The following is a 144179-nucleotide window of genomic DNA, read 5'->3' on the forward strand; positions in this document are numbered from 1 at the left end:
GTAAAAGAACCCCTATGACTAATATAGCGAGAGCCACATCCCTGAACTGGCAATACAGGAAACAACTTGGAAGAGCTGGCCTATCATTTCTTGTTTCTTTGAACTAAACATTTTAGTAATTTTTAAAATAAAAGCACTTGATTGCCAACATTTTAAAACGACCTCTTGCCATGCTATACACGGATGTCTCCACAGAAAGGTCAGATGGCCAGCCTTTGTGTAATGACATCCATCACGGGAAATCAGTGGGAACGGAACCGAGGACTTTCAGCACTGGTCTCGACCCACTTGAGCTAGTAGCAGGCTGTTATACTCTAAATGGGCAGTCCCATGGAGGGGCACACAACACAAAGCCAGGGTCTTACAGTTGCAACTCAGCCACTGCAGCATTTTGCTTGGGTATAATACTCCAGGTGAAGGAGATATTAATTACAAACCAACTAGTTTAGTTTTGCTGTCTAACTTGAATTTACTAAGCAGACAAAAAAAATGTAGGTGTTTTAATAATCTCGGGGGCCATTATCAACATAGATAGGAAGTTTTTTAATATATGATTTTATCCCAACAGAGTCCATTTAAATTCTCTCAAAGAAGACATCCAACCATCATCAGATTTACAGATATTTTCTGGTTAAGGATTGAATTTTTCATGAATGCCTCTTAATTTAACAAAAATTAGCATTCAGCACATTAGAGGCACACTTCAAAGAGACTGGAAAGATTGGTGTAATCTAGTCAGTATTTTTTGAATATTCATTTGTATACCAGCATACAGCCAATGTTACAATTGAAAGAACTTAACTACCAATATTTTTCAATACCTTTAATTATCCTTTAGTATTGTATATGTTAATGTATTCAGTGACCAGAATTACAGCAGGTCTGATCTGGGCCCAGTGCGCTATCATAGCATGTCTGATTTGCATTTAAAGGAAGTTTGGGACTTCTGTAAAATCTATTTATTCAGAGTGTTATGTTGTGGTGCCAGATAGTGATTGAGGGATATGGAAATGAAGGGCGAGAACGGATGGTATTGCAGTGAAGACATTAGAATGGGACTCACTCAGGAGACTTTGGTTCTATTCCTGGCTATGCAACCAACATTCTGTGTGACCTTGGCCAAGTTTCATCAGGGACTTAATTTCTCTGTGCCTCAGCTCCTCAGCCCCAAGAGATGGATAATAATTCTCCCTTGCTCACAGGGGTGTTATGAAGATGAATTCATTAATGTTTCTGAGATGCTAAGATACTACAGTGATGGAGAGACATATCTATCTAAACCAGTGGATCTCAACCTTTTTACCATTGGGGCTGCATCCAATACTACCTGTGTGGCCCTGAGGATGTCACATAGGTTGCAGCTCTGTGCTAATTGGGCCTCAAGCAGCCCACGGGCCACAGGTTGAGAACCACTGATCTAAACAGATTGATTTTATGAGGTAATGCGGACAGCAGTTTCAACCTGCCCTCCCTATGTTTACGAGATCTGCTTTTAAAACTTAAACAGGCCTTGCTCTTGGAGGGAAAGTGGATATCTCCAGAGCAGCAGAGGCAGCTTGAATGTCAGTCGTTGGAGGAAAAAGACCTGCAGCAGGTCTGGCGGGGTTTGAAGCCCAGGATTTTGTGCCTAAACCGTTAACTGAGGCTGCAGATTGAGGCCTGTAAAACCACCAAGGCCCGGACTGGGCAAACAAAGAAAGGAAGGGTGGGGGTAGTACCCAAGTACTAAATAGTGCTAAATAACAAAAATTTAAATATAAAAGAAAAAGAAATATAAGAACAATGACAGAAAAAGCAGTGAGCCGCATGGCTAGCTATAGCGAATACAGCAATGCTCTGTCTCAAGCTGCAGGAGGTTGAAAAGGAACTGGAGCGGTGTCAGGTCAATCCTCCCCTATATAGCCTCACACTGGAGCATGAGGCTGTGTTGGACAGACCCACAGACACTGCTGATGAAGATCTCTGATCAAGAGCACACATCCTCAAGTGAAGCACCCCCAGGGACACTACTCAAAGCCGCAGCAGGGATCAATTGCAGGTGCAAAGGAGAGTTCTGATGTTAATAAAATATTACACATAGTTCTCCCTTCTTACTTGGCTTCCATAGCATAGTCCTAGTACAGATGCAGGCAATTATTATTCCATATATTTTGACCCCACCGATCAACATAGTCACTCTGCTGCTCAGGTGCAGTCAAGAAGTGCACAACTAAGGAGGGGCTGGCTGTGTGCTGCGTTAGTCCCCCAGCATAAGTGAAAGCAGCCTGCAGGTAGTTATAAATTATACTGCCGATGGCCCTGAGGGACTAACCACCACGGAACCACCAAAGTGCAGGCAAACTCTGGCTACGGCACCTTTTTCTCATTCATGCTCACTACATCGTCCGCAGGGAAGGTGGCGGTGCAGGAGCTGCAACACTGTCTATGCCACCAGAGACTCTTCCTGCACCAGTGTTAGAACCACTTTACCACCAGCAGAACAATGCCAAGCGGCCCTAATACAGCCCAAGATTAGGACCAGTGTCTGCATCAGCAGACCATTGAATGTGTGACTTTTTGCTATTCACTTGACTTCAAAACCTCCACTCACAACGGCGTGACCAGACTGGCTGAAGAATCAAGCATTACGCTGCACCTGAAATGCCTTAGCAGACCCTGTGGAAGCATTTGTTTATTTCCAGACCTGTACAGGTCTCAGAGTGCCCTCTGGTGGCGATACGAAGGCAGTGGCTAGCACTCCGACTGCTCTGTACATCACTGTCTTGAATGGAAACAAACAAGGAGGCAGAGTCAGAAAAATAAATTATTACACCTGTTTGTTTTGAGCTCAAAAGATGGTAGGAACCTCGAGCCTAAAATAAATTCGACTGTGTGTAAATTTTGTAAAACTGGAGACCAATTCCATGAGGAGTATTAAAACGTTAATGTCATTGACCCAAAACCAGCCATGTAGTGTTAGATAGCTGTAGTGTTAGATGTTAGGGGTGCTGAGAACCCAACTTTTTTTTAAGCCTTCGGGATTATTTAACTGCATGTCTTAAGATAGGTACCTTAAATAGGTATCTTCTCTAAGGATGCTGCAGGAGATTTGTCTTTCTTAAAACAGGCTCCTTTAGGGCCCCAATGGGTAGTTAGTAGTATCTCTCAAAGTGTTATCCAACATGACAGTTCAGTTTGACTGGTTTGGAACTGAGCAGGGAACTGCACTATTCCCAGTGAGGCTAATGTTCCTCTCATGTGCTATGGCATATAGTATTGATTTTACAAATCCCTTCCTTGAGTGTAATAGTTTAATAATTTTACCTTCATAATTTCTACAGTAAGTTCATTTCTTTTGCCTTTCCTGCTTCCTGTGAAGATTACTGAAGCATCATCCCTTGCTTTTTGTTCTTAGATCTCTGCAGCAGTATTCTTTGCTCCATCACAGACAGAGGAGACTAACAGAACTCGAAAAATCACACTAATCCAACCTGGTCAAGTGGAGAAGGTATCATGGGATGCCAGAAGATCCAGACTTCATCCACTTCAATATCTGGAGAAAACACACAAGCCAATGAAAAGCAACAGAGGGTCCTGTGGCACCTTTAAGACTAACAGATGTATTGGAGCATAAGCTTTCGTGGGTGAATGCCCACTTCGTCAGACGCATGTCAGTGGGCATTCACCCACGAAAGCTTATGCTACTATACATCTGTTAGTCTTAAAGGTGCCCCAGGACCCTCTGTTGCTTTTTACAGATCCAGACTAACACGGCTACCCCTCTGATACTAGAAGCCAATGAAAGAAGAGCTTATCTGGTATACCATCTTACTACTCATAGTTAATACTTTATTTTGATGGACGCATAAATGCGCAAAACATTTTACAGACAAGTAAAAGAAAATGTCCCAAGAGCTTAATGCTTTGACCCTACAAGGAGAGGGAAGCAGGTAGGTCCCTCTGTTTGCACAAAGCCCCATAGACTTCAACGGGGCTCTGCACAAACACCTATCTCTGCACATATTGCAGGATGGGGCATGTAACATGGTGTAGGATAGTAAACACTGTAGGGTAGGGAGAAGAAAGGTTATCAATGATTAGATCATGTGGTTGCTTTGCTTAGGGACTGTAAATCTGAAGAGAGAGATGTGGGTGTAGGTATTAATGAAAGTGTTAGTAAAAGAGAAAGAGTAGGGTTTATAGGCCACAACGAATCAGTGTTTTAAGTAGAGGGTGGGTAAAGGCCTAACAGATCAGGTCAAAAAGTGACCGTAGTATCTCTGATACAACTTCTTTATCCCAACAGGAAAATAAGCCAGTTTCTGCATTTGGATTTTTAGATAATCTCTTGAAATGTAGGGATTCATGGGACCATCAACATTAAAGTCCATTTACATTTTAAAAAGAAAACAATTTTCACCAATTACACCCTAAAAAGTTACATACAATGCTTGCAAATTGAACATTTTTCATCTCTTTTTGACCCAAGTGGTTAGTTATTTGGGTTCTTGCAGGTTTCCGTTAAGGGGAGAAATTGATGAGAGCCAGGTATTTCTTTGGTGCAACCCTATTTATTTATAAAAAGTGTACACAAAGTCCTGTTTCCCTGAACACAGGCAGAATCAAACAACTGGAGACAGTTTCTTTGCTCATAGTTCCAAGCCTCTTTTCAGCCAGCACTTTACCCAAACCTCTCAGCTTTTTCTCAGGATCATGCTAAAAGTGCTTTTTTGCGTTCTCTGGGCTTCCTTGCTGCCTTCTCTCTCTCTCTCTCTCTCTCTGACACACACCCACACCTCATCAAACAATATGCAGCCTCTTGCATTTGCAATCAGTTCCCAGTGAAACCCTTCTGCCCACATAGCTCAGATTCTTGACTGACCTTGCAAGTAGCCTGCATTTTGGGCAGAGGCACCTATTGTTTCTGATATCTATTCTATTAAGGAGCTTAATTGCTTTTTACATTTATTCTGAATGAAGGGCAGCTGTTCCACCCACCAGCTTCAATAAATTTCCAACCAACGCCCTGCATAACAATACATTATTTTCTCATTCTGCACCATTTTCTGCTATTGCTTGTGAAACTTCAGCAGCCTTGTTAACATCCTGCTAAACCCACGCATGAGCACCACTCTGGAAGCCATGCTTTTCCTCCCACTGCTTAAGGGAACTGCTTTTCATTTATGTCTGCCATGTATATATCATATGCCCTTACAATGTATCAGAGGGGTAGCCGTGTTAGTCTGTATCCACAAAAACAACGAGGAGTCCGGTGGCACCTTAAAGACTAACAGATTTATTTGGGCATAAGCTTTCGTGGGTAAAAAACCCACTTCTTCAGATGCCCTTACAATGCTTGTCACCTTCCATGTGCTGAGAAGGGCATGTGGGCATGGACAGACTGTAGGAGAAACAGGGTCCAGCAGAAAAAAAATTAAAAATCTTTCAAGGGACAAGAGGGTTATCCCACAAGGAAGAGCACTGAAATTCCCAGAGCTTTCTGTGAAGATAAAAGAGTTCCAGGCCCTTGTTTCTCTACATGAGTTAAAGGAAACAATGAATTCCATGACATATGAGAAGAGTTCTGGTCCAGGTTTTACAGCCAGGTGTTTCTGGACAATGTTTTTGTTACTGTACAAAATGAATCCAAAGAGAAATGCTTTCTCTGGGAGACTGAGCTCTCTGATTATAAGTAGAGAAGATTTTAACGGAAATGCGAAAGCTTAGTCCTAGAGATCCCTCCTAAATCAGAATTGTACCACTGTAAGGAAGATTGTTGTGAAATGTCAAATAATTTCTAGACCATTCACCCATCCTGACCCATTCAGATTCCTAAAAGCTAGGCAGGCTTGTACTTGTGCCAAGAGGCCCTAACTAGGTTGGAGTCCCATCGTGCTGGGTGCTGTATAGACCTATAGCAAAAGGCAGCCCCAGCCTCACAGAAGAGCTTATAATCTAGTTTAAGACAAAACATCACAGGTGGGAGGAACAAAACCAGTATCAGGGCTATAGTGTACTCCTGGCTATGCACCCCCCTCATCTGCTAAAAAATAACTTCCCATTTACACCCTTCAAACCTCTAACTTCTATCCCTCCTCAACACAATCATCTCTGAGCTGGAGTTGTACATACTTAACACAGTCCGTTCGCATCAGTCGGTCCCTCCAGAACTCCTCTTCACTGAACTCCTTCCAATTAATCACTATCTTTGATAATGAGATTCCTAGAACTGAACACAATTTCTGGCAGAGTTGCAATGGAGCTGTAGAGAGGAAATCTATTACCCTCTATTCATTGATAGGATGTTTCTATGTATGCAGCCTGTAACTGCACCCATCTTTTCTTTGCAGCTGCCAAATCACATTGCAAACTCATGTCTAATTTGATATGAGGCAAATCCTCCCAAGTCTCTCTTGGCATTGCTATTCTCCAGGTTTCTCCCTCCCCAATCTCTATGGATCCTTTTGTTTTATTACTCTGCCCTCATTGGTATTTGTGCTTACTTTCAATGTAATATTACTTGCAAATTTCATTAATTTGGTGTTTATTTCCTCTTACAAATCAATAATGAAGATACTAAATATGACTAGACCGGACCCAGGTCCCTGCTGGACTCCCCTGGCCTCACACCATCTCTATACTTTGATGTTTAAACAGTACCATTTTTATATAGCCCATAACCAGGGAGAGTTCATGACCTGCTCTGAACAGAATATATACACACACTGTATAAAGTCCAAATTTATTATCTTCCTGGGGCTTGGGCTTTACTGGACAAAATGTTTCAATTAAAAACCAAAAAACCAAAAAACAACCACCAAAACTTCATCCAGTTGGTTGAAAAAATACTGAGAAAAATAATTCTTCATAATTCCCCTTCCCTTTTTTTGTTAATTTTTTACCAGTTTTATATTTAGCACAGTTTAGTAATCACTGACATTAAAATCCACATTAGCTTACATTCCTTTTGATAACTCAAGAAGCAATATGGCATTTTGAGGTGAAAGTATTTATCATCTTAAAAACCCAAGGATAAAGCTGAATAATGCACAACAATATAACTTTTATTTTGTTTTATTGATATTCATTAGTGAAGAAAATTTAAATTTTATCTTTCTGATGTGTTACAACTGCGTTCTGGTGGTTGGACAGCTCCTACTGTTGATTTAAAGGCTAAATAATAATATTTTCCAAATTGCATGATTAGTTTTACATTTTTAATTCTCATATGGTATTGCTCTCTCTCTCTCTGGGTACATAAAATGGCCCATATAACTCAATTATTTTTCAGATCTAATTGTTATTCTATCTAGTTTTAAAGATACATTCAAATAAAAAGATATTTAAAGTTACTTGCAATAAGTGCACATATACAACAGCAAATAGAGCTGATGACATTTTACTAAAACTTTTTTTAAAGTTCATAGAATAAATAGAAGTCTTCAAACACATGCAGTATTTGGCTCATGTGTTTTCTCTCAAAATATCATTGCACTACTGTAATATCTACTTCATTCAAAGACATCCTTCTCTTGTCACAGAGACTAAAAGACAGTTCCATTTATACAAGAAATTATCAGTGCTAATGATTTAGTAACAGTCTGGTACAAATGGCAATTCACGGCAATTACATGTAGTGCAGTATTGGTGGCAATAAATAAACTGGCTGCTTGATTTTAAACTTCACAGAGACTACAAGGAAAAAAGCAGATGCTGATTTTTTAAATGAAGGCTCAAAAATAATCTTTTCTTGGCTACAGAAATAAGATCTTTTTTGTCCATTTCTATTTTAAGAGCTAACAAATATTCTTGCAAGCACCTTGCATAAAATTGGGAGGGACAGGAAAGAAAATTCTAACAAATACTGGGCTTTCCTGATTGAAAGCACATGGGCTTATTATAGCAGGAGAATAAAAATGTTTTCAAATGGCTGTTACTTCTGGCAAGTTTACAACACCTGGATGGAAACAGGTTTCTATGAAAAATGATGAAAGCTAAGTAGAAAATATTCTCACCTTGTTATAAAACCACTTAGTGGATTGTTTTCTTTATATATAAAACCTGTAGTGAAAAGTCAAATATAAGATCAAAAGCTGCTTTCCCTTGCTTGTACCATATTCTGTTACTAAATACTTTTGTGGTTCTTCCCTGCATATTTCAAGAACACACCTTTTTCCAAGACTGCTTTTGCTAAATGATCTTTTCAAACAAGACGGTTTTCCAAACTGTTCAGTGACTCTGGCTCCCAGAAAGTGGTTGCCATGTTATCTTGTGAAGTGTGAAAACTAGTCTCTTTAAGGATTGTTTGTAAGGTGTGATTTTCAGTGTAGGCAAGAGAATACAACGTAAAGCATTTTTCCTTCCACAATCCAGTGCAATAATGAAAAAAATAAAGTGAATCACACAGAATACAGATGTGCCAGAAGAAACAGCAGTAGTGGAAATGTGTCATTTTTCCAGGCACGTAGCAGGCCTGTTGACCTCAAAACATAGTACTAGTTCAAGTTTATCATACCAGGAAAAACAAAACAAAACAGAAAAATGTCTCATCAATTCAAGCATAACAGCCATACGCTTGGATAACCCACTTCATCCACAAGGGCAAAATGAAATTAACACAGATGCTAAGCTCACTACTTTGTTTAGCACTTACCGAAGCACAAATGCTCCCTGCTGCTGTTATTCCAATGTCTCAGATAACATGGTCAATAACCTTGCTATGCTAGGTCAGGTTAGGCTAGCTACAGAATTCATTTTCTTGTATCCTTGAATTGTTTTTTTTTTTTTTTTTTCAGTGCATCTTCAAAAAAAAAAACAACAAACCACACCTTTCAGAAGGTTAGCAAGTTAAATCCTAATACAGCAACTGCAGTGTCAGAACATTTTGCACTCAACTGAACAGTAAAATAAACAAATTCGTTACAATATATCTGGTACATATTTACAAATTGTACAAAGTTTACACACTTCTCCCATTAGGCACAAAGTTGATTTGTCAAACTCAGGAGGCAATGGAAGAAAAAAAAAATTGGAGGCGGGTTCTTGGTATTTCTTTAAAAGTCTAGCCATAAAAATTAAGTCCTTCATCGTAAGCTAGTTTGCTTAGGGAGCTTGGCTCCCATTAGGATGCCAGAAGTGAGAGTTGCAGGGCCCTTCATCTGCATGCTGGAACCCACCATGGTTGGGAAGCTCCGATTCCTTCGAATGCCAGTGTTCAGCTGAATACCACCAATGGCACTTGTTGCAGAAGGGCAGCCCAACTGAAGGCCTTCTGGGGCCAAGCCTCGGGGAACAAAGGCCCTTACTGGTCCTTGTGCCCCACAGAGAAGAGGTCCCTCGTCATCAGTTAAGGGAGGCGCTTGCGTTTGCCCCGAGCTAACTACTTTGGCAATCCCGAACCGCTTTACTTTGTCCACAAGGTTAAGGTTGGAGACAGACACGTCGGTCTGACTCTCACTGTTCCTGATGTTCTTTTTCTCTCTCACCTCCTTCAAAATGGAACTGGCAGGTTTGGAAGCAAGGAAGTTGTCATAAGGAGGGCTGGTGCACTTGAACTCAAAAGCAGGTGGGGAAGAAGAGGGAGTCTGCATAGGTGAGTTGGGAGGAGTGGAAGGAATGATCGCCATTTTAGGAGCATACGGGTTCAGGATGGTGCCCTTGCTGGCCCTGTCCCAGCTGTGTGGATTGTACACTGCTGCTGAGATCCCTCGTTCTTTAAGCAGCCACACCAGGCCCAAGGATGTGCTCATCGTAGTTGTGGATTCCCGAAGGTTAGTGAAGGATTCTGCCAAGCTTAGACGCCGAGGAGTGCATGGGGTAGCGACCGGGGTGCCTTTCAAATTGCCAAGGCTGCCACAAGCTGGAGTAGGTGCTGCATTAAGGCTGAAAACAAAGGAAGAAAAGGTGAATTAATGAGCCCGGGTAAGGATTTTCAACATGAACAAGTATTCCATTTATAAGGGAGCCTGAAAAGCCGATGCAAAAGATCTGCCAACTCTTGGGAATGCTGGATACAGGACATTGAGTTCTAAAGATCATCACTTTGAACGTCCGGAGCTCAGCTTTAAACACCATTTTTGTCCAGAATGGCTGGATTAATGATTTCCCAGCACCCCCCGTCAAACATCCTTTGACATAACCACAAATAAATGGTCTTTAATAATTCAGCTGCTAGAGCATTTCCTCTTTGGCCACTGACTAGAATGGGATCAGTACTTGGCCCTAACTCCCAATGACTTCAATAGGGCAAGGATTAAGTAAATTGGAGTTTGATCACTGATTTGAATGAGACCAGGATATGGCTCAGAGCGGCAACTCCCCACCCACCAAACTGCTAATGGTTCCAGTAATGCTGTATCTTACTATCCCACGAGAGAAGCAGGTGGGAAGCAGAACCCGTTATGATCAATTGGCTGCAGAAGTGGTAGTAACGGAGAAGCTGGGAGTTGGTATTTTCACCATCTGTCTGATTAAAACAAGCCCTTTTATTAAACTGAGCAAACAAAGGGGGGAAAAAAAAGACTTGGGCCCTGATTTTCAGAGGTGCTGACCACTCGCTACCAGAAAGACTCCTATTAGGTACTCCACACCTTTGAAAAAAGCAGGCCACTGATTATCAATAGTTTGTTAGTTGAGTAATCGATAACTCAGCAGCAAACCAAATACAATATGGGTCAGTTTTATTATGGTTTTATATTGGTGTCCACAAATTTCATGCTTATTTGCATAGTCTTGAACCAGGGAAAGCATTGAACGTCCCCTGCCCAACCCTCTCCCATCTAAAGAAACAAAACAATCCCAACAGCAGGTCAGAAGGTGCAGGTCAGGAACAACCGGCACATTAAATATAAAAACACAGGCAACAAACACTGTAAACATACATGCAGGCATATTTCTTGTATCTGACCAACAGCATTTTTGATTCTATTGGTTAAAAAAATGTATAACCTGTGGCACTAATTTTGATGAGTTTTCCCCTCCCCGGTGGCTGGTCCTTCTCACATGAATGGGGATTCAACTTAACTTGCATTTCTGAAGAATTAAAAGGACAGTGGTGACAAGAGTTACAATCTGGATCCAGTGTGCCTAAGTGCAAATTCTGAGGCCCTGCACCTTCAGCACCTGCAGGCATACCGTGGTCACCCTTAAAATCTTGCTGTCTTAGAGAACACCTTACATAACAAAATAACTTTACCTCTGTATGAGCCCTATTGAAACCTAATAAAGTCAAAAGGAAGGCTCGCATTATCAATGGATACTGGATAAGACCCCATTCACAGTGTTCTAGGCATGCCCTACCACAAATATAGGTAACTTCAAATACACATCTTCATACAGGTGAATTCCAAAATGCTTTACAGACTTTAGAGAGTGATTTCCAACTATAGGGATCTCCTCACCCTTTACTGAAATTCAGCCTCTTTGGCCATGTCTCGATGAGCAAAAAAATGTTTTTTCAATCCAGTTCAACTCCCCTTAATGGCTGCCTAGCCCCTTTAAGAATGTTTGAAAGGGTTACACTGTGTCTACACGGACGCTAATGGGGAGGTTCAACTGAGTTAAGCTAAAGGCTTGTCTACTCTTGTAAATGTACCAAAAAAGCTATTCTGGAATGATTATTTTGGTACATTTCCAAGTGCAGACAAGCCCTAAATAAAAAAAACACACCTTCTTCTCCCATGCAGACAATACCGTAGGGTTTGCAGAGACTGGTCCTATTTTAACTCTAGGGGCAGGTCTACACTTCAAACGGTGCATCGGCGCAGCTGTGTCACTGTGGTGGTTTAATGAAGCCGCTCTACATCGATGGGAGAGAGCTCTCCTGTCAGCATAGTTAATCCACCTTCCTGAGAGGCGGTAGCTATGTCAAAGGGAGAAGCTCTCCCACCATCATAGCGCTGACTACCCCGGGAGGTTAGGTCGGTGTAACTACGTTGCACAGGGGGTGTGAATTTTTCACACTCCTGAGTGATGTAGTTATACCAATGTAAGTCTGCAGGGTAGACCAGACCTAGGTAATGGATTGCCAATTCACTCAAGTTAATTTACACTACTTCAAATGCAAGTCGACACACTCCACAAGTACTCCAACTCAGCCTGGCAAGTGGCAATTAATTAACTTGAATGAAGACAGGACCACAAACTCTAGACTAGACATACCCTGAAAGGGTGTAACATGGTGGGTTTTTATTTATTTAAGACAGTTGTAAAGCACCCATCATTAAAAGCATAGTTTTCAAGCTTATAAGTACCATTTAAGGTAGTCCAAGTCCTGTCCCTTTTCTGTGGCCAAGTAAGGCCTCCGCAAGCAGGACCAGCATAGTTCTGCTGTGGAAGACCAGGTAGCAGCCCATGCACTGCACACTCTGCTCTGCTGGGATTCCCTGCATCTCAGCAGTGGACACATAACACCACAGACCTGTCGACTATTCTAGAAAGGAACATATCAGTCCCAAGGGGATACTGCATTTTACTCTGTAGCTGTAGTTTGTCAAAGGGAAATCCAAATAAGGCCAGATATGAAGTGCAGAAAAGCACAGTGTTTGAATAGCTAAAGCAGTTTATCCATCATAATTTGAAAAGCATCCTCTCTCAGCTACTCTGGAATGTATTTTCTTGCACCACCTGGTGGCTTTTACCTGTAAGTGCAGCACTTGTCTGCAGTGCCAAATAGATTGACATGCAGATTTACTGTGGTTGGTCCGCACTCATTACATTTCCTCATTGCTTGTCTGGGCAGCGAGCAGTGTTGGGGGAGGACCTCTCATCATAGCTGGGAAGATAACACATGTCACCAATGTGTACACACACACACGGTGCAAGGCTGTGAAAGGGGGGAGGCTAGTGAGGAACTTTTCCTATGGCAATAGATTAAAGCTGAATCTTCATACCTCTGATTAGTTTGGTGACATTAAGAGCAATAGACAACATGACAACCACTATAATACATCTCCTAAATTGGCTAAGAGTAGGGGGTACAAAAGCATGGGAATAGAGAAAACAGGAGAAAGTTTACTCTGTGAACTGATTTTTAGTGGGAAACCAAAGAAATGTTGGAAACTAAACTTGGGACACTACAGATAATGGTCAATTTTTAAAGAAGCCCTATTTTAAAAAAAAAACCCCAAAAAACAAAACAAAAACCCCACCACTGTCATAGGTATTCTGTTTCATTTCAAATTATAGACTAAATTGCTTCTGGCCTCCTTAGTGACTACCCTATTGTCGAGTATGCCCTCTCTCCACACTCCTTCCATCTCCAATTTGATTTTATTTCTAGAAAGTCAGGCTTACATTTCTGCTGTGCTGTCATTGCAGATACACATTAAAATGCAACAGAGAGCCAGTGCTGCATGAAAACAACTTTTATATTGGCATCACTTTCTTTGCATTGCCTTAATTGGGAATACTTTGCCCACCCAACAAAACCACTTCAGGGTACCCCAAATACAATCACGAAAACAAAAACAAATAAAGACCCAAAGGAGCCTAAGTGCTTCAAACTAGGGACAGCTTCAGGATAAGGTCTAGGAAAATCAGCACCTTGCTTTGCTACATGAAATTTAGTCCGATTAGAATGTAACCTGGGTTAGAATGTTAGGTTAGAATGTAACCGAGTGGGTAAATATCTACGCTTTTTGGGTTAGCTGGTGCCACACACACTAGAATTTCTTCTACGTGACCCCGCCAGCACAGACACTGCTGGCAGTGTTTGCTCACCCCCTGCCACGTTGGGTCATAGTGTCTGCCCTATATCTCCTCTCAGCATAACGTGACATAATGCAGTTTCATCCTCCTCCTCACATGACCTGTGAAGAATCATTTATAGTTTAAGAAGCTCCTCCTCACCAACAGTTCTGTTGACAGCATCACATTTTTCTGAATGAATGGGGCCAGGGCAACTTAGTCCCTGAGAGTTTGCTAAAATGAAGCTCAGTTTAGTTACTGGTTGTAGCAAACTTGTTAAGTTTAGTAACCAATGAATCTCAAGAAGATTGTTATGGCTATTATTAACAGCGCTTCAACAATGTCTACATTTTAGGAGAGATGTTGCAGCAAAATAAAAGTAACTTATTTAAATGGTGGTGCTGGAAGGGAAAAACCACTCATAGCACGGTTCTTAATTTATACCACACGGAAGTGTAAGTGTAAACAGTTTCCCATAATGAATTTGTACTTCCTTTCCAAATACCCACAATCCAGGAGGTGTTCACATTCCCCTAGTTCTCAAAAGTTCTGCTTTGGCTACCAGTACTTGGGGCCAATTTGATTTCTAAGCACTGCCCTTCATTAATCTAGATCTCTGAATTGGCTTGCGAATGAGGAAAACAGTGGTACTCTCCCTGTGAAGGCTGAAGATGGTGGAAGGGGGAGAAAACTGGGTGTAGTCTTTCTAAAGGGAAAAAATACTTTTCATACTGGCCTCCACCTAGTTCTGGTGGGTCCATCTTTAGGTGTGAAGTCCATTCACCCTCTTTAGTCATCAAATCCTAACCCTTTTGACTAACACGGTGCCTACTAGTGCCAATTATTATGCGATGACCTGTTCACTAGGGACTAGATTGAGATCATCAATTCATTTTCAATCAGTCCCTCTGATGTTTGGCAGGGGGCTCTCAGGAGCTTAAGATTCCACCATCAAATTGAAGAGAGTGTTTGAACAATTTCGTGGCTGCTGGTTGAGTCCCTTCCCTCCCCCATCTGGCCAGCGCTGAATCCTCTCTTCAAGAGAAGAAAGTTATCTTTGGAGCTTCTAAAATTACCTCTTTGCTTTATTTATTTATTTGCTCCCCTTGTACCAAGGGCCAGATATTTTCAAATATTTTCCCAATGAACGTATAATACAATCTTAGTCTCGCCAATATTTGTTTAAATGGGATAACAAATGAATAGACTTATTAGCCCCTCACCCTTCTCTACTGGTGAAATGTGCAGAGAGGCAGCACAAAGCCTGTGTGCCACTAAAGTCTCACTTAAAGCATATTTAGAGGGTTTAAGTGGACAGAGGGCTCCTTGTGCTGGTGTTCTGCGCTGGGGTGAGTGTTACCCTCAGACCATTCACACATTTGGTACTTAGGATTTATAACCAGTTTTGGGGGCAGTGGATGCACTTTTATGGAAGTCCTTTGTTCAAATATTGGTAGCATACCACTAGGCCAAGAGACTTGAAGCAACTGTTAATCACTTCTAACCTGTGCCAGATTTGAATAACAGAAGGTAGATTTTGCAATATTTCAATTGGCTTTGTAAAGCCAGGCATTACACATCCTTTTAGAATGCAGGGGCAGCTCTAGCTTTTTTGCCGTCCCAAGCACGGCAGGCAGGCAGGCAACCTTCAGAGGCATGCCTGTGGGAGGTCCCCGGTCCTGCGGATTCGGCGGCATGCCTGCGGGAGGTCCGCCGGACCCGCGGCTTTGGTGTACCCGCCGCTGAATCCACAGGACTGGCGGACCTCCCGCAGGCACGCTGCCGAAGGCTGCCTGACTGCCGCCCTCGCAGGGACCGGCAGGCTGCCCCCCGCGGCTTGCTGCCCCAGGCACACGCTTGGAGCGCTGGTGCCTGGAGCCGCTGCTGTTAGAACGGGAGGAGATTGAGAGATTTGACAGGGAACTGGAGGAAGGGGAGAACACATTTCGGGTTTGTTATTCCCTCTCTCCGCCACCCCCATGCATATCATTACTATTCCCTTGCTTACGCCACTCCTTTGCTTTTTCCTCCCCACAGGATTGTGGCATCCCTGAACTGTGTGTGTCACTGAAAACCCTTACCTTGGAGTGACTCGTGTGAGCTCATCAGAAGGGTGCAGAATGCGGCAGGTGGTGAAGGTGAAGGTGGAGTTGGTTTGTGACATGCACTTCCCAGGATGATGTACTAAATTAAAAAAAAAAAAAAGCAAATTCTTTGCATTTATATATAAAAGGAAAATAAAAAGTTTGGTGTGCTCACAAACAGATGCAAAAAGTGATGTGATACCTTGGACTGGATCGATGCAGGGAAGGTGAAATATACAAGCTTACCGGGTTATTGGAATTGGCACCCATTCTGCAAACCAATCTCCACAAGTCTAAGTTTATTCTGACAATAATAAAATAGTTGCTAAATTTTCCCACCATTACTTTCACCAGTCTAGTTTCACCGGTGCTGTCAAATCTTGCTCCGAACAGGTTCAGATGATATAGTACTTAAAATGCCAGCTGCCGCCACCACCAACACCCTTGACAGTGGCAGCAACAGTGGGAAATTATAGGAAAACATTCCCAGTGCAGACAAGGTTTCAGAGCATCTACAACATCCCGAACACTCAATGCAATTCAGCTTCTAGATTGATCCAGGCAAAGGCATCCCCATTACCTTTCATTTCAGTAATGGATCCAGCTATGCTATGTAGGTTAAAGCTACAGAAACTCTTACTAGTAAGTTTCAGGACGTATTGTGACTCCTCTCTATCTGACTTTCACATCCATAGACAGGATCATTTTAAAATTTTGGATCCACTACTGTACATCTGAGACATTTCCTTGTTTTTTAAGGCAGAATATCCACAGCTGCAGTAGATAGCAATTTTTGATTATTCATAAGTATATGTTGTGACAGATATAGAAAAACATTTTGGTACCGCCAATGATTACTTCGTTGTAAAAATGTCAGCTCTTACATTCTGATGACAGTATAGATAATCTGGGAAAGGAGGTGATCTGGTTTGTAGGGAAAAGAAACATGAAGTGGTTAAGCTGATGTACTTAAGTTCTTAGCAGAGTGGTGTGTTGTGTGGGGTTTTTTATTTATTTTTTATTTGCTATAAAATGCAGCTGAGGAATATATTCCATTGCAAACTAATCAGAAAGTTTAGGAGCCATGCATCTGAGAAGCTTGAGGAACAACCAAAGAAGTTAAATACTATAATCAAAGATATCATGATTGCATAGGCTCTTATTTACGATCTGAGCTTTTAAAAATTAGTGGTGGCCAAAACAACATGCACAATAAAACATGCGTGTGATTCCACCCCTCACCCCCCCCCCCCCCCCAAGCCCTCTGAGGCATTTCCTGACTAGGCCACATTTTACTGTCGCAGTATGTGACTGCTTGACAGATTGCCTTGAACAGACACCACACACCATTCAGAACTTCCAGAGATTCTCAGAAATAAGCAAGGCAGGTTCTGATTGTGGCTGTATTTCCTCTTTCATTTGAAAAATATTACAGCTCAAATACTCATGTGCAGCCAGACAGTCCTTAAAGAAAGTAGGAGATCAACAGGGTATAAGGTGCGAGAGAAAGCATGGGCAAAGTGAAAGGTGAAAACAGAAACAAGTGTCTAAGCACATGACAGGTGATTCACTATGAAGCTAGCCTCTCCATCCTTTTAATAATAGGAAATAGTGCCATGTATCAATGGAAGATAATGTTTTTGGTTAAACACAGTACGGTATTTATAAAAATAAATAAATAAAAAGGCAACCAGTTCTACTTCACCTCCACTGATGATAATTATGACGGTTCAGGAATCCCGTTGCTTTAGAGATTAGGGTGAGCAATGTATTTATCTACTGTATAAGTGGGCACAGCCTAGCAATCATGATTCTCTGCATATTGTGAAAAATTAAAATAAAAGCTGGCTAAAGATCTCAAATAACAGACATGAAAAAGGTTATTTGGTGAAAACATCAAAGGACAGACAAAGCAGAGATAAAACAGTTCTTGCTAGATGATGAATAAAAACAGAACAATGCAATGCTGGTTTGAGATTGTGAGCCCAGCCCAATTATGCACATGGATACAGAACAGTAATTGCATTTCCCTCCCCTATTGATTGCAGTAGTCATTGAAGAAGACACCAATTGTGCTTCCCCTCAGATTTGAAATGGGCACGTTGAAGATCTAGCTGCATTAGCAAAAGCAAAACTCGTAATTAAGGAGTCTATGAGATAGGAAAAGGCTGCTAAAAGTACAGAAGTCACTGATCCCAATAGTAAGGGATACATCAAAATGATTAAAGAGAAATCAGTATTCAAAGCCATAGATTTAACCCTCCAAAATACCACTAGGAGAACGTGGACCAGCTTCATCCTCCATCAGTCAACAAAGAAGTCTATCAGATTGCCGTAGCATTTTCCATCCTTTGAACACAATATGAAGAGAGTAAGAACCCATCATTGTAAATGATCAGTACTTCCCAAAGTTCAGGAAATGCAAACAAAGACTTATTCCTAAGCAAACCATCCTTCAGAACAAGGGTCAGATCCTGAGCTGGTGTAAATTGGTGTGGAACTCAAGGCGACTATGTAGATTTACACTAGCTGAGGATCTGGCCTGTTACGTTTAAAACAATACTTTTCTGCAGAAGTCATCAAATGATCAAGATAAAACAGCCAACTGTATTTAAGAGGAGGAAAATGCTCTGCTCTCTCCTGCATATTCCATCTGCAATGCTGATGGGTGGCAGGGTATCTTCAAAATCCTGCCTCAGTCTGTTTTATATACATTTCATTACAGGGTCACCTGCTAGAGCCCCTGACCATTTCTGTACTTTTATCAATAATCCTTTTAAAAAAGACATTAATAATTAGCAACGAAAATTCACAGTGGGATGAAAACAGAGAAATTGTGCAAAACACAATTTGTTAAAAAAAAAATGTCACAAGACATTCTTGAGGGGCAAAAGTGATTTTATACCAATCAGTGCAATTTAGAGCAGCCGGTTTCAGGTTCAACCAGGCTCTCCACAGCCTCGAGGGGCCATTCTGACAGCTAGATACAGCACAGTGCAGAGACACTCTGGCCATGCTCCCAATGCTAGGGTAACACTCAATTGGCCATTTAATCTGGTTTTACAGCCCCTCTGTGCCACCAGAGAGGCACAAATGGGCTGTAGCAGAGCCTAGGGCCTGCCTCGCTCACAGAGCACTGGACAAATTTGGTTAGTGGAAGAAATGGGAAAAAAAATACTGAAATTAACAAACACATTAACATATAATATTGGGTCCAGACTCTTGTTCTCCATTATGCCAAGGATGTTGATTGATCTTGTGAGAGGCTGCACTGAGTGGAATGCATTGAACGTCTTTGCACTGCAGAATATCTCTCTCATCAGATCTATAGTTCTCCTGAAATAGGTGGAGGACTTGGAGGGGTGAATCAGTCTTGGATGCCCACAAGACATCTAGGAGGCCTTAGAGACTAGGTTTGTGTTTTTTAAAAGTTGGAGTGAGCCATTCTGTCCAGCATTTTGTACGTGGGCTTGTGCTGAGGAAAGGATCTAGTTCCTGGTCTTTGATTAGAGCGTGGGATCACCTCCCTCACTACTCTTCCGCAAAAGGACACTTGCTCTCTTTAGGGTCTGAAGCCACATTCACCTTTGCCTTCTTTAGCAGGGGTTGGCTGGAAGCAGGGATGGGAGGGTGAACTGTAGTTGGGAGGAACTAGCTGATCTCTTTGGTGCAGTCAGTAAGTGTTTAAAGCATTAAATATTTCTTTTATCGCGGCAGTGAAATAAAAGTCATGGCTGCTTTAGAGGGGATGGGAAGGAAGGAAGGAGGATGACTAGTAATGCAAGACCCTTGCGAGGGCATCTTTTCTTCGACGGTGCTATTTTGATATGAACTATGGAGTCCAAGGGCCCTGCATCCATTATTAGTGCGTCATCATTAACATACCCCACAGGGGAGGAGAAATGCTTGAACCTAGACAGCCTGGCAAAAACCATCATCTGTGTCATCAAGTGACACACAGCACAGCGGTGTGGATGTTTCAGGTACTTCCTACAACTCAGCATGGCTTATTCTCCTGGACAATGGAAGATGGCAGCTCTGGCACGGAGAGAGAAAGGTCCCCTCCAAGGAGCTTTACCTTCTCTGTTGCTGGTGAATCTATAGCAGACTAATTCTGCTGATAGGAAACAGGGCCAGAAATGGGAAGTTAACAGCTGAAAGCCTACGTCAGGCAGCCTAATTATGTCTGCTGGAGTCAAAAACCAAACTGGGATAGTCTGCCAGAACCAGACCTTGTAAAGGGGGCTGACAGCCCATGTTACGATTATCTGGGTCTCTCTGCTGTTCAGAGGACATAACCCTGACTGATCCACAGGCAAGTGTCTACATAATATTTTTTCTGTGATAACCCAAAAATTGACCATTTTGTCATCTATGCATTTCCACAAGCAAAAAAATTTTGGATGGAGAAGAGGGCAAGCAAAGTACTTCTACCTCCATCTCTTTTCAAAAGTGATGTTCTGGAGCTTCTTCTCCACCCACCATTCTGTGCTTGAGCAATGAATGGCTCTCTGAACAGCAAGCTTTCTTGCATTCTCTGTCATGAGTTAAAATCCTTAGACACTAGAGGAGGAAGGACAGAATTACCTGGCTTTGGTGGAGAGACTGAGTCAAAGACTCAACATTAGTCATGTTATTTTAATTGGTTACTATTAATGGGTTTTATAGTAAAAACCCACCAAACAAACAAACAAAAAACCTCAACGCATATCTTAACAATGCCTAAGATAGTATATCAATGATTTCTTATTTGTTACATAACACATTAACTATACCTTGCATTAGAAACAAAGAATAAAACATTAAATAATTGAGCAAGAATGGGTTTAATGAGTGAGCAATTATTCAAATGAATAGCCTGTAATGGAAGCAGATACATTAGTTCAGCAAGGGTACTGGTATCAAACACTATTTATGTGGGTATGATTTTTCTAGGCTGAGGTCTGCTTGTCACAAAATATACAACCATAGAGTACAGAAATGAAGAGGTTTCACGTTTTTTAATCATTAATCTGGCTTCTACCTGATTGTAGGCAGGCTAGGATATTTGAGTCAAACTGTAATACTTTTAACAGCAATAAGCAAAAATTAATATTGACAACTCTTCCTTTTACAAAACTTCCTTTCAAATATTTATACCATCTTCGAGAAGATAATACAAATGTGCATCAGCATCTTGTTTTAAATAGATATTAGTGTATTTTTATTCCTTTTCCATACATTGCTAATAATCTCTTGTAGGTATATATTAGTCTTCCTAAAAACAACCAGATTTAAGGCATTCATTATGTACTTCCACCATTTTAGGCACATGTTTTGAAAAACTCCCCTTCTCTCTACCTTTAGATGCCAAGTTTTGAAAAAGGAATGAGTGCATGGGCCTGATCCTGGAATCCTTCTTCACACAAGTAACCTCATGCAAATGAAGAGCTGCAGGATCAATCCCTATGACCCTGAATCAGCCTACAGTTAAATATGCACTTAACTTTAATCATAAGTAGTCCTGTTAACTGCAGTGGGACTACTCACATGCTTAAAGTATATTAAGTCCTTTGCTAGCTTAGGACCTATATAAGGAAGTCTCCATGCGAAATGCCTTCTGTCTCGTAAAAGGATTCTGTCACATTTTAGACCCAAAATGAAGTTGTTGTTTTTTAATAAAGAACGTACAGAAATATATTCAATGTGATTTTGTTGCACAAGTTACTTAACCCAGGAACTATGCTACATATTCTTGAATGCCATCTACTGGCACTTTTCCTATTAACCAATTATTTACAAATATGCAGTGTAGAGCACTTCTAATCAGCCTTTATTTCAGTGAAATATTCTTTAGTGGTTCTGAAAACTTCAGCGAAAGAGCATTGTCCGAGTACCTGAACCAGACAATCTGACTACAAACTGAAAAGGACTAGTCTGGTACAATGAAGGGTTTTTTTTAAAAAAAGGAAAGAAACCGCATAAAAGGTGAAAAAAAATAGACGTTTAAGTGCTTTCAGTTTTAATAATCTCAGGTATTATTGGCACAAATAAAGCTATTGTTTAAAATGTATGGGTTTTAACTTGACAGTACCCATTTAATATCCTCACTATTTCAATATATGTTGAAAATCTCCAGGTAAGAGAATACCTATTTCCCCAGAGAATCTGGATATTGTTTACAGCCCTGATTGTGCAATTTACAATGCCTGGGCAGACGGCTGTGTCCACATGTAACCTGGAGTGCTCTGTGGGCACAGCAGTTCACCCATATATTGCAAATTGCAGGGTCAGGGGCTCAATTTGTACTGAAAAATCTTAATACCATGACCACGAGTATTACTCCAGTCCCGTGTGCCGAAGTTATTCAAAGCATTTACATTTGCTGCAGTTCTCAAACCTGGAGAGAAAAATCTTAAAAACAAAGATCAGTCACCCTTTAGTCAGCAGAGATTTATGTCCCAACCCATCATCCAGATAGGAGGCAAACTGCACTGTCCTTCCTTTTTTTGGCCATAAGACATCTTCAGCACCACCAGAAAGCATCAGCCTTATTTGCGCTCTTGAACCTAGATATTAGCGCTTAAAGAGAATGATCATTATAAGTGTTCATCAGCAGGCCACACAAAGCAATCATAGCAGCTCATGTTAGCTGCCCATTAAAATGTGAACTGGAAATGCTCCTCACAACCATCTGATGGAAGGATGTGGTTCTTGGAGGTAGACAAGACCTATCACATTCTTGCAGGGCAGTATGTAATCCTCAGAAGTAGACATGTATGATGAATTGAAACTTGGCCAAAAGGCTAAGAAGATCCTACTGTTGCATATGATCCTGTAAGGGCTTATTTTCAGGAGTTGTAGTATTTTTATGGCCTGCCAAGACGCATTGTAAGGAAGGTATTTTCTTGCTTCAAACATCTCTTAAAGTCGGGCTTCCACAATGGAAAAAACTTGAGTTTTTCCACAAAATGAAACTTGATCGTCCAGATTACTTTCTATATTCCCTTTGCTTTTAATTCAGTCATGTGTTCTTAGAGAAGAGTTTATTCCTTGATAGCCTACCTTCTCCACTTGCTTGATCTTGTAATGAAATCAGCCTTGTTTTTGTGACATCGCTGTACTCTGACGATTTCATTGCAAAATCAGACAAGAAAAGATAAGTTGAGAAAAGCAGTTCTGACAATATTTAAATACAGAACAGCAAAGTAGAAAAAATATTATGAATTCCTCCCAATAAATCCTTCTGCAGTGACTGTCCCTAAAAGATAAACATTGTGATTGTGTACCCTAGATTTAAAATATGCACAGCTGTAAGTAAATATTTAAGGGCACTTTTCACTGTAAACTGATCTGTTTGGGAGGTTCCCCCGCATGGGAGTCTCTCTTTAATTGCTGTAGGTAAGTGAATGTTCATCAGGTCCTTTCATTAAGGAACCACAGTGCCTGTTATAACCCTCTTGCCTACACAAGACATTATTTATCCAGTCTTTCAGGGTTTACTTCTGCCTCGTTGCAGGAGCTTTTCCTCCAGCAATTTCTTTTTCTTGAAAAGGAAACTGTGGTAGAAGGTGTATAACTCATGATTGCTGAGGTCAGGCAGATATGCTCTAAGAAGCATGAGGAGTCATACCAAAGCTTCACCTGACATCAGCTACATGTTTCATCCACATTTGTTAAGAGATGGGAGTGGTTATAAGGCTCTACAAAAATAGTACAATAATGACGTGTTGGCAATGTAAAGTCTGCATTTCAGTCATCTAACAGGAGAAGACGTAGTTGGTAGCTTCCAAAGTGCTGAATCATTCCAATGCAGAAAAAAGGAACACTGCAATCTCTCACCCCTTCACTTGAATGAGACCCATAGTGACTGCAAATCTGGCTGTGATCCACTGATGCCATTAGGTCCTCCATAGTGGGACAGAACAGGCTATACCGAAAGCTGTGCCATTTGGAGGAGGAGTCGGAGACGGAAGACTGTTCAAAGTTTTCCATAGATTTCCTTCTTCTGCTTATTAAAGTTGTTTCTTCTCATTCATTCTAAAACAGCTGGGCAGCGTGCCCCCAATTCAGCAAGGTATTTAGGCACATACCTAAACTTTAAGCACATGAGTAGTCACATTGTGGTCAGTGGGATCACTAGTGGGGCTCCTCACATATTTAGCATTAGACACTTGCCAATTTCTTTGGCATATTCAGCAATTTAGGAAGACTGTTTGAGATGGTCAGAGTCGCCTGAATCGGAAGGGAGAATCCTGTTCTAACAACTTTAAACCAAATTTGCAAAGAAAGAAAAAATTGCTTTCTTATCAAGCTTAATTACAGCTAATAATAGTTCCACAGACACTTATTTTCTTCATAATAAATACCAGTCACTGGACAATGGATTTCCAAGACTAAAGTCCATTTTCGTAATTGCCATAGGACTTGAAGGCATTCAGCACCTAGCAGATTCCTGCTACAATTTACAGGGAGAACTGCATCTTATATTAAGTTAGGGCATGATTCTGAGAGGTGCTGAATTCCCATTCACCTTTATGTGATGTGAAGGTGCTTAGCACCTCATGGCAAGTTCAAAGCACCTTGTAAGATCCAGCCCTTAGAAGCTATCTAATTTTCTATGACTTCACACACAAAGTATAATTTCATCCAAAAGAAAAGTGCCATTCGTAAAAATGACTAGATATACATGAATTAGTTTTCATGGAAACCTCAGTATTGGCTGGGTTTGTCACTGATAAAGAATAATGATTAGTATGAAACCATAAAACACGTGAACTGTCAGATACAAAACTACTCTTCCCTTCCAAACTTGAATCTATTTTAAGATAAATTTCAATATACCTACATTACAAGACAATTTGTAACCTCTGTGTAGCCACAAACTATGACATGGCTCACAATGTCCAGTGTATGAAACAGTATTTTGAGTCATTTAACGTATTCAGTGTTGCTTTCAGTCCTAAGGATAGAATTTGGGAGTGGTTTAATGGAAGGGAAAAAATGGTGTTTGTAAGGAAAATCAGATGTGATTACTGTATCTTCCACATACAAAATACCTTTAATTCTTAACTGGATGACAAAAATCTTTATGAGCTAAATTTTAAGAAATGTGTATTTAAGGTAATTGGACACTCAATTTGGAGAATTCCTTTGCTTAATTTTAAGTGAAGACACATCTATTATTTTCACAAATAAAGTTTCACAAATATAACTTAGATGCACTTTTTTCAACATTTAGCCTTATAGAATCCATCTTTTTCTAAACAAGAATTAAAGAAATGTGGCATTATCCTTTTTGAATGTCTAGAAAAATATTATATACATAGATAGAATGCAGTGTATATATATAGTGTGTGTGTGTGTGTGTGTGTGTACATATACATATCACAAATCCCAGTCTCTCTTTTAATCATTTGAATGAACCACTTCTTTTTAGCAGCCTTCTCTTATCAAACTAAAAAGGAAAAATTAACCATGTGCCTTAAAAAATGTAAAACAAATTAGAAGATTTGTTAAAGAAAGAAACACTGTGAACTAATGTTAGACCGGGCATATTTTAATTACCGCACGCACTAATGTGCAGAAGCTACACACAAAGTGACACTATGGATGATGCTCTGGAAAGATGTGAGAACAGCCCAGTAATCAATATCCTGTAAAGATGTCAATTTTACTGGACTTAATGAGGTTCCCTCACCAGACCCCTCATCATCGGCAGACGTGGACTCCTGCATCTCCTCTGTGAAAGCCTGAGACTGGCTTGGATTATTCTTGCTGTCTGAAACAGTCACTTGTGCTTGTGACCTCTCACCTGAGGTCTCTGTGTGCTGAATTGGCGTCGAGGTAGTTAGGCCCTTGTAAGAAATGTCACCTGTCTCATCTTCTTCATAATCATTAAGGCAATACACTTCATCCAGGTCGAGATCCAGAGTTCTGAAGCCCTTAGTGACAACCCCAGGCCTTGGGTCTAAGATTCCCCCCAGGTGGGGCTGAGCTAGCTGCTGCCAATGATGCAGAGTGGCTGAACCTTTAAGAGGAAGAAAAAACAAAACAAAATCAGCAAGCAAGCCTGAGTATTTCTCTCAGCTGAACATCTGGATATTCTCATTTCACTCATCTAGGGTTCAATCCTCGTCCCACTGAAGCTTTGCCATTGGCTCCATGCTTCCAGGATTTGGTCTTTAGATCTTGTATTTAGAGGATTGTACAACACCACAGAATTATGGCTTTTAGATTGTCCCAAACCAACCAAATAAAGCAATGACATAAACACTAGACAAAGCCAGTGGGCCAAATCTTCCTTATTGTAAAGAGGGTAGGTAGTGGCATCCTCCTCTCAGACCATGCACACTGGGACTAACAATACAGAATTGAAGAGAATATACATTTAAACAGCATACTAATTACCAAAATGGGCAAAGTCAGAAAAATGGGCACCAAAGATTTCTGCCCTAAGAAGGGTGATATCAACACACACTAGAATTTACTACTGGTGACTAATGGGAGGAGAACAATTATATAGAGGATGCTAGAAAATTATATCAATTCAAGTTTAAAGGAAGGAAGAAAACACTAATGATTTGTTTATCGGTTCTAGGTATTTTTACAGCCTCTATCTGAGCCTCTATACTACTGGAATGCACTAGTACATAAGCATACTCTACTATACCTGCAATTTCATCCTTGGGAAGTAACATTTTGAGTGTGAAAAAGGTACATTTTAAAGAGAGCAATGAAACATGAGACAATGAGCCAGCAAGAGCAATTCATCAGTGTACACATCAGTCCAGGAGTGCTGGTTATGGACCTGATCCTGCACCCACTGAAATCAGTGGAAGATTTATCATTGATTTCATTGGGAGTAGGATTAAACCCTACAACAAAATCCAAGAACTCAAACTGTACTCTGATCAGCCCACATCAATTACTCTTTTATAATGTATAGAAAAAAATGGAGGTAATTTGCTTCAGATCCCATGCTGGTGACATACTTGAGAACATTCCTGTTCACACAAGCAAGAAAATTATTCAATTCTTCTTATCAGAACATGATGTTTATTCAATGTGATACAGTGCAATAAATAGTGTGTTTGGTTTCAAGGTGGTACTTAAGACTATCAATTTTCAGTTACTTGGTCTTCTACATGAAAAACGGACCATAATATTGTGGAGGGGTTGTCTTAGATGAATTAATGTCATGTGTCTGAAAATACCCACAGAGTAAATTATTACTTTACATCAATAACAACAAACTACATAAAATATATTTTGGATAGTAACTGGACTTTTGGGAACAGTGACTGTAAAAAGAATGGGCCATATTTATTCTTGGTTTAGCACTACTGAAATAAATGAGTTGTCCCAGGAATGAATCTAGCCCACTGTGTTTTGAAATCAACATTTTCAGCTTGTATCACAGAAAAAATCAATAATAGAATCATTCAAGTACACCTCTACCCCGATATAACGCGACCCAATATAACATGAATTCGGATATAATGCGGTAAAGCAGCGCTCCGGGGAGGCGGGGCTGTGCACTCCGGTGGATCAAAGCAAGTTCAATATAACGCCTAGAACGCAGTAAGATTTTTTGGCTCCCGAGGACAGTGTTATATCGGGGTAGAGGTGTATTGCTGTACAGACAAAGATACGCATGTTAGATTAAACTGACCCTGGTACAGAGGGCCAGCAAAATGCTTATGCTCTAGCTAAGTCTCTCGTTTGATGGAACTAAGTTGCACACTGGCCTTGGGGTGGCCCTCTGCACTAGGGTGAATGTGACCATTTGAAAATAAATAGTTTATGGACAAAGAAAAGTAATGTTTTCTGCCCAATATTTATTACTGTGCTGTTCCATATCAGTTTATCTTTGTGCAGACTCTCTTGCAAGAGATGGATAATAGAGGTGTTCAAATATTAGTGTGTCTTTTATTAAAAGCCACAAACACCCTACAGGATGTTTCAGAAAGCAAATGACAGAAACCAAAATCTCTCTTAACGTGCTATTGTACAATTCTATACAGTTGACTCCTTGACTCCTATTCACTCCTTATGTTAAAACTTTTGAAGAGAAATACCCTTTTCACTTCAGACCTCACCAAAATCCACATCTTGTAGCAACTTTGTAGAAAGAAAGCAGTCAGTGGGCAAAATGAGATTTTTGCCATGGTGATATATTCACCCCCGACAACTTTACTTTCATTCCAAACCCTCGTGTTTCTATTTGCAATGTATACTATCACAGCATATTTCAGAAATCATGAAAGTCAAAGCCAGGTAAACTTCACTGCACACAGGAGGAAGTTTCAGCTACATCTGCATTGTGATGTGCTACACAGTGGTATGTTGTATCTCCTTCATTATACGTTTTTTAAAAAGTGAAAAGTAATAATGTTCTGGATTTAATTTTTTTTTCCTGAAAAATTATTGCAAATGCAGAAGGCAACATAGCTTTTCTCTTATAGTCAGATATAGGGAAAGCAATAAAAATGCAGAAAATTGTTTTAAGACTCATCCATCATTCAAAAACAATGAGCGTGGAAAGCAGTGCTGCTTTAAGAAGTGTCTGCTACACCAAATTCTTGTAAATTATAAATTATCAGAAGGAAAATCAGAGTAAGTGGAACTATGGAGTAGAACAATTAGACTGCAGAATCACTGAGGAGAACTGAAATTTTATTTGCTTTATTCACATGCGTAACTGTTCACGAATTTATTGTGGAAGATCAAAGCTGAGAAGCAATTTGATCTGTGTACTGTGTGGGCCAAGGGAAGGTGGCACATGAAGGTGCCATCACTGATAGATGGATAATGAATGACTGAGCCATGAGTGCATACTTTCAGTGGATTTGTGGAGTTACACATGGCACTTATGGTGCAAGATGCTATGGATACAGAAAACTAAGGAAACTGGATTAAGAAAAAAAAAAAAGATGAACCAAAAACGAACAATCTGATGCAATGCAAAGAGATAGTCCCACTATTGTCTAAACGTGTAACAAAGCCACTTTTCCCTTTTTAACCATACCTGATTAAAGGGAAGAGGAGAATGGGAATAATGTCTTCACCACTAAGTGTAATCCACTATTTCTTTTACTATGATTTACAACACTGTTTCAAAGGAATAGAAATCACCTAAATTTGAAGTGGATTAACAAAGCATTGACTGTAATTTGTTTGGATTTCTATGGCACATATACCCTTAAGATATAAAAACACTAATAATTACTGAATAACAAAACTCGGTAAAGATATAGTGAATTACACTTATGTTAGGCAGGGAAAAAATATTCAATACTTATTTGCTCCACAATAATGATCCAATTTTTTTTCTAAATTTAAGAAAAAAATGTAAAGGAGAAGAATCTGATCTGAATGGTAGATGGAATCACAATCACTTATTTTTTAAAAGATGGTATATCATTAAAATTAGAAAATGGACAGAGATATAAGCACATGTTACTAGTGGACTGTGAAAAATGTGCTGAAAATGATCAAGAAATTTCAAGGGAAAGACAATGATCTGGTAAGAACAATACCCCTTCCCTGCTCCCCTCACAGCATGCTCCCCCACAAAGAAGAACATGGAGCAAGTCTGAGAAAATTAAAAAGACAGACAGATAGAAAGATCATGAAGACTGAAAGAGTTTATTGAAGGAAAAAGCAAGGATATAGCTGGATGACAGAAACCCATTACAATGTTAGCAACCAATATATGTGTTTAGTGAAATTTGAACATCCCTTTTCTAAAAGCAATACAAGAACTTAAAATGGTTACTACATGAAAGCAATCATGAAAACAGAAATGATACCACATAAAAAGAGGACACGTTAAGTACTATGGCTAGAGCGTCATCTGAGTAGGTGCAGGATGACAATTTCTTCCCGGAAAAAAATAAGCTTTATCTCCATTGAAAATAATCATGAGAAATGCTCTGTCTGAGAAATGCTGCTTGAAGATTCATTAATTTTATTTTTAAAGGAAATGCTGCAAGTTCACTGGTGAAATTAAAACATGCATGGACCATTCCATGAAATAGTAAAGCTCCGTAAAAAACAAAAACCACGAAAATAAAGAACAAAAACACTAAGCAGAAGGGAGGCTCCTAACAGGATTTACATAATTGCACACATGAAATCACACTATGGCAAAACAGCTGATGAAAACTGAAAGCATTCAATAGAGCCAGGCACACACAACACATCGATGGAAACGTGCTTTAAGCCCTGAAAAGCAACAGCACTGATACTCTAGTCCTGAGTACAGACCACCAATTACCTTGCTTTGTTTTGTGATGGGGAGAAATACAAGAAGCATGGCTGAGATCTAACAAGTCATTTACATGTGAGACCAAAGCTTTTACAGTTTTTGAATTCAGGTCCAGAGGTAAAAAAGTTGAGACTCAATCCTGAAAACAAACACTTACTTACTCATGTCAGTAGTTCCATCAAAACCAACAGGACTACCCGTGAGAATAAAAATATTAACATGCATACCTGTTTTCAGGATTGGGTCTGATGCTCCCCAGGTTTGTTCTGATAAATTTAGATACTTTCACAACTCCCCTGCACCCCCCAATACTTATGCATACATGATGTGCATGAAACATTATTAGTAGGATTCAATTATATTCAGTTATATGATGGCTCTACTGAAGTATTTTTGAACTATGTGTTCTTGACTATACTCTGTGTGGTGTGGTTTATTTGTTTTTATGCAATGCACCTTCTTTTAAGGCTTATGGGGAAATTTATTTTAGTTTTAAAAGAGTTCAAACCAACAACGAGGATGACTATCTCTAAAGTAAAAAGAGTATGTATTACAGAGATTTCCTGCTTTCCGGTGATGGATAAGAGACCACAGAGAGTCACTAAGAAGAACAGATAAAGGCCGAGGCCCTTTATTATCACCTTCAAGGGGCTTCACAATCTGAAGCTTCTCTGGCAGGTAGGAGCGACTGCTGATGGACATTCCTGAATATCCAGTGAATTCTGAAAACCTGGAGTGAGTTCCCAATGACATGATGCTCTCTGTTGGTGTAATGGAACCACTATGGAGTTCACCCTTCTCCGCCAGTTCCCGCAACTTCCTCTCCTGCTCTTCTTCAAAAAACCTCCGCTCTGAGAGGTAATTCTCTCGCCGAAGGGACAGCCTTCGAAGAGCTGTCTCCAAGTCACTAGAACCAGGTGTCCCTGGAGTTCCAGGCTTCTTATTCTTGTCTTCATTTCTAAACACAACAGGGGGAAAAAAGAAAGAAAAAAGCTTAAAACAGCTTAAAATTCATCTACTATTTCCCAGGCATTCAACCACCACCAGTTTTACACTTGTCACATCTCAAAATATGCTAGTCTTACAGTGAAGTCTGAGAGGACACACTTGTCTTGTCTTTAAAATGGTTTCCAATTCTGCATACACTTGTTTTGTGAACTGTTTTAATAATAAGCATTTTACTAGAAAGTATGCTCTGTGTTGTAAAGCATACTGGGGAAAAACAAATATTGAATGAAAAGCAAGGCCCTGACTAGTTTAACTTACAAGTTTTTATAAGTCACCTTCACCTTCTTTAGGATCAAGAGAGTTAGCTGTAACTGCATGTAGAACAAACCTCTCACATGTTAATTCAAACTGGTCAAATATCATTTGTTAAGAATGTTGGCTTGCATTTTCAAAAGTGACTAGTCATTTTAGATGCCTCATTCTGTTGCACTGAAAATCAGGCTCCCTTTATCATGCTGTCTCAAGTTGAGTGCTCAAACATTGATGCACACCATCTGGTAACTTTATAAAATGTAGGCCATTATGTTAACTGTGACAAATGATTTAAAGGGAAGAGAGATAAACATTAAAATGCTTTGCCTGCCTCATATATATTAGAAAACAATAGTGCAGCCTAGCTAGGTAATACTGACCCAATGTCAGAGGATTCTGTTTCTAGAATGATGCTATTGGTCTTGTTGTCTATCACATTGTTGGAGATGTCTCCCCCATAGAAACTGGAACGTGGAGTGCTGGTACAGCTAGAAATTACTGAGTTCATTGCAGAAGACTGGTTAGATCCTGGGATATTCATTGGAGATGGAGTCAGGGATCTCTGCTTGACAACCTGGTTTATGTTTCTCACAGTCTCAAAGACCCGCTTCTGGTGACTGATAAAATACACGGACAGTCAGTAACCACAACACCAAGAAAAACTGTGCCTTAAAACACTGAATATCAGAGAAACAGGAATGGATCAGTACTCATCAATTACATCACAGTTACATATCCAGTCTTGACACCTTTCCTAACATACTTTGGGTCTTATACTTGCAATAGTCAAGTTTCCAAAACATGATTTGTGCCAAAACAACATTCAAGCCAAACCATGTAACATTCTCTCATAAATTCTGAAGTACAATTCAATTTTGAAACATTAGGTCTTGGTCTATTGTAACCTTGTCTTTTTTTTAAATAGTCAGTTTATTTCATATGCAGGAAGAGGATGCAGCAAGTCAGGAGAGAGATGCTGTCTAGGCTGGTAAGCTTCAATTCTGACTTACTTTTAAAGTTCTCTCTCTCTTTTTCCATAGTCCTCCTGACTTTATAACTGTTTTCATTCAAGAGTAAAATAAGGGGGGAAGTTTTGAGAGATTAAAAAAATAAACCTGTTCTACCGCAGGTGGCATGTCACAGGAGGCCCCACCGCATGGTTCAACCAGCACTCAGACTACACACTTATAGAGCCCCCCCTTCATCCCCTCCCACACCCCAAGCTTCCATTTTCCACAGTTAGATTGCAAGGGTATAATAATTAATCAGGAGATTCACATGAGCTCTTTGTTATGATTCATATTTGTTTGTCCAATTGGTGAGTATTGAACAGCTGTGTCCTTAGTGCAGAAGCTCTACAATAACATGCCTTAAGTATCTCACAAAACTGTGAGTACCCCTAAAATAGCGTGAGGTTGTCCAAGAGGATTTTTTGCCTTTTTTTGTTCACTATTAACAAGGGCAAACATACAACAGAGGGAATGTAAAAAGACAGAGTGGATAATACAGATAATATTTCACTGACAAATAGCTGGAGGGGGTTGGTAGTGGTGGCACAAAACATTAATTACATGCAGTAAGAATCTGTGGATGAAGTAGTACATTAAATAAGACCTACACACTTATTTGGGGGGGGGGTGTCATCTATACTAATGGAGCTTGAGTCTCTTTTCATTCAGACAAACGTAAGTCAGGCCTCAATGGAGTTACATCAGTGTGTGGGAAGAATCAGGTCCCATGGAGTTTGTATGAGAAACACGTGACTTCATTTTGTTCAAGCTTCATTTGTGCTTATAGGCTCAGACTCAAAGTGCACTTAAAATACTTGAAATTAAGTGTTCTGTTGAATCAGGGCTTCATCTTCCACCATCTCTCCCTTCTTTGGAGAGCTCAGGCTAAGTCAGGATACAGATCTATCAGGTTCTCCTAATTAACATTAGTTTACTTCAAATTACCTCACCTATTTATAAAAATGTAGGCTGGTTAAATTTGGTGCAGATTATATACAATTTACATCAGTTGACAAGGCCTTTTCTTTTCTGCCAAGTGGTACCAACCTTGGTCTACAATGGATTTAGGCTCTGGAATGAACAACAGTGCTGCACTCACCTCACGTCAAACCAAAATCTTGTTTACAGTTGGGAATTTTAGCTAAATATATTGTCACTACTGCTACCACTCTTAACAGGTTTAATGGATGTGGGAGGGAAAAATGCCAGAATGTGCTGAGGCCTTGTCTACATGAAGACTCTCACTTGAGATGCGCAATCGGTCAGCACACTGATGGGAATTTCTGCTATTAGTCCCTAGTGAAGAGAGGGGCCCAAGTGACTCACCCCAAATCATTACTCAGGCAAGTCTAACAGGGTAACAGTTCAAGATTATCCCTTTCACTCCCTGTCTCAGTATACACATTTCCATCACATGAGAATTAAAGCAATAATTTCAGGGGGAAATATATCATTAAAAGCTCACATCTGGTCATACCTTCCTTCAGGGGGACCTACAAAAAAAACAAGCAGGCAATAGGTTTCCACTCCTGCCCGTGCCCAATGATTATGGGCAAGACACCAAACATTTCCTTCCAAACCTCCAATTTAGCTATTTACTCTCATCTTCCACAAGACCAACAAAGAGAAGTTTACAAGAACTCTTAAGGCAAATTTACATAGCAGATTTTACAGTGCCAGGTGGCAGTGTTATTAAACACTTTGGTCTTGCCTATGTAGATGAGACCAAAGAATGTTGCAACCTTTTAACCTGATCTGTAGAAATCTGTGAAGTGGTTTTAACACAATTTAAATCAGGTCTACACAGGCAAGCCCAAACTGTATTATAATGCGCCAGGTCACCTAAAGTGTTCTATCAAATGGCATGTTTGTATCTATTGTATTAAAAAGGCTCTTATAGTGCAGGGCCCTTGTAAACTTCACATTTAGAATGAAACAGGAAAATGAGGAAACATGTTAAATGCACCCATTCAAAACGCATGGCACAACTGACAAGTCATGCTTTCAGCCTGCATCCTTTCTGGAGAAAAAATGATTTCATGGCTCCATGTTTCATTAAAAGACTGCCTTATTTTTAAATTTCTCTTTTTTAAATATAGGTTTAGCACTACTGAAAAATGTAAGACAGCAAAATTGAAGATGAGAGTCCTTTATCCACAACAGTGAAAGCTTCCCCAAACCACAATGTCAATGTTCCTCAACCCTGGGATGAGAGGGCAGCTCAGCTTCCAGGCCTACTGTCTTTTCTTGGAAAAACAAGCAAGCATCTACAGCGATGACAATTTTTGTGATGTGGACAGCAGTTCTACTAGGAACTGGATTTTGAAAGATTCTTCATTTCACCCTGGGGTCATTATTCTTCTATCAAATGGTAATACATTTTGGATACAATCAACTGCATCAACTTTTTTTTTTTTTTTTAAACACAGAATATAGGAGCCAATTGTATTGATCCTACGTTACGTCAGGAGAGTCTGGTTCATCCAGCTGCAGTTCTTTTCGCATTGATCCTTCTATCTCTGCTGCCAAAGAGTCCTATCAAAAACAAACAAACTCTTGTCATATCATGACATTAATATTCCCACAATTTAGTAATATTTCTAGATTTCTATCAAGAAAAGAAGTTCTAAAATTAAAAACAGATTTCAGTGTTGGGAGACTAAGCAAAAAATACGAATGGCCGATGTAATAACAAATAATAATTACTATTTGTACTTCTATAGTGCCTACCATAGGATGAGTGCTTTACAAACATTATTGCAAATGGCATCACAACACCACTGCAAGGTAGAGAAGATGAGAAGGAAATGGAGGTACAGGGAGGTTAAGTGACTTGCTCAAAGATGCCAAGAAAATGTATGTGTATAGGTGATAACAGAACCTACATCTCCTGACTTCCAGTCCTGTATTTCTGGCATAAAATCATGCTTCCCTTCATGTACAAGTCATTACATATTTAATAGTAGAGTGGGTGGGTTTCCCCCCCACTTTTTCTTTCACACACTAAAACTAGAATACAGTCATAGGTTTTCTTTTTTTAATGTACTGCTTATAAAATTGTAATGACTACCTTGGCACAGTGTGTTTCCAAGATTATTAGTGTCTCAGCAGTGTTTAAAAGCTCTGGGCTGCACTTTGGGCCATCAAGTCTTTACAACTGGATACTAATCCCCTGAAATGGACCAAATTTTTATTATTGCTTAGTTAAATGCTAGTAAGTCCCCAGGTCCATTAAATGCTTAACATCCAACATCCTAAGTGACTTTCTTTTCCCTGACCAATTAATCATTTGAAAAAAAAAAATTAACAAAGTATACAACTCCTTCTTAGCTCATGCATTTCACAAGCAGCTACCAGCTGCATCTGTACAATAACCAGTTGTATTTGAGGAGACCTGGATCTTAAATGTGTTTTAAATTGGCCCATACTGGATATTAAAAAGGGAATGTAAGAAAAGCAAACTACAAACTTCACTGGGGATCTGCTATGAGTGTACGAAGATGCTCTAGTCACAAGAAGTTTTTTATTGCTCTCTCTCGACAGTGGGAAATGGAGAAACAGTGAGAAATGGAGAAAATGACAGAGCCAGATTCTGCTGCTTAGTTACACTGGTGTAACTTTCACACATTTTCACTGCAGTCATTCGGTAAATCTGTGCCACTGACATCAATGGAATTACTTCAGAGATCCATACCAGTGTAGCAGAGCAAAATTGCTCTGGAAAATTTTTATGTAGTATTTTTTTCATTATTTGTATTGTAGTAGCGCTTTGAGGTTTCACGCTGATCATAAATCCATTACGCTTGGCACTGTACAAGCACATTTAAACATCTTCTCACCATGGGGAAGAGGCCTAGCGAGTGGTAGCGACGTGATATGGCATTTGGCATCGTCTTGTTCCGAAGGTTCTTCAGCTCCTCCTGCGCCTCATGAAGCATTTCCATGCACTCTGCATACTTGTCTTCCAGCTCCCGCAACTGTAACAAGCATAGTCAGAAAGATTCCAACACACTGTGGGCCGCACAATTGCCCTGCAAGTGCCACAATTACTTTAACTACTGGGGGTGGGAAACTGTTTAAAAAGAGAACAAATGCTGTATTTATACGTAAATTGCAATAACTAGATATTATTATTTGTGCATATGAAATGAATATGCAACAAGTATAGCAACTATAATGGCAAAAACTATAAGAGATAAAGAACATTTTAATGAGATTTTTAGTGTTCTAAAGTATTTAGACACAATCTTAAATCAAGGCCACTCTAAGACAGTTTTCCATAACTACTTACATTATATGTTAATCTAATATTTAAATAGTCTCCTTTAGCTTTTTTTTTTTTTTTAATATATACACACTTTTTGTATGTGAATGTAGTGCCCATGAGAGGTAACTGATCGACAATTTTGGATTGTTCTTTGTGAGTAAAGTAAATGCAAATTTCCCCAGGTTGTCCCTCACTCTGCTAACAGGCCTACCCCATAACCTAAAGGTGCCAACCATAACAGGTGCAGAAGTTAGTTATACCTCCTACCCCATTTCAATCCTTGTTTTCCCGAGATGGCTAACAAGATCGCCATTTCATGTCAATTGTGTGTGCTCGCGGACACACTTGTACATATGTTTATGGGAACAGGGACCTGTCTGAGAGGAATACATTGCTGCATCGAGAAATGGACTGGGACCAAGAACTCATTTCACATAGACCAGTCATGAGGGGCCAAAAGCTTTTTTTGTCATTAGCAGTCTTGGTTGGATTAAACTGGTAATTTAGAAGTGAAAAGCTGCTGTCCTATTACCAAATCATTCTAGTATTACCCATGATACTTACTTCTGCCGTGAGCTGACGCTGGGCATCTTTAGCTGCTCCCAAATGCTGGACAAGTTCTTCATTTTCGACTGCACACTAAAATACACCAAACAGTGGTAGACACACTAATACAATGATTACATGTTTTTTTCCAGGACAGTTCTTAATTATGTGAATAGTGAAATTCTCCCACTCTCCTTCTTGCGGGACATTTATATTATATATGTATCTGTATTGGCTAAACGGTCATGAGACTGCATCCACTATTAAAATATTTCTCTCCTCCCAAATTCACATCTAGGCTCTGGGAAATCAGTGGATATCCTCTATCTGAAACAGCTATGGTGAAATCCTACCCTGCTGAAATCAATGTCAGAATATCACCTCTAATTACACTGGTCTACAATTTTTGAGAAGTCGTCTGCTTCAGAGATAAAATGTGCTATTTATTATGTATTTTGATGTGTTGAATTCAAATATGACAATTAAAACAACTGATTGGCTTCTGTTTCTAAGATATTTAAGTTTTTACATTTTATGTCTATGTATATTGTGTAGATAGTAGAGTTTTAATCATAAATTGTAAACCTAGGTCTTTTCATGTGTTTATGGTTGCTTTACATGATAATATTTCACCTGTCCTGTTTATGTAACACTTTAAAAATCAGCAAAAGGGTTATATAAATAAAATTTATTATGAAACAAAAGGCAAAACACTATTATGTACATAGTTTAGTCCTATTCAGTGTCTACTCGGCGCTTCTTGGCTTGTCTCTTGTATTCATTAAATGGAGCATCTCTTGTCACTGTCCAGCAATAGTCTGCAAGCATTGATGGGCTCCATTTGCCCTGATAGCGTTTCTCCATTGTTGCAATGTCCTGGTGAAATCGCTCGCCGTGCTCGTCGCTCACTGCTCCGCAGTTCGGTGGAAAAAAATCTAGATGAGAGTGCAAAAAATGTATCTTTAGTGACATGTTGCAACCAAGGCTTTTGTATGCCTTGAGGAGGTTTTCCACCAACAACCTGTAGTTGTCTGCCTTGTTGTTTCCGAGAAAATTTATTGCCACTAACTGGAAGGCTTTCCATGCCGTCTTTTCCTTGCCACGCAGTGCATGGTCAAATGCATCATCTCGAAGAAGTTCACGAATCTGAGGACCAACAAAGACACCTTCCTTTATCTTAGCTTCACTTAACCTTGGAAATTTTCCTTGGAGGTACTTGAAAGCTGCTTGTGGTTTGTCAATGGCCTTGACAAAGTTCTTCATCAGACCCAGCTTGATGTGTAAGGGTGGTAACAAAATCTTCCTTGATTCAACAAGTGGTGGATGCTGAACACTTTTCCTCCCAGGCTCCAATGACTGTCGGAGTGGCCAATCTTTCTTGATGTAGTGGGAATCTCTTGCACGACTATCCCATTCGCAGAGAAAACAGCAGTACTTTGTGTATCCAGTCTGCAGACCAAGCAAGAGAGCAACAACCTTCAAATCGCCACAAAGCTGCCACTGATGTTGGTCATAGTTTATGCACCTCAAAAGTTGTTTCATGTTGTCATAGGTTTCCTTCATATGGACTGCATGACCAACTGGAATTGATGGCAAAACATTGTCATTATGCAGTAAAACAGCTTTAAGACTCGTCTTCGATGAATCAATGAACAGTTTCCACTCATCTGGATCGTGAACGATGTTGAGGGCTGCCATCACACCATCGATGTTGTTGCAGGCTACAAGATCACCTTCCATGAAGAAGAATGGGACAAGATCCTTTTGACGGTCACGGAACATGGAAACCCTAACATCACCTGCCAGGAGATTCCACTGCTGTAGTCTGGAGCCCAACAGCTCTGCCTTACTCTTGGGTAGTTCCAAATCCCTGACAAGGTCATTCAGTTCACCGTGTGTTATGAGGTGTGGTTCAGAGGAGGAGGATGGGAGAAAATGTGGGTCCTGTGTCATTGATGGTTCAGGACCAGAAGTTTCATCCTCTTCCTCGTCTGACTCAAGTGAGAATGATTCTGGTGCATCAGGAACCGGCAGTCCTTCTCCGTGGGGTACTGGGCGTATAGCTGATGGAATGTTTGGATAATGCACAGTCCACTTTTTCTTCTTTGACACACCTTTCCCAACTGGAGGCACCGTGCAGAAGTAACAATTGCTGGTATGATCTGTTGGCTCTCTCCAAATCATTGGCACTGCAAAAGGCATAGATTTCCTTTTCCTGTTCAACCACTGGCGAAGATTTGTTGCACGAGTGTTGCAGCATATGTGTGGGGCCCACCTCTTGTCCTGATCTCCAATTTTGCAGCCAAAATAAAGGTGATAGGCTTTCTTAACCATAGTGGTTATACTGCGCTTTTGTGATGCAAAAGTCACTTCACCACAAACATAGCAGAAGTTATCTGCACTGTTCACACAAGTACGAGGCATCTCTGCTCACTTTGGCTAAACAGAAATGTGTCCCTTTGCAAAATCAAACACTGACAAATAAGAGAGCACGACACTGTATGATTTCTAGAGCTGATATAGGGCAATTTGTTCAGCAGAGTGATATAAGCTTCGTTATGATTGCATCATCCATGACTTCTAGGAATAACATGATGCAATTCATATCATGTATGACGCAATACCAGCTTCAGATTGCATCATTCATTGTTTTGCCTAAAAAGCAAGTACTGTCCAAACCCAGTCATAGATTTATTCATAGATCCAGTCAAAGATGTATTTTAGTCATTTCTGGTTTAAATTGAGATCCCTTCCCTTTAAACTCACTTATCCTCCGCCATTCCCAAGTCAAGGGTCGTATATACTGACCCAATAGCATATCTTGAAAACTAGAGCCAATCAACAATTTTAAGCATCATTTTCGTTCTCAGTGACCCAGAATTAGTAAAGTTTGACTACATTTATTTCAGAAGCATTTTGGCTGTAGAGCAGTGTTACTCAAGATGAATTTAACCATTGTTTTTGATGCATTATATTTAATATGAAATGGGTAAATCAGGTATCCATATCTTTCTATAAGAAAAATCTTAAAGGCAGGTCTGCTTTTTACATTAAAAAATGACCATGCAAGAGATTTAAGTCAAACAAGACTGCCACACATGGGAGAGAAAGGAAAAGTTCCTATGGGGTGTAACAAACATTATTGCTTACAGATTTTGCCTTTTTCTGTAGATCAACTATCTGAGAAAGAAGATGGGTGATCTCTTCCTGTTGCCGGGCAGCATCTTCAGTTTTCTTTGCTAACTCCTCCGAGATACTGGAAATCTGGATGTTTGCATCCCCTTTAACAAGAGAGAAGCAATCACAACTCAACGCCCACTGTCTATAAAAAGAGGAACTTTCTGAAGAATGTTGCTTAATGCAGCAGAATCTTTTTCCAAAACACGGAAAGATACTTTCTCAAAAAGACATTAACAACAACAACAACATTAAAAAATATAGAGAACCGATGCTGCAATGTGGGCTGTATACCTGCTAACAAGATTTCCTATTGTGGGCAAAACTGACATCTTGCAAATACAGTGAAGATGGTGTACCAAGGCAGTATATTAAACTGTGATAGAAATAGTAAAGTTCAATAGTAAGATTCACTGTAAAATGTTTGCACATTGAAATGCACTGAAAATTCGAAACTTTCATTCTATTGCACTGTAACTGGGTTGCACTGTAACATTCAAACACGTTAAACAGCCAGGCCAAACCTATCTTTCTCAACAACAGAAAGATGGGTACATTAGATTAAATTGCAGCAAGAGATTTAGGTCAGACATTAGGAAGAACTTCCTGTCAGGGTTGTTAAAAACTGGAACAAATTACCTAAGGAGGTTGTGGAATTGCGATTATTGGAGCTTTTTAAGAACAGGTTAGTCAAACACCTGTCTGGTATGGTCTAGATCAGGGGTCAGCAACCTTTCAGAAGTGGGATGCCAAGTCTTCATTTATTCACTCTAATTTAAGGTTTCACGTGCCAGTAATACATTTTAACGTTTTTAGAAGGTCTCTCTCTATAAGTCTATATTATATAACTAAACTATTATTGTATGTAAAGTAAATAATAGTGCAGTGAGGTGAGCGGGGCCGGCGGCTGGTATCCCAGGCCGGCTGTGGGATGAACGGGGCCGGTGGCCAGGCCCCTGGCTGGCAGGGGGCTGGTGGCCGGAATCCCAGTCTGGCTGTGGGTTGAGCGGGGCCAGCAGCTGGTATCCCAGGCTGGCAGTGGGCTGAGCAGGGCCGGGACTCTGGCTGGCACAGGGCCAGTGGCCGGAACCCCAAACTGGCTGCGGGCTGAGCGGGGCCAGCAGCCGGTATCCCAGACCATCAGCGGGCTTGAAATTCTGCCAAGCCTACTAATAAATCATCTGAAAGTTTCCATCTCTTTCAATGCCTGATCATAAGGTCTTCATTGATGGCCCATATGGATACTGTAGATATATTCCAATGTTACATTTTAGTTCAAGGACTTGTACTTAAAGCTGAATTATCTTGACATTAAATGTGGTCTTAAGTGATGTAATTCCAATATGAAATGTGAAGCTGACAGGCTGAAAGATGGCTCTGCCTTTACTTTATGAAATAATGTATGAGAAAGGTAGAAAAGTGACAAGAATGCAGGGACTTTTAGTCTTTTGTTTCTCTTCTCATGACCAGTCTTAAAAGACAGACAGATAATACTTGTAAGGAAATGAAGGACCACAGGGTAAATGATTCATTTAAATGACTCATTTATGAATTTACAGCTCAACCTAAATATGGCTGAACACAATAATTACAGAGACAGGGTGGATGAGGTAATATCTTTTATCGGACCCACTTCTGTTAGTGATAAGAGGCAAGCTTTTGAGCTACACAGTGCTGTTCCTTAGGTCTGTTTCCCAGACCTGAGAAAGAGCTTTGTGTACCTCAAAAGCTTGCCTCTCTCACCAACAGAAGTTGGTCCAATAAAAGATATTATCTCACCCACCTTGTCTCTCTAATATCACCGACATGGCTACAACAACACTGAACACAATGTCAGATGTGAAAATGGAGAAAAAAAAAGGACATACTCAGCTCTTTCACACAGTCATTTACAAGCTGCTGTTCTTTCTCTTCGTAAGTAATTGTTTCAGTCTTCAGCTGACAGGCCTGTTCAAAAGGTCCACATCAAAATATGGCACATTAGCATCTTGGTTGTTTTCTAATCTGTTGTAGTGTTTCCATTTGCTTCAAAAAAGCAAATTCTTTTTTCAAATCGCAACTCCAGGAAAACAGTGAGAAAACCCCAACTCCCCTGGTCTCCCCTCAATCTCTAAAAAAAAGGGGCCAAAGGAACATTCAGCATCCACAGATTTGATGCAGAAATTTGCACCCACTAGGTGTCACTATTTTAACAGGAATGAAGATGACCGAAACCACATGCAAGGAGTGCACAATGTATAAATTGATCACCTGAACAGATACGTTTTGAGATCTCTAAAATAGATGAAGATATTACATGTTTAAATTAAACACTATATTTTACATTTCATCCAAAGCATTGGCTACGCAATTAGACTTAAGTGTAAAGTGTTCTTTTATAACCCCTGAAGCCAGAAGACTTTCACTTCCAGCCCCACCTTAATTACCCTCACAATACCCACAACATAATATTTACACTACTTATCTTCCCTGAGTGTTTTCATAATAAAGGTGAAGTAGACTGCACTTTGATCAAAACATATTTTATAAAAGAGTGACTTACATTTGTAATGGAAAGTTAATGAATTTGTGAATCTGAGAATGGTATTTCATCTAAACACCAATGAGAGTTCGCAAATTATAACATATCCCCAAATATTGTAAGTTCAAAAACTGCATTGAAAAAATCACAAATGTAATTACTTATCTGGTACGTGGCCGTCACAGTGAACATATATTAACTCTGACAGACTCCATCAACCCACATACATGTTTTTTATTCTTTTGAACAGTCCCAAAATAAAAGGAAAAATATGAATCCACAAAAAACAATGTTAAAATAATGTTAAAGGCCTGACTTGAAACCCACAAATTAAGGCCATTTAGAGTTTAAGGTAATACTGCCTCTCTCTATACTTAGGTAAGACATTTGTGCCTATTGCTAACACTGGTATGGGTTAAGGAACCTATGCCAACCTGCAGGTACAGCAAGGGTCAGCCATGTTCTAACACCATTTTTGTTTTCAGTCTGCGTGACCCTCTCAGGTTTTAGGCTATAATACTGTCCCCTAACACCGTTATAGAACTATGTTGTCCCCTCCACATGAAGCCTTTGCTCTGAATTTCCTGAAATGTATAGGTTTCAGTTGGACTTTTAACACTATTTTAAGATCAAAATTGGTGATCTGCTATATTACAAGGGGATCTGTTATGTAAGATAGCCCTCCCCTGTGAGGGTTTCCATTAAGAATATTTATTTAACAATCATCAGCAGAGCACTGGTTTTCAAAGGGAGAGGGAAGCAGGGCTGCAATTATTAAAAACAAAGTATACAAGGGAGTGATTTCACCTCTGATCTAAGCACAACATTCTCCTCTTCAAGGTCCTTAAGTTTCTTTTGAAGAGAATCCAAGTGAAAATAGTTCTGGATGGAGGAGGAAGACTCATTCCTCTTCAACCTGGTAACAGAACCATTAACATTTACTTTAGGCCCATTTTACTTGAAGCCTTGGAAATGACAAATGGGAAAAGGCTTAACAGAGGTCCCATAACAGCCAGAGCTGTGTGAAATTCAGACTTTTCACTTTAAGTTATTTGTGACAACACACATTTTCATCTCATTTTAAAAGTGAACATGACAATTTTCCTTATTTCTCCCACTTCCTGTGGGAAAGCTATTCATCCACAGATATTAGGAAGAAAGCAACCTTCACATGCAGACTTACAAAAAATAATATAATAGCTTCATGAATCACGTTGCACATGCTCCACCTGAATGCTGCAATAACTCTGCAGACAAGTGGACAAGGGCAGGCAGCCTCCTCAAAGTCTGCCGTGCTGCTCAGACAGGTAACTGTCCAGAGAAGACTGTAATCCATGTGTTATCCCCTCCCTCTGCTGTTAAACAGTGCGCAATATTTTAGCAATGCCTCAAGTCTTTGCCAGCCAAAGCAATGTGAGTATGGAGGTTAGTCTTCCATCACTTGGCCAGATTTTCCCCTGCAAACAGAAAGATGGTATGGTGGGGTGGTACATGCCAGGTGGCTCACTGATCCTGTGGGGTGGTCTATGCCAGCCCCAATGTGAGTTAGAGCAGCCTATGGTATCATATGCCACTGTCCTCCTGTCCTCCTTTTTCCTTCCCTCCCCACATTCGAATCAGTTCAGTTACTCCAATACAAACATTAACAAATGAAAATGTGCGGCGCAAGTTGAGGTTTAAGTTATGAATGTAGCTTTATTCCATTCAGGATTAATTTTGCCACCCTCAAGGGTATCAACACTGCTCTTAAACTTCCTGCTATTATCCCTGGAAGGTTCAGATTCAGGAAAAGTGAACTGATCTGATAACTTACGGTGTTGAGCAGATGGACTCTGGCTCACTTTCTTCAGCAGCACTGGTATAAAACTGAAGCAGCTCATCCTTCATGGACAGTTCATGGCGCAACTGAGAAACCTGAGCAAAAAAGAGCGTAAATCTATCACTTCCCTTCCAAGCACATTTATATTTTTAATAATTAAATCAATTTGTTTTCATCTTTCATATGTTTCCTTCAGACTAGTCAAGAGCCCACTGTACCACTCTGATGAATGGACTGGAAACAATTTTTACTTCTTGAAAAATCTTTAAACAGTCATTTGATTTTTTCCCCTTTTCTTTTTAAAGAAAGCAAGAATCCAATTACCCACTGCTATTAAAGGAAACAAGAGAGGCAAATGGTCTGTCTCATTTCACTCCATGAGTCTGATTCACCGTCCCAGGTTTACACCAACATTACTCCATTGATTTCAATGGAGTAAAGCAGTTGTAAATCAGGCCTAGCATTTCTTTTCTGCTGCATTTGACACAATAATTATAACCATCTCACTGGGACATGGTCCTGGCTACCATTATCCCTGCCTTTGTGACTTTCAGACTGGATTATCATAATTCTCTCCATATAGGGTTACCTTTGGACACCACTCAAGTTTTAGTTGGTGCAGAATGTAGCAGATCCACCGTTTAGTAGGTTTTGCCATAGGGTGCCATTACATCAGTGCTGCATAGACTGCAAAGAACTATTAGCTTCTGAGTGCACTTTGACTCTGAAAAGTGATTCTATAGAAGTGGTATCATAGAATCCCATGCTTATTATATCTTACTCTGTATCAAATGTGCTCATTTTAGGAATGAAAAGGTGTAGATTTTTTCTTCCTAATTGCCAGCTCTGCAGAAACAATCTAAAATCCAAAACCCATTTTATAAGTCCTCACTCAGATGAGAGGTCCACTAACCACGAGCAACAGTTTGCAGGATGAAGCCCATTATTTCTCCAACACTGTAGGACTAAGTATTTATTAACATGAAAACATCAATTATATCACATATTTTATTCATTAACTAGATAGAGATCATCTTATCTTTCATATGTTACCTTTTGCTCTAGTGGATTAAAAGTCTTATTTCAGAGTAGTATTTTCCCCCCTTCTGACTGTAAAAGAGGAAATGAAAACTAGCTCTGATGAAAAACAGTCTGGAAATGAGTGTGGTGGGCTCAACCCACCAAACACTGAGCTTTAGCAAACATCAAACACTTACTCAGGTGCAATATCTAGCAATTAAATGAAAATTACAAAGCTCTACTGTTTAAGAGTGACCATAAACTGCTGGTCACTGGGCTGACAGTCCCCGCGGAGGATGAGTTAGCTAGCACTGCATTAGCTGCTGCAGGAGCACACAACAGAGATGACTAGAACAGGAAAGAAGTTTAGGGTTAAATAAAGTAAATAGAATAACCCAGAATAACTAGGAAGAGCAAAAACCCAACAATCTCCTTCCACTCTATCCTAGACTGACAGTTCACTTTACTCTGGCTCTTAGATCAGATTTCAAAGCAGGCAGGATTAGGTTGTACGTGGTAATGTCATATTTCAGCAAAAGGACAGAAATTTTGATCTTGGAGCTGCAGCATCCTTAATTTTTAAACACTGCAACACAGCACTGGGTGGGCAGGCTTTACTTGGGAAGCTACACTCATTTGTGCTACCTAAAGGTTGAACAGTTATTTCTGCAGTCAACGCAATTTATAATCAAGAGAATTTGTCCAATACAACATTGAAGACTTTAGTAAAATACTTCCAAAACAGCAGGTACCCGGTGACTAAAGTGCACCGACATACAGTACAGCATTTTGCTTCAGTGCACTCACCTTTTGTTCTCTAGTGCCAAACAGTAGGTCTGAGTCTCAGTTTTCATAATTTAGTACTACTGGAAAGAGTTGTACAGGGTAGAAATTAGTAGCAATTAGATAAGACTGGGAAGGAAAGGGCTCTGTCCTCTTGACAAGGAAAAATGAAATTCAAACTGTTTTGAAGTGATCACACAAAAGCAGCTTGTTGCAGGTGAAGGAGACATTGGTATTTAAGAAGGGCAAGTAAGAGACAATATAAAGAGAAAAACTGGCCTGAAACATGTGGGTTAAAGTCACAGTTTTCATCAGAACATGATCAGAGTCTATTCCTCACAATGATATATAGGTTTGAAAATACAAAATCTACATGTTAATGTAAAGGCAACACGTGTATCAAATGAAGAGCCATGGAATAAACTGAGGATACATGATTGTGTGGCATAAAGACTATTAACGTGAATATGGAGTGGCTGCACTACTCATGAGTAAAGAAGCCAGGTCATCCCATAAAAGTGCCAATAAAATCTATATATCATACACCACCATCAGGTATGTTGTATATGTCATATGCTGCACTATTTTAGGAATGTTTAAAAGAAATTTATAGGGACTATATATTGTATCCCTCTGGCAAAGTCAGTTGCCTTAGTTATCATGACTCCCAACTGAACAGGGCTCAGGGGAAATATCAAAACCCACTAAAACGAACCTCAGATTTTCTACACACAAAAGTGTTATGACTTTAAACCTTAATATCATTGGTCCCACTGGGAAGCTGGCAATTTCCTAGATGAATCATGACATTTTTTAAGAAAGCTGTTAATAACACAGCCAAACTGGAAATGCTGTCAAAGGTGAGTGAGTAATTCATTTGTCACCTGCCTTGGAATTTCTCCCATAGAGATCACCTCCATATATTGGGTGTATTTCCATGCATCATGCACCTGTAACTGCCTCACCCACAACTTGCTCATTATACCATTGCTCAGATTTACCCTAACATCACAAATCCCAGAGAAGCTTCCATAAACAACCATTTTCTAAAAACCAACCTGTTTTCAACCCCTCCCACCAACTGTGGAATTTCTCAACCTTTCTTAATCTTCCCCCAAGAAGTGCATCCGCAAGAGGCCCAGGATGGGCAGGATTCAGCTCAAGGTCACCAAGTATTTCTAGGAGGGACCCAGAACTCACTTTTAGCTCTTCAAGGCAGCAAACTAACAGACGTTGCGTTGTGACATTTTTAGTTAATCTGGCTCTCTACTCAGGGAGATGCAATAAATAATCCTGATAATTTTCAGAACTCTCAACATTTCTCAAATATGTTTATAATACTTCATATATAGCAGATACAATATACATTATAGTGTTCTATGGTGTTATTTATTTTTTTAAATCAGCACTCATTTGGGATGACCTGCACCATGTCATCCTATACACAGACACACAATATGTATACAAAGAACCTAACACATTACTATTGCTATCCAAAATTGTAATATACACACATACATATCACAAAAACCTTCGTGCACACACATACACCACCAGATTCTTCCACATTTAACTGAAAAATAAACCATAAGCCAGATGGTTTTAACAAATCTAGATGGGCGATACTAAGTCCCAGACCATTAGTTCTGTTTAATATCTATTTCTTTAACCCAAGTCACTTCGCTGCTTTCTGAAGCAGACCATATGTTGAAGAAGCATCATTCATCATGTCATAGAACCCACACAGTAATTTATCCTGAGCCACCCAAGCACCTGATGGATATGAAGCTGGGTATGTTAAAGAGGCATGATACCAGAGGGGTACAGAAAGTACAATGCACATGATTTTAGTGATCGTGGACTACTAAAAATCTCACTTTATATGAATAATACACCTTAAATAGAGTGGTATGATGTTTATGTTCATCTGCAGTAGGGGACAGGTTCAGCATTTAAGTGATTTTATTTAAAAACCAAAACTGAAATCAGCTTGAATACAGAAAAGAAGTTTTTTTTAGCGGGGGGGGGGGGGGGGGGGATGAAAAATAATCTCTTACAGGTGGGAAAGGAGAGAAACAAACCGAGAAGTGATAATCACTGAGATATGGGGGGAGAAGAAACAAAAGAAAAAAAAGCTGAATATTGTGGAAAGAGAAGTGCAAGCAATGAACCTAGGTAAAAAGGAAGCTAGAGAAGTTAGAGGAAAATATTGGAAAGAAAGACGGGGGGGGGGGAGGAAATGTAGGGAAAGGAGGGGAATAAGGTCAAAATGGGGTTTGAGGAAAGTGCGGGGGGATGAAGCAAAATAAAATGGGGACAAATATGTTTAAGCAAAGAATTTGGCCTGAGGTGGCGCAAAATCGAATGGCCCATAGTTTTCTTAAAATTTCCCTTTTTTTTTGAGCCCTGTAGGCCAAATGATCTCATCAATCATATTTGTAGAATGAACTTTGTACAATATTCTATTAGAATCGCTATCGTTCAGATTGGCATCCTATACACAAGTAATCAGAAAGTTAACTACGCACAAGCTAAAGCTAGAGAGAAGAGTTTTTCTGGACCCGCAGCATCATTAGGTGTAGCGACAGTACACATGTGTATGACCTTACCTCTTCCCTGATATGCTCTACTTGCTCCTCAAGGAATTCATTTCTCTCGGTTAGTGATTTATTCTTCTTTAACAATGACTGGCCAATTCGAGCAGCTAATTCTAAATCCCGCTCTTTCTGTAAAAGGGAAAGAAAAGAACACTGATTTCCAATGTTTTTGTTCACTTAGAAAATAACTGGTTCTCCCATGTCAAAAAAGGTTAAATCTGTGCTAGAAAAAAGGAAAGAATGAATATTCTTCAAAAACAAAGAAACCAACAATTTTTGCTCATTTTCTTGTCCTATTCCTGCTTAGACTACACCTACATAATCCAGAAAAATTGACATGTACAGTTAATGAACCGTACAAATGAAAGCATAGCCTTACTGTCTAATGTAAAAATGTTAATCGAAGCAAATCTAATTCCAGCTCTTTTTTCTCTGCACCTTTTGGTAGAGAGCTTGCAAGGAGCATTACAGATTATATTTTAAGAGCTCTGAAAGCACAGCAAAGCACAGATATAAGCAGACAGAATACACTTGGATATGCTAACGTGCTTCTCGGTTTCTCCTCTGCTCCACTTGAAAACGAATTCTAGTAAGTGTAAAATTTAAGCAGCAGCTGTGAATGTGTATTATACGATCTTCTGATAGCTTCAGAAATAGAGGTGACTATGTTAAAGTCAAGTAGGCCAAACTATAGCTTTAAGTCACTGCCTCCTGCACTCAGATAGGGATACAGGTGGTATACTTAGAGGGAGTTGATCCAGCCAACATGCCTGTGGGGGCTCTGAAGGAACTCCTGGAGATGAAAGCAGGGCCGGCTCCAGGTACCAGCCCAGCAAGCAGGTGCTTGGGGCGGCCAAGGGGAAGGGGCGGCACGTCGGGCTGTTCGGCAGCAAGTCCCTCTCGGAGGGAAGCACCTGCCGCCGAATTCCCGCCAAAGAAGAAAGCTGCGCGGTGGAGCTGCTGCCGGAGTGCAATTGCGATCGCGGCTTCCCCCCCCCCGCCGCTTGGGGTGGCAAAAACCCTTGATGAAAGAACTCAGATGTAGCAGCCATACCACCTTTTGAAAGGGTGCAATGTGCATTACCATCCCCCTGGATTGGGCCAGCTCTGTTAGCATGCCCCTCCCCTCCCCTCCCCAGGGTTGGCTAGCCCATCAGTCAAACAAGTCTAAAGACATCCTGCTTCCTCCATCCAAGTGCCCACGGTTACAGGAGGAGGTTCTCTACGCCCTCTCCTCCCTTGCTCACACACACAGGGCCAGCCCTACCCTGTGTGGACAGTAAACCATGCTAAATATACTACAGATTGGGGACCTGATCCTGCTAACGCACATGCCTAACATTAAACAGTAGTAGTCCCAATTGATGTAAAATACATGCCCAAGTATCAGCAGGACCAAGGCATTAGAGAGTGAGCCCTTTTGGACAGGGCAATGAATTTAGGGTGTCAACTTTGCAGCACTTATATGATTTTGAATTACCAAGATGCATTTTTACTGTGTTACATTTGTAGAAGTCTATGTGCAGTAATGGTGCCAATTTCCTGGTATATCCTTCTCTCCTCTTGCTCAGTTCCTTCCTCTGAGAACTAAACTTATCCCTTTCAGTTTATTTGCTAAAAGTAGCTATTATGTGCTTGTTTATTTTGGTTGACAACTGTCACACTCAATATTACTAACATTTATTGACTGTAATATGGATGATAAAGACAAAGTCTATGAAAAGAAGCTAGTGATTCATTGCCAGTGACATGGGTTCACAATAATGTCATGTATTTCAAGTGTCTCCATGCAGTAGAAGAGTAGAAAAGTAGATAGCAATTACCAGTGCTGATATAATTCTTAAATAATTTAAGATAGTTTGCAGATCTGGTAGTGCTGTCTCTAAGTGATTTCCAATATGTCAAGCTAAGTCTACTTTTGCATTAGAAACCAAGGGCCCTATCCAGCCAAAATTATGCATGGCCTTCCAGACCATGAAAGTTCCAGAAGGCCATACAAAATATGCTAATGGTGTGTAATAGGCCAGCATATACAGCTGGCCCACTGCACAAGATCAAAATGAAAAAGAAAAATATTTGCAGCAGATAGAACTACAGAGAGGAAGGAAGGGCCCTGTGGATCCCAGAGCCGGGGCTCCTGCCCAAGCCCGAACATCTACATTGCAATTAAACTGCCCCTTAAACCTAAGCCACATGGCACGGGCCAGCCATGGGTTTTTAATTGCAGTGTGGACATACCCTTTGGGTCTCAATTTGGAATTATGGGGATAATAGCACTTTCCTACCTCCCAGGAATGAGGATAAATACATTAAAGATTGTGAAGGATAAATACACACAGATACTGTGACTTGTCAGATCGAATTGGAGGAGTCCCTCCTTACCATCACCATTTGGGGGAGAGGAGTGTACGCACACACATGTGCGTATGAGAAGAAGAGATTTAACAAGAAACTTTGGCTCAATGAGCCTCATATATTCTCTCACTGAGCAACATTAGAGAATTTAGCAAAAGATGCACCATTGTCAGGTCACATGGCCTCTTTAACAGCCAGACAGAGAGGAAAGAACTCCCTCTGCTTTAGACTGTTGGCTCAGTGCATCCCATACTGTTCACAGGGGCTAGACTGCTACAGCTCTATAGAAACCAAGCTTTGTGGACTCAGGGAGGAGACAGGCTTGGGCAGATGCAGAATGACCAGCTCTGCCACTATTAGAAGGGGTGATGGAAGGAACTACCACCTCAGAACAGCCACCAGGCAGGCACACAAATGATTTTGTGTTGGCTACAGCCCTATGTAAACAAACAACCACCACGTGCCTCTAGGGCTAGGAGAGAATTTAAGAAATTTTCATATTCAAAGAAAACCTGGGGATATTTGTAAGTTTCCAGATGGATATAATACCTGCTTACAAAACCATGCAAATGAATCTAAGCAAATGAATAAGCAAAAAGAGCATGACGTGTATGCATAATACAAGAGTAATTAGAACAGTTATAAATGGCGTGCTACAGATATAATCATTGTAAGTGAAGTATCTGGGGTTTAACATGAATAGTACATAGGAAACTGTTTTTAAAGATTTCAGGTGAAAGCATAACCAAAGGCCTCAATTCTACAACCAAGATACACTAATGCAGGCACTTGCGCTCATCCTTATTCCTTTGCAGCTTCGCGGTCAAAGAATGCACCAGTTCAGGTACTTTGGGTTAGCACTGCATGAAATGGGTCTGCTGTACTAAGAGAGCTTTGTAGTGTGAAACAAATGCAGCATTACCACAATATGAAGCAGACCAAAATACTAAGATTTAAGTTCTAAACTGTCAAGAACAAAGACCGCATTGTTAATCTTCATCTGAATAATGCCTTGCAAACAGAATTTCCAAAAATATTTGCTTACATTTACTTTAAAAATAGAGAGTCCTGTGGCACCTTTAAGACTAACAGATGTAGTCTGCCACAGGACTCTGTTGTTTTTTACAGATCCAGACTAACACGGCTACCCCTCTGATACTTTAAAAATAGAGTTCGTTTTGATCAATTAATATTAAGTCATTAGGATATTTAGTGAGTACAAAAATTTTATCCTGTAGGTCATTTTTCTCTCTCTGCTATTACTTGAAACGTTTAGCCTCAATCACAATAAATTAATGGCCATATATTATGGTGGGTATATAAATATAAAGGCACCAGAATGCAATAAAGAAAAACTTGGAGACAGGACAGAGAAAAGTACATGGGAGAGGAGGAGAGGCTTGTTTATCAATTGGTAACTACATATTTTCCTAAAGATTATAAACATGGAGATATCAATAATAAATATTATAAATAATATAAACAATAAATATACTTGCGAGCTTTATGTGCTCTAGTTTAAAAAAAACATTTATAATACTGTGCATATTTGGAAAACAAAAATACACTCTCTCTCACTTCCCCTCTCTCCCCGCCAACATCATGATTTCATGTAAAACTTAACTTTTTTCCTCACATTATTCAGTATGGTATGTCACTTTTTCTATTCTGGCAATAGTGAGATAAATCTGCTTTAGCTATGTATGAACACGTGGTGAATTTGTACAAATGATGTAAACAAACTAAGTACCTTTCATTAATAAAGGTATGTCCCTTACCAATGAGATGTAGTGACTGTGCATTTAGAATATTTGTTTCACCATGACTGAAAACAAATGGGGCAATTTCTATCAACACAGATTCTTTCACAATCTATGTTACGTCTTTGTCATAAAGTGAACACTGTGTAAAAGAATACTTGCCTCTTCTAGAAGTCGTGTAACAGCATCTATGTCATTGTATGTTTTAGTCATCTGGCCCACTCTTTCAGCACATAAAACTGTTGGAAAACAAGACACGTAAATTCATTACATCTGCCACTCAAACTAAACTAAATTAAGAATTACTTGCAAAAAATAAGAATCTTAAACTTTAATCCTAAAATTAATCTAAATTATATATGTTTACTGAATTATTTTAAGTTTTGGGAAAACATTAAGAACTATGAAAACAATGAACTCAACAAGAAAAAAATTTCATCTTTAGTGTTTCATATTGAACTGAGAAGCTTGGCATTTCTGTTTTGTAGCAGGCATTTGCTTTTGCCAATTTTTTTTCAGGTCCTGTATGTACTGTAATCCTAGGAATTTTAAAGGCCTTATGATCAATCTGAAGTGTTTTTAAGTCCATACATATTAAACTGTTCAACACAAACAAATTCAGAGCCTCAAACCTGCAATTTTCTGTGTAAAACAGTTAAATTTACTTTTGATTAAATGCAAATTGAAAAACTTTTTTTTTTTTTAGTGTGTCTTGCAAGTCTAAGGGGGAAGATGGAGTCACAACAAAACTTTATAAACTTCTCAAACCATTAAGGGAGAATCAATGAACGAGTACTATAAACTCAATACAAAAACAAACAAAATGCACAAAGGCTCATTGTGTCACCTTTACATTGAGCCATGTCTTACTCCATTAGTCCCTACTGAAGTAGAACCAACAGGACAGCTCATAGAAGATACTGCTCTGTGTGAGGTTGGCAAAACTGGGCTCTATCATATTAGACTGCATAGTGCATATAAAATATATACACAATTCTGATTCTGAATGACCTAAATAGAATAGCCCTTGTAATGTATCTGGTAACTAAAGCATGTCACAAAGACTGTTGTATTACTATCTAAAGCAATTCATAACTGAAATGGATGTGACACACTTAAATAAAACCAGTGTTATTACCATGCTGAATAATTTGGGAAAAATTTTGTCTGACAGCATGACTTTTTCTCGAAGGAGACATAGTGACCTTGGTTGAGTCTCAGAGATTTTGAGATTTCTAAACAGAATACAAATAAATTTGGAAAAATAAGATCAGCAGCTCCTGTTTTACTCGTATGAACTCTTCTTTTCCCTCCACCAATGTTTTTATGGCTTAAACATTCCATTCTGGAAAAAAGGGACTGTTAATACAGAGTTATATTAGTTGATTACATTGATTTCTGCAGAGGAGACTGCTGTAAGGCAACTATTCTTCACAAGTGGATTTATCTTTGACAGAGTTTCAATTACGGCTGATGCACAGTTTGGGTGATATTGTTCTAAGGTGGTTAATTCAGTATAAAGAAATCAAGTCCAAATTACTTTAAAATAATTGCATGCTGTGTGGTTAAACCTGACGCCACAGATTAGGTGGCATACAACTGACAACAACTGATATACACCAATGAAGAAAAATAGTAGCTGATTAGGCATCCTGTTGCCTTACCAACCCAGAATGTCAAAGCATTTTAGGACCAAATCCTGTAAATATTTAGGTACATGCTTAACTTTTAGCCTTGTAAGCAATCCCAGTGAACTCCATAGGACTGCCTGCAGAAATTTTGCAGTATCAGGGATTTTAGCTTACACTACTCTAAACCTAATTAAAAAGTTAGCAAGTGCTAACTAAAAGCTTATAGCCAGAAATTTACACCCCCCAAAAACTGATTAGATAAGAGAATAAAAATGAAACACAGAATGAATATATGCTACAGTGTAAACATAAACATGCTGCATTTACAAACTACATGTTTGCAGAAACCAACTGTTTTCTGCCAAGAAATATTTTAACTTGCGAAAATCAGGAGCATAGAGGAAGCAGGAAACTGGGGTAATCCTTGCACAGAGAATTTTTCATGAAAACATGACAGAAAGAAAAGAGATTTGCATTAACTACATAACTTTAAAATGTCCATTCATAAAGAAGTTTAATGTAACCATAAAAACAGTTTCCAACACTATAATACATAAATCAACATCTAAAATGCCAACAGTAAATACTGACACAGACCAACATTTTATTATCCCAAACAACTGTTCATACACAGTTTCCTTGGCTATAACTTTCCCTCAGCAATGTTGGTAAATTAATGTTTGGGATTGTCATTAGCAAACCCTAACACTGCCACCGTTTGTGACTAAGGCAACATGACACCACCCTAGTGACCACAAAACTATCATCAACTTGATAAAACCCAAACAAGTAGATAACAGTGTGGTGTTCCCATGGGCTGAGCAAGGTCATTTGACTGGGAGAAAGGTTGATAAGGGCTGGTACGTGCAGTTGCTAACAACTATTTCTTAAGAACTTGCTACACAACCTTTAAAAGCAGGATATCAGCACTTTTTGCTATTAAGCAGCAATGTCAAGACAATTAAAGTCACGCAATGCATGACTGAAACAGTCTTTTGCGCACACAAATCAAAATCTATCATTTTCAATAAATGTCTTAACACCCAAATAGATATGGGATAGTCAAAGTCCAACCTTCCCTTTGAATTTATACATCTATATATTTTATATAATATATAATTTTGACAGCAGGTAATACATCCCAGAAGCTACCACAATGGTCTCAAAGAACAAAGAATGTTTAAAAAAAAAAAAAAAGAATAAACCTGATCACCAGTGGCTTTATGGCCTCATTAAATATATGAGCAACCACCAAAATTTAGATGAAGTCTCTGTTACATCACTCTGGTCAGTGTTAAGGGCCTTCAAAGTGCAATTTGAGTTCTCTTAATAGCCAGTCTAAACGAAAATTCAGGCCCGAGACTCCAGTCAAAGACCCAACCTCGAAGGCCGCAGCATTACCGTTTTAGTTAATCCCCTTCCAGAAACCTCACACCCAGCTGAACCACCACGTAGGATAAACCAAAGCCTTTAGAGAAGTATTGACTAAAACAATACATTTAACAAGGATTGCTGCTTTGGATAAGAAATTTGACTTTGAATATAACAGCAAGGTTACAAATGTACTGACACGCTTCAATAGATTGGAGACTACAGTCACAAAAACTAAAGAAATTGGTATCATCATAGAGGGGAGGAACATTAGAGGATTAATATAAAACTAATTGCTTCAACAAGAGAAAAAAAACAAAGCCATGAACCAAATACAAACAGAAGCCTGATGGGAACAGAAAAAGATATTTTGATTACACAAACTTCTCCTGACTTTATGCTTTAGCCAATGAGATATGTAAATTAAAAGTATATTGCCCTAATGAATATGGTATCTGGCTTGTTCCAGTTGAACACTAGCCTTCTAACACTATTGTAACCATATGAAAAGGGCAAATGAAGGACAGTGCACTGTAATATAAAACCCACAGCGCATAATTACTGACCTCCTCTTCCACACTGGCAAATCAGCAGCATGATAGGGAGAGGGTGATGTCTGTGAGTACACAATCATAATATCCAAGTCAAATGCAATTCAGACCTCTCAATTCAGAGTTAGCGGAGTATTAGGCAATAAAATGGTTACTCAAGTGAGGAAAAAGAAATCACAGGATTCCAAGAACAAAAAGAATTATGTACAAAATGTTGGCAGTTGCTTAGAAAACATCTTTGCATCCTGGTGACAACGATTTAATACAACATTATTATGTGTCACAAAAAATGTAAATACATGAAGATCACAGACATCCTCTCAGACTCAGATTAATGAAAATCATTGGGGCTGTGTTTTAGTTGTGGGGGTTTTACATGCATATAATGAAATGTACATATAGTAATTGCAATAGAGATCATGAATTCCTGTCATGCACAGGCTCTAAAACACAACCCAAAAACTTCATATACTCCCACATTTTATACCAATTTAAAAGAGGATGTGGCTGTATGTGTCAATGTTTCTTTCAGGGGCGTTAAAAGACTAATAAATGGTAAAGTTCCCAGGAGACCAGGTTTTGGACATGCGATAACTCAGAAGGAAGGAGCAATACCCAGTAAAGACAGGGCTTGAATCTTTAATTAGGGTGGGGTGCCTGAGGTATTTGCATTCTCAAGCATGTAAGAAGGAAGATGTGTACTTTATTCTTTATATCAAAATCTCCATCTAGTACACCATCGGACGGGGCTTGGAAAATTTACCAAATATCTAATAGTTTGAGGAAGATTTTAAAAGAAAGGAGAGAGGGAAGAATAAAGGGCTGCCGAGGAAGCCAACCTGCTCTTTCCTCAATCCTCACATTCCCAATTCCAGTTGCTGGGAAATGGAAGGGGACTAAGATTATGCCCAGGGTAAACTGACTTGGTACCTTTTGTCTTGAATTAGACTGTGAGCTTTGGGACAGGTAGCAGCATGCCATCTGACATGTTTGCGAAGAGTCTAACATAATGAGGCTCCAGTTCCATTTGGGGCCTTTAGACACAGCCCTAATACAATTATTCTTATTAATTATTAACAATAATAGAGTGCTGTCCATCTCTGAACCTCTGGAGGCTGGGTGTCTGGTAAATTTTAAGCTACATCTCCTTCTAGTTGCTGGAAAAGTGAAGAAACTTTCTGTCTCTTGTTCTCTCTCACACCCTCTCTCCTTTGACTCCTGGGAGGTAGGATGGTCTATGCTATTCTATTCCTCTTCCTGCCTCTGTTTTTGAGAGGTCCTCCCTCAAGAACAGCTCCAAAGCCACTTTCTGCTGCTGCTCAGAGCTTCTCAAAACAGCAGAAGCCTGAAGGTGATTCCTGACCATTATAAATGCTGCACACGGGGTTTACATAGCAACTGTCAAATTGTGTTCAGTTACACTATGCTACTGCTTGGCAAATAAGCAGCAACAGAGGCACTGGAATAAACTTAGAAGCACACCACCACATTGGTTTACATTAATTTCACTCTGTAAAGGTTATTTTTGCAAACTGAAGGGTAGAAACACTTTTTAAAATTGAAGCTTAAATTCTACAGGAGTAGACAGCTTAGGTCCCAACAGTGCCCAGAGAAAGCTTCTCATTCTCGTGAAGGAGTGGATGTGGGATTTTTCAAGCCCTGCCATTTATATATCCTTTGCAACTCAATCTCAGTGATCCTATCTGTGGAATTCGCTGTCGTCCCCCATTTTGATCCAAAACAGCCATTAGATGCTGTCAACAAGCCTTTATACACTGCAAGACTCGACTTTTCTCCGTAGCTTTTAAGGAAGAGGGAAATTGGTGAGGCTGGTTGCTTCAATTCTGCAGTTGTCAGGGCATGTTTTCGGGGGTGTGACTGAATGAGTATACTTGTATAGCTGCATATTTTCAAAGATTGTCATGGGTGCACAGAGCTCTGGATGCACATTTGTGTGTGATGTTACAAGTCAAAATAAATAGAACATATGCACCTAACAGGTTCTATAGCCTCACTTCTCTCATTTCCTGCATATACTTTTCTGCTTCCTTTCCCTCAACATCCTAATTCACCACCGTTTTTTATTACGAAGTCCTTAGGTGAAGGAATGGTCTTCCTCAGTGCTTGTATAGTATCATGCCTAGTGACAATGCTCAATATATATAACTTAAATCTACAACAAAACAAAACTCTTATCATTGGACAAAAACACTTCCCACCCCTGAAATGCTGCAAGCCAGTCATTCGCTGTTTAGAAAAACATTATTATTATTATTATTATTATTATTATTATTAAATATTTGTATTATGGTAGTCCTTAGAGACATCCATTAGTGTTCAGGGTTCCATTGTTCAAGGCACCATGCACCCACATAACAAAGAGAATAACTGCCTCAAAATGCTTAGAATCAAAGTACAAGACAAGAGGTAATAGGTGGATATAACAGTGGGGGAGATCACCACGTGGCAGTGAAAAAACTATTAGTGTAATAAAACTGTGGTCACAGCACATCAACTGCCTAGCCATTGTCAAGTCACAGTCAGCAAGTAGATACAGCAGCTATTTTTCCCCTCTAAGTTACAAATTCTATAAGCAATACCACCAACACACAGGTCAAAATAAAACAAAATAATAATCACATTCTATGCTTGCTGACAGTCTAATTGTGCAGTTTACAATGCAATTTTATACTAAGGAGCAATTATTTCTTCCTCTGAAATTTGTAGAAGTTCTAATTTTTCCACCTAAGATGTGGTTTAAAGGGAGTTTACAACCACAGTTTACACACACTGTGTTCGAACAGCTTGTCTCCAGGAGGCTCCAATATTAAGATCTCAAATACAGCAAACTAATGATGTGTTATATTATTCATTCTTAAACAGGTGAAAGGTTTGGGAAACAATTAGGGCATGGGGGAGGGGGCACGCAAAGGTGTGAGATGGTAGCCATTTTGTAGTGTTCCCCTAAGGCAGGGTATGCACTGGAAGAGTTTTCCTCTACTACATAGAGAATCACAGAACTCAACAAAGACAGTCATCCTGAATGTCTCTCCCTTGCTTCTATCATTAATGTCAAGTCCAGAAGGCTGAAGTAACTTTGACAACAGCCACAGGAGCAAGATTAACAAGATAAGGAGGATTCATGGGAGGACAAAAGGTGGCTCTGCTTGTACTGACTTCTCTGTGTTTGGAACTCAGGCCTTGTCTACACTACTGGGGTAAGTCGACCTAAATTACGTTACTCCAGCTATGTGAATAACATAGCTGGGGTCGACGTAGCTTAGGTCGACTTACTGCGGTGTCTTCACTACTCTGTGTCGACAGGAGATGGTCTCCGGTCAACTTACCTTACTCTTCTCAGGGAGCTGGAGTATCAGAGTCTACTGGAGAGCGCTCTGCCATCAATTTAGCGGGTCTTCACTAGACCTGCTAAATCGACACCCACTGCATCGATTGCAACAGCGCTGATCTCTACGATAGTGAAGACAAGCCCTCAGTTTCCAATTGCTCAGGTCTTCAAAACTAGAACGGAATCCTGTTTATGGAAACTGATTTGGGAAACCTCTAATTTGGACAGTTACATCCAAATGACCCAGGTCCATAAAACAGTGAAACTTCTCAAATCAGACCTGCACAAGAACAGCAAGTTCTGCAAGGCATTTTAATACCAAACAGGTCAGCCAGATGTCTGGTTTTCCAGCCCCATTGATTCCCTCCCAGCCACTTATTTTGCTATTTTTGCCTCCCTTCTAGAAACATTCCCGCATCTCTCCTCCCTTCCTCTCTGTACAAGATTGTACTGACTTTTTCACACTAAAGATCAGCTTCCTTCCTTGTCTCTTCCAGAAATTTTCTCACCCATCACCGACACAGATTTCTGCTCTGCTCTCTACCTGTCTCTTAACTCCATCTCCCTTGATCCACTTGCTTTCTCACTCTCACTCCTCTGCATCTTTTATTTTCTTCTGGACTCTTCCCCATCACTAGCATGCCCTAGCCTCCCCTCCTCCACAAAAACAATTGTGTTCCCTTGATGCCACTTGTCTCTCCAACTACTGCTCCCATCTCCCTTCACCACTAACCTTACTGGATGCACCCTTTAGAACCATTGTCTAATATTCTTCTCCTCTAGCTCCATTCTGGACCTCCTCCACTATACTGAAACTGCTCTCCCAGGTTTTTCCCTGGCTAAATCCTTGTACTCCATCCTCATCTTTCTCAACCTATGTCTTGTTTGACACTGACAATCATACATTTCTCTCTGAAATCTTGTCCGCTCTTGGTTCCTGATTCCATTGATCCAGGTTTATTCTCCTGCCTTTGTGATCACTCCTTCAATGAATCCTCTTCCTCACATGTCCCACAATCCATGGGGGTCTTAAGGTCTTGACCCTTTCCTATTCACCAATCACATCTTCCCTCTGAACCATCTCAGCTGCTCCTGGATGATGACACTCAAGTTACCTGTCCACTCATGACCTCTCTCTCTCTGATATCTGATCCTGGATATCCTTCACAATTCTCCCTATTCTCGGTTACTTTTGATATCACCACACTGTTCCCTGTCACTCAGACTGGCCAACCTGGGATTCATCACCACCTGACTCTCTCTTACCCCAACATCTAGGTTGTGTCAGAGTTCTTCCGTGATAACATTTGAGATCTATTCTCTTCCTTACACCCAAAGAGCCAAAACTCTTGTCCAAGGCCTCATCACCTGGGTCTTGACTATCCTAGACTCCTCCTCTCTACCCTTCCTACAGCCCAATCATCCACCTCAGGTCCAGACAAAATGCAGTTGCTAAGATCCTCTTTCTTGCCCACCACTCTGGCCACATCACGTCCATATGAATCCTTTCTACTTTCTAAACCGTTTCACCTTCATTAAGTGCAGGCGTCTTGTCCTCACCATCAAGGCCCTTCACAACTCTACCCCTCCTTCCTATTTATCCACTCTAGACTCTTTCAGCATTGTCCACAACCTGCTGCTGCTGCTGCTGCTGCTTCTGCTCCCCCAATGCCTCCAGTCTTATCATTAGTTGGTCATGTATGAGCCATATCAGCTGGGAAAAAGAACTTACTCAGACAAATGTGAATGATAACTGGGAATAATTTAAGAATACCTTACTATAATGCCCAAAAAGCCACAATCCCACAATTGAGGAAGGAGGCTGTGCTGGTTAAAAACCTGGTTTAGAGGGGAAGTGAAGGCAGCTGTAAAAAAACAATTCTGTATACATAAAACAAATGGAAGAAAGGGGAAGTTGATAGTAATGAATATAAAAAGCTGAAAGCTGATGTTGTGCCAATTTTTAAAAAGGATAAACAGGACGTTCCAGGTAATTACAGGCCTGTCAGCCTGTCATTGAACCCAGGCAAGATAATGGAAAGACTGATAAGGGACTTGATTAATAATAAACTAAAGGAGGATAATGTAATTAATCCAATCAGTATGGGTTTATGGAAGACAGACAGACAGAATCTTTTTTTGATGTGGTTTAAAGGGAGCTTACAACCACAGTTCACCCACAGAGTGTTCTAACAGCTTGGCTCCATGGAGGCTCCAATATTAAGGTCTCAAATACAGCAGACTAATGATGTGTTATATTATTCATGCTTAAACAGGTGAAAGGTTTGGGAAACAATTAGGGCATGGGAGGGGGCACAAAAGTGTGAGATGGTAGCCATTTTGTATGCATTGGAAGAGTTTTCCGCTACTACATTGAGAGTAGTTTTTTTTGTTTTTTTTTAAATGAGATTATAAGTTTGGTTGATAAAGGTAACAGTGTTGATGTAATATACTTATACTTCCATAAGGCATTTGACTTGGTGCCACATGACATTCTGAATAAAATATTAGAATGATATAAAATTAACACGGCACACTCTAAATGGATTAAAAACTGGCTAACTAATAGGTCTCAATATGTAACTGTAATCAGAGAATTGCCATTGAGGGGGTCTGTTTCCATTAGGGTCCTGGAGGTATTGGTTCTTGGCTCTATATTATTTAATATTTTTAATATTTTTATCAATGGCTTGGAAGAAAAAAAAACCACTGATAAAATTTGCAAATGACACAAAAATTGGGGGAGTGGTAAATAATGAAGAGGACAGGTCACTGATTCAGAGTGATCTGGATCGCTTGGTAAACTGGGCCCAAGCAAACAATATATATTTTAATATGATTAAATGTAAATATATACATCCAGGACCAAGGAATGTGGGCCATACTTATAGGATGCCAGACTCTATCCTGGGGTGCAGTGACTCTGAAAAAGTTTTGGAGACTGGTGAATAATCAGCTGAACATGAGCTCCCAGTGTGATGCTGTGGCCAAAAAAATTAATGCAATCCCGGGAAGCATAAATAGGGAAATCTTGAGTCTGAGTAGAGAGGTTATTTTACCTCTGTATTTGAAACTGGTGAAACTGCTGCTGGAATACTGTGTCCAGTTCTGGGGCCCACAATGCAGGAAGGATGTTGATAGATAAGAGAGGGTTCAGATAAGAGCCATGAGAATGATTAAAGGATTTAAAAACATGCCTTCTAGTGATAGACTCAAAGAGCTGAATCTATTTTGTTTAACAAAGAAAGAGTTAAAGGGTAACTTGATCGGTTTTAAGTACCTACAAGGGGAATATTTAATAATGGGCTCTTCAATATAGCAGAGAGAGGTATAACATGATCCAATAGCTGCAAGTTGAAGCTAGACAAATTCAGACTGGAAATAAGGCATACATTTTAAAAGCAAGGGTAATTAAGCACTGGAACAATTTACCAAGGGGTGTGGTGGATTCTCCATCACTGACCATTTTAAAATCAGGATTGGATGATTTTCTAAAAGATCTGCTCTAGGAATTAGTTTGGGGAAGTTCTATGTCCTGTGTTGTACAGGAGGTCAGACTACATGACCACAGTGGTCCCCTTTTGGCCTTGCAACTTACGAATCTTCTCACAGAACTCCATACCTCCTTATACACTGACCGTTAGGCATGGATTGCTCTCTGTGAAGTGACCTAAACCTGCTAACCTCCAAATTTCTGTAAAAAACCTATCCCCGCTTCAATACCTGTAAGAAATTAACCAAAAACAATGGCATGAGTGGTAGATGGGGTTAGCGGGCATTTATTTCACCTACGTATATCTTTGAAAAGATTTAAAATTGCAAATGTATATAAATTTGATTGTATTCCTCCCCCAACTATGTCAATTCTCTTCTTAGATTGTCAGCTCTTTGGGGCAGTGACTGCAGCCACAAGTGATTTTCTGTGCCTGAGTATTTGAGGATCAAACCTGAGACTCCTTAATGGGGCCTGAGTTTTCAGCATATGAGTGTTCAATTTTTGAAAGTCAGGTCCCTTTACAGGATCTCAACCTGGGCCCAGCAACATCACTGCCTCCAAAATCACTAGTCATTTTTTAAAATCTTGGCTTGAGTCATGATATGGATTTGTTCAGCATTTATCTCAGTGGCCCTGCTACATGCCATGATCCTGACTCAGGCCTCTGGATGCAATTGTTACATAAATAATATATACTGTAGTAATAATAATAGCCTCTAACTGGCATTCCCAAACAGGTAACAATCTTTATTTGCAGCTAAATGACATGGGAAAAGTTTTGAAATTGTCTCTTATGTTTGAAAATAAGCTTGATCCAGTCTGCCAGACCATTGAATAGCGTAAGGTGAGGGGCTCACAAATCAGCAAAAAGAGGGACCAGCTTTTAGAAGTTCGTTTTCTATCTATAAAAGCTGGAACTGTCACTATAAGCCATGTTCATTACATAAAATTCCACTGTAGTCAGCCCACAGAGAAGTACCAAAATATTCTCAACCCTTCCCCACTTCCTGAACAAACATATGTTGTCCCACAAGAAACAGTATACAAATAACATGCTGATGATTATCACTGTACTGTGTCTACATCTAGCTGAAGGTTTTTGGAGTGTATGTAACTAATTGCTCCCAGTACATAAAACAAGACATATCCAACATATAAAACTGGCGCCAAGTTTTAGTCCTTATTAAGTACACCTCTACCTCGATATAACACTACCCGATATAACACGAATTCGGATATAACGCGGTAAAGCAGTGCTCCGGGGCGGCGGGGCTGCGCACTCCGGTGGATTAAAGCAAGTTCAATATAACATGGTTTCACCTATAACGCGGTAAGATTTTTTGGCTCCCGAGGACAGCGTTATATCGAGGTAGAGGTGTATACCAGAAACTGGTATGAGGGCAATTCATCACAACATCTAAAAATTGCTGTATAAACCACATCAGTCACTACACCAAAATTACCTACACAGTCAAACAGAAGCATTCTGCTTGTCATTCTCAATCAGATGGGCAATGGAGCTCTAAAGACCCTTCGCTCAGACACCTCTCTCTATCACTCACTGTGAATTGGAACACATAGCAAACACTCTGTGAACGGTTCCCATAGACATAGGCTATTATCTGTCAGATTCCCTTTTCTGCCAGCTTACTAGCAAGAAATAATTGGATGTTTCTCCTTCTTGATGTAGAATTTTGTGCTTGTGTCCTCATCTGCCTCCTCTCTAACAAACTACACAGGTACTTATGTGTTCTTTTAAAGCTTCCTTTTTTACCCATGTTTTCTTACACAAACAACCTTTTGTCCACAAGTTGAAGGAATATCGTAACATTTTCTTGCAACTTCAGATAGCAAAGGGAGAGGGTTGTTTATTCAAATGGTGGGCAAAGAGTTGGTACTGCATCATAAGAGGCATATACTTGATTAAAAAAAACAACAACACATGAAACACACAAATTGAAGTCCCATGCAACAGGAGCATTACCATGTTTGCCCTTAAAATATTTCAAGAGAAACTTTTTTTTAAAAAACTCCTTTTAAACAAACCAGAGTGTTTGACAAGATGGTCTTGCTTTATCCCCTACCCTTGTGGCCATCACGGTTAATATTATTCTGGCCACAAAATACTCTCTTCATACTCAATCTACTCTTCTCCTTAATCTCTGTTGTTCTCCCCTGCAGTCTCTGGACAGCAGCATGACAGGACAGTGTTCTTTGGAGTGCCAGCATTCATCTATAAAGCTGCTGCTTCAGAGGGAATGTTGTAGCGTGTAAGATGACACCAATGCTATGTTTTGCTCAGTGTATCAAGTACAGTACATGAGGCAGTGTTCAAATGCTTAATTGGCTGGAGGGATCACTTGAGTGACAAAGACGCACCCTGTCTACCTCCTGTCTCCAGTCTCTGGGCAAAATATGCTGTCTCCATAGCAGCCAGGAAACCAAGACTGAAAATCCAATGACAGCACTAACACAATCATCAGCATTCCCTCTCCAAACTACCGGCATGCCTTCTTGATTGTCTTGCATTGCAATGCAGGTTCCATCACAAATAACTTTTTAAAAACTTAAGATCCTGAGATATGAACACACTACATTTTAATTTACATACTTAGGATTCCATAATTAAGTCTGAAGTTTGCATTTGTTCTAAAATTGACCCACCGTAAGTAACCATAAAACAAACACACAACTCTGCTCTTCTCCCCCATACCCCCCATACACACACACCTGCCATAGGGAAGTGGGGAGGAAAGCAAAAATATTTAACCTACAAGTAGTTGAAAAAATATTTGAAAAGAAGAATTTCCAAAGTCAATTTTTATTTCTAAAAGCTAATTACTACTTGAGCTAGACAAACTACATTTGTTGAATATATTTACTTTTTTTTTTAAACCCACAAAATTAAGACTCATCTTATTTAGATTTAATTTATAGTACAGTTTCTCGACAACCTTCACTCACAGGAACCAACCAATGAACCGCAATCTGTTTCTAGATGTGATTTAAAACCCTGAAAAATCTCTAAATTCACTTTAAATTAACTATTTCATGCCCTATTTTATTAGCATAAAAAGTTTTAGACTGAACATAAAAAGTACCTTCTTCCCAGATATCAAGGTTTTCATTGTGAAACCTCTGTGTGTTCCCGTGTTCATTTTCACAGTCACGTTCAAAGCTTTCCTCTTCATTTACGGATTCGTTTACCGACATTGCTAAAATCATCCCAAGGCAGAAACTGTCCTATACCTTAGTACCCTGGGAGATGGCAAGCCATCTCCTTTGAGGCTACATTTGTGAAATGACCCAAGTAAAGTCCCCATGGAAGAGGTACCATCTTCATCAGTTAACATACTTCAACTAAAACTACTAGCTGATTATTTGTGTATGCCGTCATTAGCACAACACCTTTGAAAAAATACACAGAAGAGCTGGGGAGGGGGGGGAGAACCATCTAATAATTACTAAAAATATTATATTGTTCATCATACCAGATTCAAAAGTTGTTACATTTATTTAATAGCTCTATTTGCACATTTCACATAAACAAGAGTTAGTGTGCTGAAATCTCTCTAAGAATCAGTTCATTTGACAAATTTCTATCCCCCTATTCAAAGCGAATGGTAGCTTCTTAAAAGTATCATAGCAACAAGGAAGTACAAACTGATACTTACACTGCTACACCTGTTTGAGGGTGGGGACTTTACTAAGTTAAGTCACCTTTGTAAATTATTGCCTAATGCCACTAGTAACAGGTTTCACAGGGCAGTTGAATGTATAGATCTTGGAAACTTGCTTCTACTGTATATTATATCAGATGTTTGTTTTGCCATAAATCTGACTGCAATATTAGTCTTAGGGTAAAAACGAGGTAAAGAATTCAGGTTTTCATTGATCTCAGAGCAAAAAAAAAAAACTTTCAAAAAGCAAAAAACAAGCAAACAAACAAAAAAAACCTCAAGCCCCCACCGCCCTACTACCCTTTAACCAAGCTTTTAACTTGCATGCCATATTAATCCTACAGTGACATATTTTCTACTGTCACCTTTACTCACTGTGTATTCTACAACCTGTCTGGGAAATTGAAATATTGCAATATCAGAAATGCATGTGTGGCATCACAGCATATTTTCAAGAACCGGGTCAGCGTAAGGAATGAACTAAAGTCATACAAGTTCTCAGTTCCAATGACAAACAAGAGTCTGCAGGAGTGAACAGGTCTGAATCATTTGTGTTTGCAAAACTTTTTATGAAGCACAGAGTCTGTATACAGGTTAACTTTCTTCTCTAGTCTTTCACAAATAGTATTTAATGCTCTCTTAAATGACTTATGAACATGGGTACCAATCTCTGGGCAGACTGTTACAAACCCTATAATTAGATTTCACCAACCAAGTATCAAATGTGAACTCCTCAAGGACTATAACAGCCTTCACAAAGAGTCACAGACAGTCCTCTTGGGCACTGTGCCACCCAGACAAGCTCGCCTTTGTGATAAATGGTCCCTTACACCAAAAATCACAATATTCAGGTCACTCCCAGTCCAAAAGGGCCAGTCACTTATCCCAGATCTATTGTACCTCAGATCTCACACCAAAGCCAATGCTTGTAGCCAATTGTGTAATAAACTAAGTAAAGATTTATTAACTAGGAAAAAGAAATAATAGTTATTTACAAGGTTAAAGCAGGTAAACATATACACACAAAGGAGTTACAGTCTTAGGTTTCAAAAGGTAACAGAAAGGTTTCAAAAGGTAACAGAAGCTGCTGTAATATGCAACCTCTATCTGCCCTTTAGGTCTAATCCAAGCTAAGCAGCTTGGGGATCCCTTGCTTAAGCTTAGAAATATTGACCTCTCCAAATTCCAAGCTGCACTGTGACACAGTTCCTTCTGGTCAGAGATTTTCATTCCCTTCCCCCAGAGTTCAAACTGTGATGGGACAAGCGTTTGTGCATGTCCCCTCTTCCTTGGGGTGGAGCGGGAGCAATCAACAAAGTCTTGTCCACTGATGTTCCACAGTGGTTCGTCTGGTGTCTATAGGTAAGGTGAAGATTTTGTCACGGTTATTTTTAGTAAAAGTCATAGACAGGTCACAGGCAACAATCAAAATTTCACGGAAGCATGTGACCTGTCCCTGACTTTAACTAAAAATAACGGTGACAAAATGGGGCTGATCCCCAGCCCTGTTGTGGGAGGGGAAAAAGGGATCCAGCACCCGCTGTGGCTGGGAGCTCCAGGGTCCCCCTGAAATCAGCGTCAGCTAGGAGCTGTGGGGTCCCCCAGATGCCTGCAGCGGCTCAGAGCTGTGGGGCCCCGTCTCGGAGCTCCAGGGTCCCCTCCCACGCCGTGCACAGTGCCTTGGAGCTCGGGGTTCTTCCCACGCCATGCACAGCGCCTCGGAGCTGCGGGGTCCCCCCACAACAGCTCAGAGCTCCAGGGCCCCTGCTGGCTGACAGCTCCAGCCCAGTTGCCCTGGGGCTGAAGTGGAAAACGTCATGGAGGTCACAAGAGTCATGGATTCCATGATCTCCGTAACATAATCTTAGCCTTCTTTTGTTGGGCAGATGACGGCACCTCTTGTGGAAAATCAGGATTTCACACTTGGTAATGCTTCTCTCTTGACTGTGGATGTTTCCAGTTACAAAGCAAATATTTAAATGTTACCTTATAGCATGGGGTACAGATATGATAAGTGAGATTAATGCGTGCAGCCACTCACACGCACTTCAAAGTCCAAACACTAAACACATTCTTATAAGCTTAACATCTGTTTTAACAATGCGAACACACAGGTGGCCAGACTAGTTTCCAGCTATGCGTTTGTCAGCGTTCAGTAAGGCCTGGGGTCTTGGCACGAGCTGGCAACTGGTCTGCCAGCATCACAAAGCATGCAGTCTGTATACAGGGTAACTTTCTTTTCTAATCTTTCACAAATGGTATTTAGTGCTTTCTTAATTGTCTCCCTTATTGCTTAATAGCAGGAAGATATCCCATGCTGACGGCAGAAAATATCACTCACACTCCCCACCCCACCCAGTCGTTAGCCTAATCAATGGAGAAGTTGTTATATTGTGGTAGCAAAGCAATTTGTGCAGGTGATAACAGCATATGCATATAACAGCATCAGCATCTTCGTTCTCCACCAGGATATAACAGACAGTACAGTAATTGAGGGAATAAGAAGGGCACAAATTAATGATCATCTGTCCAGATCCTTTTATTGAAAGCAGAAAGAAGACTGAGTGGGGCCAGAAAATTTTACAAGAGATGTATTTGAAGGGGATAACACCAAAGAGGGTGAGGAATTGCTTAGGGTGGTAAAAAAAATATATTTAATATAAATGAGATGAAAATGAGCTAAGGAAAATTGAGGTATCAGTATTAGAAAAAACTTTACATAGACAGGACACTGGACAGGACAGAACATAGGAACTGCCATACTGGGTCAGACCAATGGTCCTTCTAGCCCAGTGTCCTGTCTTTGGACAGTGGCCAATTCCAGGTGCTTCCAGGTGAATAGTAGGAAGCAGTCCAGGGAAGGAGCAGTGAGGGCTGGTAGAAGAAAGCCAAGAACTCCTGAGCTGAGGGTCCCTGGACTGGAACCTGAAGTAGAGCACGGGCCACGGTTCCCCTACCAGCCACTGAGGGAGTGGCACCGAGACAATGGAAAGGAAGACTGACTAGAACTGCTAGGGAGAAGGATCTTTGCTACCCGGGAGGGGGGTGGGGCGCGCAGGAGAACACTGACTGACCCGGCCGGAGGGCATAGTCACAAAGAGGACACCGTGGTTCCTGGGGCTTAGAGAGGGGCTGCAAGCGAGAGGGAGAGGCAGAGCGAAGGTGTGCAAACCACAGACAGGGGCATTGACCTCAAGTGTTAATCCCCAGAGTGATCAGGAGGAGGCGCCAGCACAGCAGTGAGTGGAGCACCCTGTGACACTTCCCTATTCCCTTTCTCTCAACCACTCATGATTTTATAGACCTCTATCATAGCTCCTCTTAGTCATCTCTTTTCTAAACTGAACAGTCCTAGTCTTTTTAAATCTTTCCTCATATGGAAGCTGTTCCATACCCCTAATCATTTTTGTTGCCCTTCTCTGCACCTTTTCTAATTCTAATCTTTTTTTAGATGGAGCAACCAGAACTGCACACACTATTCCAGGTGTGGGTGTACCATGGATTTATATAGTGGCATTATGATATTTACTGTCTTATTATCTATCCCTTTCCTAATGGTTCCTAACATTCTGTTAGCTTTTCTGATGGCTGCTGCACATAGAGCAGATGTTTTCAGAGAACTATTCACGATGACTCCAAGGTCTTGAGTGATAACAGCTAATTTAAACCACAACATTTTGTATATATAGTTGGGATTATTTTTTTTGCAATGCGCATTACTTTTCATTTATCCAAGTTGAATTTCATCTGCCATTTTGTTGCCCAGTCACCCAGTTAAATGAGATACCCTCGTAAATCTTCAGTCAGCTTTGGACTTAACTATCTTGAGTAATTTTGTATTATCTGCAAATTTTGCCACCTCAGCTCCTTTTCCAGACCATTTATGAACATGTTGAACAGCACAGGTCCCAGTACAGATCCTTAGGGGACCTCACTATTTACCTCTCTCCATTCTGAAAAATTATCATTTATTCCTACCCTGTGTTTTCTATTTTTTTAACCAGTTACTAATCTATAAGATGACCTTCATTCTTATCCCATGACTGCCTAGTTTGCTTAAGTGCCTTTGGTGAGGGACTTTGTCAAAGGCTTTTTGAAAGTCCAAGCATATTACATCAACTGGATCAACCTTGTCCACATGCTTGTTACATCCTCAAAGAGTTCTAATAGATTGAGGAGGCACGATTTCCCTTTAAAAAAGCCACGTTGACCCTTCCAACATATTGTGTTTATCTATGTGTCCAATAATTCTGTCCTTTACTATAGTTTCAACCAATTTCCCTGGTATTGAAGTTAGGCATAGCAGTCTGTAATTGCCAGGATCACCCCTGGAGCCTTCTTTAAAAATCAGCATTACATTAGCTACCCTCTAGTCATCTGGTTCAGAGGCTAGTTTAAGCAATAGGTTAACGTGCCACAGTTGTTAGTTCTGGAATTTCATATTTGAGTTCCATCAGAACTCTTGGGTGAATAGCAGCTGATCCTGGAGACTTTGTACTCTAATTTATCAATTTGTTGCGAAACCGCCTCTACTGACACCTCAATTGGACTCAGACTTGCCTCCCAAAGAGAACTAATAACTCCTAATCATGCTTCTCTGTGTAATCTCCTGGAAATTGAAGAACATTGTTTTTTTCATTACTTTTTAAAATGTAGTTTTCTGTACACTGGTATGTTTAGTTCCTAAATATAACCTAAACGCCCAGATACTGCTTATATTATTCTATAACCAAGGGTCGGCAACCTTTCAGAAGTGGTGTGCCGAGACTTCATTTATTCACTCTGATTTAAGGTTTCGCGTGCCAGTAATACATTTTAACGTTTTTCGAAGGTCTCTTTCTATAAGTCTATAATATGTAACTAAACTATTATTGTATGTAAAGTAAATAAGGTTATTAAAATGTTTAAGAAGCTTCATTTAAAATTAAATCAAAATGCAAAGCCCCCCGGACTGGTGGCCAGGACCCGGGCAGTGTGAGTGCCACTGAAAATCAGCTCACGTGCCGCCTTCGGCATGCATACCATAGGTTGCCTACCCCTGTTCTATAACCATTGCTCAATCCTACATTGCTTGAGCAATGGAGTCTCACAGATTTCCATAGGAATTTTGATGGGCATGGAATTGAAAACTGGGCCCATCAATGGTACTTGTCTATGGACAATTGATAAACAGTAGCGAAATAGTTCTTTGAGCTTTTGTTTCACCAGCATTTTGATATTAGAAAGAAAGGAAAAATTTAGCAAGATCTTTGTTAAAAAGCTATGTTTTTTTAAAAAGTTACTTGCTGCTTCTCCACTAACTATGCATACAGACCTATTCATTTTATTAAAAAAAAAAACCCATAATTTATTAACAGAAATAGTAATAACAGCCTTAACAACAATGCACTAGGAAAATAACCTGAGGCAAAAAAAAAAAAAAAAAAAAAAAAAAAAGATTCTGAGGCTTTATATTATGCACTTACAGAGCCTTTCAATGTGAGCAGCTGAATATTAACACTATTAAAAAAAGTTTTTAAAAAGAAAAAAAAACATCTTTTCAGAAAACATACTGCTCCTCCCATGCAGGCACATGTATACAACTGGATAAGAAAAACATAGCCATTTGCTTTGCACGGAGCAGCAGTTTTTCTTTTAAATAATGTTAATTATTAACAATTAGTTTATTACCACTTACAGCCTGATCCTGTTAGGGGCTGGACATCTTCAGCTTCCATTAACTTCATTTACAAATGAGAAAACTTGAAACCACAAATAGTCTAGGCCCCAAATCAATTTGACTGTTAAGTAATAATTATCAGCTACTTTTGTTTAATTAATGGTGTAATTCTTTCAAAGGTTCTACCTTACATATTGCATAACTAGGTAAGGAAGGATTCAACTTTATTATGGATTTTGACAGATAATATTAAGGTGTATTTCCAATTTTTATCCTCAGATCTTTGCACCATTGGGAAATTTAAAAATTCATTAATTCAAATGTATGTGACTGCAGAACATTCATAACAGATTCAGGAATAAAAACATTTGATAATTGTTTTATAATGATGGCATAATATCTTGCCAAGCAGAACAGGGGGGCATAGAATACACTGGTTATCTACAAATGCAATGTCCTGTATTACAGGTTTTAATCTCTTTTTTCAAAGTTTATTTAAAAGTTTACATGATTAAAGATGGGAAAATATTGCAAGTTTGTGGGTGGAAGGAGGACTCTCCTATTGCCATTTACCAAGTTCTGATTCTGCAAAACTTACTGTTCTACAGAGCAGTACTGGGATAGCAAGTGTTCAAAAATTACAAGTCAGATTCCCAGAAAATCATGATTGGCCCCAAAATGATGAGATGATTTTTAAATAAGAAGTCTGGGGTTTATTTTATTTGCCTTCTGGTTTCTGAACCTTTAGGGTATACTTTCCTCATGTTTTCAAGCTTAACTCAACAAACATGAAGACTAGATTCCCCCCCCCCCCAAATGAAAGCTGGGATTCTTAAATATTTTGCTTCTGTCAGCTGGTGCTTTAAGAAAAAACATCAAATATCATGAGACTCACAATAAAATTCATGAAAGTTGGTAAGACTGATGCAGTGTTTATTACGGTCAGTATCTCCTTTCAATTCAAGGGGACTACTCACAGACCGAGAGCTGTGCTTGCTAGTGTTTTCAGGATAGAGCCAGAAGTCAAGCATTCCAAGCCCGTGTGTAATATCCTTCTCAGTTAATCTAGTTTGTAGCTGACAAATCATTTACTTTGGCCTTTGTTCACTGAAACAGGTGCACGTTGGAGTGTGTATACAGCGGGGCCCCATCCTGCAACCCCTCCATATTCATTACTCCCACAGATTTCAGTTATCATTTCATGCATAGTAGGCTTACAAGCTGGACACCCAGTTCTGATTCTTTAGCAGAGGTTTAGGACATTTGCAGGAGCTCTTTTATGAGAGGGGTTGCACCCACATATTTGAAATACTTGCTGGCACTACCACACCAGAATATATCAAGTTGACAGTGTTAATTTACCAGACAGATTTTAATTTTTATCTCTAGATAGAGAATGTTGTTTAAAAAAAAAAAAAAAAAAGCAGCCAAATCATTAATACTCTTCCAAAAATGGGAATGTCAAAGTGATCTTGTTAAATTTGTAGGGGGGGAAACCCAACATCAACCTACCCTAACATTTGTCTCATATTTGAGCTTCTACCACCACACCTGCAATCTTGTTGCAAGCAGGGGGGAAAACACCACACCTGCTCAACTTAGTGTGTGTCATTGTGAAAACAAACTGCTGGACGTGCATAGGTGCTGGCATGTTTACTTTGAGTCACATATTAAGTCTGATAAAACAAGGGATCCTGAGAGCAAGAAAGAATTTTAATGACTACTAAAATAGCATGACATTGTGGCCTCTTTTGATAGTATCATTAAAACAGTGCTGTTCTGCTTCAGTCATTATTAACAGGCATGGGGTATTTGCACTGTAAAAATTAGAGACGTGTTTGGAAGATGGGACTGGGGAGAGCAAAGGCTTGCTGACCTAAGATGCAATGATAGGATTTACAAAAGGTAGGTGGAGTGTCTGAACACACATACTTATCAGGCAAGGCTGAAGAAGAGGGTTTCAAATACAACCAGTGACCACAGTATTGAAGACATTACAAACAACTATAGGTCAACATACAAGTACACAGAGCAGATTTATTATGATCAGGTTTGCTCAATGCAGCACAATGAACAAGCTGACAGAGAGGGAGAAGCTCAAGAGAGTTGGAAGGCTCAAGAGAGTCACAATATATCAAACTTGCTGGTCACAAAGGCACGCATTTCTCTTGTAAAGCTATATCTCTGAACAAACTGCGCCACTAAAGAGAAACAAATCAGCAGCTACAAACTATGTCTGAAAGGGTTTGATCAAAAGTGTTGGCAACATCCTCACCTTGACTCACTGTTTACAAATAAATTGTAATGTATTAATGACCTAGCAACCTCCTCCTCTTTATCAGCAGCATCTAGTTTTGTGTACACACACCACCACAATGAACTCTAATGATAACCATGCTATTTTAAGAGGAAAGGATTTCTCCACACACATTAGTTTTACAACACTAGCTACAGGTGCAATAATATCCCCTGGGTTTTAAGCCTGCTTGCTTAAAGATGGTGTTTCCTGATTTTCACTCACTGACTCACTAGAGGATTTAAATAGAGATCTAGAGTCTAGCAATGAAGACATTGGGCAGTTTAGATCTCTATACATTTCACATACCTTTTCAAAAGCCACACACAGATTTGTCTACCTACTGCATTATTGTTATTACTTCCATTATTTTTATGATCATAGCTTCTAGGAGCCCCAATCAGGGAACCCTTCAGCTAGGGGCTGTACAAACATAGAAGATACAGACAGTCCCTGCCTCAAGGAATTTATAATCTAAGTGTAAGACAAAAGGCAACAGCTGGATACAAACAGATGACAGAATACAAGGGGGGAAAAATGAGAAAATTATGGTCAATATGATAAGCAATGGTCTCATCACACGAGCAGCCTAGCCGTTGTCAATTTTTTTTGTAGGCATCACAGTAAAGGAGAGTTTTGATGAGGGATTTGAAGAAGGATAATGAGCTAGCTTTCTGAATGTTTACAGGGAGTTCCTCCCAAGTGTGATGGGCAACATGGGAGATAGCACGAAGGTGATATGTTTGAAAATTTAACAAGTGGGTGATGGAGGTTGGCATGATGGGCTGATCAGAGACAGGAACTGACATCTTGATAGTGAATGATGGGTAATAGATAAGGTGGGGAAAGCCCAACAAGGACATTGAAAGAGAATTAGCTTCTGTTTGATGTGATAGAGAAGGGGGAGCCTGTGGACAGATGAAAAGATGGGTCACATGGTCAAAACAACAGGCTCAGGGAAAAAAAAATCTTTGCAGCAGCATTCTGAATGCATAAGAGTGGGGCAAGACTGCATTTCTCAAGGCCAGAGAGAAAGATGTTATAATAATCAAGACGTGATACGATATGAGCCTGGATGAGCATTTTATCTGCATGCCTGGATAGAAAAAGCTGCATCTTAGAGATGTTATATAGTAAGAATCAGCAAGATTTACACATAACCTGGCTATGAGGTCCTAGAGAGAGGTCCATGTCAAAGATGTCACTCAGGCCTGTACCCTGGATGTCAACAAGGATGGTAGTGTTGTCCACAATGACCAACAAAGGAAGAAGCAGGGAGGCTTGACAGGAGTGGGGGAAGGCGAGAGAGAGATTAGGAGCTCTGTTTCAGCCGTGCTGAACTTGAGCTGAGGGCTAGATATCCAGAAGGAGATATCAGTGACAGGCTGAAATTTTAGTCTGGATAGAGGGAGAGAGGTCTGGAGCAGAGAGGTAGATCTGAGAGTCATCTGCATATAGAAAGTAGTTGAATTCGTTTACACGAACGCAATTGCCCAGAGATGAAGTGTACAGAGAGAAGAGAAGGGGACCAAGGACAGAGCCCAGTGGAACTCCACAGAAAGTTGGAAGGGGGATGAGGAGGACTTTAAAATGGTTAAAAAGTGAATTTTGAGTAGTGTATCCATCTCAATGAACCTTAGTTCTATCTTTCACAATGGAAAGGAACAGTATAAAGGTTTGTAAATCCTTTTCCACATGTACCTATGATGATGTTTTTAGAAAAAAGTTATGAAATAAACTGGTAACTAAGTAAAGTGTGGGTACATGAAGATATCCCTGCCAACCCTCAACTCTGGGTCACCCCCAACATCCTCTTCTTTTGCTCCTGCTCTCTTACTGTGCAATGTCTCTGATGGAAATCCCATAGTCAGGCTAACTTCCTCCACTACAAATTCATTCCCTCCTCTTTCAGTACTTCCATCTGCCTAATTAAACAACTCTACATTCTCAAACTTAGTGAATAACATGCCCACAATCCCAGTGTCTTCTTTTTTATTTTTTTATTTTTTTTAAACACTCACTACTCAAACCCTCCTCTCTCCTGCCTCTATTTCTCTATCTGTGCAGGATCTCACCCATTTCTTCCAACAGAAAATTGAGAAAATACAATGTGACCTTTCCCCTCCCCTTGGCTTGCTTTTCCTTCCCCTCCTACAACACTATCGTCCTTCTCCCCTATCATAGACATTTCCCTCTGCTCTTCTCCTCTAACCCCTCTGTTTCCTCTAGTGACCCCAGCCCATCTCCTGCTCTCCCTCGCACCCACACTCATCCCCTCCCTTATTCTTCTCCTTAAGCTCTCCTCTTTGTCTGGCTCTTTCCCCCTTACAATACAAGCAAGCTTTAGTCGCTACCATCTTAAAGTAACCTACCTTTGACACCACTTACTTCTCCAGCTACCACCCCATTTCCCTTCCATTTCTAGACTCATTGAACATGCTATTTACAATAGCTGTCTGGAATTCCACTCTTCAATTCCATCCTAGATCCTCTCCGCTCTGGCGTCCACCCCCCACACTCCATTGAAACTAGGCTCACCAAAGTTTCAAATGACCTCTTCCCAGCCAAACCTCAGAACCAGTACTCCATCCTCATGCTCCTTGACCTGTCAGTTATCTTCAACCCAGTCAACCATACTCCTGTTATTGAAATCTTGTCCTCCTTTGTCTTTCATGACTCTCTCCTCTCCTGGGTTTCCTCCAACCTCTGTAAATGCTCGTACCCTTTGGAGGATTCTCCTCATACCCCCCGCCAAGTTTCTGGGTGGGTTCCACAGGGTTCTGTCCTTGGTCCCCTTTTCTTCTCTCTGTTTACCTCATCTCTGGGAAATCTCACCCATGTAAACAAATTCAACTACTATCTCTATGTAGATGGATCACAGATTTCTTTCCTACTGAATTGCCCATTCTCCCCCTTTCATCCACATACCATACCTGCAATTTTAAAAAATAAATCTGTGCAACATAACTGTGTATTTGATTAATGCCAACTTACATGACGATTCCCGTTTCCACATATTATATAAGCATCTAGTCATTATTCACAATGAAAGCATTTCTAAAAATACAGCTCAATATGTCTTTTGTTTACAATATTTTCAGTTAACCGAAGTACTGGACTGAAACATGGATGATTTGAGCTTGGGGTATGATAAAGAGAAAGTAAGATTTTATTGTATAATCCTCCTCACTGTTACCAAAAATATACTCAGCAAAAGCCGTTATGTAAGAGATTATTTCAAAATCCCAACCATTTACAAATCTTTCAGGACTCTGTGACAAGTTTGAGGGCTTGTTTGTTTGGGGGTTTCTTGCAGCAGGTGTTCAAAGGCAATAGTATATTTCACAAGCAGAGATGATCAGTATTATGCCCATCGAGTTGAACTACAGGTGAGGTAAGAGAAGTGTAAGGACTGCATTTGCTGAACTCAATCAACCAAACGATGAGCAATTTCTTTTTTGTATCATCAATGTAATGTTTTAGGGCATTGTCTGCAGAAAGCAAAATAAGAAGTCTTAGCAGTATAGTAAAAGGAAAACATTTACAAATATTAAAAGAAGATCTAGGACTTCACATCTTTGACAGAGGAAAAGAGGGTGGTATATTCACTTGTACTAGACAATGGTTATGTAAACCTCTTCTTGAGAGGTCTGATTTTTAGTTGCATTGTATTATAGATTAGATTACTTTTATCTCATCCATAAGACAAGACAAAGTGGTGTCTTTAAGAAGTGTTGTAAAATATTTATAAAATTTCAGTTTCCTATTGTACCGTGTTTTTAAAGGTACTGTGTCCAAACACATCCAAAAATATTTTTCATCCATCTTCCTCTACATTTTTTAAATGGAAAAAACGGACTTAATTTCAGACCCAAATTCATATATCAATATGGAACCCTGAAGAACCTGCTCCCCTCTACCAGTACAGGAACAGCTAAAGCCTGCAAGACCCATTAAGTCCTAAGAGGTCACCACTAACCTAAGGAACTGAGATAGGACTGACAGTACCTCCCAGCAAACAACCGGATCATGATGGACAATCACTCTACTTGTTGGAAGGAAGCATGCCTCGTGTCAGGGACAGACTACACCCTTCAATACTGAAAAGGCAGCCAGAGTTCCCCCCATGCTTACAAAAACACTGTCTCTTAAGCCTAGCAGACCCTGAGAAGCCCAGGTCATCCACACAGAGGGCCTGTACCGACTTACTGGCTCTGGTCCCCAAAGCCTCCTCTCTGGCTTTCCCAGCAGCCCAACTCCATTGGAACTGGACACTTTCAACAACCACTGCACCATGTTTCTGTCTGCACACGCTGACTGACCTACTGCTTTTACAAGCAATTCCCAAAATTGCTAAATTAAAGGATTTAAAGAAAAATTGTCCCCCTTCTATTTAAGTTTTACTTTCAGTTTCCCCTTTTGTCTGTGTGGGTTTAGCAAAAGGGGAAAGAAAAGCATGTTATAAAAACTGAAAAACGTGATTTGTTCAGCAACAGAAACCAGCCAGGTATTTCAGGGACACGTGTTCCACTCTGAACTACATATAATTCATTTTGTTTAAATGACTGGATTTGAAATGACTGTGTCCCTTTAAATGTTTTCTTCCACTCACTCCAAAATCTTAAATATAATTGCTTCCCTATAGATTTGTACATGTTTATTGTTAGTTCAACCCATTTTCTGACAGACGTACAGGAAATATCAATAATTCATCTCACTTTTAGATTTTTAATGATCAAAAACATCTTAAAATTGTTAGAGCAACGGATTCAAGAAAGTGGAACCATATGATGGCAAGAGTGAACATTTCTATTTTCCTATCCCCATAAAACAAGTTAGTAACTTCGTTGTAAAAACACTGCTAACATTTGGAGCCTTCTATACACAGCTATATTTTCTTTCATTTAAGGAGAAATGAAAAGTCCACCACGGTCTGTCAAATACACAATCTTCCAGAACTGGACTAAAGCATCTTCCAGAAAGGCAGAGAATGGAGACCTCTCACTATTACAAAGTTTTGTGCCTTGCTTCTAATTTGAATTTGTCTGGCTTTTGGTCAGCTCCACATTAGAAGTATCTTGTCAGTATACTAATATCAATTAGGAATGTGATTATGCTACTGAATACTGAAAGAATATTAGTTACCGCTCTTTCCTACCTTAGAATTTTACATCCTGCTTTAAAAAAATCATTAGAAATTAGAATTATCTCAGGTATTTGAAAACAAACAAAGGGGCCGGGAATTGTAATTGTAAGGGTGGGAATTGTCCTAAGCAGAAGGCTTACCTTAAAACGGTGATGGTTTACTTTAAAATGCTGTACCCAGGACATATTTTTAAGTAGTGCCATGGGAACCTGGAGCATATAGATAGGTGCCCTTCATTTATTTTAATTTATAGAAAAGGATAAAGGGCTGCAAAAATTTGGCCATCAGTTTATCTTATTTTCCACATTAAAATTCAAATCCTGGAAGGAGCACAAATGGATGGAGCCCTGTGCTCACATGGTACCGCACTGAAGTCTGGGTCTTCCCCCGGTGGTGCTCTTTGCAGGACCAGGGCCTAAGTGATGGTTACCCCACTGAGCCTGTGCCCTAAATTAGGGTTGCCAGGCATTCGGTTTTTGACTGGAACGCCCAGTCCAAAAGGGGCCCTGCCGGTTCTGGTTGACACCGCCGACGGGATTGTTAAAAGTCCGGTCAGCGGCACAGCGGGGGTCTAGGGCTAAGGCAGCCTCCATGCCTGCCCTAGCTTAGCGCGGGGCTCCCAGGAAGCGGTTGCCAGGTCCCTGCAGCCCCATGGTACATAGGCGGCCAGGGAGGCACAGATGCGCCATGGGGCTGCAGGGACCTAGCAGCCGCTTCCAGGGAGCCGCAGTAAGCGCCGCCGGGACCCTGCACCCGGAACCCTCTCCCACACCCCAACCACTGCCCCAGCCCAGAGTCCTCTCCTGCACCCAAACTCCCTCCCGAAGCCCCCCCCCCCAACATCGCAACTCCCTGCCCCAGCCCCCTCCTGCATCCCAAACCCCTCAACCCAGAGTCTATACCTCCAGCCGGAGTCTGCACCCCTCCCGCACTCTGAACACCTTGGTCCCAGCCCAGAGCCCTCTCCTGCACCCCGAGGCAGTGTTTCACCCCTCCCCCCCCACCCCAACCCTCTGCCCCAGCCGGAGCCCTCACCTCAACCCCCTGCCCCAGCCTGGTGAAAGTGAGTGAGGGTGGGGGAAGAGCGAGCAACTGAGGGAGGGGGGGATGGAGCAAGCGGGGACAGGGCCTTGGAGAAGGGGCAGGGCATAGATGGGGACTTGGGGAAGGGGCAGGGCAGGGGTGTTTGGTTTTGTGCGATTAGAAAGTTGGCAACCCTACTCTAAATACGTCACACACTGCATAAAAATTAAGCGTACCACTTACTTATTAAGTAGCTCTCATAGCTCTGATACTCATTCATGCCACATTCTTGCACACACTGCCATTTTGACATGGTTGACATTAACCACAAGAAGAATCATGGAATACATTTACCACTTCTGTTCCCCAAAATCAAACAAGGTCTCTCTGTATTTACCGCAGAAATCAACACTCTCTCTTTTTAATGGCTATATGACTGTGCTAATTCTTAAGCTTCCTAAACTGGGCCAACTCATCAGTCTGTTACATCAATCAGATTAATCAGATGCTGCAGCATTTACCAGGGTTATAACTAGAGGACACAGTTACATAATAAGAGTCAATCCAACTGAAAAATGGTCCAACTAAACAATCCCTCTCAAATAGGTATATGGATATGTCACACACACTAAATACATACAGAGAAATATTCATTTAAAAATAGAAGTTCTCCAAGTTCAGAAGCACGTGAGTCTAGGGCCACTTTATACAACACAACATAGAAAAACAAATTAAGCACGTATGTGTGCTATTGTAATGCCAATCACAACACTTCAGGTGAACAAAAAGCTCATATTTTGACTTATAAACACATTGTTCATGTCCTCTATCAGTCTCTCTGATGCTATCACAAAAAGCACCATGGAGCATTTTGGTGTCCAACACACATTCTCTCCCCACCACTGCCTTTTGTCCTTAGTCTCATGCCCTGGTGATCTAGGACTTGCCTTGCTCACAAAAATTCCAATACAGTACAAGATCGTGACAGGGTGATAGTCTGAACACTACATTTTGTTTTAAGAGTTCCACCTGGGTGCTATAGATGGATGAGGGAGTTTGAATTTCCCAGTAAACAGTCAATGCAATTTTGGGCTTTTCTCCTCCACCCTCCCCATACACCCTCTATCACGAGACTCATGAGCGCATTCAGCATTGTGATAAAGCAATCACCACCTCAGCAAATGGCAGAAAGCTCACAAGGAGCTCTAGGGAACTTGCTTGCCAGAGTTTGCAATTTGGCAGTTGTAGCGGCTAGTTTGCTGCAGCTCTAAGAAACAGAGATTTTATACATAAAATGTTCTCTATAAATGTATCTATGAAAATACACACACACACACACACACACACACACACACACACACACACACACACAGTACATTATGTTATAGAAAAACATGTACATATTAGAGGTTCTTCCATGCCTCTATAATGCACAAGCATTCTTGTACACACAAAATATAATTCAGTGCAACATTCATTATAGCAAGGTTATTGCAATTTTAGCTTGGTTCTTAATATTTATACAGTTAGCACTTCTCTGTTATTTGCTTCTGCTGAGGAAGAGATTGTACAGTAATTATGTACATCTGCCACTCCCACTGAAAAAGAGAAAGCCTTACAGCAGTCTCCTGGAGCATGCTTCCAACAGATGCTGAGATGTTACAGGCCAGACATCTCTGCTGCACCAAAGCACTGCCTTTTTCTTCAGTTTCTTTTCAAAAGGGTACAAGACCCATGCATTGGTCTTACAAACTACAAATACTGCATCAACAGATTACAAACCAGAATTACCATCCGTGCAGTCTTCATAATACCAGTCTAGTTCATAGTAATCCGCTTCAATAAATTTCTGCATAGTCAGTATCCTTCAGCAATGTAGAAGATATTTCACTGTGTTGCTGAGGTCAAGTGAAATGCAACCATGCCTCCCTGCCTTTGCAAAAAACCGAAGTGCAAAGACACTGACAGAATGATGAAAATGAGCTGCACATTTTCAATGAGAGGCTGGAGCCAAAATAAGAGGGGTGGGGGAGAAAGAAAAGGGGGGGGGGAGAAAGGGTGTAGGAGAGAGATTTCTAAAGCAGATGCCCTAGCAGCTGCTCTAATAAAGAAGCTCTGCACAGGAGCCTTGGATGGGAGTTAACAAAATCATCCTATCAAAAGGCTCGTATACTGACGTTAGAGACACACACCACCACTTGGCTGTTTCTAACTCATTCCTTTCCTCCCCGGTCCTCACATACCTTTCAGTCTAACATGTTGCCATGGAGACTGGCTGGCTCTGAAAGAGATGCCGAGACGGAGGAAATGTATTCTGCGGTTTCTGGCTTCACAAAGATAATGGGTGTCTCACAAAAAAGAAAGAAAAAAATTCCCCCAGAGAAAAAAAAAAGCTCTTTAGTAGAATACAAACATCCCTTTTTTCTGTTTTGCAATATCATAATCTTGCGATCCTTTGTGCCTTAATAATCCAGTGCCTTAATAATGTAAATCAAGTGCATTACCACCTCCCATCATGTGTTAGAAGCTCTCCCCCACCCAAGTGGAAAATGAAGCTACATTACTATTTTGCGCTGTTATAGTAGTTAAGCACTAATTTTGCAAAAAGAAAATGTCTACATTAAAGATGAAAGAGTGGAACTAGAAAACCAGACAGTAACGTATTCCCCCCATTGGATAAGCTCATCTACTTTTGCCCTCTGCCTTCTCAGCGAACCAGTGACCTATTTTTCAAATATCTACGCTCTGTGGCAGAAAACAAGGGATTATGGCAAGCTATAGCCATTCTGTATAGCTAAACATGCTTAACTAGTTACACACAACTGCTCAGTATTTTTCATTTCCAAAATATCTGGTGTGGAGAAGGATACACTTTCAGGTACTTCAATAGGCTGGATTTAAACTACTAGAATTATAAAATACTTCTTTGTGGAATAGAATTTTAATAAATTAGTATTTATAACAATATTCAGGAAGTCAATTAAATCTGCAACGGGGGGAGGGGAGAGGTAAAAGTTATTACAGTGCTCAGACATCCATCCTGTTCTTATATTCCACACACATTCTCCTTTCCCCATCTTTTATGGACTCCAGTGGGTTCTTTACAAAAGATTTCTGAGATTTGGAATGATATATTCTAGTTACAATACATCTTTTGTACATGACTAGCACAATGGGGCACTGGTCTGTAACTGGACCCCTAGACTATATTACAATAGAAATTAATATTAATATCATTACCATTATACTAAAACATATATTTTCCTCTATCTAGTTATTAACTCCCATGACCACAGTGTTTGAGCCTCACAAATATTAAGGATTTTATTATTACAGCATTTCTGTGAGCGAGGGATGTAACATCCATTTCACAGATGTGGAACTGAGGCACAGAGAGACTTAGTGACTTACCCAAGGTTTCACAGGAAATCAGTGGAAATGCTAGGAACTGAGTCCAGGGCTCCCCAGACCTAGGCAATGGCTACATTAGAGAGCTCTCTAGTGTAGCCGCTCTAAGCCAACAGGAGGGAGCTCTCCCCATTGGCTTAATTACTCCAGCCCCTGTGAGCAGCGGTAGCTATATCAGCAGGAGAAACTCTCCAGCTGACATAAGCACTAATGTGAACAGTGCTAAATCAGCATAAGTTAAATCGCTCATGGGGGTGGCTAATTCACACCCCTGAGCTACATAACACGTAAGTTGACGTAAGCTGTAGTGTAGCAATAGCCCTAGGCTAGTGACTTAAACACTACACTATCCCAGATTCCCTTTGAGAGATGAGTTGTATTATGTTTTCTACTGATTTTATGCTGTATTTGTTAATTTTGAAAAATTCTAGTAAATATTTCTCCCTTCCCTGCTTATAATAGAAATTGCAGGTGACACACAACACTCTCTTGTGACCCTCAGTTAGGCAAACTTTGGATGTTGTAGTTTTGATAGGAATAATTCAGGGTTTTTTTCTTATTAAAGAAGTATCCCAGTAGTACTGCGGTGTCCTGGTTTGCGTTTTCATCTGCCCAGTCAATCATGCTGTAAATAGCACAATCAATGTCAAAAAATTAAAGCAGGGAAACTACAAGGAGCAATTCTTATGAACCCCTTGTTATCTCTTACAGTTTGGACCCTGGCTCCATGAAGATTATGGTTTGCCATAGCCTGACATGCCTTCCAGAGTTAAAAGTTCAATAAAACCTCAGGTTTTTGATCTTTAAAGAGTTAAGTAAAGTTGTAGCCAGAGGCCTTTAAACCATAAACATGCTTTAATTCTACTGATCAGTGTGTTGCATGGTATGGTCAATATTTACCTGAGAACAGTAAGGTATGTACATAAACTGCAGGTAAGTAAATTTCCAAGGAATATAAGATGCCATTAAAAAACCCTGTATAATCTTTCATATGGAGCAGTAATACAATCATTTATGGAACAGAAGAGTTCACACTTTGAAACTAACATTTTTTCACTCATAAATGTGTTTTCTAACTCAGTTTATGTGATTTTGTTACATGCAAGAACCTTGACTACAACTGGATTACTATAGAATGCATTCCATCTCACTTAATCACACAGTTTTGACAGTTCCTTACACACACAGTGGGTCAATTGCACATACAATTAAAAGCAGTTTTAAGGCTGCACTGTTAAAATAACATTAGGGAATGCAAAAATGAAGGGTCCTACAGAAACATTAATTCAACTACTTTACATATATGCCATTTGTTTTATTCTTAATTTCCTTGCTATAGGAACTTTTGCATTTCCTGACATTTTAAACATAAAGGGCACCATAACATAGCATAAGGTTTTCTTTTCTTTTTCTCCAGCATTTAATTTCCTTTTAAAAAGTAGCTTTGCTTAATACTAGGATTTAAATGGTCACAATTAAGCTTCGAAATTACAGTAATTCTCTGGGAGATGAGTAAAAACTGGGTCGGAAGGGAGTTCAAAAAATGCTGCTTTTTAAAAAATTATTCTGCAGACAGTATTCTGCAAGATTGGGTTAGAGGTCAGGAACATCTTTTTACATTGGAAAGGATCTAGCTTTCTCACCAAAAAAAAACCAAAAACAAAAAAAAAAACACCAATTAACACTCACATACTGCTTTACATAGCCGAAGCATGTTACAAAACTAAGCACCACAACATGCTTATCAAGTAGGGTAGGTCAATATTATCATCTCTACTCCATAATTGAGAAAATGGGGGGCTGGTGGCACAATCGCCCCATCATAGTGAGAAAACACAATGGCGGAGAGAAGAAATTCTATAGAAAGAAATATCCAGCTGGGCAACACCTCCTTAGTTAAGTGGAAATGGTAGTCTCACAGAAGTGGGATGGACAATTTAGGTCTGGAACGTTCATGAAACATGCCTAATCTTGGCCTGACCCCTGGAGCACCTGGGGTATCCTTGGGGAATCCCCTTCTCTCTCTCCAGCCCAAGCTCCTCTCCTGGGGCTGCTTATCACAAAACCCCATGTTATGTTGTATATTCTGATCACAATTTACTGATGTGCTATTGTATTACTTATCCAATTTAAAAGTAATCAAATATTTGAACATAAGGAAATTGAGGCAATTGTAATGCAAGATGTAGGAGGATTTCATTATCCAGCAAATAGTTTGAAATAAGTTATGAGCAAACTATAAACTCTAGATTGTATAAATGTACACTGCCCCGCTCATGGTTTGGAGAAGCTTCCCATAAATATCTGCAAAACTAACTCCTTAAACTCTTCTTTCCTGCAAGGCCTACAAAACACTTGAAGCCGACAAAAAACATGCTAACGGTTAGCCTGCTAGTGCTGAGACCACTGTCTGTCATGCTGACCAATATTATCTCTTTGTTTCCTTGTACTCCCCGATTGGTCTGTGTTTATCCATCTGTTGTCACTTGTCTCATTCTTGAGGTTGTACTCCATTTTAGCAGGAGCGGCGCCAGGGTTTTTGGCGCTCTAGGCCGGGGTCCTTCCGCGCTCCCGGTCGTCGTCAGCAATTCTGCGGCGGGGGGGGGGGGGGGGGGTGTCCTTCCGCGCCCCCGGTCTTCGGGGCACTTCAGCGGCGGGTCCCGGAGCGAGTGAAGGACCCGCCGCAGAATTGCCGCCGAAGAGCCGGAGCGCGGAAGGACCCCCCGCCGCCGAATTGCCGCCAAGGGCGGCAAAATGCCGCCCCCCCAAATCCTGGTGCCCTAGGCGACCGCCTAGGTCGCCTAAATGGAAGCGCCGGCCCTGCCTTTTAGGCAAGGACTGTCTTTTCATTCTGTGTTTGTACAGAGCCTATATGGTCCATGACTGGGGCTCTTAGGCACTACATTAATACAAATTAAAAACAGGGTTTAAAACTTTCTAATGTTTTCAGGGGATTCTCAAATTCATTTATATAGTGTTTTAGAATGATAGGGATTTTTAAAAAGATAACGTAGTTTAAAGCCAGGAAGGCATATTCCCCAAAAGGAGAATGTGAGACAACATTTCATTTGTAGATCAAGAGTCATCACAAAACAAATCAATCAATCAATCACAAATTACAAGGTAGAAACATTGTTTTCTGTTGCCAGTTGTTAATAAACATAGGACTCCCAATATCTGTAATGCTAATATGGAAAGAAAAACAAATATTTATGAAGTATATATAAAATTTATAATAGCCAATTGTAAATAGCAATGGTAAATGATAGCCCGCTCCCATATCACAAAATGTAAGACAATCACCCTCTGGCTTCACAGAACCAAAGAAATTAGGAATGGACGGGGTTACTTTATTAAGGAACCTTGTTCACCTCCTTGCCAGTGCCGGATTACTGCCTACCCTGTATTTTTAGTGCTTTGTCAGTGTTGTTTTGAACAACAGGCTAGTTTAATAAGATATTATATTGTGAAAGGTTTCTTTTTAAAAACTTCTTGATCCAGTTTGTATCTTATGAGAATCAATTATTACTTTAATTAAATGGCATGCTTCTGGGATGTTATATTTTGAAAGTTTAAGATAGGAAAAAGTTATAGTTACACTTCAGGTTACCATCTGTCCCTCATTTTGTGTATGTACCAAATGCCAACAGACACAAGCTATCACTAATGGCGAACTTATTGCTAACATTCTAGTCTACCACCTCTCTACTTCTGAAGTGAAGGTGCAAAGAAAAAAGGTACATATGGGCTTGTGTACATTAAACTTCCAAGAGAGGGCATTCTACAAATATGGGGAGCCCAAACTTTTGAACACTTATACTGCTAGGACCTGGCTAGCAGTAGATTCTGTTGCTATAGACCATATTCTAAATTTTTACCAATTAATCTTGTTTCAAAAAGAGAATATTTAGCTCTGATGAGAAAGCAGATGAGTAAACAGAGTTAAACTATTTAGTGTCTAAGATGTACCTTCCCTATGGAACATTAAATTCCATAAAATATCCCTGAAGTATACTACTGTATATACACATTCCTCTCCTGAAAAGAAAAATGTAAATCCAGCAACATGTTTTGGCCTTCAGGATCCCAAACATAATATAGTCCATGTAATTTACACATCAAATACATTATACATACTTATTAGCAAATAATATAAAGCTCATTACAGCAAAGGGCATAAAAAATCATTAGGCTAAGGCTTTATTTGAGACAACACTGAACACTGAAATACAAAATATACATTTTCCCTTGCATATTATGCTACTGTCCCCCAGGGGATGAGGTAGATGAAGCATTAGAAATAATTGCAAACTTGATTTTTTGTAAGTGACTGCCTCCAGAAATCCTGGAATTGTAATATATAGTCTGTAGTTCTATTTTTCAGAGGCAATGAACACATTTGTGAAATTAGGAAGAGATTTACAGCATGCTTGACTGGGCAGATGAAAACGCAAACCAGGACACTGCAGTAATACTCTGATACTTCTCTAATAAGAAAAAAACAAACCCTGAATTATTCCTATCAAAACTAGCACATCTGAAGTTTGCCCAGCTGAGGGTCATAAGAGCAACATGCCAACAGCCCATGGGCTGTACACAATTTGCACTAAATTCAGCAGATTGCAGCTGCCTTGGTCATTAACCTGACAGCGCAGTTCGTAGAATTACAATTCCAAGCATGTGGTGCTCCATTTTGATCCCAACAACATGTAGTCAGACCAAGACAGCCTGCATTTTAGGAATTGTAGTCTCCTTGAGCTGTACCTTGATATTGAAGATGAAGGTGGTAATTTGCTGAATTGTAGATCTACATGTCAGACACTTTGGCCAGCTAGTTGAGTCTTTTGCCCAACAGAGAGGAAATCACTTTATGACTTTAAGGTTATTTCCCTGGTAGACTGAGTTATGTTGATAGGTAAAGATTTGACTGTGTTTTGGTTAGAAGCATAGCAATCTACTTTGGCTGTCCTTGAAAGAAAGTGGCAGTCTTTATTCTTTACAGGCTAACTAATGTGTGAAAACAAGTCTTGCCTACTTTTGTTTCTGAATTTAAAAGAATGTCTGTAGTTCCAAAATGTCAAGCAGTAATTTTCAAATGCATTTCTATCTATCAAAAGTGGAGACTCCATTTTGTTTGACTGTCATTTAATTAAAGATTCAAATTAATTCTTCACATTCCCTATCCCAGGACAGAGAGTTTATATTCAAAAAGGGCATGCTAACAAACTGAAGCTGTTTGGCTGTGTAAATCTTTGTCTTCATGCCATCGTATTTATAATTTCTTCAAAGGAAAGGCCAAGTGGCTTGGTAGCCTGTGCTCTAGGTGCAATACACACTCACCAGGGGGTTACAAACTTTGTGATGGCCGCCATCTTGGTCAACACACTTTGGACTGAACTGGGGACTTCCAAAGCTCCATGAAGGGCTACAACTTGAGCTAACGAGCCACGGTTCTATAGCTGGGCGCTGTAATTACCAATCCACAGAGAACAGGAGTCTGAGAGGGGAACCTGTAACACATGCTCACCAGTGGGTTACACTAGAATGAACCTCATCATATGGACATATCCTTAGAACTGCTGTGCTGCAGGCAAGTTACAAATCAAACGTTTTTACCCTCAACTCCTCAGAGAACAGACTGGAATATGCATGCAAAATTAATGTCTACTTAAAGATAAAGTCTGTACATTGTACTAAGTACTATATTAAAGCCAGTATTAAAATCAAACACCAGCTGTTTACATTCTTTGCTATACTTCCTGTTACAGGTCTTCTAAACTCCAACCTGAATGAGTGAGAAGTATTAAAAAAAAAACACATAGGAAAGCAAAAAGATAACTCCTAATATTCTGCCTAGAAGTTTTGTTCCAACTCTGGGAGAGAGATTTAACATAGACAGTCACATTCTCAGCTAATGCACAGCTCCTTTCACAACAACAGAGCTATGCCAATATACACTAGCTGAGGAGTTCACCCACAATATCTAGTACTCTCTTTAGCAAGTGGATCTTTTGGGACAGATTTCCTTCCAACAGAATGGAGGGTATTTAGCAGCACAGTGCTGATGCTTCTGAGAATTGTGGGACATGACTGGGGAGTAGTCAGAGTGCTATAAAACTATAAGATTTTATACATCTCCGATCATATCAAATAAGTCATCTGCAATGAAGAAGTAAGGCTGCAGAAGTACCCAAAAGTCTAATAAAAGTGATGTTGAAAAACAATAAATCCTCTTTCCTGCAAAAGTCCAAGAAACCAGCTAACAATGTCTTATTCATAAACTTGTTTTGAAAACTTGGTTTCAGCTTAGTTTGTAAATATTAATTGAAAAGGGCAGTTGTCAAGGGAGATATCATCCAGTGGATGGGGCACTCGAATAAAAGGTAGAAGAGCTTGCTCTGTTCCCAGCTCTGCTACTGACTTGCTGACCTTCAATAAGTTACAACTCTATGCATCGGTTTCCCCTTCTGTAAAATGCAGACAATACTTACCTCCTTTCTAAAATACTAAAATAAAATGTATGGATGAAAACACTGATGTAAGATCTAAGTAGTAGTATTATTATCAAGATTCAGAAGCCTGAAAATGGGATTAATAGATTGACTTTGGCTCATTTAATGGACGCTCGTTGCATTGTCTGACCTGTTTTGTCTTCCTGTTCTGCTTTTGAGCCAATGCATGACAAATTACACTATGTCCTGTGCTCAAACTGGCTTAGGAGCCTGGAACCAGCAGGCAGAGTAGAAGTGTGAGCTTGTTTCAACCCACAAACAAAAACAAGCTCAGCAGTCTGGATTTGTTGTTGGTGAGTTGCTAAGCAGAGAAATTGGGCTTTCATCCATGTTGAAGCCCTTGCCCTTTGGAGAGCATAATGTGTCTTTAATGTCCTCCATTACTATTTTTATTTTTAAAGAAAGGATACTGCTTTTCACCCTATCAACCTTCACAAACTCCTATAACTATTGATAAATGTTTTAATTTTATTCCTTCTCCCGTAACATTCAATAATCATTCATCGATAACCATGGCTATAAGCATGCCAGGCAGGTTTCCATAGTTGGCATTTTAACTCTAAATCATGAATAAAGTTTCCAGCTGTAACTGAAAACCAAACTGCATTATAATCTCTCTAAAAATATACTTAATATTCCACAAACAATTTTTCAACAGATTATAAAAATGCTTATGACAGGTTTAAAAGATTTCATAAATAAAGAAAAAGGATTCTCTTTTATAGGAAACACTTCTAAGCAGTAACTAGCACAAGTTCCAACATTTAGTAATAGGTCATATTGGATGAAGTATTCTGTGCTACATGGAGTATCTAGGAGGAAATAGAGCCTAGTCATCAATTTGCTGACATAAAGCTTTCCCACCCCTAAAGAAACAGCAGGGAATAACAAGAAACCAGATCATCATGGTTTGCCCTTTGTAATAAGTGTCTCAAAGTAAGAATTTGCACTGGAGGTGGAAATCAAAGCAAAACATCTACCATAAGCACAGAACACCACAGAGAGACTGCCCAGATTTTTTAGTTTATCTGGCTCATAAATTACTACACTTGCAGTACTTTCAGAGGTACCGGGTGCCTTAAATTACTCAAGATAATGGGCTGGGGCTGGAGGAAACATCATCTTGCAAGCATTCAACACAAACATCACAGGATGAGAAAGCAGTAATATAAAAGTGAGAGAAAATAAACAAAGAATGAAAAGAAGAAATCAACTACTTCTTTCTCCAACCTGACTCTTTCCAGGAGAGGTCCTCTGAGGCCCAGAAAACCAGTCTGTCTACCCTCACATAAACACATATTTAAAACCATGCATCATGATTGCTATCCTGCTACTAAATGCAAGACAAACCCAAAGCTTATCCATTTTGCTCCAAAGAAGTCAAGACACACTGAATTAGAGGTTTGTTCGCCCCCTCCACTTGCCAAACTAGGAGACAGCATTGATGTCCTGAACCCGTACTGCTATTGGATCTCCAAAGACAAACAATCTGCCAAAAATACCCTTCGAGACCTACAGCAGACCAGGAGAGTAGGCCCCATTTCCACAATTGTGGACTCTGCCACAGTGACCTAACGCATTTGCGACCAGCAACCTTGATTAATGCAACATATCCACCAGGGTGAGAGAGTTCCTTTGCTCCTAGAGAACATTTCAGTTACTAAGCAAGCATCTTAGCTGTAATTTGGGAGATACATTGACAACAGGGCAGCGGGATTATAGGGAAGTGTGTCACCAGAAAGCTCCTGCTCTCCTGTTAGCTATGGAACAGCCTTCCACAAGAAATCTTACCACCTTCAGGACAAAATTAGACATGGATCTTTGATTTAGCTTTTGCCAGAATAAAACATTTAAAAAACAAAAAAGCCAGTCCTACTGACCATTTCAGTGGAATGGAGAAGAGAACCAGAAATCAATTATTAAACAGCATGTCAGATTGGTTACATTGTGTATTGCACTCAGATACCTGGACAACGAGTAAGGTATAAACACCAAGGCCTGGTCTACACTACAGGCCCAGCCCCCACTCCACCCCTTCCTCCAAGCCCTCACCCACGCCCCACCTCTTCCTGTCCACGCTCCATCTCTCTTCATTTTGGGTTGGAATTCAGCTCCTGGGTTAAGTTGGATTGTTATTTTTAAGTTCTGTGGAAGATACCTGGGGACTTTTGGGAGTGTTCGTATAGTATCAAAATAGATAAATAAAATAAATATTTAGAAAACCCATTGTTCTGTTTCATCTGTCTGCTGTCAAAATGCATATCAAGTAATCCAGCGAGTATGGGATCGGAAGTCAGGAAATGTGGCTTGTTTCTAGCTCTGACATTGACTTATTGTGTAATTTTGGAAAAGTCAGATAGCCTCTCTAGGCTGCTTCCATGGAGATGCCCCATCTTTCAAAAGGGACGATATTTGTAAAGTGCTGAGAGCTATGGATGAAGAGTGCTGTATAAATAACAAATATTGTTATTTGCACAGGAAGAAAATAAATAGGGGATTGCAACAAACAAGAATGTGGCACTCTCACATCAAAAGAGGCTAGATAGGTACCAAGATAACTGACTAACCTCTTTTAGTCTCCTTCCTTCACAAAAGGTTGCCATTTTCTCCAAAGGAATAGTCCCTCTTCCTAATTCCAATTTTACATGGAGGGTGGCTGACATGACCACAAATTCACAAGTACTTAGTTATCACCAAAATCTTATTCAAACATCATGAAAAGTAACTTTCCATAATCCCACGTTCCTACCAGACACTCCGAGATGTAACGATTAGGCTGGAAATGCAGTCTCCCTAGATAAACAAGCAAAAGGGCTTCACAAATACTGTCCAATATATCTGAATTTGGACACATTTCCAGAACATTTGGAAAGATGAGCCTGTATATATTTACACAGGGGACTTATTCTGACAGCATATCTTTACCATGCTATTGTTTGGAAACTGCTTAGATACTACAGTGATGGGAATCACATCAAATCTAAACAGAAAGAGATTTCAAATACTATACCTGAAGTATTATGTGCGGTCTTAAGTTTAAATATCAACCTTATTTTATGCACTTGAAAAGCACCAAAAGAAAGCTGAAGAAAACAGGGCACCAAACTTTGAACATATTACTACATTTACAATGGGAGCATTTGTTTTCCTCAACCAAAATCAAATTTCTGCACTTTCCCTTGTTAATAGCGGATGCTGCACTACCTTAGTGCTGAATTTCATTATCGTGATTTATTGAACCTTGGAATGCTGACCCACATAGCCATAGCTAATACTTTTCATACGCATGCATACTCATGTCTCTGCATCATTTCAACTGTTCTGTACAAGTCCAGTTATTATTCTTGTATCCCACAATTAGTGTTTGCATGCTCCTTTTGGATCTTGGCAAATTATTTAGTAAAGCTATAATTAACCCAATGATACACAATCTCATTTACTGTGTGTGTGTGAACAATTAAAATTACAGTGCCACCAGGCAAAAAGAGTTATAATTCTACATATGGTTTGCAGAAGGGTTTTGGAGTTTTTTTGGGGGGGACGCAGGGGAATGAGATTGTGGTATTTGGAAGAGTTTCCACAGAATTCTAGACAGTCCCTCAAGTTGCGCATATTCGCAATTGTGTCAGTTCACCACCACTCTTTAGGGAACTGTAATTTTGAGATGAAATCATTTGGATAGACAAATGTCAGTGATTGCACACACCCAATGCTAATGACTTCTTAAACCTTACAAAAACGTGAACTCATGCAAGAGAGAGTGTTTCAGCTGCTACATTTAAAACAGGTCATTCCATTAGCAGTCACACTCCTGAGGACATTCCTGTAGGACAGGTGTGGCAGCTCAAGGACTTTTCATGCTGAGCTATTTAAATATATAACTTTCCACTGTTTGATAGCCATTCTTTCATCCAGATCAAAAGATAATAGTAGTAATAACACTTAACATTTATATAATGCATTATAGTTTCAAAGCGCTATGTTAATATCAGTCTGTCCTCAGTTCCCATGTGTGAGGTACAACAGTATTTTACGTTTTATCTCCACCATACAGATATGCAAGGCAGGCACAAAGATTACATGATTTTTCATGGCAACAGAGCAAGTCAGCAAGAGAGCTGGAATCAGAACTCCCAATTTCCTGGCTATCAATCCAATGCTTAATTCAGAGAAGGTGGTTATTCTCTCTCTCTCAAAAATACTCTCTATACCAGTGGTGGGCAACCTGCAGCCCGTCAGGGTAATATGCTGGCGGGCCGCCAGACAGTTTGTTTACATTTGCACAGCTGCCTGCAGCTCCCAGTGGTTGCAGTTTGCCGTTCCGGGCATAGCGACGGCCGAGGCAATGGTTCGGGGAGCAGTGTCCGCTGCATCAGACGCTGCCTGGAGTGTTGCCCTGGCCGCAGTCTTGCCCTCCTCCATGATCGCCCGGAACTCCTTCCTGGAAGCCTCAGGAACGGAGCCCTCGAACTTGGCCATGACTTGCCACATGTTAAAGTCATAGCATCCCAGGAGGGCCTGGTGGTTGGCCACCCCTCAGCTGGAGACTGGAGGATGAATAAATCTTATGCCCAAACACGTCTAGTCTCTTGGAGTCTTTATTCTTAGGGGTAGCCCTGGGTTGACCTTGTCGTTCCCTGTGGTTAACCGTCTCATGGCCTTTGGATGGCACAAAGTACTTTTGTTCAGCCCTCTTGGAGATGGGTGGCAGGGAGGAAGGATTTTCCCCACAAGGCTTTAGTAATCTTAGAGGCTCCATTATGAAAGGGCAGAGCCACCCTGGCCGGTGCTGTGGAGCAGAGGACATTGAAAAGAGTCCGAGGGCTCCTCTAACTCCTCCGCTTGAAGGCCCAGGTTGGCAGCGACCCTCTTCAGTAGTTCCTGGTGCACTTTAGTGTCATCCAGAGGAACCAGGGGCATTATAGCCTCGTCAGGTGACGACGAGGAAGATGCCGGTGCCATAGGATCCTCCACAACCATTGGTGGCCCAGTAGCTTGGTCCCCTACTCCCTCTTGGACCTGCGGGGTCCTCTCATCCAAGGCTTCTTGCACTGGAAGAGGGCGGGAGAGAGAGGCAACTGGTCTCATCGAAGCTCCGGACACTAAGCGGGCGGCCTGGGAGGGCTGGGTGAACCCCCACAGTTTCCATGGGTACCACGGCACCAGCCACTGGGCCTGAGGCCACAGGGCTTGTTTCAGTGCCGACAATGTAGCTGGTACCACTGGTACCGGAGCTTGTCCCGCCATCAGGACATCCCTCCCTCCGAACCAGGGCAGGATCCTGAGTGGTCGCTCCCAGGTGACCAGGACAGAGCGGTAGGGAGGTTCTGTCCCGACCGGTGCCGGTCACTCCGCCTGGAATCCGATCTGGAACGAGGTCTTCAGGACCGACTGCGCTCGACGGATCCGCGATGGCCTAGAGCCGGCGATCTACGTCTCGCGCTTGACGAACAGTACCGGGATGAAGAGCGGGACCGGGAATTGGAACAGGCCCAGTGCTGGGAAGGGTCTGCACACAGTGATGCCCTCCTAGGGGATCGGTGATGGTCTGAGGAATGGTAGCATCAATCCCTCGACAGATCCCTGGAGCAGTACCACGGTCTCGGAGATACTGGGTGCCGGGACCAGTACTCCTGCCAGCGGGCGCATGCCCCCAGAGGTCTGCGCCCAGTTGCCGGAGAGCTGCACCTCGAGCCTCTCGGCCTGCCCAAGGTCCGAGGATGAATGGGACTGTGCTGCATATTTGCCTTTCACGGTCAGATGCGTGGCGGCTACAGCAGGGCGAGCGCTGGTGGGACATTCCCCGTGATGGGGAACGGTGTTGCTTAGGTGGGGACCATAGCGGTCCAAACGCGGGTTTACCCCGTGACTGGGGAACTGTGGGAGCCGGTGTGGGCGGCACCGGGAGGGACATAATCTCCTGCGCCACCTGTAGGGCCTCTGGCATGCACGGCACTCGGAGCTGATGGAGGCCTCTGCCACTATCCAGGGTCGCTGGCGGGGAGTGGCCTGGGACCTTGCTCGCACCTTGTCTTATCCTTTCCCTTGCGGGAGGTTGGAGACTGACCTCGCACCATCTTCTTGGGCTTCTTGGCCAGAGCCACAGATGGGGACCAGTGCCGGCCAGTGGACGGACCCAGTGGGGCACTATGTACTGAGGTCACGGTGCTCGGTGCTGAGTTGAAGCTTTACTCCGGTGTCGGGGTGAGGGCCGACTCCATAAGGAGCGCATTTAAATGAATGTCATGCTCCTTCTTAGTCCTTGGCTTGAAGGACTTGCAAATCTTGCACTTTTCACTAACGTGCCCTTTGCCCAAGCAACGCAGACAGCTGCTGTGTGGATCACTAACGGGCATGGGCCTCTTGAAGCGATCGCTGGACTTAAAGCCTGGGGACAGGGGCATGCCCCGTCCTGAGGCAAAGTCCCGTTTGGGACCTATGAAGTGTCTAACTATAGCTAAGGGATTTACTAACACTAACAGAAAACTATAGACACTATAATACAAGGATTAACAAATTAGTACGAACAAGAACGCAACAGTTCTAGCCCCGTCACTGGCGGCAAAAATGAACTGGGGGTGGGGGGAGCCGGTGGTGCCCTATATACTGCGACATGTGTGCGCCACTCCAGGGGGGTGCCAGAGCTGGTCCCCTATGGATACTACTGAGGGAAAAACTTCCGGCATTGGTGCATGTGGCGAGCACACAAACCTAAGTTGAATGGACATGAGCAAGCACTCGAAGAAGAACCTTTAGTAATTCAGCAAGAGATTTGTGATGAAATAAATGACAAAAACATCATTAGGATGGCAAGAGGATTTATGTTTGGATATATTTGTATAGGTTTTCCTCACTTTGAAAACCCTTCCTGTAGACAAGAGTGAACAAAACACTAAGCTAGGAGCTATTCCTACAGGTGTAATGGTCAGCCACTGTTTGCAATGTCATGAAACTGGGCAGCAAAATAAAAAGATGAAAGGACAAACCTCTGTGAACTGACCATCCCTTTAGGGTTGTTACTAACTTCAATTCTTATAGGACAGTCCAGAATTGCATCTCTCTCTCTCCCAGAAGCCTAAGCTGCAACATTATTACTTGATTTCATGATGCCTTGCCAGGACACAATAGCATCATCTACCATGCAATGCGTCAGCAAATGAAAAATGCAAATGTAGTAGGCAGCAAGTCTAGGCCTAGTTGTCTGTATTTTATGCTGATGCTTGGTATCAGGAAATTGCAACTGCCACCTTAGAGAGTTAAAGCAAAAGTAATATATTCCAATTATACCAATCGAAATCCAGGAATTTAAAGTTACATACATTTTTTCCTGGTTTTCCTCTTGCATAAGTTCTGATTTAAAGGGAAAGTATGTTTAAAAAAACAAAAACAAAAGCAACTACTTGGAAGTTTCTTCACTCACCCAACATTTAGAGCTTTCACATTAAACCTGTGGAATGAATAAGTCATTTCAATAGGAGTAGACTATGTTAACCTACATCTGATTAAAAAGCCTCAAACAAAATGCATATCCACATATATTCAAACTCCAGATATTTCAGGGACTTTCCAACCATCTGGAAATTTAATTGAGGTGTGGATCTGAGATTTAGGTGTTTTTAGGGGGGGGGGTTATTGTATTTTTCATGTAAGAGTCTTTGTTACTTTCTCACCCTAAATATAATTTAATCCAGGGGGATAATCAAGAACATCTCTCTAGGATGAAACTTTGCAAACTACAAGTGCAATTGCTATTTTGTATGTCCTAATCTTTTATTTAATATTTACTTTACTTTCCACCCATCAGGAACCTGTAATACTGGTACAGGAAATAGACTGGCCTTTGATCCATTATGAATGTATTGCTTTTGCCACAGCGTTGTAACAGAAGGCTGGTTTAAAGTGTACATGTAGTTTGGTCCTACACCACTCATGCTGATTCCTAACCATAGCTGCTATACTGAGGGCCTTGTGACACACAGCACTAATTTATACGCCATATTCTTGCTTCAGTACAACTGTCAAGTTTTCACTTACGGAAGTATTTCAGCGTCTCTTCTATTTGCTCAGTTGTTAAGTCGATACTGGCATCAGGAGAAATGAGAGGCGTGTGAAGCCAGTCGTCGTGGTCATAACCATAGATTGTATCTGCTCTCAGCTTGTAATGGGGCAGCTGTTCTTCCAGCAGACTGATGATTTCAACTTCAGGAAGATCAGTACTATTGCACACATCTGAAAGGAAGAAAAGAAACATATAGCCCATGTTAATTACTTCAAATAACTGAGCTCTTACGTTTTAACATGAGCCAGGCAAGCATGTCAGTTTACTTCAATACTGGCAAGAGTTTCCTAAAAAGAACAGTGAGCAATACATATTGTTTTGGAATGCATGACTGAGTGAGGTTGGTAACAGGAGAAACAAGAGGCGTGTAAGCACAGGGTTGGCGACTCATAGGATCATAGAACCATAGAATTAGAAGGGACTGCAAGGGTCATCTAGTCTAGCCCTCTGCCAAGACGCAGAATTTGTTGTGTCTAAACCACTTGAGACAGATGGCTATCCAGCCTCTTTTTGAAAACCTCCAGTGAAGGAGCTTCCACGACTTCCCTAGGCAGTCTGTCCAATTGTTCTACTGTTGTTATAGTTAGGAAGATTTTCCTGAGATTTAATCTAAATCTGCTATGCTGTAGTTTGAACCCATTGCCTACCCTCTGTGGCAAGAGAGAACAATTTTTCTCTATCTTTTTTATGGCAGCCTTTCAAGTATTTGAAGATTGCTATCATGTCCCCCCTTAATCTCCTCTTTTCCAAACTAAACATATCTAGTTCCTTCAGCCTTTGCTCACATGGCTTACATTCCATTCCTTTGATCATTTTTGTCACTCGCCTCTGGATCTTTTCCAGTTTCTCTACATCCTTTCTCTGCAGCAGTGACCAAAACTGGACGCAGTACTCCAGCTGAGGTCTAACTAGCGCTGAGTAGAGCAGTACTATCACGTCCTGTGATCAGCGCCGTATTATTGCCTAGGCCGACAAGGCCTAGGCCTAGCGCGGCAAATTTGTAGGGGTGGAAGCTCCCCTCCGCGCCCCGCCCCCCTGCTCCAGCTCACCTCTGCCTCCTCTGCAAGCACGCCACCGCGTCCTGTTTCTCTCCCCTCCCAGCGCTTGCGCCGCGAAACAGCTGTTTCGCGGGGCAGGGAGGGAGGGGGGAGGAGGGAGGAACGCCGCACGCTGGGGGAAGAGGCGGGGCCGGGGATTTGGGGAAGGGATCCAATAGGGGAAGGGAGGGGGCGGAGTTGGGGCGGGGACTTTGGGGAGGGGGTTGGAATGGGGGCGGGGAAAGGGCAGAGTCAGGGCGGGGCCAGGGCAGCAATTATTTCCCGGCCTAGGGGCGGCAAAATTATTAATCTGCCACTGCCTGTGATTTGTGTGCTAAACCTCTGTTACTGCAACCCAAACTGCATTTCCTTTTTTTTTTTTTTTGGCAACAGTGTTGCATTGACAACTCACGTTGAGGTTGTGATCCACCACTACTCCCAGATCCTTGCCAGCAATGCTGCTGCAAAGTCAGTTATCTCCCAATCTGTATTTGTGTATTTGGTTTTTTCCTCCCTAAGTTTAGGGACTTACATTTGTCTTTGATGAATTTCATGTTGTGGTCTATAGCCCAGTTTTCCAATTGATCAAGATCCACACATTTCAATTGTAAATTGAAATGGTAAATTACTGACAAAACGTCCTGCTTCATAATCAGAAACAAGGCAGAGCACTAAATAGCATTTTCAGATTGGTAGGGCAGAATTCTATAGCTAACCTTAGCTGAAGCAAAAATGTGAAAATGGGAAGTTGGAACACAAAGCCTTCTTCTGAGTGGGGATTACCAAAATCTGTTTTACCACTTGCCTTTCCTGCACACTCTTTAATGAACTGCTACCATGCTGTGTACATATGAAATTTATGGCCCCTGAATTCCATCTTTAACCAATGCCAAAGCTCTCAGAATTTGGCATTGGTAGGGCACTGACTCACTTCACAATTTACTGTAAATAAAGCAACCCTGTTAGGCAGAAGTGACCTCATCACCATGATGCAACCCTCCAAGCTAGTGATGGACAGCTTTTCACTGGAATATATCTTTACAAGCCATCGGGGAAGAAAGATACGAGAGAGACATTTCATTATTTTCCAGAGAACGTTTTATTTCTTCACTGTTCTGTTTTTCCCCTAATCCCCAAGGTTACATTTTCAAAAAATGCCTCTGATTTTAACCATAAGGCTGAAGCTGGCAAGGACGTGCTACCAAAGGGTGGAAGATGTGAAGACGAGTGGTTGTCAAACAATCTGAATTACCTTGCTATCCATAAGCTTAAGTAAAACTAGGCTACTGATAGGACATGCTGCTTACCCACTTTAGTTCACATAAATATGTCATTCCAGAAACAGTGCCAAGCTCTATTGCTCACACAGAGAATATTGCGCATATAAATGCACTACACTACAGAGAAAGGGTTTGTATGGTTTGATTCATTTAGACAATATGTGTTCACTTGCAAATAGGAGACAAATTACTGTATACGTTAAGCTAAACTTTAGAGAGGAGGGGAAGGTCAAACTCAAGACATAAATCTTTGAGTGACTCTTCCCCATTTCTAGTGTTTAACAAGAGCCAACATATTTACTGTTCACAATAGGCCAAAAAGGCAATGCATAGAGACTAGCTCATTATGCTTATGTCACAAACAGAAATTAGCTCCTCACAAAATTTTGCAACCACTATGCAGGATGGTATCAAACCACCATGAAACTCTGTAGACTGGCAATCCTCCATTCTACATTGGACCATCCATTCAGCACTGCATTTGAGCATGGAGTCTTTTACCAGCTCTCACTGTAAAGAGGGGGAGGGAAGGAGAGGGGGGAGAGAGAGAGACACACACACACACACACACATACACACTGGAGCACTGGGCCTGGTGCAAGATCTGAGACCTGAACTATAGTCAGCAAAGTCAGGCCATGCTGTGAACTAAAGTCAGGCCATGTATTAAAGCAGATGCTTACAAGTTCTCTGTCCGATATGGTCACTAGGTCCAAAGTTTGTTGAGAGGAGTTAGAACATGGAACATACACTGGAGCAGTACAGTGAATTTACTGTTACCTGTTATTTTTCATCACCAGATGTTCCACTTTGCATTGACAAAGTTAAGTAAATAATTAAGATAGAAAAACAGCCCCCAATTCTGCCATGAGATCCATATAGGTGGACTCATACCCATGCACAGCCCTGCTGATTTTAATGAGGGTCTTTGCAAGTGCAAAGTGCAGCTCATGTACATCAAATTGCAAAATTAGGGCCTCAGCTCCTTCCAGTCCTGCTGGAAGACTAAGTTAGGTGGAGAAACAAAATTTCTCTGAAGGTCTGAAATCACTCTGGTAAATGAGGATATTTCTCTCTTGCTTGGCTGCCTCTCTCAAGTATTGGCAAAAACGTGAGGCTCTCTTTTACATATTGGCAGCTATAACTATTTGATTGCAGGAGGATCCCATGAGGAACTTCTAAAAATACCTGCTAGTCTACATTAAACTCACCTTTTGCAACCCTGTTATTATGGTTTTTATACTAGCCGCAATAGGAGGTGATTTATTGTAGGCTTAATAATAATTTAGATTCTTTAATCTCTCCCTCTGATAAGAACAGGTGCTGTAGCTGTAGAATTATGCAAATTTGCATACAACAAGCAGAAAAGTAACAAAAGTACTCAATCTTAGGGTCCTAGATTTTGTTACAAGTGGGAAAATTATCACATTTGTGAAAAGTTCCTTTTTCTAAAAAAAAAAAAATTAACTAAAAAAGTAAGGGAACGTATCAAGTGAAAATGGACCCACTTTTTTGCTGGAAGTAGCCATTTTATCAGCAAATGTGATTTTGCAGCAAAAAAAGATTCAAGCTGTATGTTTCTGATGTGGCATAGCCATTTTGTCAAATTAAATAGAAAAATGAAAACCTGATTATGGGAAAAAATGTTTTATAGTAATCAGTGATCGATTATGTGACCCAGTATTATCACATGCAAAAAACACCAACGTACATGTACAGGTTTATAGAGCTATGAATACTGAGCTGCTTTAAACTATATCACTGGGATATTTCTCACCCAACACTGTTGGATCAACAAGAGTAAAAATTCTAGCAGTTTACAGCTGGACAAAGTATGCATGTTCCCAAAATTTTTACACCATTTAAACCACACTGATGGTCCTAGTACTCCATCTATTTCTTTATTTTTCACCAAATATCTACTATTTTTCTTTTCTGATGGGCTGAAGGCCTTATGTATAATGTATGCACATCCAATTTCATTTAAGGTCTCTTTCTCCAAAAGGTCAAGATTATTCCACTGCAGAAGTCCCCACAACTCAACTTAAAGAAAAACAGGAAACTTTAGCATATAACATTTACGATTAAAAAAATAATTCTCTAGAAGCACATCACAAATACTCATTAACAAAAATACTTCTCTCTTCTTTACCCCGATCACTTCAAATAACCTTTAGTTATACAGATTGCTGTATTATGGACTCACCAAGATATCTTCTGGGAACCAAAACTCTCCATTGTAATTTTCCTGTTATCCTAAATTATCACTTTTTCTTTAGCTTTATGTAGATTAAACATCTTACTGTAATAATGACTTTATTCAATAGAACATTACCGTAAACGGTGTTCAAGAAAATAAAGTTGGACCATATATTATGAAGACTGTCTTGGTACATCCTATAAAACTTTCTGGGATCCTTATAGAGATTACAAATGTGTGATTCTCTGCTGTAACTTGACCTCAAAAAGGAAAGTAACCTTTAAAGACAGCATAACCACATTTATTTAGTGAGAGAATATTCTTGTTTGCCAAACAATGAATTCATTGTACCTATTCTATGTGTGGCTGATTATCCAACCATGTCTACACTAGCGAGCTTACAGCTGTACCGATGTAGCTGCGCCGCTGGAAGATCATTCGTGGAGCCGCTCTATACCGAGGGGAGAGAGCTCTCCCATTGACATAATAAAACCACCTCCACAAGCGGCGGCAGCTATGTTGGCGGGAGATGCTCTCTTGCTGACATAGCACTGTGCACACTACCACTTATGCTGGCAAAACTTATGTCACACAGGGGGGCTGCTTTGTCACATTCCTGAGCTACATAAGTTTTGCCGACATAAGTGGTAGTATAGACATGGCCTTACTTTAAAAATAAAAAGCATAAGGAGGTACTATCACAAGAAATCAAGAGCTGCTAAGTCTCTTGCATTTTGCAGAAGTCTCCGTTATTGGCACCTTTTGCCTCACATTGATTATTTCTGTAATTATTCATGCTTGTCTCTCTGAGTTGAAAGCTGTCATGCATTAGTTATAATGTACACACATGCAGCACCCCTTCCTCCATGTCATGAATTCCTACAACCCCACCAGAAAATCATTCATCTAGTGGTGCTGCAAGTGTTGAGCAGGGTTTCCCCTGAAATTCCTCCTTCTTGACACTGGAGGGGCTATTGTGGCACTGGGATCATAGGCTGCTGCTTCTCTTCTGGTCCCAATGCTTCCCCAGCTGGATCAAATTTAGCATGGAGCAGCTGTGGTAGAGTGAAGGAGAAGGAAGCCAGCATCCACAGAGTCCTGCTAGTAGGCAGGAGATGGGGCTAGAGAAAAAGGACAGAATGAATGGAGACATGGACTGAAAGGAAACAGAAGAGAACGGGAAAGAACAGAGGCAGAATGGGAGAGGGTGCCCAGGCATTCCCCTACTTTCTTGCCAACAATTCCGCCCACACTATCCCCTAGTCCTCCAGCAGACTATTCAAGTTCTCCTCCAGCCTCCTTCCACCTCCAGCAATTTGTCACCACAGCCTTTCCCAATCTCCATCACTTCTGTGGCACGCAATGGGATAAGCTCCTGCCTCCTCCACACCTGCTCTTAATAGCTGGATAGGACATGCTGGCAGCAGTGTGTGGGGAACATCAACGATTTGGTTCCCAACAGGGAAAAATCTCAAACGTGGAAAGTCACTAGTACTCCAGCAATCCATACACTGGGTCTGCAGCATTCCTTTCTCTCGCTGCCATACAGACTGGGGGTAAGACGTGACCAAGATTTTCACAAGCGACCAGGTGATTTTGAGTGCCTCCATTTTGGGGAGCTCCTCCTGAGGCATCCTTATAAAAGGACCTGGTTTTCAGAGTGAGTGCTGAGCATTTTCTTCAAGTTAGTTCTCTCAAAAACAATGAGGAGTCCTTGTGGCACCTTAGAGCGGGGTTCGGCATCCTTTCAGAAGTGGTGTGCCGAGTCTTCATTTATTCACTCTAATTTAAGGTTTCGCATGCCAGTAATACATTTTAACGTTTTTAGAAGATCTCTTTCTATAAGTCTATAATATATAACTAAACTATTGCTGTATGTAAAGTAAATAAGGTTTTTAAAATGTTTAAGAAGCTTCATTTCAAATTAAATTAAAATGCAGAGCCCCCTGGACCGGTGGCCAGGACCCAGGCAGTGTGAGTGCCACTGAAAATCAGCTCGCATGCATGCCATAGGTTGCCTACCCCTGCCTTAGAGACTAACAAATTTATTTGGGCATAAGCTTTTGTGGGCTAGAACCCACTTCTTCAGATGCATCGAGTGGAAAATACAGTAGTAGGTATAAATACACAGCACATGAAAAGATGTGAGTTGCCTACAAAGTGTGAGGTCAGTCTAACGAGACAAGGACTCCTCGTTGTTTTTGCTGATACAGACTAACACAGCTACCACTCTGAAACCTTAGTTCTCTCAAGTTATCTTAATTCCAAAATTCACTGCATCACTTCTTGAAAAAAATCTTGGTGACAGTCTGTAAGGACCACAAGGTGAGAACAGGGGAGTCAGACGGGGTCTTTCAGGATGTGTGCTTAATCTCTGCATGGCTGACAGCATGGAGGTAGGTAGAAGAGGAGGGAGAGAAAAAAATAAGGCATGGAAGGAAAAACTAGAGGGGAGAGATCGTGAGAAATGAGAATGGAGAGAAGGGGGTTAATTAGAAATTCAAGCAATCATTCTGAAATCTTTTCATAGCATGGACCACATCTTAGAGTGCAAGTCTTATAGGCTATCCACGCTCACAATCACAAAAACTTCCTCCCTTGTCCCAGACTCACGGTCTCTTGGATATCCCCACCCTCTTCTCCCCCCACAATTGTGACACATCCCTGGGGGAATTACAGAACTGCAGCATGGAAAATATTAAATGTATATTTTAAGCTGTCTTTTAGTGACATTTAGCAGTTGAGCACAAGAACCTAAGCCAGTATCATATGACCAGGCTGCTCTCCACAAGGCCAGAGTGCAAACAGCTGGGATAGGTAATTACTAAAATAGGGCAAGGGGAGGTGAAAGAAAATAGTGTGAGAGGAGAAAGACTACAAGAAGAAACTCCTTCTGCCCAGGCCAAGACTGAGGTATATGGCAGGAGAAAGGGGATATACAGGTAGGCGCCACACCGTATAGACAAAGATGTAGGGAACCCTATTCCAAGAGATAAAGTGGCTGGAGAGTAAACTTGTTACATTTTTTTAATTCTCTGAAAATGTTGTGTGGTGTTTAAGATTTTTCAGCTGAGGATTCCCAGAACCCCTGGTTGCTTGGAAATAACAAGAGAGACACAGAAAAATACATTAATATAGCACCATAAATCCTGGGGTGTGTGGTGGTATCTCAAAGGATTTCAGTAACAGAGCACAACTCATCCCTGCTATAACCAAGAAATTGCAGACACCCCTTGTAGAGAATAAATCAGTCATTTCGTCTCAGGCCACCCCTTAATTCGGATTCAAAATATTCGGAATCCTAGTTAACAAAACAAAACGAAGCCATATCTTTTCCTCCCTTTATTTCAGGGTTCAAATTATCTCCCATCTGACTACTGAATATCATAATGGTAGATATCGCCACCTGGTGTTTAAACAGGCTTACTGTAAATGAACTAAAAGAATTAGAGAGACAAGGTGGGTGAGGAAATCTCTTTTACTGAACCAACTTGGTGAGAGAGACATGCTTTTGAGCTTCACAGAGCTCTTCCTCAGGTCTGGGAAAGGTACTAAGAGTGTCACTGCTAAATGTAAGATCCAAGGGCTAGTTTAGCATATGTAGTTAGCACATATTCTAAGCGAGCATTCAAGGTGAAGCGGCCCATTGACAGCCCTGTAGTCATAGGACAAAAACGGGGAGTTAGTGGATTAGATTGTTGTAATAAGGCATAAAACCAGTGTCTTTATTAAGACCATGATTTTTAGTGTCTAGCAGAGTTATGAATTTAAGCTCTCAGGCTTGTCTTTTGAAAGTGCTGTGCAGGTTTTCTTTGAGGATGAAGGGACTTATAGGTAAGATATAGTTATAGAGTGATCACTTTGTGAAAAGTGTTTATGCAGAGGTGATATGTTGTTTTTGTCTTATTTTCCTGTTAGACTTCATTTGAGAGCATAGTGATTATCTGTTTTCAGATACCACAGAGTATGTTTTGAGGAGAAAGTCCAGGATATACCCCTATCATCAGTTCAGTAGGACTAGTGGTCTGCGGTAATCGCCAGTTTAATTTTTTTTTCACCCTCCCAAGACACCTTTTTGAGCAGTTGCATGGCATAAATTATTTGGAAACCAGTTTTCTTTGCCTGGATGCTAGAATCAGTCAGATCTTTGGCACACTCATCCACCCATAGTGTCTCCCCCCCCCAGATTTACACATGGAGTGGTTCTCCCCACAGAGCTCCCCATGATGCCACTCCGAAGGGCACTCCGCAAACGTCAGGGCTATCTGAGTAGAGGTCTGGCTGGAGATGGGGTGGGTTAGGGATGAGTGGGCAAACACCATCAAAACAATACAGAACTAGGCTGTGTTGTCTTTTCTGTGGATCCTGATTACCACCGCTCGTGAAGGGGAGACTGAGGTGGGCTAGGAGAGTTCCTGGCACCACAGCCCCAATACAGCCATGATGCCTGGAAATTGCAGGTTGGGGAAAGGGACCAATATTGGTCTGGAGGCAGGCCTAGGGTCTCCCGCAGATCTGTTATGTTTGGGGGCAAGTATGGGGACGTGTTGTGCTGTTCTGAATCTTTGTAAATAAAGAAAGCATTCAGAAGAGACCTGTGCCATTGTTTGAAGTATGATTTTTGCCTTCCCCAGCTGGTCCAGCAGCTTACACAGAGCTATTGCATCCACATCAAATCTATGGAGCAGCAGTAGATGCTAGATACTAATCTATTAATTGCTTCACTATCTGCACATATGATCATTACTTGCCTCGTAAAAACAGATATGCCAACAAGAAAAAAAAATGAACCAGCCTTATTACATTATTTTCCTTTCTTCTGTACCAATTTTAGACTAATGGGGATCATGATCTGTATCAGTACCACCCTGCATTATCCACAGAGGAATCAGAACTTCATAAAATCTTGTCACTCTTCTTGTATAACTCCCTCTTCTTGTATAACCACTAATATTCCAAAAGAAATAAAAAGAACAGGAGGCAGAAAGGGGAAAATCATATGAAGAGGGACGGGCAGAGAAAGATGAAATGGTGAGGTATAAGAAAAAGAAGGCCTCATGAAAGGAAAGACAGACCGGCAAGAGGAAAAGGTTAGAAGAGAAAGCATGGGGATTGGGTGAATTCACAGCTATTCTTCTGTATAGATCCTCCTATTCAGTTTCCCAACCAGTTTTTCTCTGTCCCATCCCACCCTCACTCCAACAGAATAACTGTAACACAAGCTTTGGATAAAAGTTATTCTATATATTCCAAGGCCAACAAATAACTTCAAATATTTTTTTTAAAGGAACCAGTTAAGTTTACAATCTCAAAATCATACCTGAAAAAGTAACTCAGTGAGCCAACACTGAAATTTTCATTTCATTAAAAGCAAGCTGCTCTGTAGTAAGCAGTGTTACTGCATGGAGGCTAAAGTCCAGTCTCATGCAACACAAAACGTTAAATGAACTTTACGCTGTTCACAGTTTACTGCAAATGTGGCAGTTACGATTCACTGCATATAACATAAAACTAATACAAAAATGGGAATTAGGAACACTAGCTGGGAACAGAAATGGAGTGAGTACTCATTCACAAAATTGATTTTCAGATATACTGTATTATATAATATTTATAAACATCTGTAATTATATACAAAGAACTTCATTAAACGATTATTTTTAGGAAGTAGTCAGATTTATGGGTGCCCGTGCAACTTTAATTCAACTCTTCTCTTGCATCCACCATGGGCACTAAATTAGGCAGGGGTTCTATAGGAAAACTAGTGTGTGTTTACTTAATTAAAGACTATCATAATGCATATGCACAAGGGATCAGAATTCCCCTCTCTTACATATCCTATTTCTCTGGTGATAGAGTCTAAACCTTTAAATCAAATGTTAAGCATAAAGCTCAGCACAAAAGGAACAGCCATTAATTTGTGATAAAGAACCTTTTGCTAAAAAAAAAAAAAAAAAAGAGGGGGGGGGGCTTTTCTGTGATAAGGTTATATGCAGCTCAGGACGTGTTTGGCTCAAAGTCTTCTTTAATATATTGTTTCCTTAACTTTCCACCTCACTGCAGCAGAGGGCAGAATTTATGGCTAATACGCTTTCCATTTTATTTTCAGAGAACTCTGTTTCTGTTTGAAAATGTGCCTAAACACTGAACACATTAACACTTGCTTACTGCTGTCACTTCACTGAATTACCCCCTCAGCCAATTATCACTGCAATTAAAAGGATTTGCTTTTCCTTCAGAGAAATATTTTTGCTCCTTTTTGGCTGTGATTGTTGAATGCCCAGAGTATATTTTCCATATGAGCATTTCCTACGTGTTTCAGAAGTACGCCTTGCTAATGATGCAGTGGCATCAATTCCTGCATCCTGGCAGTGTCCTGAGAAAGAGAATGATTGCTTCAAGTTTTTTGGGTGTTTTTTTTTTTTTATTTTATTTTATTTTTTATTGTGGGGACAGAGGCAGTGGCAGAGAGGGAAAGGAAGTTGGGTATTTTTAGCATAGCTTAAGCTTTATATTATGAACCTAGGTTCATTCTTCGAAAAGTGCGGTTTAGAGGATTTTTTTTTTTTTTTTTTTTTTTTAAACTACTTCTTCTTTGGATAGAGATCCTGAAGTAGCAGATTGATCTGATGTAGCACTTACATTTGGAGATAGGAAGAAAGGAGAGACTATACTTAACGGATCCTTCAGGTTTCCGCCACCTGTCCTTTTGAGAACAGTGTTTTGAACATTTAGAAATGGCCATGGCTCACCAACAGCTACACAGCACACAAACTTAACTTTTGTAAAATGTCTAGGTCCCTAAAAGAAGAAAATATCCCATGTGGAAAAAGTAATCTGAGAGAGGAAAAATTCACTTTCCATATGGGAATTTTGCTGTTGAACCCCAGTCCTAGCAAGAAAGGAGGAGTTGTTTCTCAAAATGTTTTCTGGTGATGGACCTGCATCTCTCTGTTAAGAGAGGAATGGAAGTTTTTCCTGGTAAAACCCTTTGGCATTAGCAAAAGCCTTGTTACACCGGACTGATAAATCTACGAGAGCCCAGAAACTATGGAAGACAGTCATTCATACAAAGGTGATCTAATATAGGCTGACATCCAACCAAGAGCTTGTGTCTGTAATATGATTTTCCTCGCTGGTCAGGTTCTAAGCCTGATACTATTCCAGAGATGGAATTCAGAATGATAGTCTTTCCCTCAACCATTTAACCAAGTGATAGGCCCTGGAGGTTAGCAGCAGTATGCTACAGCTTGGTCTTCTGATGCTTTTCTACCACTTTAGATAGAACCACAGAATGGAGAAAATTAGCAATCAGCATATTTGCATGAAAATCAAAATGGGGGAAGACTTTCTGATAGAAGGCTGGGCATGAAAGTTCAGCCTTGATATTGGTCTGTCTGTTGGTCAGCTAGAAAGAAGTAAATTTGCTGTGTTGCTGATGGCTTGGAGCTCAGTGAGCCAACACTCAAACACCACATACGTGATAGAAGTGCTATAACTCTGGAATCTAAGGGCTTGTCTACATGGCCCCGCAGTGCAGACTACAGAGGTGTGAATTTCTGCATGCACTACAGTGTTGTGCTGTACCCACCCCACACAGACCCTGCTAGGGCGAACTAAAAGATATCTTGTTTGTGTTAACGTTTCAAACCAGGCCATGTTAAAGGTACCATCCTAGTTTGCGTTTAGTTCATGCTAGCAGGGTCTACATGGGGCAGCTATAGTGAAACACCTTAGCACACACTGTAATCCTCACTGTAGGGCATCACAGACAAGTCCTGAGATGCTACTTGATATCACTGAGGATAGGTAATATTTCAGACACTTCAGTAACAAGCCAAACAATCTATTAAACAGAATTCAAAGGGCTTCTAATCAACTTTAGTTTTGTAGAGGGTACTAAATGGTGGGTGGTTTCTAAAGTGCACTTCCATGGTACTGCTGCTGACAAGAAGGGGAAGTGGGACTATATCCTACAGATTTTATATAACGTTACATTTATTTTTAATTTATCAAATGTGCCTGATTTTCAACACTCAGAGGGCTTTAAAAAAAAGACAAAAGGCAATTACTAAAGAAAGAAAATCAGAAAAGGACAGACCTTTCTCCCAACTCACTAAACACCAACCCACTAACTCACCTGAGAAGAGAGATGGGCTTTGCACAGCATCCTAAATGTCAACAGCCTCTGGTTGTTGAGCTGGCTGAGAGTACAAATTCCAGCAGCATTGAGGACTCTAGCTGGGAATGCCATGCCACCAACTCTCCCGCATTTGAACAGAGTCCTAACTCAACCACTTCATCTGATCTCAACAGCCCTAGTAGCATGTGTGGGCAGAGGAGCTTCAATAACCCTATCTACTCTATAGAATCAAGAACAGGTTAGACAAACACTTGACAGAGAGGACCTGGGTTTACTTGACTCTGCCTCGGCACACAGGGCTGAAGTAGATGACTTCTTGAGGTAATTTTTTTTTTTTTTTGCATGAAGAGTTGAAAGCCAAAATATTTTGACTCTCAAATGCCACTGCAGTGCCTCATGCGAGTTGTACTTTGGGTGCCTCAGGCTTCCATTCTCAATAGGTCAGACTTTCTGTCAGGACTACAGTCTCTCGTTCCCGGAGGAGAGGCAATGCATCATGGCAATCACAGGGCCATGGTGCATTATGGAAGAAGTAGTGGCCTACAGAAGAGAAAAGGAGCATGAGGCAGCACAGCAGCATTCGGGGTTTTGGTCATTCATTATTTTCACCCAAAAAAACATCCCACAAAAATTGAAGCTTTGTATGGAAAGCAGACACTTTTTGCAAGAAGTTTTGACTAGTCAAAATCTAATTTCCCATTGAAAAAAAGCTGATAGAAAATTGTTGCCCAGCCCTACTTCTAACACCTTGCATCCACACACAGAAGAACCTCCCTTCCCAAGGTCATAAGTAATTTTTATATCAAAATAATGAGATAGACTTGCACTGTACACATTTATCACAGCTCTCCTTTGCTGCCAAGAAGAATCTCTAGGAAGGACAGCATTATCCCACACAACTCTGAGCACTCATTTTCCGTTAGCATCCCTGTGTATAGAAAATGTCCCTTCAGTGTGTCATCTTTGCTGGCTGAGAATTCTACTAAAGTATGGCAGTTTAAAACATTCTGAGGAGCCAAGCTGGAGGAACAAGTTGGCTCATAAAAGAGCTCCAATCAGAGCTAGCACCAGGAAGTAAAGGTTGAGCTAATGTTAAAAACTCATGAAATTCTCAATTCCTATGAACTGAACTGTTTTTTTATATTTTCCCCCTTTTATAGGTTAAAATATGTTACAATCACCATGCTTTCAGGTCAAGTTTCTTTAAAATATCCCAGAATTTTCGTATTTTGGACACACACAAAATTTAGATCAGATCATGGTAATAAAAAACATTCACACTAAATGGTAATGTCCCTATTGTATGCTTCTCCATAAAGTAGTTTTAATTTTGCCCCAATATGCTAACATTTCCCTCCACCTGGCCAAATAGAACCACATTAGTGCATTTCCTTTGCAAAAGAAGCAAAAGTAAACATTGCTCCCAAAGCTCATTCTTCTACAACAGGAACAAAAGCCATTCACACATCAACTGCGTGCTGGCAAACCAAAATTTAACAGCAGCAAGAACAAATTGTTTCTTTATCCATTGGGGTTTTCTAAGCCTAAACAGACAAGACTAAGGGAAGGTCTCCACTACCCCCCAGATCGGCAGGTAGTGATCGATCTATCGGGGGTCGATTTATCGCGTCTAGTGTACACGCGATAAAATCGATCCCCAATCGCGCTCCCCGTCGACTCCAGAACTCTAGCTCGCGAGAGGCGGAAGCGGAGTCGACGGGGGAGCGGCAGCGGTCGACTCGCCGCCGTCCTCACGGCCAGGTAAGTCGACCTAAGTTACGCAGACTTCAGCTACGCTATTCGCATAGCTGAAGTTGCGTATCTTAGGTCAACCCTCCCGCTCATGTAGACCTGGGCTACGACTAAGGATGTCTGTCAAAAAAAGCAAGAGGCATTATTGATAAAAGAACAGAATATACACAATCCTAAAAGTAATTATCCTATTGTTTCTAGGCTTCAATTATGCTACAAATTATCAAACAGAGCCCTCTAAAAAAGATGCCCAATGAATTTTTAGAATCACAAACCAATGTGCTTGTGATAAATGCAAGGGCGGCGGGGGAGGCAGCTCCCTTTTATGGACACCCAGCTAGCTATAAAATCCCTCTTAGTAGCTGTTCTCTATTGCTCTACCTGTAAAGGGTTAAAAAGTCTCACTGCGATGCATAGGTAAAAGGAAGTGAGTGGACACCTGGCCGGAAGAGCCAATGGGAAGGCTAGAACTTTTTAAAATTGAAAAACGACTCCCCTTTTGTCGGTCAGTTGTGGTTCTCCCGGAGAGAGGGGACAGGGCAGAGCTATGCTGTAAAAAAGCTTGGGCCAGGTATGAAAAATCATTAGTATCATACCTAGAAACTACTCATGTAAAACCCCAGATATGTAAGTAGATTGGGAAATGTTTAGGAAGACCCGATTAGGTTTATTCCTTTTATTTCTTTATGGCTTGTGGATTTCTCTGTGCTAACCCCAAGTGCTTTTGTTTGGCTTATAACCTTTAAGCTAGAGCTCAAGAAAGCTATTCTTGATGCTTAATCCTTGAAGGGTTTTTTTTTTTTTAAATCTGGCAATAGCCTGAGTTTCCAGATGTATTTTTCTTTTTTTTATTAATAAAATTTACCTTTTTTAAGAACAAAATTGGATTTTTTTGTGTCTAAGAGGTTTGTGCAAATTAGCTGGTGACAACAGCTGATTTCCTTTGTTTTCTTTCCCAGCTCTTCCCCAGAGGGGGGTGAACAGGCTTGAGGGTACTCCACAGGAAGGAATTCCCAAGTGCGCCTTCCTGGGCTCTTAAAGGGGTTCTGCACTTGGGTGGTGGCAGCTTTTACCAATCCAAGGTCAGCGATAAGCTGTAACCTTGGAAGTTTAATACAAGCCTGGAGTGGCCAGTATTAATTTTTAGAATCTTTGCGGGCCCCCACATTCTGCACTCGAAATGCCAGAGTGGGGAACCAGCCTTGACAGTGCTAATAGGGTAGGCTCTTGCTTAAAACAATTTACAATCTAAGGCCAAATCACAAGTGATGAACACTTGCAACTCCCAGGATTCCCCACCAACTCTCAGGATTTGTTCCTAAAATTACACAATTAGGGATGACCAATAAAGTTGGTGAAGACTGGCATCAAGGAAAAGCTGAGGGTTGCAACAGTAAAAAATAAGATATATGTTTGTACACACATTCATGCTTTCATTGTGAATATAGTAGTTAGGTTTAGCATTTTTACTTAAAAAATAAGTTAATATAATACTAGCTTGAGGGGCACAGTCCAGCAGGAGGGCAGGAATTGTGGAATAAGCCAGCTCTGGAAGGCTACCCTAACGTAGCAAGTCTTGAAGAGATTTAAAAGGGTGAGAGTGAGGATACTTTGTGCACAGGATCAGGGAGGATATTCTGGATGAAGGGGTTGGCATAAGAAGCAGCATAGAGTCCCATGTGGGAGACTATCAGAGAACTGTCAATTCTCATTGAGTTGGCAGAGCACAGGGTGCAAGCTGGGCCATGGTGGAGGAGATGCAAACAGGAACAGAGCTTAAAAGGCAACAATGAGAAGTTTAAAATTTGATGGGGAAAGAGACAGGAAATCCATGCAGGGATTCAAACATGGAGAATGATTTAACTGGAGCCGGCAGCAAAAAGATTAGTTTTAGTTACAGCATGTTGGATTGACTTGAAGGCAACAATTAGAGAATCAGGGAGGCCAGAGAGGAGGGGTCTCCAGTAGTCAAGCCAAGAAATGACTAAGGATTCATCCAAGATTTTAACAATAGGGGCAGATTTTTTAGACACTATAGAAGAAGAATCAGCAGGATTTAGCAACAGTTTGGATGTTGATGCAAAAGGAGAGGTTTGTAATTTCCCCCCTCTTTTGACCAGCTCTGTCCTTGTGCTTGGAAGGGACATAATATTTTCTTAAACTTTTTTCAATCTTTCATGAAAGTCAATCTATCAGTTCTTACAGCTTACTATACTATTTCCAAGTATTTGGTCCTTTGATTTCTAAATATGTTCTGATTAGCTAGAAGAATTTATATTTCATTTGGTACTCAGCCTAATATTTAATATCTGCCTATCTTTACAAAACATTTTAAAGTTGCTTCATGTTGTATTCTCTTTGCAAGAGAATGACCACCACTACTAGAAGTGTGCAGAATTTCAAAGACTCTTGTGACAAATCCTGAAGTTCTTAATCAGAAAAAACTCCTATTGCAGAGACTAAAGAGATTTCTGGACCTGAATTTCAGTATATAATTTTCCATCAATGTAACCTTAAAAAATTCTTATGGTGGTGAGCCATCCTGTGAAAGGCATGAAATATGAACAAAATAAGCTTCAAAATAGCTCATCTCCATGAGAAATGTTCAAATCATTCACAATGCCAATCTCTCAGAATCAGTGACAGCCAAAGAGGTAAGGAGTACCTTCATGCATGTGCGCAGAAGTGAAAATTAGGATAATGAGTGAATCATGCATAGTGATGAGGAAATGACCATTTAAATCACAATTCATTTATCCTCTCTCTGGTTAGTGAAGCCCACTGAAACAAACCCACATCATCTTAAGCAGCTGCGCTCTCCGGATTACAAAATATATCATGGCAGAGTAATTCTAAGTAGAGGGATCCTCAGACCTGAGGAACAAGACTGAACATTTAATCAACACAATGAAGGTGACTGGAGATAAGGAGTCAAAGATGGCTAGGGAAAAAAATTACACATGTAACGCTTCCCTGGGGGGTTGTGAGGCACCTGCCCTTAGCATGAGGAAGCCTGGTCCGTGCCTGCTGGGGATCAGCTCCCCAACACCTCCAGCCGCTGGCAACACAAGCACCTGTCTTCAGATCCTGCAGAGGTCTGGCTCTCTCAAGTTAATGGTAGGCACACTCCAACCGCCGGGCACTCGGAGCATCCCCCTGGAGTGACCAGAACCTGATCCACTGGACACTCCCAGAATTTCCAGATCTTCTGTTCACAAAGGAACAGTACACCACAGCTTACCAGTTACAACACTATACAACACACCTCTGCTTAACACCCAGCACTCAGATTTGTTTATAGAGAAAGAAGGTATAAATTTATTAAACAAAGTTCAGAGATTGAAATGACAGCAAGCAGAAATATTGGAAACAAAGGGCTACATATCAAATAAAATCATAACACGCATACTAGAGCCTAACTTAACCAATAAAGACATTGTCATTTCATAAGAGCAAAAGTTTACCCTAAATCCTTCCAGTGTATTACAGGCAGGGTTGGCTGTGATCTTCTGTTCATGAAACAAGCTCTGTCTTCTTGCCTTCTCAGTGGAACAATGCTAAGTTTTTCTCTGTCTCTACAGTTATAGTCCAAACATCCATTGTGTGCACCCACTGGATAACCCCTACTGCTTGTGTTTTCCTGTCCAGGGTCTCCTCTGGAGACTTTACAATCATTTGACTAGCATTTTGCTCAGACTGTAAATGGGTCCCACTGTGAACCATACAATACTCAATTTACATGTGGACAGACAGACAAACAGCCCTTGCCTGAAAGAAATCCACTTCTCACCTTTTCTGGTGATCATCCCCAAGTCACAGACCTCAAGAACATAATTCTCACTGTATATATGTAACTCCTTACATTTTTTTCTGTACATATATCTTGCAATGATTATGATGATCATTAGAGACCTTACATGATACTTTATGGTGACCTAATATATACATGCCAGACCCAGGGTATCCCTGTAACCCTGATGCATCCGTGTGCTGTGCCCTCTGCCACCTGGCAGCAATAGGTCCCTGGGTCACAACATGTAACAGAGAAAACCCAATACCCCTATGGAAGACATGCAAAGAGGAAAATTTCCCTTCTGCCACCTAATATAGTTTGAGCTTTGTGTGTCCATAGCCAATCTGAATCTCCATTTCTGGAAGGATAGATTTGAGTGACAGCTACTGATGGGCAGGCAAAAGCAAGAAGGATAAAAGGCTTTTGCGATTTGCAAAATTGGAGTAATTAGCAACTGACATTTCTAGTAGCAACACTCCATTTTGTCTTGCCAAGATTATATGGCTCTTTGTCTCTGGAAAATGGCAGCAAAAATTGGAAAGGGTGAGGAAGCTTCCCCCAAGTTGTCTTTTTCCATCCAGCACCTGCCAACGACAAATATTTAATCCTGTACTAAAACTACAGTGTAAAGAGCAATGGTAATTCTCAAATAGAATTTTTAATTTCTTCTTTGATGAAACTACACTAGATGGTGCTACATCCACAGCTATATCTCTGATCACTCATCTGAGACAGGAGAGGAAAAGAGAGAAAAGCAGGCAAATACACAGTGAGAAGAACAAATAATGGAGCAAGTAGAGAAAGCACATACAGATAGTAACAGATTATCCTTTCCCTGCTATACAATGATGGTCCTGTCATCCAGAAGCCAGTACTAAAGTCTAATTCCGCCAGTCCTATTTGCCTGTATTAGTCATACCCATATTATGGTGCTGTCAGTAGAAACTCTATAATTAAGGCTGTGTTGAGCTTTTCAGTGAAAGCTTCATTAAAGCCCTTTATTAAATACTTCAGTGACTGAATTTAATTTTCAAATTTAACACAATTGCTGCTTACAGGATAACTGGCTATTCTGTAACATTTTTTGTATAACCATGGCTCACTTTCCCTAAAAAAAAAGATTTAAAATTATATTTATTTCAATTTGGCTCTGACAGTCTCACTATACCTAAATGGTGACCACAAATTCAAAACTTCTCACACACACACTTTTTACACTGACCTCCACATTTTAGTTTGGCCTCCTTGTCTCTATGAAATTCTGCAGGTAATAACTTAAGCTATCTATCTTAGAATTGCAGTTAGCACCCATCACAATAAGATTTATGCACGTCAGTCCTGATTCAACAAGGTACTTCAACATGTGCTTTATTCCAACCCAGTTTCGTATTTAACTTCTATGGAAGTCAATGGGACTTAAGCACATGCTCAGTATTGTCAACCCTCAACTTTTTTTCTCCCCTGTATGAAAGAAGCAATTAGGTAAGAATCTCATGCTTCCAGGATCTGAGACTTTAAGCAAAACACCAAATACTGTTAGACTTGTGATCAAGTCTCACAAGTTAGCAACAATGGATGCATAAAGCTAAGCATATGCTTAAGTGCATTGGTGAAGTGGGGCCTGAGTGCACTCCTGAAAGTGAGACTGGAGTGGCAATGAAGAAATTCTGTTTCCTCAGCTGAGGACACCTAGCATAACAGCTGAAATATCAGCTATAGTAGAACAGCCTCCAAGGACAGCTCAAGCAGAATGTAATTCAATGGTTTGAAGGACTGAATTAAAAATTATGTCATGAAGCTAAGACAGGAGAAAAACATTTGTATTGCACAAGGAGAGAAGCCAAAAAGTTATAAAGTTTAACATGTTTGGTTATTAATGCTCTTGAAACTATAGATCTGATACAGGTCACAGGCTAATAAAAATCAGAGGTCAACTACAGGTCTCAGCTCCAGCATCTTTTTCACCCAAAGCTGAGCTCCAGCACTTGTTCCAATTCCAATTTTTAATTTTTTTTAACCATTTCTGTTTCATGGAACAAGGGGGACAAAAGACAAAATTGGAAGAATCAAATAAAGGCTAAAGGAAATACAAAATGAAAAAGGGGGAAGGGAAGAAAATAGCTGATTAAGGGGGTCAGAAAAATAAAAGCCCATTCTACGACTCACTCCTGAAGTCTGTTCCATTGGTTAGACCTTTACTGCACCATTACATGAGTTCTACCACCGTGAACGTTAATTTAAAAAGAAAATGAAACCACATGCATCAGCCTTATGGTTTTAAATTTGGATTTTCTTTAGTCTGAGATGGAGTAATTAAGAAAGTAACCTGGTGCCCAACAAGCAAGCTTTTCCACCACCGCTGCTGCCCCAAATGCTATGTCATAAGAACAGAATAGACAAATGATGGAATATGAGAGCACTTAAAGCAGAATGGTTCCACCTCTAGATGTGCTGGTCTGTTCCCATGCCATAAAACAAAAAGCTTTCCCCATCTCCTTTAAAATTAACTTGTGCACTTGCAATCGTTCTTACCAGATTAATTTCCCAAATTAAGTTCATAATTCTCTCAGACCCTTAATCTAATGCTTCATTTCAGTTTTTTGCTTTTTTTTTTTTTGGTGTGGATCTCTCATTGATTATATGAACTGATACCATAGAACTCCCATTAACGACGCTCTGAGTGAAAGATGTCATGTGAAGTCTTACTCAGGGCCGGCTACAGGCACCAGCACAGGAAGCAGGTGCTTGGGGCGGCCAATGGTAAGGGGCGGCACGTCCGAGTCTTCGGTGGTGGGTCCCTCAGTCCCTCTTGGAGGGAAGGACCGGCTGCCGAATTGCCGCCGAAGAATGAAGCGGCGCGGTAGAGCTGCCGCCGAAGCGCCGCCAATCGCTGCCTTTTTTTTTTTTTTTTTTTTTCTCCCTTCGCTGCTTGGGGCGGCATAAAAGCTGGAGCTGGCCCTGGTCTTACTGAGAAGATCTAATGTCCAAAATAATTTCAGTTATAGCTTGCTTGATTTCCATGAAGGTAGGCACTTTTTGAGGATACATACACATTACATTTACTAGTGGGAAAGGAAGTGCTTCCAGTTATTTTGATTCCAGAAATAGGAGATAATTCTATCATTGTTGAAAAAAATGTAATATAATTTTTATTTACCTATTTCTTTAAAACTGCAAAAAACTTAAATTTCACAAAACACAGCTTTGGTTCACAGAGTTCTTAAGCCTAAATCCCTTTCTCCAGTTAACTTGAAAAGTTCCCTTAAGAGCACCCAAAATGGGGTATAATTTACTACTGTGGAAGTTGGGAAATCTATCATCATTTTTGTGTGTGTGAAGATTCTGGGACAGTAAACAGAAACAGGGGAGGGTCCTAACTGAGAAAATTCTAAGGAGGAGTCTATGGACATTGATTACCTTTGTTTTTTAGAAAAATAAGGTCACCTATACACACACTGCATACTATTTAGACTAGGAACCAATGCTTACCAGGATCAGTCATGTATAAGACTAGAATTTCAGTTAATACACCCCTCCCTGCACATTATGTTATGCTAGGTGTCACCAGGTGGTGCTATTACATAGTCTGCACACTTCTAGTAGTGGTGGTCATTCTCTTGCAAAGAGAATACAACATGAAGCAACTTTAAAATGTTTCGTAAAGGTAGCCTAATATTTAATATCTGCCTATGTAAGAATCCAAAGGAAGCTGAACTGTGAACATCTGCTACTGCTCAGCAGAGGGGCAATAATTAGAGGCCAGGTGGTCTGAATATTAAGGTTCATATTAACCCTACTTCACCACACCAGTCCATCTCTGCCAGTCCTGAAATACATCTGCTAATACTAATTGCTTTCCATCTGAAAACAAGGTACAGGTTTTGCAAAATGAATTTGGCAAAATATTACAAAATTTCTCAATCTATACCCTTCAACTTCATTAAACATTTGGAAAACAACTGCCTTTCTAAACAGATCCCAGTCGTAAAGTACAAACAGGACCATAAGTGTTCGGAAGCAGAACAGGCACTCCTACGCTGGATGCTGCAGAAAATTGCTCGTTCTGTATAGCTGATCCAAAAAGGCCAACAATTTTGTAGCAGTAATAAGTAAACCAGATTTGGCAGAGAATAAAGCAAGTCTTAGCCACAGGAAATCCAGAAAGATTGCTGTGTTTAAAAGAACTCATGGTGGGAAACCAAACATTGACCTCAACTTGTAAGAGGACTTTATTAAAAGAAAAAAATGCTTTTCCTTCTGTGGATCATTATCAAGAAGATATCTATTTGTGACAAAACTGAAGTGGTCTGGCATGCAGTCAAAAACAGGATAACGACTTAAAATCTCACTGTCCCCCTGAGGGAACATGCCTGGAACAGATACAAGATGTGTTATTGTTACTAGAAATTCTGCAGTATCTCCATGTTTTTGTAACGTTCCTAGTCTATCTGTTAAGTTTAGATGCAACATAAATGCTTGGGTGACTGCAGTCAAGCTTAGAGACCACCTTATATATAAATACCTCAACGAGCCTGGGCATCAGTGGTAGGGGGAAAAAATGATAACAGGAACTTTACATGCTCCGTAGTACGCCAATTCTGAGACTAAAGGATTGGCTTCAGCCTCAGTGCTACTGGTAGTCATGGCTGCTGCACTTTGTACTGCAGGAAGCTAGGGCCTTTCTGAAGAGTGAGAATTCCGCTGTTGGGAAATCCAGCACACAATTGTGGAACTGAGCAGTTGTGTTTGGCAACTATCGTTAGTTCAAAGGGTTGCTGGCTTTCATTTTTTAAATAAATCGGTTTAAATTGTAATGTGAATCAAATTAAAAGGATATGGAAGGGCATGATGGCAGGGATTGATGGTTATTGGTGGAAGGCTACTTGAAGACCCTCATAAAACTCACTTCTTTTAGGAGGAAGGAGAAGGTTACTCCAAGGGCACTGGAGGCTGCTCCAACTAATTTAATACATAGTGGTGCAAATCCAGATTATTCCATTTCATCTGAAAAAATCTCTAGTTAGAGTGTTACATACTTTATAGCTTCTGTAGGTCAAACTCACTGCACACAGCAGGGGTTCCTTGCATCCCTCCATTCTCCCCAACAAGTTCTCTGTGTGCCCCCCCATTTCCCGAGCCAATGGATATGGTTGGCAGCTCGGAGATGAAGGAGATCCTGCAATGGCTTGTAAAGCAGGAGGAGCAGATGCAAAAGGCCCTGCAAGGCTTCCAGCAGTCACACCAGGCCGAGAGACAGGCCTTGCTAACCTGGCAGGCAGAACAGCAAAAAAGCCTACACTTCTGTATAAGACAGCAGGTGAGTCCCGCGATGGGGGATGGCACCTGGCCGAGGAGCTTGGGACTCTGTAAAATGGGCCCGGCAGATGACCCGGGTGCATTCCTTGGTACGTCTGAGCGGGTAGCCATGGGCACCGGTTATGATAGGGCAACCTGAGCCCTACGGCTGGCTCCCTACCTAGCTAGCGAAGCTCAAATGGCCTGGATGGCATTGAGTAACGAAGAGGCCCGGAACTATGAGGTGGTGAGGGCAGCAGTCCTAGATCAGGACGGCCTGTCCTGTCAGAGAAATACCGCCAAAAGTTCCAGTTGGCCAGATGGATGGGGGCCATGCGGCCCCGGGCATTCGCTCAGAGACTGATGGACTGGGCCACCCACTGGCTGAGGCCTGAGACTCTGTCACGCCAGCTCCAATTGAGAAAGGGGAATTGATGCTGGCTGAGCAAGCCCAGGCCTGATTGGCAAACGGAGAACAGCTGCCGGCCTCGTTAACCAAGGGCAATATAAAGGCTGGAAGGAAAGGAAAAAGCCAGAGAATTAGAGGGAGTGGGAGCTCTTCTCTGCTGGCTGCAGGAGCTAGCAGGCCCTGAGGCTGTAATAGTGAAGCTGTTGGTAGCTAGAAGGTGGTGGGAAGGTATACTGTAAATAATGAGCATGGGTGATTGAACCTACGCAGAGGTCTCTGGCTGGTTTGTGGGCGTGGCAGAGGAGAGCGGGGCCCAGCGGTGCCTCGCCACATTCAGATTTGGTGTTCAACGGTCATCACATTACATCCAAAACAGAGAAATACCATTAAATTGAGCATAAGGCCTCACAAGCTTTGCCAATAAAGGGCTTGGAAAGGAAATTTTTATCATTTGATGTCCATATAATTCATAGAATCATAGAATCATAGAATATCAGGGTTGGAAGGGACCTCAGGAGATCATCTAGTCCAACCCCCTGCTCAAAGCAGGACCAATTCCCAACTAAATCATCCCAGCCAGGGCTTTGTCAAGCCGGGCCTTAAAAACCTCCAAGGAAGGAGACTCCACCACCTCCCTAGGTAACGCATTCCAGTGCTTCACCACCCTCCTAGTGAAATAGTGTTTCCTAATATCCAACCTAGACCTCCCCCACTGCAACTTGAGACCATTGCTCCTTGTTCTGTCATCTGCCACCATTGAGAACAGCCGAGTTCCATCCTCTTTGGAACCCCCCTTCAGGTAGTTGAAGGCTGCTATCAAATCCCCCCTCATTCTTCTCTTCTGGAGACTAAACAATCCCAGTTCCCTCAGCCTCTCCTCATAAGTCATGCGCTCCAGACCCCTAATCATTTTTGTTGCCCTCCGCTGGACTCTTTCCAATTTTTCCACATCCTTCTTGTAGTGTGGGGCCCAAAACTGGACACAGTACTCCAGATGAGGCCTCACCAATGTCGAATAAAGGGGAACGATCACGTCCCTCGATCTGCTGGCAATGCCCCTACTTATACAGCCCAAAATGCCGTTAGCCTTCTTGGCAACAAGAGCACACTGTTGACTCATATCCAGCTTCTCGTCCACTGTGACCCCTAGGTCCTTTTCTGCAGAACTGCTACCTAGCCATTCGGTCCCTAGTCTGTAGCTGAGCATGGGATTCTTCCGTCCTAAGTGCAGGACTCTGCACTTGTCCTTGTTGAACCTCATCAGGTTTCTTTTGGCCCAATCCTCTAATTTGTCTAGGTCCCTCTGTATCCGATCCCTACCCTCTAGTGTATCTACCACGCCTCCTAGTTTAGTGTCATCGGCAAACTTGCTGAGAATGCAGTCCACACCATCCTCCAGATCATTAATAAAGATATTAAACAAAACCAGCCCCAGGACCGACCCTTGGGGCACTCCGCTTGAAACTGGCTGCCAACTAGACATGGAGCCATTGATCACTACCCGTTGAGCCCGACGACCTAGCCAGCTTTCTATCCACCTTACAGTCCATTCATCCAGCCCATACTTCTTTAACTTGGCAGCAAGAATACTGTGGGAGACCGTATCAAAAGCTTTGCTAAAGTCAAGGAATAACACATCCACTGCTTTCCCCTCATCCACAGAGCCAGTTATCTCATCATAGAAGGCAATTAGGTTAGTCAGGCATGACTTCCCCTTGGTGAATCCATGCTGACTGTTCCTGATCAATTTCCTCTCCTCTAAGTGTTTCATAATTGATTCCTTGAGGACCTGCTCCATGATTTTTCCAGGGACTGAGGTGAGGCTGACTGGCCTGTAGTTCCCCGGATCCTCCTTCTTCCCTTTTTTAAAGATGGGCACTACATTAGCCTTTTTCCAGTCATCCGGGACCTCCCCCGATCGCCATGAGTTTTCAAAAATAATGGCTAATGGCTCTGCAATCTCATCCGCCAACTCCTTTAGCACCCTCGGATGCAGCGCATCCGGCCCCATGGACTTGTGCACGTCCAGTTTTTCTAAATAGTCCCGAACCACTTCTTTCTCCACAGAGGGCTGGTCACCTTCTCCCCATATTGTGCTGCCCAGTGCAGCAGTCTGGGAGCTGACCTTGTTTGTGAAGACAGAGGCAAAAAAATCATTGAGTACATTAGCTTTTTCCACATCCTCGGTCACTAGGTTGCCTCCCTCATTCAGTAAGGGGCCCACACTTTCCTTGACTTTCTTCTTGTTGCTAACATACCTGAAGAAACCCTTCTTGTTACTCTTAACATCTCTTGCTAGCTGCAACTCCAAGTGTGATTTGGCCTTCCTGATTTCACTCCTGCATGCCTGAGCAATATTTTTATACTCCTCCCTGGTCATTTGTCCAATCTTCCACTTCTTGTAAGCTTTTTCTTTGCGTTTAAGATCAGCAAGGATTTCACTGTTTAGCCAAGCTGGTCGCCTGCCATATTTACTATTCCTTCTACACATCGGGATGGTTTGTTCCTGCAACCGCAATAAGGATTCTTTAAAATACAGCCAGCTCTCCTGGACCCCTTTGCCCTTCATGTTATTCTCCCAGGGGATCCTGCCCATCTGTTCCCTGAGGGAGTCAAAGTCTGCTTTTCTGAAGTCCAGGGTCCGTATTCTGCTGCTCTCCTTTCTTCCTTGTGTCAGGATCCTGAACTCGACCATCTCATGGTCACTGCCTCCCAGGTTCCCATCCACTTTTGCTTCCCCTACTAATTCTTCCCTGTTTGTGAGCAGCAGGTCAAGAAAAGCTCTGCCCCTAGTTGGTTCCTCCAGCACTTGCACCAGGAAATTGTCCCCTACACTTTCCAAAAACTTCCTGGATTGTCTGTGCACCGCTGTATTGCTCTCCCAGCAGATATCAGGGTGATTAAAGTCTCCCATGAGAACCAGGGCCTGTGATCTAGCAACTTCTGCTAGTTGCCAGAAGAAAGCCTCGTCCACCTCATCCCCCTGGTCTGGTGGTCTATAGCAGACTCCGACCACGACATCACCCTTGTTGCTCACACCTATACAAGGAACAAATGGCATAACGAGTTCTTTGACATTCAGGCTTCACAGGGAAATGCATTATCTCTTACAGTACCAGAGCTAACACAGCAAAGATGGAAACAGAGCATAACCTCCCTCTGGTTGCTGTTTTGAGAGGCAAACATGACAGCCACAGCATCAGACACTCTGCAACTTCATTTCCTTCATGTGACAATTGTTAGAGCTTTCCCACTAACAAGAGAGCCAAGTTACAGTTAGTAACGCAACTAATTATTTCCATAATTTCCGGCAATGAACTTAAGTTGAGCTACAATATTTTTAATTCCTCATTTTGAGGTTTGTTGTTAAACTTGAGCTCCAAATTGCCTGCCTTTCAAATTTGATTTTTTCATTATAACTGCAATAATTAATTATACAATTGTAAATTAATGGCCTATTTCAAAACCTTAACTCTTGTATAGTGTTGTGACTGGGAATTCATTTAAGATTCAGAACTCTTCAACACTATATCCCAGATGAGAAAACAGTATTTTTAGAATAGTAACTGATTTATTATGTATGAAGCTGCTATGTCAGCAGTTGTTTCATTAAGGAAAAGGAAACTTAGCTATTGTGTACCTATCTCAAGAAAGAGGTAGAATAATCTAGTTTATTGCATACCAGTAATGGTGCAGGCATCTCTGTATTCTCTGTTGTCCGGCACATCATTTTCCACTGCTTCACTTACATAGTGCTCTTCATGGATGCCTGTGTCACAGGCTAGGACTGCATGGTTCGTTGGCTCTGAAGGGGGCACAGTGGCAGCCAAAGTGCAGTCGTGCAAAGCTGTGGCGTCCAGCTTGGCAGGTTTCACAGGGATGTACAAACTGCCATCAGGGGGACCAGTGCTGGAGACTGGGTCTGGCACGCAGAAACGCAACCCTGTCTCTTTCTAGTGTTGGGTTCCTTGAGAGGTCTGAAAAACACACGCAAGCAGCATATATTAAATTCAGGCAATTCTAACCAAATTAGTCAAAACAGATTTGTCAAATATTCTATTAATTCTATGATAAGTTCAGCAAATATTACAAGACAAATACCCCGCATGGACCATCTGCCACACTTAGTACACTGTGTAATCACTTTATCCACAGACAGGTGTTAGGCCTGTTACATCAATATTTGAAATTGTAGGATAAAGAGTCAGATTTTTCTTTTTTGTCCAATCCTCCCTAGAGTTAATATAGTCCATCAGCCAAAGAACATATTGTGATGAACATGCTAGGGCATTACCACCATCCCTCCCGCCTAACCAGTGGAGGGCACTATTTTACCCAGTTCAACATTCAGCCAGTAGAGGAGTCTGTATTCCAGAATACCAGAAAAAGGAAGTAAAATCCTGACATCAGAGAGAATCAAGTTAGGGAGAGAGTTAGAGACTGCATGTGAGCAACAGCAGCAGCCTGGGATCAGGCTGCAAAGAGAGGGCTCGGCTGGGCTGCAGGGGGACGCAACCTCAGCCTATTACTTTCAGGGAGCCAGCAGAAGAACAGAAGAATATATTGCACTAGCTTGCAAGCAGGTGTGAATGCAACTGCAAAAATGACACCACAGATGAAAGACCTGAGCTCTAACCAATGAGGTCTTCAAGTGCTTCATTGCCTTCAGGAGAAGGACAAACTTGAGTTAACTTTATACACTTGGAGGAAGTGTAAGTGGTTGACTTGTTTGTAACTGCTAACCTCCTCGTGCCTGGGCTATTTGCACATTTTATTTTCTAGCACCCCCTACTAAAATAATCCTCTTCCTTCCTTCGATTGAGTGTTTATGGGAACTCACTGAAGTCTGTGGAGCCCAGTGCTCAGAGTGCCTACAGCACCTGCCTCTAAGCTCATGGTACAGGCTTGGGGACCCACAGAGAACTACCAGACATCTAGAGGGGGCAGGGGTACCACAGCACACAGAGCAACATCCAAGACTCATTTACAATATTTTATGGTCTTTCACATGTGCGCTCTTCTCAGCTTAGTCTGTATTTTTCAACAGGGATGAGTATTAAGACCCAAAAAATCCAGACCTCTTGCACAACTCATATTTACCTTTAAGTCAGAGATACAGGGAGACTGACATACAGACAGTCAGTCTTAGTTCTAAAATGTCTCATACTTTATCATGATGATTTATGCATTATAGCATTTTATCAAGGCTGAGTAACCTGAAAATGACTCTCAGTTTTCAAAGAGACAAAGCTGAAATTGCACTCTCCTTCCACTACAATCACCATGGGACAATCGTTTTTCTCTGTATTAAAATGATAAATTTATCCTGGCATATCCTTAAATGCAGTGTTCCTCTGCTGTAGCAGCCACAGCAAGGGGAAAGTCCCCAGTGAATGCTTTAGCAGAAAGCTCATGGCTCTTCTGCATAGTATCCTTTATTACGTAGCTATCACTGCACGCAGCTTTGCAGAACAACTGGGTCGTTTGTACTGGTTATTTTTAAACTTGTCCCCTGTCAAGTTGCTATGCTGGAATAATCAAAGAGAGAGATGACTGCTGTTACAAATTTTTTATTTACGTGAACTTGGAATTAAGGAACAATCTCCATTCCTCCTTCGCAATTCACATAGAAGTGTTTCAAGGCACAGCAAGGAAGCACACTGAAAACGTACCAACTGACTAAAAAGCATTTTATGTCTCCATTTCCTCATGATCCCATCATACACCCATGAATCATATTTGTAATAGAAAACTCCATTGGGTAAAGCACACCCTTTGTTCACAGGAACAATGATGTCTGGGGAAACATCTAGTAACAGCAGTATTTATTCCCACACTCCCTCTCCCCCCACCCTTATGAATCCTTCCTTTTACAATTATAACGAGTGAGGAACCTCTCAGGCACGGCTTGTAAGAAATGTGTCTCCCTAAATTACACTTCTATTGATCAAACATGTACACCTCTACCTCGATATAACGCTACCCGATATAACACAAATTCTGATATAACGCGGTAAAGCAGTGCTCCGGGGGGGGGGGGGGGGAGGGGGGGGCTGCGCACTCCGGCGGATCAAAGCAAGTTCGATATAACGCGGTTTCACCTATAACGTGGTAAGATTTTTTTGGTTCCCGAGGACAGCGTTATATCGAGGTAGAGGCGTATAAGTGAGTTTCGAACAGATGAGACACTTGCACTTACAATGGTCATGGATACTAATACAGTATCTTGTGTGAATACAATCTTCCTTGGGGCTCCCTTCTCCCAATGATTTTTCCAAACCCTTCTCCCACATACCCACAATCACTGAAATATTTGCAAGCAGTGACCAGAAGTTTCATTACATCTGGCATCCAGTCAACATAAGCCCCTCCATTCATCTAGCATACCACCTAGGTCACTGCAATAAGGTCACACCAGTTCTCTCCACCCCAAACAGTCTGAGATCTGAAAAAAGCTCCACTTCTTACATCACCAGTCACCTGCAAACAGAATTCAGTCAAGAATTTTGTTGATCCCTGGAAGAATATAATGAGATTTCACTTTTATAGCTACATTAACCCTGTAGTTGGGAATAAGCTGGTTTTAGTCAATAAGAGAGCTGTGTGGATAATTCACAACAGATAATTCAACACATTTCATCTTTTTATTTCCTACTTGAAAATTGTTTGCATGCAGATCACAATTTTCTTGAATTTGTTATTCAAAATTATTCACCAAGTAATTAATGGTCTGTGGAATCTCATTTCCAAGAAGTTTGCTACAAGTATGATTTATTCAAAATTTGAGATTTGACATCGATCACTGGTCACATGTCACACAAGAATGTAAATTAAACTCTTTTCATGAACATTCCTTACAGCAAACTTCTTCATTAAACTGTTCACAGAAAGCAATCACAAAAGGGATACCCATGTGGCTGGAATTAATTTATTAAAAATGCAAGTGGATATTCATAGAATTATTTTAGCAGTATTTGCCCAGACTAGATCAATACTCAGATTGAACTCAAAGATACATAGGAAGCATTTTATGTTGAATAAAATGATGCTGTTTGTACTTGGACACTTTTCTGAGGAATCTGTTCTTCAAATTCAGTCTAAAGCAGTCAGATATATATTTTTAAAATGTCCTGCAAGCAGCCATAACAAAAGAAACCCCAAATTTACTGCACATGGTAGTTAAATGTACCGTAGTTATTTTCTGATCTGAATATAGGAAATACAAGTACTACCATAAAAAAATAAATATTGTAATACAGTAAATATTGATTTTTACACAATGGTATGCACTGCAGGCAGCTCCTCCTTTAAAGACAAAGGACCTGGTCATGAAGCCCTTTTGCTCATAAAATAATCCCAAAATTAGCATGGTTTAAAATGTATTCTATCCTGAAAAGGGCCCCTCATAAAAATGACTACCTCTTAGGCCTGGTGTACATTTGAAAGTTTAATCGACAGCTATACTGGTACTTCACAGTACTACCTGGTGTCATTAGGGACAAAAATGGGGGAATGGATCAGCATTCATGTCAGACTCCCTGTCAGTACCTGACCCAAGCCGGGGAAGCTAATGATCCAACCAGTGGACCAAATTCAGTGATGAATCCTGGTCACATGCCACCTGAGGCACGTTGTGCATATGCTAAGAGGAAGGGACAAAACTAAGTTATCACTCCCATTAGACCTTCACAGTCAACTCGGCTGAAAGAGAGGGAACTAGATTATATTGCTTCTTGAGCATCAGCAGAATCGTTGTCCAAGCTACAAGAAAATGGAGCTGCATAGGGATCACTAAAGGCAAAACTTGGCCCCAAAGTACAGGTAGAGAGAGGTCTGTGAAAAAAACAAAACAAAACACAGTATGACTTTCAAAGCTAAGCAGCATTTGCTGGACTGGCAGTTTAATTTTTTTTTTTTTTAAACTTGGAAGCCAAGCACACTTGATGCAGAAATCTCAGAGTCAGTAAATGTAACTCTACAGCGTCACTCTTCATAGTACAAACACACTTTTATGGCCTATTACAAAATACAACAGTGTTTGCAACCAGGGTCAGGGAAAAGACAGTTACCTTTTCCATAACTGGTGTTCTTCGAGATGTGTTGCTCATGTCTATTCCACAATAGGTGTGTGTGCGCTCGCTACATGCACTGGTGCCAGAACTTTCCCCCCTAGCAGTACCTGTAGGGGAGCGCCTTAGCGACCCCTGGAGTGGCGCCTCCATGGCGTGGTATAAGGGGCACTGCGCGCTCCCCCCATCCTCAGTTACTTCTTGCCAGACAACTCCGACAGAGGGGAAGGAGGGCAGGATGTGGAATAGACATGAGCAACACATCTCGAAGAACGCCAGTTACGGAAAAGGTAACTGTTTTTTCTTCTTCAAGTGATTGCTCATGTGTATTCCACAATAGGTGATTCCAAGCTATATCTGTTGGAGGTGGGAAGGAGTTCACAAACTCTCGGGACGGAGAATGGCCCTGCCGAACCCAGCGTCCTCCCTGGTCTGAGAGACAATCACATAATGCAAGGTGAACGTGTGAACTGAAGACCATGTGGCAGTCCTACAAATGTCCTGAATGGGGACATGGGCCAAAAAGGCAGCTAACGAGGCCTGCGTCCTAGTCAAGTGCACCTTCACAATTGGTGGCGGAGGGATTCCCGCCAGGTCATAACAGGTACGGATGCACGAGGTGATCCAGTTGGAGAGCCGCTGAGTGGAGATCGGCCGACCTTTCATGCGCTCATCCGAGGCGATGAACAGTTGCGAGGACTTGCTGAACGGCTTAGTACGCTCCAGGTAGAAAGCCAGAGCCCGTCTCACGTCCAGCGTGTGGAGGCGGCACTCCTCACTGGACACATGGGGCTTGGGGCAAAGGACCGGTAGAAAAACGTCCTGACCCAGTGATAGGCAGAGACCACCTTCGGGAGGAACGAAGGGTGTGGGCGGAGCTGGACCTTATCTTTATGAAACACTGTGTATGGGGGCTCGGAGGTCAGGGCCCTGAGTTCCAAGACCCGCCTAGCCGACATGATCGCAACCAGGAAGGCCACCTTCCACGAGAGGTGTGACCAGAAGCACGTGGCTAGCAGCTCAAACGGGGGCCCCGTGAGACAGGCCAACACCAGGTTTAGGTCCCACTGCGGGACTCGGGGCCTAACAAAAGGGAAGAGACGATCCAACCCCTTAAGGAATCTGCCAGTCATAGCATTGGAGAATACCGCGTGGCCCTGCACCGGCAGATGGAAGGCCGATATGGCTGCCAGGTGCACCTTGACTGATGAGGGCGCCAGGCTCTGGACTCTAAGGTAAGGAAGGTAGCCCAGAATAAGCTGGATCGGGGCGGCCACCGGGGAAACGCCCCACTCGTCTGCCCATCTGGAAAACCGAGACCACTTTGCCAAGTAGGCTCGGTGCGTGGAGGGCCACCTGCTTTCCAGGAGGGCGCGCTGAACCCCTTTCGAGCACGTCCTTTCCTCCCTACCTAACCATTGAGCAGCCATGCCGTGAGGTGGAGTGCCGCTAGGTTGGGGTGGAGGAGGTGGCCTTCGTCCTGGGAGAGCAGGTCCGGGTGGGACAGCAACGGCCACGGTGGGGCAACCGCCAGGCCCGTGAGGGTCCCGTACCAATGCTGTCTGGGCCATGCCGGGGCAATCAGAAGGACTGGGGCCTTGTCCATCTTTATCTTTTCCAGGACCTTGCCGATCAGTGGGAACGGGGGAAAGGCATAGAGAAACTGTCTTGACCAGGACAGGAGGAAGGCATCGGAGATAGCGCCCCATCCCAGCCCCCCCCCCCGGAGCAGAACCGGGGACAGTGACGGTTCTGCCGAGTTGTGAACAGGTCCACCTGGGGAGTTCCCCACACTTGGAAAAGTCTGTGCACCACCTCTGGGTGGAGAGACCACTTGTGCTGAGAGAAGAAGTCCCTGCTCAAGCAATCTGCCCACGTGTTCCAGGCGCCTGGCAAATGGAAGGCCTGTAGGCAGATGTTGTGGGCTATACTAAAGTCCCACAGCCTGAGGGCTTCGCGGCAGAGGATCGGGCCCCGCCTTGCCTGTTGATGTAGAACATCGAGGCCATGTTGTCCGTGAGGACCCTGACCACCTGGCCCTCCAGGTGCGAGTGGAAGGCCATGCACGCCAGCCGTACCGCCCTGAGCTCCTTGACGTTTATGTGGAGGATCAGATCCTGAACCAGCCACAGACCTTGGGTCTGACCGTTCCCCACATGGACCCCCCATCCCAGGTCCGATGCGTAGGACACCAGTTCCAGCGACGGGGCCCTGCCCCTGAACGGGACCCCTTAGAGCATGTTTCTCAGGGAGGACCACCACCATAGGGAGGTGATCACTGGCTCGGGCACCGTGAGGACTTTGTCCATCCTGTCCCTGGCCTGGGAGAACTCTGAGACCAACCAGAGCTGGAGGGGCCTCATCCTGAGTCTGGCGTGATGGACCACATACATGCAAGCCGACATGTGACCCAAGAGCTGGAGGCACGCTCTGGCTGTTGTCTCCGGAAACCTTGTGACCGTGTCAATGAGCCCCTTCAGGTCTCGAACCTGTCCGGTGGGAGGGAGGCTCTGGCTGACGAGGCATCCAGGACCACCGTGATAAACTCTATGCATTGTACTGGGACTAACATGGACATGGTGTTGTTTACCAACAGGCCCAAAGTGGTGCGCATGGACAGAAGGAGCGCCACATGATCCCGCACTTGCGACCAGGAGCTGCCCTTGACCAACCAGTTGTCCAGATAGGGGAAGATCTGGACCCCCCAGCGCCTGAGGTAGGCCGCCACCACCGACATACATTTCGTGAATACCCTGGGGGCAGTGGACAGGCCAAATGGGAGGACCGTAAATTGTTAGTGTTCCTGCCCCACTGTGAAACGGAGGAAGCCTCTGTGCCCCTCGAATATATGAATGTGGAAGTACGCGTCCTGCAGATCGAGGGTGGCGTACCAGTCCCTAGGATCCAGGGAGGGGATGATGGAGGCCAGGGAGACCACGTGGAACTTGAGCTTCATCATGTACTGGTTCAGGCCTCGCACGTCCAAGATGGGCCTGAGCCCCCCTTTAGCCTTCGGGATAAGGAAATAGCGGGAGTAGTACCCCTTGCCTTTGAACTCCCCCAGTACCGTTTCCACTGCTCCTAGGCCCAGGAGCCACCCCACCTCCTGCTCGAGCAGAGCCTCGTATGAGGAGTCCCCCAGGAGGGACAGGGGCGGGGGGTAGTTGGGCGGGGAGGAAGTAAACTGGAGGGTGTAGCCCTGGGAGATGGTGTTGAGGACCCATCGGTCTGAGGTCAGCCGCGACCACTCTGGGAGGAAAGCACACAACCGATTGGAGAAGGGAAGCTTTATTGAGGGTGGATCCCTGATGAGAGCTGGCAGGGCGCCGCCAGGTGTCCTGTCAAAACCACCTTTTCCCCGCTTGCTTGCCCTTGGAGGACCCAGGCTGGGGGGCTGGCTGAGACTGCCTCTGTGGGTGCCGCTTATAGTCCCGCAACTTCTTATAAGCGGTCTCGTATTTTGAATGGGTGGCCTGAGCGGGAGTCTGCTGAGGCTTGAACTTAAGTTTAGCCGGAGGCGGAACATAGAGACCCAGAGTCTGGAGAGTCGTGCGGGAGTCTTTCAGGCCATGCAGCTTTGTATCCGTTTGTTCCGCAAACAGAGCTTTGCCATCAAACGGGAGGTCCCGCAGGGAGGTCTGCACCTCACTGGACAGCCCAGAGAGCGGGAGCCATGACACCCTTCTCATGGGCATCAGGGAGGCCAGGGACCGCATGGCCATGTCCGCTGCATCCGAAGCTGCCTGCAGGGTTGTCCTCGCAGCCGCTGTGCCCTCCTCCACCAGCGCTTTGAACTCCTTTCTGTTCTCCTGGAGGGAGTCCTCGAACTTGGGAAGGGAGCCCCACAGATTGAACTCATACTGGCCCAGGAGAGCCTGGTGGTTTGCCACCCGTAACTAGAAGCATGAGGACGAATAAATTTTTCTTCCAAGTGAGTCCAGCCTCCTTCAATCTTTATTTTTCGGGGTAGAGGCAGGTTGGCCCTGCCATTCCCTGTGTTTGTTCGACTCGACCACCAGGGAGTTAGAAGCAGGGTGGGTTTATAAGTATTCATACCTCTTGGCGGGTACAAAATACTTGCGTTCCGCTCTCTTTGAGATGGGGGCCCAATGAGGCCGGGGTTTGCCACAGGGCATTTGAAATTTTCGCCATCCCTTTGTGGAGAGGCAAGGCCACCCTGCCCGGTGCCGAGGAGGACAGTACATTAAGCAGGAAGTCCGAGGGCTCCTCCATCTCCTCTGCTTAGAGGTGGAAGCTTGATGCCACCCTGTTTAAGTGTTCTTGGTGGACCCTAAAGTCCTCCTGTGGGACGGAGGGGCCGTAATCGCCTCATCCAGGGCGGACGAGGAGGCCAGTGCGGTACTTTGTGTGTCCACCGGCACCAGCGGGTCCACCACCTGGTCAGTCTCCGGGCATGGTGCCGAGGATGTACGTCCCACCGACTTCTTCCTCAGATGTCTGGAGAGGGAGGCCGATGGTCCTTCAGAGGCTCCGGCCACCGAGCGAGCCCCGACCGGGCCTCCCTTCGTAGTCAGCCCGGCCTCCCTTTGTAGTCATCCATCATAGTCAGCCCGGCCTCCCTTCGTAGTCAGCCATCGATGGGCCAGCCAGTTCATGAATGAACCCAATGGCACCACTGAACTACAGTTACATAATGCCTATATTGTACACACATAATTCCTGATATACTCTTAATATAGATTATATAAAGAACGTAACAGGTTCCTAGGAACCGTCATAGATTTTGTCCCCTAATACAATATTCACCAGTATGGTTTAATTTTAATAACCATATTGTGTATGCTCACTAGGTACACACACACACACACACACACACGAACTGGACTAAATATCCATCATCATTATCTCATTATTACATTATCTTATAACATTTATAAGATAATGTAATAATCTTACATTATCTCTTTAAAATTGAGAGTGTTTAGAAGAGTTTAAGAAAAAAGACTACATGATTAATCAATGCCAGCCAAACATCTTAGCTTGACAATTTTTGAAATATAGCACAATTCCAAAATTAAGATGACTCAGTGTATAACCATCATGGAAATGCATATGAACTACTTGTGTCATTTGTCAAAATGAAAGATTAACCCTCAGTACATCTTCATTTTAACTTAGTGGTGTTCAGAATCTTACTGTTTCATATTACAAGATCCTGGCCCAGCAAATCACTTACACACATGCTCAACTTTAAGACTACAAGTCATCTGACTCACTGGGACTACTAACATGCTAAGAAAGAAACGCTCATATCGTCAAAATGCACTCAAAATTTTATTTTTCTATGCTAGAACCAAACCTTTACATTTAAAACAAACAGATAATTATCTAGGGTCATTAACAGTTTATTGCATCTGGACTTTCTCCCTCTTATATTTTAAATTTATCCATAAATATAAATGTATTAGTCTTTTGTTGGTTCAAGACAATTTAATAGTGTCCAAAGTGACTCTTTTGAAAACTTGTAAAAAAACCCCTAAAATAAACTGTTCCACTGCAGAAGCCTAGTTTTAAACCAAAAAAATACCCAAGGTCTATCCACTCCTAAAACATAAGTAGTTTGAGGCTTCTTCATGGAGAAAACTGTAGATTCTACAGAAGCATCATCCCTATCCCTCCCTAAGGGACAACAATCCAAGGTTATAAAATATACACACACGCTCTCCTTCGTAGTCCAATAATTTCTTAAAAATCAGTTCATCCCATTTGGCCCATCGCTCCAAAAATAATTGTCAACAATTCTGTTTCTCTCTCATTAAAAAAAAAAAAAAAAAAACTAACTAACTAAAATAGTATTTTTAGGAATAGTCCAAAGAGTCCTCTGTACCCCTAGCCGACTTCACCCATTTTACTCCCACATCAAAACAGCACTTGGAGTCCACTTGGTTTCTTTAACCAAGCAGAGGGGATATCACTATTCAGCAATGTGAAGGACCCTCTCTTCAACTCACTGACCAAGCTTCCGATTTAGCACTTTATCTCCACTGGTGCCCCCCAATAAGAGCCAAAGAATGGATACTGAACCCATGGCTATGCAGAGTACAACAAAGTTCACTCTTATCTAAGTTTAAAGGGCTGTTTAAGAAAAGATCTTGTGATCAAGTAAGTCAATTTGAGTTTCAGTTTTTTAATTTGCAGTTTTTATTGCGTCTTATTTCACAATACAGACAGGCCACTTCTGTGTTCCACAGGAATACAAGATGAACCTCTTCTGCAGCCAGTACTAAAAGCAACTCTGCTGTAAATGCATTACTAGCCTTGACACAAATATCACACAAAGCATTTTTTCCTGGAAGAACAGGGGGAAAAAAAGACTATGTGATGTACCTATCATTGGGACGCTTTCTGGTCCTGCTCTCCAGTTCTACTGAGTATTCAACATTTTTTAGAAAAAAATTGGTTTGGATTTTAAGGATCCAAGAATCTTTCCATACACATGGTCTAAGACATCTGTGAAGTTGGAAAGGTCCTAGAACTTAAACATTTTTATGAGAAGGGACACCTCTCTCTCCAGTACGTATTTCTGAAGATAAAGAGAAACCTCCCTAGTGACCACATTAGCTGCTGATAATCTCCGGGCACCAGTTCACATGAGAAAAACAAAGCAGATAGAATACACTTCTCAGCCACAAGGATTTGAGGGGTTTTTCTTGGCATCACCAGGGTCAGGAGTTCTGTTTCTGTCTATTTAATAGGTACACTAGCTCAGCCTATTAAAATGTACGTTGGGGCTTTGAAAGGTGATGTAAGAAAGGTTTTCCACGAATTTCTTTTTCTTATAATGTTCCCAAAAGCTCCCCTGAGGAAAACCCTCTGCCCATTTTATCTTACTCTGTACACCATTCTCTGGGCCTCTCAACACTGCTATTTAAATAAGCAAGTGAAGTTATTATAAAAAGATATGAAATTTCATATTTATATCTAGCTGCTTCTCCAGAGGCTGAGCATGTTGTCCCCAACCATGGGAGCAACAAACTTGGACTAAGAATTAAATCCAGATCTTCTATATGGCCAAGATGAGTAAAGGATTAGGCCAGCCAGCAATTCTACAGTTTACCCTTTTCATTTTATGGTTTGGAATGCACTGCTGAATCAGATCAATGCAGGGATTTTGTAAAACACAAACTCAACAAGACTTGCTTCAAGCACCAGATTTTGTGATTTCTTTACCAAGTCAAAACCTGCATTTAGAGGTGTTTTATTTATAATGTTTCCTTTCCCCAAGTGAGCAGGTTGACTTTATAAAGCAATAGTTCAAAAGGGCAGCCTAGTATCATAAAGTAGATTATAAAGATTGGTTCATTTTTAAAAAAAACACTTACATACTATTAAACATGTATTGTGATTGACTACAAAACAACTTATATTTTCAATAGCTTGCAACTAGACCTAACTATTTAAAAGTAAATAAATGCACTCATTTCCCTTCAGATTAAGACTGTACTTTGCACTACACCTCTACCCCGATATAACGCTGTCCTCGGGAGCCAAAAAACCTTGCGGCGTTATAGGTGAAACCGTGTTATATCGAACTTGCTTTGATCCGCCAGAGTGCGCAGCCCCCCCCCCCCCCCCCCCCCCCCCGGAGCACTGCTTTACCGCATTATATCCGAATTCATGTTATATCGGGGTAGAGGTGTATTTTTTTCGGAAGTGTTTTAATCATGTTTGTCTTAATGCATGCTTTACATTGTCTTTCTAGATTCTCCACAAGAAATCATATTCATCTTTCCATATAGAGTTTAGCCTTTGACATCCGCAATATTGATTTCTCAGTTCTACTCATGCCAGACCAAGTTAACTGAACAAATTTAAACATTGTGAGACATTAATCAGGAGTATCACAGTCAAGTAGTGGGAAATTGCAAGTGGATTGGAGATTATGAGAAGACAAGAATGAACATGCCACAAAAGGAGACAGCTCATAGAAGAGAGAGGCACCTGAAGAACTGTCCTGCACAGTAGAGTGCTTATAAATGACAGAGAGAAGACAGAGATTGGCAGCTGAGGAAGCATAAGTGTTGAGGGAGTAAGGTAGAGCTAGGATTGGAAGGAGGCGGGGCAGCAGGGGACAGGGGTAGCCTCAGCAAAGGGTGAGAGCCAGCAGTGTGGAGCCTCTAGTAGAAAAAAAAGGTTCAGTACCAACTGCCTAGACAAAGTTGTCTGAAACAATACTAGGGGCTGGGATACCCACAGAAAGGCAGGGAGCAAAGATGAGTTTGTGATTGGAGGTGGGCTCTCTGTTTTAGGTATAAATCTAGCATATTAAAGTGACATCAATTTAAAAAATCCAAACACACACATTTCTGTTTGTTCCTGATATCATTACAAACAACTTCTAAAAGGCTTGTATCTGAAAGAGATTAGAGGGGAAAATATTTTATCCTGTTTTTTTTAGTTTTTACTTTGCAGATTGGAGAACACTGCGTGCCCAGTCAATTTCCCCCTATTGTCAATTAGTCAATTTCTTTTATTGGATGGGGGGCGGGGGCGGGGGGGGGGGAAGGTTTTCACATGGCAAGGAGAGAGAACATCTAAGAAAAATAGGTTTATAAAACTGTGACATATATTATGAAACTCTGACAGATATTACAACCGCATGCAATATCTTTGGGGGCCATCTTATATGAAGTTTATGAATGGTTTCTGTATCACTGCGGGCCAGGAAATATATGCAACCTCAAGAAAGTCAGTCCTCGACAAACACTTTCAAAATACAGTATACAAATGTCTTGCTTGATAAATAAATACATAATATTCTTATACCATATGTACTACTATAAGAGTACTCAAAATGAAAAATGAACTGGACAACATATCATTTGCTGGTCTGACAACATTCCTGGTTCATCTTTCTACACACTAAAGATTTCAAGGTTTTCTGCTACAGTGTTTCATTATAAAGACCTCCTAAAGAAGATACTGAACATATGAAGGCCGCTAAAAACAATCTTAGGGAAACTACAAGCGACACAATGAAATCATTTACATGAAAAGTCATTGCTACAGGGGAAAGCTAAAATAGCAACTGTATGGAGTGAGCAGAGAAGGGATTCCTTCAAAGAACCGTGATTTTATTGGTAGCTGCCAGTGCTCAGCTTAAATGACACAACAAAGTCACCTCAAGTGTGAGACTTTAATCCTCATTCCTTGAAGGCTGCAGTTCTCACCACCTCATTTTAACTGCTATATCAACCAAGACCTTGAGTTGTACTTTTTCAAAAAGTAATTAAATAATGTTTGCAAAGACATCTTTAATTTTAAAGAATAAAAGCCACACAGTAAAGATAAAGAAAAAAGGAAAAGCTAAGCTCTCCCCCACATCCCAACTACATTTCTCATCAGTGAAACGCAGCGTCATGTGTGGGTACATCAGTATATTTCCTTTTCCTCTCAAAACAGGGACAGTGGAAACGCCCTGCAAGACAAACCCTCCATATGACCTTCACAGTTGTGCGCGTACAAGTGTGCTCTCAGAGAGCTTTATGTAACACTGTCCCACTCACTGAAACTCCTTACAGCAAGTGTTAGAAGAGTCTATAAATAATTTCTTCTCATGTAAGACTCACATTATTTTAGCAACCTTATGCCGCTACTCTCCTTTTGTTTCACCTTAGCTATGGCCTATTTTTACCCCTACATACTTACCAGACAATCAAAAAAATTAGAACAATTAAAAGCTGGCCCACTGCCATTTTAGTGGTGTGCTATACTGCAGACTGAGGGACCTTAGCTAGACACATCATGTACCCATTTCAGACACAGAAAAATTCATTCTAAAACACAGCTGCCAGGACACAAGGTGTGAGAACTGTAGCTATAGTAAGAAGGGAAGAGGGAGCAGATTAAAAAAAGATTAAGTTATGCTAATATAATCTCTGCTCCCCTTTAAACTATGCAGTGTGTGTGTCTGGGAGGGGTGGGGGTATACCCGTACAAATACAACACAGAAGCACAAAGGTGTGTGTGCACAGGGCTTGATCCAGCACTTACTAAAGTCAAACTAAGGACTGTTATTGGCTTCATTGGGTGTTGGATCAGGACCTCAATGATACACACTCTCATACAACTTTCCAAAGCCCAAATATCTGGATATGAAAAAAGCATTTCATAGATACATAAATTCGAAGGCTAGAAAGGCCCATTGAGATCATCTAGCCTGACCGTCTATATAACAAGTGCCATAGAATTTCCCCAAAATAATTCCTAAAGCAAGCAATTTAGAAAAATATCCAATCATTATTTAAAAATCATCAGTGACGGAGAATCAATCATGATAGTTGGTAAATTGTTCCAATCTTTAATTATCCTCACTGTTAAAAATTTACACCTTATTTCCAGTCTGAATTAGTCTAGCTTCAATTTCCAGCCATTGGGTCATGTTATACCTCTCTCTGCCACACTGAAGAGCCCAATATTAAGTATTTGTTCCCCATGTACGTTCTTATGGGCCAGTGGTTCTCAACCAGAGGTACATAAAGATTTTCCAGGCAGTATGTCAACTCATTTAGATCAGTGTTTCTGAACCTGGGGGTTGAGAGACCCAGGGGTTTGCAGGACAGGGGCTGGGGGGGGAGGGGGGGAGAAAAGAGCAGGGCCAGCATTAGGGGTGGCAATTAGGGCAAGTGCCTGGGGCCCCATGCCACAGGGAGCTCTACAAAGCTAAGTTACATGCTTTAGCTCTGGGGGGGAGGGTTCAGGCCTCAGACTCCTGAAAGGGATACAGTAGTCTGGAAAGGCTGAGAACTACTGCTATAGACTGTAATCAAGTCACCCCTTAACCTTCTCTTTGTTAAGCAAAATAGATTGAGCTCTTTGAGTCTATCATTATAGGGCAAATTTTCTAATCCTTTAATCATTCTTGTGGCTCTTCTCTGAATCCTCTCCAATTTTTCAACATCTTGAATTGTGGGTCCCAGAACTGGACACAGTATTCCAGAAGTGGTCACTTCAGTGCCAGCTACAGAGGTAAAATAAACTCTTTACTCCTTCTTGAGATTCCCCTATTTATGCATCCTAGGACTGCATTAGCTCTTCTGGCCACATTTATACATTTAGCCGTATTAAACCACATATTGTTTGCTTGCACCCAGTTTACCAAGCAACCCAGATGGCTCTATATTGGTGACCTGTCCTCTTCATTATTGCCACTTCCCCATGTTTTGTATCATCTGAAAACTTTATCAGTGATGATTTTGTTCTCTTCCAGATCATTGATAAAAATGTTAAATAGCACAGGGCCAAAAACTGATTCCTGCAGGACCCCACTGGGAAACATACCCACTCACGGACTATTCCTCTTATTTTACAAAATCCTGATTTGGGGGGGGGGGGGGGGGTTTACATGCTATATGTATTTCTATGGACACATGAGTAGCAATTCCATAGTTAAAGGATGCAGAGAGGATTACACTTAAGAGTAAGACTAAAATTCCTTTACTCTTTAATGACAATTTATTCTCCAAATATAGCAGAGTATTATTGTATTTGGCCCTAAAGTAAACCTTATGAAATGATGGCAAGTGTCATGGTGTCCTAAGTTTCCCCTGCTAATTTTTGTGGGTTTTATTACCGTTTCAAGCTTAACTGTGTCTTTAACCGCATCCTGGTCTTCTTTGAGGAGACCCACTTAAGGTTTCAGACTCGCTAACAGGACAATGGCAGAGCCATGAATAGAACCAAAATTCCGTGTTCTCTATCCACTGGGCCAGTAATGGTGGTAGGCTGACATGGGCATCAGTAAGTGGAGATGCAGTGATGGGAATATGGGAGCAAGGAGCCTATATGCCAGGTTTATCAGTAGTATATCAGTTGTTTGACATTAAGAAAAGAAAATGCCCAGCTCCAATATATATATATATATATATTTTATATACACACACACACTTCCATTAAAAGGCCAACAATATATAAACACCCCAGGATTAAAAATAATAAATTCACCAGTCCAAGCCAAACATCTAGCCAACAAGCCACTTAGCACCTGTTTCTCAGGACAAAAGGAAAGGAGTGTGAGTGAAACCAGGAAATATGGCAGCTGAAGGGCTGCGATGCAGCAACACCAACCCGCTGCTGGTACAAACAAAGAAACAATTTAAAAAACAATGTTAATGAATGAGAGCCAAGTTTTCACCTCAAGCAGACCCCTAGATAACAAAGAAGAAAAAAGGAGAGGAACTGACTGAAGGTGGAATTGGAGAATAATATCAAGCTGATAAGCTCCCAGAGAAGTTTGAGTGGAGGAAATGAAAGATAAGGACTCACTCCGAGGAGTGAGGCATAGGAATTCCCCAGAAAAAGCTGGGGGGAGTGGGGGGACGCCTTGCCCGGAGTAGTGGCTCACACTATAACAAAAGAAAGCAGGATACTGTAGCTGAACTAGCAACATGCCAGGTCTAAACTACAAATTTACATCAGTATTACTACAAAAAAAACCAAGGAGTCCTTGTGGCACCTTAGAGACTAACAAATTTATTTGGGCATAAGCTTTTGTGAAGCATAAGCTTCATCAGATGTATGGAGTAAAAAATACAGGAGCAGGTATAAATACATGAAAGGATGGGGGTGCTTTACCAAGTGTAGACTCCAAGTCTCGTTAGACTGACCTAACACTTGGTAAAGCACCCCCATCCTTTCATGTATTTATACCTGCTCCTGTATTTTTCACTTCTTGCATCCGATGAAGTGGATTCTAGCCCACCAAAGCTTATGCCCAAATAAATTTGTTAGTCTCTAAGGTGCCACAAGGACTCCTCGTTTTTTTTGCTGATACAGACTAACATGGCTACCACGGAAACCACGTGGCACAAAATCCATACCCCTGAGTGATGCAGCTGTACTGACCTAACCCTTAGTGTAGACAGCACTGTTGACAGGAGAGCTTC

General features: G+C 41.3%; 1 protein-coding gene across 3 annotated transcripts; it reads right to left on the reverse strand.

Moving 5' to 3' along the window:
- Positions 1-9062: 9062 nt before the first annotated feature.
- TRAK1 (trafficking kinesin protein 1) lies at positions 9063-83172 on the reverse strand. 3 transcript variants are annotated; one of them, XM_065398585.1, is made up of 15 exons: positions 83109-83172; positions 53278-53354; positions 49013-49129; positions 44595-44695; positions 43589-43697; positions 42129-42207; positions 40234-40364; positions 37102-37176; positions 36110-36247; positions 34729-34805; positions 31641-31877; positions 30642-30958; positions 25603-25758; positions 15747-15849; positions 9063-9861 (listed from the first exon to the last, which is right to left on the reverse strand). In XM_065398585.1, the coding sequence occupies exons 1-15, from the start codon at positions 83170-83172 to the stop codon at positions 9063-9065; spliced, it is 2580 nt and encodes an 859-aa protein (XP_065254657.1). The 3 variants fall into 3 exon arrangements, with proteins under 3 accessions (XP_065254657.1, XP_065254656.1, XP_065254658.1); XM_065398584.1 differs by having other exon boundaries at positions 25543-25758; XM_065398586.1 differs by lacking the exons at positions 9063-9861; positions 83109-83172 and adding an exon at positions 13715-13787 and having other exon boundaries at positions 25543-25758; positions 53278-53343.
- Between the last annotated feature and the right edge of the window lie 61007 nt (positions 83173-144179).

Source organism: Emys orbicularis, chromosome 2 (assembly GCF_028017835.1).
Source record: "Emys orbicularis isolate rEmyOrb1 chromosome 2, rEmyOrb1.hap1, whole genome shotgun sequence".
Classification (NCBI taxonomy): Eukaryota; Metazoa; Chordata; order Testudines; family Emydidae; genus Emys; species Emys orbicularis.

Bases quoted from the DNA above. Each gene is read 5' to 3' on its own strand.
- TRAK1 (XM_065398584.1), bottom strand. From the start codon at position 83,172: ATGCAGAAATTTATTGAAGCGGATTACTATGAACTAGACTGGTATTAT. The intron at 34,806-36,109 runs GTGAGAAGATGT...TGTTTTTGATAG, and splicing joins CGCTAGGCCTCTTCCCCATG to GACTCTTTGGCAGCAGAGAT. The intron at 25,759-30,641 runs GTGATAATAAAG...TTCCTCTTAAAG, and splicing joins GATTGTGAAGCCCCTTGAAG to GTTCAGCCACTCTGCATCAT.